General features: G+C 29.3%; 8 protein-coding genes and 4 long non-coding RNA genes across 16 annotated transcripts in view; 6 read left to right on the top strand and 6 right to left on the bottom strand.

Moving 5' to 3' along the window:
- The window catches only part of LOC135120998 (insulin-like growth factor-binding protein complex acid labile subunit), an 11,268-nt gene extending 11,195 nt beyond the window's left edge, over positions 1-73 (top strand). For both annotated transcript variants that reach the window (XM_064045317.1, XM_064045316.1), the window contains one exon: positions 1-73. This exon is cut by the window's left edge and continues 265 nt beyond it. In XM_064045317.1, coding sequence (XP_063901387.1) covers positions 1-15 — 15 coding nt within the window. In that variant the 3' untranslated portion in view covers positions 16-73.
- Positions 74-883: 810 nt separating this feature from the next.
- On the bottom strand, positions 884-1,397 carry LOC135121000 (uncharacterized). Its single transcript, XR_010278816.1, has 3 exons — positions 1,326-1,397; positions 1,127-1,249; positions 884-1,060 (listed from the first exon to the last, which is right to left on the bottom strand). It is a non-coding gene; the product is annotated as an uncharacterized LOC135121000 (long non-coding RNA).
- Positions 1,398-47,415: 46,018 nt separating this feature from the next.
- On the top strand, positions 47,416-48,698 carry LOC135121001 (uncharacterized). 3 transcript variants are annotated; one of them, XR_010278818.1, is made up of 7 exons: positions 47,416-47,682; positions 47,788-47,855; positions 48,004-48,056; positions 48,176-48,270; positions 48,340-48,414; positions 48,470-48,577; positions 48,629-48,698. It is a non-coding gene; the product is annotated as an uncharacterized LOC135121001 (long non-coding RNA). The 3 variants fall into 3 exon arrangements; XR_010278817.1 differs by having other exon boundaries at positions 48,337-48,414; XR_010278819.1 differs by having other exon boundaries at positions 47,416-47,711; positions 48,337-48,414.
- A 29,629-nt stretch (positions 48,699-78,327) lies between these two features.
- Positions 78,328-80,306, top strand: LOC135121004 (TBC1 domain family member 22A-like). Its single transcript, XM_064045321.1, has 8 exons — positions 78,328-78,402; positions 78,504-78,612; positions 78,824-78,960; positions 79,245-79,452; positions 79,507-79,642; positions 79,712-79,821; positions 79,896-79,993; positions 80,115-80,306. Exons 1-8 carry the CDS (start codon positions 78,328-78,330, stop codon positions 80,169-80,171), a joined length of 930 nt encoding a protein of 309 aa, XP_063901391.1. The 3' UTR covers positions 80,172-80,306.
- Positions 80,307-83,441: 3,135 nt separating this feature from the next.
- LOC135121003 (PCI domain-containing protein 2-like) lies at positions 83,442-94,614 on the bottom strand. The gene is made up of 12 exons (XM_064045320.1): positions 94,547-94,614; positions 94,403-94,490; positions 94,305-94,352; positions 94,197-94,255; positions 92,867-93,081; positions 90,581-90,715; positions 90,151-90,236; positions 89,891-89,985; positions 88,021-88,099; positions 86,380-86,500; positions 84,737-84,860; positions 83,442-83,525 (listed from the first exon to the last, which is right to left on the bottom strand). Exons 1-12 carry the CDS (start codon positions 94,586-94,588, stop codon positions 83,442-83,444), a joined length of 1,176 nt encoding a protein of 391 aa, XP_063901390.1. The 5' UTR covers positions 94,589-94,614.
- A 621-nt stretch (positions 94,615-95,235) lies between these two features.
- On the top strand, positions 95,236-98,273 carry LOC135120992 (uncharacterized). Its single transcript, XR_010278814.1, has 3 exons — positions 95,236-95,311; positions 95,925-96,018; positions 98,207-98,273. It is a non-coding gene; the product is annotated as an uncharacterized LOC135120992 (long non-coding RNA).
- A 4,458-nt stretch (positions 98,274-102,731) lies between these two features.
- LOC135120995 (pumilio homolog 3-like) lies at positions 102,732-104,208 on the top strand. The gene is made up of 7 exons (XM_064045314.1): positions 102,732-102,777; positions 102,985-103,119; positions 103,258-103,400; positions 103,458-103,603; positions 103,674-103,799; positions 103,858-103,983; positions 104,042-104,208. Exons 1-7 carry the CDS (start codon positions 102,748-102,750, stop codon positions 104,203-104,205), a joined length of 870 nt encoding a protein of 289 aa, XP_063901384.1. The 5' UTR covers positions 102,732-102,747; the 3' UTR covers positions 104,206-104,208.
- LOC135120994 (proton-coupled zinc antiporter SLC30A2-like) lies at positions 104,057-106,348 on the bottom strand. 2 transcript variants are annotated; one of them, XM_064045312.1, is made up of 13 exons: positions 106,262-106,348; positions 105,962-106,192; positions 105,860-105,904; positions 105,754-105,801; positions 105,585-105,687; positions 105,222-105,337; positions 105,065-105,128; positions 104,956-105,016; positions 104,778-104,894; positions 104,694-104,730; positions 104,528-104,617; positions 104,407-104,471; positions 104,057-104,351 (listed from the first exon to the last, which is right to left on the bottom strand). In XM_064045312.1, exons 1-13 carry the CDS (start codon positions 106,317-106,319, stop codon positions 104,217-104,219), a joined length of 1,170 nt encoding a protein of 389 aa, XP_063901382.1. In that variant the 5' UTR covers positions 106,320-106,348; the 3' UTR covers positions 104,057-104,216. The 2 variants fall into 2 exon arrangements, with proteins under 2 accessions (XP_063901382.1, XP_063901383.1); XM_064045313.1 differs by having other exon boundaries at positions 104,956-104,998.
- An 11,270-nt stretch (positions 106,349-117,618) lies between these two features.
- LOC135121002 (LIM and senescent cell antigen-like-containing domain protein 1) lies at positions 117,619-121,898 on the bottom strand. Its single transcript, XM_064045319.1, has 7 exons — positions 121,833-121,898; positions 120,184-120,278; positions 118,335-118,419; positions 118,149-118,272; positions 118,036-118,091; positions 117,849-117,962; positions 117,619-117,795 (listed from the first exon to the last, which is right to left on the bottom strand). Exons 1-7 carry the CDS (start codon positions 121,869-121,871, stop codon positions 117,619-117,621), a joined length of 690 nt encoding a protein of 229 aa, XP_063901389.1. The 5' UTR covers positions 121,872-121,898.
- A 920-nt stretch (positions 121,899-122,818) lies between these two features.
- On the bottom strand, positions 122,819-123,368 carry LOC135120999 (uncharacterized). The gene is made up of 3 exons (XR_010278815.1): positions 123,299-123,368; positions 122,934-123,008; positions 122,819-122,870 (listed from the first exon to the last, which is right to left on the bottom strand). It is a non-coding gene; the product is annotated as an uncharacterized LOC135120999 (long non-coding RNA).
- A 5,969-nt stretch (positions 123,369-129,337) lies between these two features.
- Positions 129,338-136,343, top strand: LOC135120997 (uncharacterized). Its single transcript, XM_064045315.1, has 21 exons — positions 129,338-129,414; positions 129,481-129,523; positions 129,596-129,784; positions 129,944-130,072; positions 130,316-130,436; positions 131,610-131,728; positions 132,179-132,276; positions 132,353-132,422; positions 132,475-132,558; positions 132,675-132,770; positions 132,897-132,960; positions 133,020-133,062; positions 133,268-133,385; positions 133,546-133,625; positions 134,608-134,656; positions 134,906-135,029; positions 135,096-135,148; positions 135,446-135,567; positions 135,763-135,868; positions 135,916-136,113; positions 136,265-136,343. Exons 1-21 carry the CDS (start codon positions 129,385-129,387, stop codon positions 136,279-136,281), a joined length of 1,953 nt encoding a protein of 650 aa, XP_063901385.1. The 5' UTR covers positions 129,338-129,384; the 3' UTR covers positions 136,282-136,343.
- A 1,831-nt stretch (positions 136,344-138,174) lies between these two features.
- LOC135120993 (cleavage and polyadenylation specificity factor subunit 2-like) lies at positions 138,175-144,158 on the bottom strand. Its single transcript, XM_064045311.1, has 26 exons — positions 144,030-144,158; positions 143,896-143,972; positions 143,764-143,846; positions 143,600-143,705; positions 143,317-143,370; positions 143,111-143,183; positions 142,937-143,055; positions 142,345-142,391; positions 141,808-141,904; positions 141,665-141,748; positions 141,510-141,599; positions 141,360-141,455; positions 141,198-141,304; positions 141,023-141,148; positions 140,573-140,628; positions 140,453-140,516; positions 140,136-140,302; positions 140,022-140,085; positions 139,875-139,955; positions 139,728-139,821; positions 139,102-139,145; positions 138,918-138,962; positions 138,769-138,862; positions 138,623-138,717; positions 138,513-138,566; positions 138,175-138,264 (listed from the first exon to the last, which is right to left on the bottom strand). The coding sequence occupies exons 1-26, from the start codon at positions 144,053-144,055 to the stop codon at positions 138,175-138,177; spliced, it is 2,133 nt and encodes a 710-aa protein (XP_063901381.1). The 5' UTR covers positions 144,056-144,158.
- Positions 144,159-144,179: the final 21 nt, after the last annotated feature.

Raw genomic sequence — 144,179 nt, 5'->3', positions numbered from 1 at the left:
AGCGACAGCATTTAGGATTTCTAATTTTTATGTATGGCTAGCGCTAAGCTTAGTCCTTTCCTGCATTTCTTAAGCAAACATAATAAATTGTGTTTTCACAAATTCGTTCTTTACCTGGCCCCTCTATCAGAATTTTTGTTTGCAGAGAAGTTGTACACTTAACTACCAGACCAGAAAGATGCGAGTTGTAACAGACGGGAATCGAACCAGCCGCCTTGAGACTGAGCGACAAGTACTCTAACCACTGAGCTACGGTAACGACTCACATATTCGGTCGTTAACTTACGTATATACAACTTTTATTACCCTCTGTTCCCAAGAGTCTTATAAAGCTTAGTGTTCCTCAATATATATAAATTCCCGCATGATTAAGACCTTCGGAATGAAAGGGTAAGAAAGAGTGACCATTTTATTGTCCCGTAATGAAGAGGTAGTCATTAGCTCTTTTTTTTAAAGACTTTGGCGGGTGGTCGGTAAGTTAAGCGCAGGCTATTAAAAAAAAAAAAACTTGGTGCTAATACCGAATTTGCACTGTGGAGACAAAAACTACCTCTCATAGATTCTTATAGTTAAAGTTTTTAAAGTACAATCTCCATAAATAGTAGTATAGTGCTAGTACTATTTATATTAGCGCGCCTCTCCCTTGTCTACTAAAATATTGCTATAATGGACTAATCATAATAGTTAAAAACTTTGAACTGCATTTTTTACAAAGATTATAAAGGCTACAGATATTAATGCTTAAATTATTAACTCCGACTTTGGGAGAAAAAATAAATAAAAAATGAAATAAAAAGTGGATAATCATATATTTAAATATAAAGAAAATGTAACATAAACAGTTAAATAACCAAGAAGACAAAAAACGCAGAGTTGTGTCTCTTACTCACTTTGATTTTCTTTCTTATTCTCATCTTCTCTATTGAAGGCATGTCATTTTCGAACACTCATCCTTGTGATATGTTTAAACACCTTAATTCTTTAAAAGAAAGAGCACAAGCTATACTGATCATTGTGGTTATTGATTCCAAGCTCAAAAAGACGCGCAGAGCATTCCACTCTATTGAGGTAGTAGATTGAAGCAAGGATGACAGAGATTTGTAGTAAAAAGAAAAAAAGGCAGCACCATTGAACATGCCATACAGCAGACATAAATAAATAATTTTCTCAGGATTTCTTTTAAAAGGAAAGGTCTAGTAGATATTAGATTTAAGAAGCTGTGGACACAGTTTCGTGCCACCAGTTGACCCTGCAAGGCAATCAATATAAATTTTAATAATAAAAAATAAATTCCCTACAAAGTTAAAATAAATAAAGACAATAACTGCCAACTCTATGAGCTTTTCTTACAACAGAATTTAGTTGACACCGAACTTGAGTGGTACATTTTAATTGATCCCGTGTGTTTAATTTAATTTTGTTTAAGTATATATATATAATTTTACGATTAATAAAGCAGAGGATTTTCCTCTTTTAGCCCTTTTTTTGCATATAGTTGTGCGCGGGGTATTTTGCCTTGCTTGTTTATTATTTACAGCCTGGCAATTCAAAGAAGGATCGCATAGGTTCAGTTTAAGGTAAAACCTCGTAAATACTGCTCTTGAGAAGGGCCTTGTGGACAGACTTTAGATAAAACCCCATTAATATTTCAACATTAATTTCGATTGGAATTAATATAGACTTCACAGTTAAATGGCTCTAGCCCCGAAGGACTAAAGATATTTTCGGCTTCATAAGCAAAGTGATCTGTTTGAGTGACGGCTTACAAATGCCTATTAAAAAATATAACTAATAAAAATAAGCAATTAAAAAAAAAAGTTATAATTAAAATTAAAACAGAATTGAAACTTAAAAAAAAAAAAGTTAAAGTAAATTTATGTTTTTACATAAAAATTTGCTCGATAGCTAGCTTTCTATTAATTATACTATATACATATTTTTTTAATAAATATTATTACATTTTTTCTTTTCCCTTAATCATACTTTTCCATGTAATATATTTATATATATTACAATTTTATAATGTTGTTATTATTAAACTTAATTTTGATATTTATATTTTTTTTCTTTTGTTAAGATTAACTTTTTATAAGCACGCGTGGCGGTCGCACGTAAATATTTTATAGCGAATCGAACTTTTTTATCGTTTACTTTGCGCCAGAAGCGAACCATGATACCACGCTAGTTGCGTTAGTAAAGCCGGCCAATCATAAATATGCATTTGCTGTCTAAGCCAATAGTAGCCTCTTCGCTATACATGAGTTAAAACAAGCTTGCTCCGCCCAATGACAGAGGCGCCGTGAATTAGTTGAAAGGATGCCTTACGTCATTGCTATATAATTTATGAACGGCTTATTGCCTCGGTACACCAATCAAAAACTCGCAAAAAAAAGCTAATGTCCCAATTATTAGCCAGCGCTCGTTAGCGCCCACCGCTCAGTAGGCCCCTAGAGTTAGTGTACGTATAATAAGGGAGGGCGAGAGGTAACAAGGTACGTATTAATATTTATAACTTAAATTAAGATATGTTATATAATTTTGTTATCAAAATTTATATAAAAAAGATAATATATTAATATCTAGCATTTTTATCTCATATTGAAAGGAATGGTTAAGTAGTTTGAGTATGAACATTATTTTACCCCTCCAAAAAGCATGTATAGGAGAATGGGAAACTTCCTTTCTCGATGCTCGCGCATGTGCCAGCGTTTTATCTTTTTAAATATCCTCAACGCTTGTCTTGCGGGAACATCCTTCTTTGCCATGTGGTCACAGCGATCTAGCATACTTGGTCATCATCTAAGGTTAGGTAGGTCGAACGACCAGTGTTATACTTCAGCTTAGGTGGTTGGGCTCTGCGTAGAAGAACTAACTCTTGGCTATCCTCGGCGCTTTCCTGTACCCCGTAGTTGTAAAGATGATAAGTAGTTTCTACCTCTTTCTATTGTATTGTATTTTATTGTATTCTATCTTAGTTAAAGTTGTGAAGCAAGTTGTTTCACCTTGGAGCCTCAACCCTAACACAGGGAGCCAAGATAAGGTTATAAATATTGCTTACCAAGGCTTGTTTAAAACAGAGCTTCGGTGTATTAGCTTAGAATGAGATATAAAGCTTAACTTACAAAGAATGTACTATACATGACGAAAGTCTCAAGATATGACTAACGGTCCAAGGTCCGTGACAGAACACGTTCCTAATACTCCCATTGCGAGCCCAACCTACGCAGGCGCCCCGGTTAACAACTATATAAAGCATGGTCTTACCAGCTGGGATCACAGTCAAGTATCAGTTGCGTCACAAGCTCGTGCACCGGTAAAGCGCACGAGAGAAAGTGCCCAACAAAGAGCAAGTTAATTAACTTGCTCTCTTAATACGGTGTTTTTAAGCATCTAAGTGTTGTACACTCTCTTAGTAAAGTAACGATTCAACACAACAACGGCATAGGTTACTATCTTTTAAGCGACCCGAAGAAGGTCGGCCCTAAGGTGAAATTCGTCGTTGCACTCTACCTAAAGGATCCGCGATTTGACTTCAAAACTTCACCCGATGATGTACGTGTCGGACGCCATCCAAGGGTACACGGCAAGTGAAATGTAGTCACTATATTGAAGGATGCTGGATAACTATTTCGAACTTCTTGACTTGACTTGAGCTGAAATTATACAGTAGGCTCTCGTAATTAATAATTCTATCTCTTCAACTAAATGTTCGGAACACAGTCCACAAGAACATGGTGATCGTGCTTGTAAGAGAAAGTGATCAGAGTTACCGTGCACTTTGATAAGTCCTAGGAGAGAATGGTCTAGTCTAACAGTCAAAAGTCCTGGATCAATAGATTACTCTTGAAAATGAGAAAACTAACAAGTCACTTGAGATCCTTAAAAAAGGTCCCATCCTTTTGAGTTCATTAAGAATTATGACGAACCGTGTTAGGCTAGAAATGGTTTACAGCTTAGCTGTTAGCTTACGAATATTCTCTCGATAATCAGCTCGATGTTGATATACTAGAATTATTGCCTACTGAACCGTTTTTTTCTTAAGCAAAGGTGTAGGTAGGTCCTTCGACTTTGCGTAATTTAAGGCTAAGTAGTAGCAATGCCTGCACCTGGAGTGAATAGGTGCGTCTGAAAGCCTGTGGTGTTTTCTTGGACTATATCTTTGTTTTTTACCGTTCGGAACTCTGAAGGTTGCTGTCATGGGTATTATAGATAACACTATTTGCATCGATTCTAGATGCTTTAGAATTAGCTTGATTTCGGTTTTGAAATAGCACTCAATCCTTTTATCACGCTAAAAATTGCTTTAGTCCAGCAAAGTGAGATGTTTATTAACTAAATCATAACATTTTTAATTAGATTGGCTCGGTTTGACTTACTTTGTGCTACATCGAGCGGAATACTTGTATAGCTTGTTGTGGTGCGCTAAAGAGTGCTTACTTCTTTTAAACGTTAGCATCCTAGAATAGCATTAGGAACTTACAGTATACGAATAGTATTATTTACTAGTGTATACTATTTTAAACGTGAACGATCCCGACCTAATATGCCTCTGCGAAACCACTCAGTCATTTGGGCAGTTCACGACAACCCTACGGGAGAAGGGACTGGAGAACAATAATTCCTTAACCTCCAAGGAGATGAAGTTAAAATCGAATCGTTTAAAGTGCTTTTAAATTTTGAGAGTAGCATACCAGTGTTAAAAAAAAGATAAAACATCCTTGAAAGGTCATACCGTCAAGGGTCCACCGACCTTATGTTTTATAAGGATAATGGTTTCGTTTTTTTAAAAGTAAAGTTTATTAGTTCAAAACATAACCCTTAACCTAACACATGGTAAAATACGAAACCCGGCCTTTAATTACTAAAATGGCCACCTTACGCCGCTTCGAAAAAGTTATTTGCTTATCAACACTACAACTTGTGACTTTCATACTACCCTGTAAAGCTATGGCCAGGGTATTCGTAAAATTTTGAAGTAGCCTTAAGCTCGGGAACATAGAATAAGTGATGCCTGGCAAGAAGGATTAATATAAGGATGTTTTGCCGAACGACTAGAACAAGATTAATTAAAAATAACCTTTTCAATTAGTACTGTATTAGAATTAAACGTGGGTCAAATTACTAATATTTTATAAGTTGTGCTAATGTAGTCGATAATAAAACTAATATAAAAGGTTATTTCTATATTAATACTTAAAAAAGAATAAATTATATTAAATAAGAAAGCTTGTACTGATTAAGTATAAAGTAAGGGAGCTGTTTATGAACTGTCAGTATTTATTCTTCTTGTAGTCGGTAGTGCATAGAGCATTAAAAAGTTTATCACCAACAAGAATTTTTCCTTATAAGTACATTGGTCGTGGTAAAATAAAGCTTATTTTAATAATGCATACGCGAGTCACAAAGGACAGTATGATCGAGAGTAACTTTACTATAACAATTAAATTCTTTAAGTAAATCTAAATTTTATCAAGCAATTGCTTACATTTGCTTGAAAGATTCATTAAATGTGTCAAGTCCAATTTCTCTGATATTATTAACCCGCAGATCTCTGTTACATTAGCGTCAACTTTTAAAAAAGTCAAACACAGAGTAACTATTCACAATAATAAATATTATTATTAATAATAGTTTACATATAAGTCACTGCGTTAAGTTTCTTTGAAGTGGTTAGAACAAAATGGATCTGAGTTTTAGCAAAATCTTTGTACGCCATGTACCAAAATAAAAAAAATAGTAAATTCAATTTATGCAACAGAAACTTTTTTGTACAATTTTTAAAATATAAAATTTTTAAGTGACGAAAAGAAATTTATTTTGTAGGAGTTGTATACCCGGGCTGTGTGTTTAGGGTTATTGTTCTGCATAAAGGTAACATATTACCGAATAATCGCACTTCCATGCTCACCGCATTAGTTTTCAAGATTTGAAAATAATTTTTTTTGCGCTTGATCCCAATAATTTTGTCCAAATCTTTGAAGCAGGCAAAAGAGAAACAACCCCAAACAAACACGGAGTTTAACCCTCATTACTTATTTGCCGTCCTCGGGTTAAAAGTAATCAGTTTAATGTAAACTCCTTTAGGTCTTGGTGTTATAGATTCAAGTTTTATATTGCTTGATAAGTATCTTAGCCTTAATAGGAGTTAGCCTAGGGATAAGGCACTAGTTTTTGGAGGTATTTAAAAAATTCGAGTCTTTTTCTCCTAATAGTTTTCATAGTAGCATTACGCACGATTTCAAAGCCTACATAACAAGCTAATTAACCTTTATAGAAGGTTAGTTAGTCCTTCAATTGTATAATGGTATTATCTTTGTTCATAACAAAATAATTTGAGGTTCAACTCCTTGAAATAAACTTCTTGTGTAGTTAAGTGTTATAACATTACTCCTTCATAGTAAGATTAATAGTTTGATTCCCAGTGGGCAGCAGAGGTACCTAGGGAACAGGTGCTTGGCTTTACGATGGGTGACAAGCCGTCATGGCAACCTTGCATCGAAGGCTGGATAGTCTAAATTTTTTTTCTTAGTTGGGTGGTTAATATCATCTTATATTGGTCTACTATTTTAACTAACGCCTCAATACTACCTTACTCATTCCCATACTATTCATGTGGTTTAGAGATAAACGATACCTTTTTGATGGAAACCTGTATAATTTGACTTGAAGCTGGTTTGTAAGAATGCTGGTCGTATCGATTCCACTGGTTCTGTAATAAAATTGATGGGTATTTTAAATACGGATTGAAACTTTGGTACCTTCCTTAGCTAAACTCTAGGTTAAAGGATAAGCTTTGCTCATAATTGTGATAAATGCTTTATGCTCGGTTCGAAAACACTATTATTAAAGATGGTTTAAATCTTTTTTTTTTCTAGACAAAAAAAAAACTAATTACCTAAGCATAAAACTTTACGAAATTCAGCCAATAAGGAAAGAAATAAATGAATATTAGGGATGTTGTTTATTATAATAGTAGATACTTCCATTTGCATGGTACATACTAAACAATATTATAGATGTTTACTTTAATTATAAACATTGATATTAAAATATGGGCAACCTTCTCTCAGTAGCTAACCGTGTGCTATTCAGGTGATTTTAGAAACATGAAGTACTAAGCAGACAGTATGGAACATCCTTCCTAGCCAGAATAGGACTCTTATAGCTTAAATAACCCTTTATAATTTTCAGCAAAGTTAAAATTTAAACAAATAGGCTCAAGGAGGAATCATCGTTGCTTTAGCTAACTTTTAAACATTCATGTTTGTAAATCATAATCAAAAAACTAAACTAAGGAGACGATTTTTAAAATTTATTAGCGTCATTGAACAAGTAGGTCTCTTATGTTCATATAGAAGTTATGGAGACATTTTATTAATAGATTTTTATCACTAGGATATCTTCTTAGGTCTAACTGATGCAAGTTCTGCTTCACTGGATAAAAAAAAAATGTGTTAGCCTCCCTACGTTAGTTAATGCTTAACAAGCTCGGGACAACCGTTCTTCAAAATAGGAAAACTCGAGTATATAATATTGGGTTTTTCCTTTGTCGTTGTAAGCCGTTAGGCGTAGAATAGTTCTAATGAGGTAGCATTCTTATACTTACTCAGAATAAGTTTCATAAGTAGTGCTGAAATAAGTGCTATCTTGCATGCTAATAGAATTTATGAGGGGGAGGGGTTAAATACGCGACCAAATAGAGTCGAGTCGGTGGGCCCCACGACCTTCAGTAGGCGCGTCTCTGCTATTAATCTCTGAGTTTACGACGACAACTCTCCGCCCCTGTGTGATTGTTTTAAGTATTTAACCTTTTAGATGCAACCTTCCCCGTCTCATTGCAAGCTAGCGTAAACTTTTGAGCATGTTTTGGCTGTTTTGTTAACAAGACTAGGTTAAGAGTCATCCTTTGAGACTTGGATCTGAATCTAGGAACAATGCGATATGCAAATGTTAGGGGTAGGCGAAACTTACTAAGTTATCGAATAAGCTAAACTGATCAATGCTAGCCTATTGATCCTTTAAAAGAATAATAAAGAAACACTATTAGGTAATTAAAGCTACTGGTTATAAGAATTATTTATAAATTTATTAGTGCCACTTTTGATAATAAAATGAATACTCTCTTCCCTTCTTGTTACCGCGCTTTTTAGGGGCATGCGCGCAGGCAACCTTGGGGCTATTGCCGCGACGACAGCTAGGTTCGCGTCGGTGATCCTTAAAAGATATAAATTTTTCTGCTGTGTAGATGCTGTTAGCTCATATCTTGCGAGCTACGTGATAGCCAAGTACATTCTTTAGTAGAGCGAGAATTGCTTTCCAAAGTTAAGCGGCCAAACATGATCTGACCTATATATAGGTGTCTGGCTCTGCAATTATTTCTCGCGTCCTCCAGTAGGTAGAAATATCGAAGGTTAACAAAAGGGGGGCACCAACCGTAGGGGAACTACATATTAAATGCAAGTCCTCTTCCCTTTGGTCATGTGGCCCTCTACTGGGGACAAGGTTTATTAAAGTTCTTGGACTAATGCAACTCTCTAATGATCTAGGTAATAACCAACGTTCAACCGTGATTATGGTGACTTCCTTTGGGTATACTAGAGGACTGAGTGTTAGCTTGTACTGCGGAGAGCTATAGGTGCCCGAAGCGTATGTCGAAAGGTCTGCTCTTAAAATTGGTAAAAACTCTTTGTCAGCGTAAGTTTAGAGGCAGGTGCTACATCCCCTGTCTCCTAACGGCTAGATCATCGCGTCTCGGGCTAAACTTAGCTACGTGTAAGAGAGACTGCAGGCCTTGAGTGGTGGTTTATGAAGTGTCAATTTTGACGCTTACCCAAAGTATACTAGCGTTGCCTGTAGCCGTTATCTCTTCTGAGAGGTAATCTAACAAGGTCTAGTAGAGCCTTGGGGGATTCTTGGCAAAACTAGCTAAGTTTTTTGGGTACTTCTGCTTCTAGCCACCAAGTGGGTCTGAAAGCGTTCGCATGAAAAGGCTCCTTGAATAAGTAACGGAAATTACACAGTTGCCTTTTCCCGCTCCATTGGTGCGGTTTTGAAGCAAGTTCGGCTAACTGAAGAGAAATACGAACCGTGTGAGTGTGCATACTAGTGCTATGGAATACTACTCGAATAGAGTTGTATACAAAGGGTACTGTTACAAACAGTGTTATTTACTAGTATAAATATATCGGCGCGGGTCTTAGTGTAATTTGCAAAACATTAGAGATAGTTAACAGTCAGACAAAAACTTTAATAGCATATTGGTTTCGGCGTTTACAGGTGCGGAAGAGCAGAGATCATGAAACAATATTTACCCACTTTTCTTGGTTAATAAACTCGCCGTCAACGGTCGAGGGATCATAAAACTGGGTAACATAATAAAAAATTTAACGCAAAAGAGAAATTTAAGAAAAGACGAGAAAACTAACCGTTTTATACCCTAATAACGAAATGTATTCTAAAGTGGAAGTATTTAATAGCGGAAAATACTAAATTCAATTATACGATAACTCGAGATGGCCTGCCGGCAAGGCAAAGTGGATGCTTTTTTTACGTCAATCTCGGTAACTATCGCGCAAATTTTAAATGGCGAAAGTGGCGTAAAAAAAAAAGGTGGGGGAGGGGGGCCGCTACTAACACCTCCTGCATTTTCGCCCCACCGACTATGGTGAGAAAGTGTCCGTGGAGACGTTGAGTTTGTTATTGAGGCTTTCTGTAAACACCTGCTAAGCTAAACAACCGGCACCGTGGGCGAATATGGTCAGTTAAATGTTATGGTAGACGACCATACGCAACTTCGCGACCAATAATAAAAATAATTGAACCTCTCCAGGTTTCTCTGTGGATTAGGGTTTTTACTTTTTGATTCATTACCCATATATTATATCCCCCTGTAGTTCAGACGGTAAGCAGTTTGCTTGGGGAAAAAAAAACAGGGTTAAAAAAAAGGGTATTGCATGGGAATACGTAAAAAACTACAGAAGGTGCTGCTGGCGTCCATGGCTTTCCTAAAATGAAGGTATTATACACAGCTAAATTAGCAATTTTAACTAGCCGGAGTGCACAATAAACAGCATTGAGTTAAAGTGCTCCAAGTAACATTTAAAGGGATTGAAAAAGAATTATTTGGACTTTAAGGTTTTATGAAAAGGAAGGATTTGCTGTTAAGCAGGTAAATACGAATGACCTGTCGTATGTAAGCTACGCGCCTTCACTATATACATACAAGATAACGAGCACAACCTTATTAAATCACACAGTACTTTATAACTATACAAATTGTAATAAATTATAATTTTATGTAGAAAAAAAGGATTGCTTTATATCAATTTTCAGCGACAAACTAACTACACTGTTTAGACTCCGATTCCGGTTTGTTCTGTTTATTATACTTAATAAAAAATAATAACAATAATAAAACTTGAACCACTTCAGTCAATTTAGTTCTTATTCTAGGATTCAACAGTGTTTTCGATATACCTCAAGGCCATGCAACTTTATAGGGTTACAAGTAAAGAGCGCCAAGCTAATACATAATTTACAATTATACTGTTGTTAATACTGTTTAATTCAAGGTCAGCAAAAACGAAAATGCAGCACAGTTGATATCTATTAGTTTTCAAGTGGGGCCTTTACTAATTTAAGGCCGCAAGTTTAGATACGTCTTATACAGCTATGCTTATCTGGTCTGCGTGGTTACATTTATGATTCCCGAAAACAAGTTATATATTTAAATAAGAATATATAAAATTTACTTCTTTAAACTTAATGAAAAGTTATGAATCAGAAATTGTTTTAAATAAAAATAGATTGAAGAATTTTTACAATAGTACAGTTTCTTTATATATAAAAGCATTAAACCCGGTAAAAAATGCAGAAAAAAGGTTTATTAATAAATTTAAAAATATTTTGTAAGGCGTAGATAAGAACTTACTAAAGCTTACAAATTTCTAGTAAGTAACTATTCTTGGTTAGCCAGAAACATAAGTAATAATTTACTATTATTTTTGTTTTACGTTATTTATATATCGCGAATTTTTATTAAACGTTAAGTTGAATAGCCCACCCGACCTACTTGCACAACTGATTTACTGATTCTAAAAGGCCAAGAACATTCGATAAATATAATTTTTTTATTACTAAATTAATATATTTCTATCTATATTTATTTTATATACTAAATTAATGACCTAATTACGTATATACACAAAGCCCCTCATCACCTTTAAAAACTCTTTTGATGTTGAGAAAGCATGGCGTCACTCTGTCGCTTTCTTAGTACACCAAAAGAAAGATGGATTAGGCACAAGCGTGGAAGAAAATTTTTTAATTTTTATATCAATGGAAATTTCAACCGATCAGCACGGTTTCTAACACTTGCTTTAAATTAGAAGTATAAAAAGCTGGCTCCCCAAACACTTTTTGTGAGCACCTTAGCTAGAAGGGCCCTGTGGTCGTGCACTACCCGAGAAGGGTGAGAGGTACTATAAAAATAAATTTATAAATACTAATCTTCGTGTGCACTGGCAGAACCCGGTGCCAAATAATGATAATACCGCTTTTACCTTAACGTTAAAAGTAATGTTGTGTACAAAATGCAAGTTTCAATAAAGAGACCAGCTTTAACTTTTTAGTCACTTGCAACTTAATCTTGACGATTCCAAAAAGATGTCTTATATAAACTCGCTTTCGAGTATGAGTACTAACACATGTTAAAATATGTTAAAATATACTTTAAAAATTTGCCTGTAGTAGGTAATTCGGTGTTTGACTGAAAAGGAGAGTTGCCCTAATTTACTTTATAAGCGATGGATTTTATGTTGGTATTAAGAAATTAATATTGTAACAAACTATAAACAGGCCTTGACATAGCTAAACTATGATAGGATACAAGTGAAGGTATTAAAATTAATGAGTGGTTGGTCATCTTTGATGGTTGAGTGGTTCTTTAGGAGCTTAGCCTAGTACGCTTCATCACAATTGTAAATGTGGAGTTTATGAAAAGCCTTTAGGTCCGGTAGAAGAGTAAAATGTAGAATTAAAATTAGACTGTTTTAAGGTAAGCTCACATCCCTACAACTATTTGCTAATTTTTGTAAGCCTCGGTACATCTCTAGATGATTTTTATAATCCTTAGGATGGGGCATTCACTTTTCGGGTGTGGAATTTAATATACTTTAATTTATAGTTTCAAGCACTTAACTCTGCTTTATAATACTTACATCTATTTGAAGTCAAAGGACTATATTAATTATGTAGTATTTTTTCTTGGGAGTGATAATTTAAAGATCTCTATACAAAGAATAACATGCCTATGTCATTTAACTGCTCACCTTTAGCTTCAAAATAAAAGTTTTCTTGTTTAGTAAATACTGTTTGCGAGTTAAGACAGTTTAACAATGCTTTAGGAAGGAATGAGGCAAAATAATTTTTTTTATAAAAACCGGGGGCTAGTGAAATAAAGAGGTTGACTACTTGGTATGCAGTTCCGGTTTCTACTTTTTAAAGAGGCTAGGAAATAAGTAAAAATGGTAAAATTAAAAAATTGTCTAAAACAGTCGGAAATTACTAACTGCAGTCATAAACAACCGAAAATATGCTAAAATTACTATGTTAATAATAAAATATTCAAACTTTTTTGTTGTGTATAGTTTTAAGACGAATATTGGAAAAACCTTATAACAGTTTTACTAGATTCTAACAAAACAGTTACTAACTTGTTATAGGTTTCAAAGTAAATTTTTCTTACTTTTGCTATTGCGTGAGAATAGCATTTAGATAAAAGTAAAATATAAAGGCGTTATAAAGAGGCTATAGGTTTTTTGTAAATTTTTAATTAAAGTTCTTTAAGATTATAAGATTATAAGATTCACCTCTACCTAGACACACAAAGTTATAGTTAGCTAACACTTGATGTATAAAAAAGAAGTATAATCGAAATTGTATTAGCAAAAGATTTGACGTTTATAATAAATATATATACTATATATATAGTAATATAAAGAATTTGCAAGGAGACCTTATTTAACTGGTTTTAATTGCTTCTTATCGCTTAACTTGAAATTTTTTTTTAAAAATAGGCATACGGCCTGTTTCGTTATCTAGAATTTTAATTATTGGATCACTTCACTTATAGTTATAAAGTTTTTGTCTATGTATACTTTTCGTCTTTTGGGTTTATTTTGTTGTTTTTTTATAGTTTCTTAATAGATTGCTTGTTCCAATAGGTTTTTGTGTTTTCTTCTGAAAATTTTTGAGTAAAAATGTGTGCTAGAGCGAGAGGGAGTATGATTAACTTCGTAGTGGCCCCTTTTTAATTCTTGTCTAGCATTAGATAAGAAATTTCTACTCGTTGAAGTCTTGTTTTCTAATTGCTTTTTTTTTCAGGTTCACAGGACAATTCGAAAAATTTTTGTTTTGTCTATGCTGAATTTTAACTGCACAGGAATTCAGGATAACACCTCATAAGTTAATTAGATATTACAATAGAAAACTTAAAGAATTCTATCGAAAGCTTTTAAAAGGCTCTTCAGACTAAAATTTCTTTTGTATATACTATAAAGCGAACCATCTCCTGTTACATACATATGTTAACCCACTTCATGATATCCTTTAACATTTAAATGTTATTCCTATAAGTATTTCCGTCGCTCCTGTTTTAACTAATTTATATTTGGAGTTATATAACCTTACCCCATGTAAAATATTGTATTAAAGCTAGGTTACATTGCTTATATGACTAAAAGAATTATAAAGTTCATTTTTCTCTGACGTAATCAAATATATGTCGCAATGTACCAAACTAAACCGGGCTATGGGGGTTTATTTGAACAATTTTACACCCTTGATTGATTTATTTATTTGGATAGAAAAATATAGAAATGTTTATAATAGAAATGAAATGGTACTCATTTTAAATTATAATTAACCTTTAACAGTGCGCATTTTCCTATTATTACAAAAATATTGTGACTATGACTGGGGTAATGCTCTTTCCTTTCACAAACGTATTTTAATATTAAAGGTTTCTATCACAGCCTTCGCTACTTTGCCCACGCAAGATAGTAAACTTATTGGCAGATAGTCTTTAATAAAGTTTAATGGTTTTTTTAATTTGGAAATAAAAATAACTTCTGCTAACTTCCAGCGGTTTGGAAAGTAAGATATAGTTAACATCGAATTAAAAGGCCCGTTTACATAGGCAATAGTCTTAGTGGTAGAATATTTGAGCATTAAGTTCGATATATCTTCTGGTCCCACAGCCTTTTTGGTTTTTGACGAGTTGATTATATTAATAATTTCTTCGCAACGAGTAAAATAAAGATTGTCTAAAAACATTATTAGAGGTCGCCTCATAGCAAGGTCCCTCTTTATGGGTAATAGTGAAACTCTCGGAAAATGAGGACTAGTATTGAGCAAAAACGTTAGATTTATCCCTAGCAGTAGGTTCTACGCCATTTTCATAATATATGGGTGGTATGCTAAATAAATCGCGGAAAGGGTTGAGAGACCTTTTTAATTTCCCTAACGACAAGACTGCAGGACTTAAACATCCTATAGCTTTAGTTCCAAAGTTTTTTAAGTTTTATCAATTCCTTTAATAAATTAATAACTTTGTTGTAGTCTTCTTTTGCCCTAAAAAACCTGTCTTTATATATTTTAATTTAAGGCGGCCTCTCCTTTTAATCATCTGCATAATAGCGGGAGGCATTTAGAAGGCTTAGAAGTGGAGGCAGAATTGTAAGCGCTTCGGATTGTTGATTCTAGATGATTGACCACATCATCAATACCTGGCTCAGATGACGGAAAAGTATATTTATTAAGATTCTGTCCAGTAATACTTGAAAAATTGGCCAGTGAGTTATTTAGATAGTACTTGAGCCTTCAGGAAAGACAATGTCTCCCAGTTCAATAAGAACTGGACTGTGGTTAGAGGGCAACTCGTAAATAGTATTGATACTTGCAGTGACGTATATCTTTTTTAATACTGCAATGCCCAATACATCAGTGCTTCCATAGGGTGTGAGGTTGGGTCAATTGGGCCTAGAATATCGGAATCGGATAAATTAGCCCAATTAGCTAAGAGTTCCCCATTTCTCCGAACAGTTGTCGTTCCAATCGGCGTGTTTGCAATTGAGGTCTCCAGTCAACAAAACTGAGCTCGATAAGCCAAAAATATATTCTAAGTACTCATAAAATAACCCTGCTTGAGGACTTGTAAGCTGATATCACTGATACGTCGCCATTCTTCTGTAACTCGATGCGTACTTAATTGCTTCTAAGCTCTGAAGATTGTTTAGATATAACTCCCTATATTGGATACCTCTCTGAACTAAAATTGCTACCCCTCCTTTTTTCGAGGTCATGCGACATCACCTATAACTGGTATAATTAGGTATTTGAAACTTCTTACCTACTTTCAAGTGAGTTTCCGAAATGAAATATCAATTTGGTAACGAATAACAAGTTCAAGTGATTCAATTTTTGTTTCTTAAGCCGTTCCGTGTTCCAAGATAAAATCCTAATATTTTTTAAGCAGCATTCGTTTTCCATTTCCGACTATTAAGTTTCTGTTATAAATCGCCTATGAATTTCGAAATTTGAGTACTAATAGCCTCAGTTAGGGAGACTGCTACATGATTAATTATTAAATCACCTAGGTTAGTAAAGGTTGTAGGTTTCCTAGCACAACTCGACAATTTGCGAGCATAGCTCGTTCCTGGTTCTATAGAACAATTTCTGATATTTTCCTTACAGTTAATTCTCTCAATAATTCTAAAAGAAGCGTTTTTTAGGATGAAAGATACACCCTCTTTAGTTTGCAAAGGAATCGCCATTACAGTTTTCACATCTTGGCTTTTCATCATTTTCTTTAGGACATGACTTTGTGGCACGCTCTTTACCGCATTTAACACATTTGTAGCCTTAAAACAGATTTTTTCGCTATGTTCTAATAATTGGCATCTAAAGCACTTGGCCAATCCTACCACTATTCTTTAAAGGTTTCGCAAAGATTGTAATTTAGCCTACATTTCTTAGTTATATATACTTTTTTCAGATTGAGTTAATTTAAAAAGGGGGTGACCAAAAGCAGTGGAGTTCTGAGCTTGCCATAGCGGCGCATTTTGATGACTGAAAAATATAGAAGGATGGGGCCCTCGAATATTCAGCTCTTGTTTAATATACTCGCGTTTAGCTCAGTAAAGATGCCATGAAAGACCACCTTCATATCTTTTTCAAAAGGCAACTGTTAGGTATAGAATCCTTGACCATTGGCGTCAAGTAGGCCTGTAAGTTTTCCAAAGCCAATTTCAGAAGGTACCTTAATTTTGATGCCGTGTGGCGCATCTTTAGCAGAGTAATAAATATCTTGTCAGCCTTAAGTTGTGAGGATAAAAGTTTCCAAACTGATTTATTACGAAGAATAAAGGGAGAGGATAAGAAGTTTTTTATTCTTATCACTATAAATATTGCTATAAGTATTACTATTATTACTATTAATATTCCTATATTTATTACTATTAGTGTTATTATAACTGTTGTTATTATTATTGCCGCTATTATTATTTCTACTTTTATTATTACTACTGTCATCATTACTATCAGTGTTATCAAATATAATCAGTTATTATTAACATTGTTAGTGCTTGCATTACTATATGAAGTACTATTGGAATTATTACACTTGTTTTTCTTACTTTGAGTTGTATTTATGCTTAAACTTTTAAGATATCTATTGGTACGGTTTGAACTTATGATATTTTCGTCATTAAAAAACCTTGAATCAGTAGCAACTGGAGAAATAAAATTATTTCCTGTTAGAAGTTCTAAGGCTGGTTGCTCTCCCTTTTTTTGTTTAGGAGTCTTCACCTGCAAAAGATTCTCTTAATTTGACAGTTCCACAATAGTTTGTTTGCAGATCTTTGAAGGGAGCTGGCAAATTAGCTACCATATTCTGGAGCAGTCTCTCTTTATAACTTTAGTGCGATTAAACTATAGCGCTTTAACGGTTAAAATAAATTAAAACATAAGCAAGCAAGCAAAAGAGTACTCCGATACCTTTTTTTTTTAGTGCTGGTATAGTACGGCCTATTCTTCTTCAGACCTCAAACCGCTTAATCTTGAATTTATCGAAATTTTTGTTTGTAGGGAAGGTGTACACGTAATCACAAGGCCAGAATAATGTGAGTTGGCACCTCGAGATTGCGCGGCAATGCTCTATCCACTGAGCTACGGTGAAACTCATATCTTCAAACCATAAGTTACGTATACAACTTTCATTAGAATTCCCCTTTTTTCAGGAGTGGGAGGACTATTGCCCACCAGTGTACGTTCTTTAGAGGGCTATAACGACTTGCCCCGATGGACTAAAAAAGCGGTAAAGTAACGGGGCCCCACCTCCGCCATTCGACCTAGTGTAGTGGAAAACCGCTAAAAACCACTACCGGGAGAGGCCACCCGAAAGACACCGACTAACACCACCGCCAAATGCCTCACCAGAAGAGAGGAGTCCCCTCCAATACCATTCTTGTTTAATCTTTTAAGTTTAATATATCACTAAATAATCTAAAATATCTAGATTGGGTCACTATTATTAAGGATTGATATTAAATATACTTTTTTTTAACAAAAATGCTTGATATTTTCATTAATTTAAAATCTTGTTAAACTCCAAACGCCTACCCTGATCACATTAGGAGGGTTTGAAGCCAGCTAGTAAACAGGTTTTGGGAGAATTCTAATTATCGCTCTATGGGACCAAGATATAGTGTAGCAAAGTATATAGGCTGCCACTGCTAAACTAAATAAGTGCGACGTGGTTTGTGGGAAGTGAAGCTTTTATACTGGGACCTTCAGCTTGACCTTTTAGACGTCGTCTTCCAACGTAAGGCCATGCGCTTTACCATAGGCTAGCCAGCCACACTAATCTCCTGCTGGTGAGCGGACTTATTACGAGCCTTGGGCCGGGGCACGCTATCGCCGCCCACGTGACGCGCGTGCCCCAGTTTTTGTATGTTAATGTCAAGAAAATAATGACACTTTATCTATGGAAAGCTATTATGTAACATGTCTGCGATCACTCCTAGTCGAGTGCTCGAGTATTCAAAGTTTTTGGACTCCATCGAGAACTAGGCAAAAAAACAGCATTAGAAAAAGTAGCTACTACGACGAAACCCGAGGATTATTAAAAGACAACCCAGCGAATTTCAATATAAAAAAATGTTTTTAAGTAATTTCTATTGCGGAACATTTAAAAAAGATCTATTTAAGAGTTAAGCACCTGGGATACGAAATTATAAAGCTCAATTACCTAAAACTTATATCACTAACATCAAAGTAGATTATTAAGCAGGAAATAATTTGAATTGAGATGGCAAAGCCGATCCCCACAAACGTTCTACTTTAGCTAAATTAAACCAGCAAGCAGCATCGCAAGTTAATTCACAACCATATTGCATAAATTCAACGTAATACAAATATGCGAGAGTAATATAGGGTTTAGCGGTATTATACTATAAATTAGTGTCTTAAATAATCTATAAAATAAAAAGTTCTTAAAATTTTCTGCAGATTAAATGACAGACCGGAAAATTAAAAAGGGCATAAAACGAGAAAATAATAAGAAAATTATGTGACAATAAAATAATTTTAATTTATACATTACAGTCGGGCACGATAACATAGTCTACAAAATGGAAGTTAAAAGTTCAGACTAAAGCTTGTGGCAATAACACCTCAATTTTTTTTATAAGGTGCTTAAGAAAATATAACAATGATGGTGAATTGAGTTTTTGAACAACTAGTAATGAAGCAAAAACAGAAAAAAAAACACCCAGTTTTTGATAGATGGCATCCACTTTTTGACGTTTTTCAATTAAAAAACACGCTTAACTTTAACTTTTAGGTGCAATCAGTATATGCAAAGGTAAGAACGTATAGGGAGTCAAAAAGTTTTTTTAAAGTGCATATAGAAGCTAGGTTTGTAGAATTCTTTTAAAGTACTATAGTTCTAGCAAGAAAGAGGATACAGAAAATAGTGTTTATGAATGGACCTGTATAAACTAAACGTAAAAGTCTTCTCAAGATGGTAGCGAAGTTACTTTTTAAGGCATATTTTCATTTATTGCTTGTTTAAGATTGTATCCAAATAATATGTACCCCTAGTTCCTCTCTAAGAAGGAGTAGGCGTGGTTTTTATGTTGTATATTACGAGTACTTGGGATTTGGAAAAAAACAAACCCTTAAAAAAGGAACCGTATTGCAACTTAAGCAGTAAGCAAAGGGCGTAATAATCAATATATATTGGATTTATTTTAGCCCACAGGTAATATACAAATTATCGTAAAGTACAATCTCTAATAAGCTCACAACCCCATAGCCCCTAACAACTTTATAACATTAAAACAGGGGAGAAGGTTAATTTAAGGAATCGCACGAAAACCTGCCTGCTTAAAATAAAGATATCTAAGCACGATAGTAGACATCTTTTAGATACTCTTCATTATTTAAGAATTGGACAACATATTGTTCCTGAAACATCCTACAAATGTTACTGGAGTGGTAAGCTGAGATTAAAATATATCTTCTAAATTTAAGGTACGAAATAAGGAAACATGGTCGTATTTTGTAATTTGTAACTAAAGTTGACTATTAACAAACGGAAGTAAGATAGGTGGTGTATCACGTAGGTATGCACTGGGTAAAGAGAAACCAACAAACGTTATGGGGATAATATTTCTTCCGTTTCTTTAGCCATGTGCTTATTACCAACTTCAAAATTATATCGTTTTTACTCGCAATTTTAAACCAACAAGTGGGAATAAAGGTAATTTATACAAAAGCTTTAATATCTAGAGGGCTAACTTGGACACCCCTCCTCCGTCACATTAATTTAAAAATCTTGCGCTACCCGACTTATACGTAGTATTTAGTGGGATGTTAACACATGTTAGATTTTCCCAGATACAGAAAAGTGGTCGCCCTCTTTTGGGGTAGATAATAGATCAAGGGGCCGAGACTTTACACTTGGCACTATTAAGGTGTTACCCCATAAAAAAACGTCACACTGCAAAAGCAGAATGAAATTCTCACGTAATCAGTCAAACTTCAAAAGCTCAAACCCTTTATATTCTTCTAAGCAAGGAACTTTAAATATGTTTGCCGCTTGAGATGAAAAATTGTTATGGTTGTTAATTTAATTCGTAGTCCTAATTAAGGTTATTTATATTTACAAATAGTTCCTTTGCGCTAACTTGAACGTGTAAACTCGTCTTTGCTAGACTTTGAACATAAATTGAAAATTTTCGTTCAATATTCTAAGTGTATATGTGTATTTCGTAATTTTTATAATTAAACCAGCAAAATTTTTTAAGAAATTAAGAAATTTTTATTTAGCTAACAAAAAAAAATTCGAAAAGGACTTGATGCGCTGAAAACATATTCCAAAAGCGCTATGGGTGTGGGATTAAAAGTATTGTACATATATCCCATTATCTTTCAAAAAGTGCGTAACAAGGGGGCGCCAATAATATTTTTTCCCTTAAACTCGGTGATTTCGATATGCACCATGCATTTTATGACATTTCCTCCAGGTTTTTAGTAGGTCTAGAGCAGACTTATAATAACAGGAATATTAGTCTAGGAATAACTCTATAAGGGAAAGGAGGGTTGTATGAGGTTGTAGAAACCTTCATAATTCCGCCAATAACAAGGACGTCATATATGATCACGACGACGTCATCTCCAGGGCTGATGCTTTCAGCATTGATTTCAAGTTTTTCACAACCATACTCCATGTACTCCACGCTTATAGTTTGCCTAGGTAAGTTATCTGTTTTACTGCAGGAACAAGGAAAGATGCAGTAAAAAAAACAGAAAAAATTTATAATGGCTTAGCCCCGCTTTTATAGTAAACAAAATTTGAACCGGGCAGGAACGAAAGCGCAGTCCAATTAAATGCTAAAGTAGTGTCAAATGAAAGACCGCGTACCTTTAAACCAAAAACAGTGTCAACCTTCTTAATAGGACAATAAAAAAAAGTTTTAATTACCATGTTTAAGTAACTTAACGACTCTTCTGTGCCCTCCAATATATAACAGTCTAGTTCAAGAGTTGCTTTTCCCTATAAAATATATACTTTTTATTCTCTATATATATAATTTAATTAAAAATAATTTAACAGATTTTGTTATAAAAAAATTAGGTGATAATAACATTGCTCTCTAATTTAATCCTTCCAATTTTTTAATCCACCAATGACTTCAGCACTTGTTTTTAAAATACCTACGCTTGAAAAAAGACTTCTAAAACCATATAAAGGACGATTATTAACAAAAGCTATTTTTGCCTTGCAATTCAATAATCATTAACTCCTTGCAATATTTCTCGGAGATATAAAGGGGAACTATCATCCGTTAAACCCCTAAAATTATCGCTCGTGCTAGCGTTTTGCATGCTTCCTAAGCCCACCAAAATCCCCATGCCGGTTTAAAAAAAAAGTTTTAATAAAAATATTAACTCTTAAATATTATGTACTAAATATTTTTAAGTTATTTTTAATTATTAACCTATCTTTTGTAAAATCGCTTTGACATTACGTAAGAAAAGCACATATCGTTTAACGCTTGTTATTTAAAATCACATAGAACCAATTTAAAGGTTTTAAAATATTATATCACTTTTTTAAGTAATAATAAGTTTTTAAAAGCATATATTACCATAAGTAATTTTTAGATTCTCTACGTATAAATGTGTGAGGTCCTGACTAATTATCTTCTAATAGGGATCCTCTTAACAAAAAATTTGAAATTTATGGGACTATAAATAAGAAATATACGGCTCATAAAACTGCATGGTGCCCCTCAGGGGCTCTCTACTATCACCATTATTCTCCATATATACATGCGTCATTCCCTTTCGTACCAACAAAATTCCCCTAGCTCTATACGCTGACCACACTCTCCTATATTGCAGTCCAAAATCAACTGCTTTAGCAATTTAATATGTGCAGGCTTTTCTTTGTACACTTGGAAAATGGTTTGCAAAGTGAAAAATTACGATAAAACCGACCAAAAACCACCCAATGATCATCTTAAGAAAAAGAAAAGGGGAAAAATTAAATCTCTAACTCTACCGCAAACATCCCCTCTTTGGTCAATTAAGTAAAAAATACCTTGGCGTTTTACTGACTCTAAAAAATCTAGAAAATAAACGCTTTATAGATAAAGCTATTATCTGACCTATTATTAGTTACACGTATGTCTCATAGTCTTACTGCACGTCTTTGCATATAAACAAACTTCAGGTTCTTCAAAGCAACCTTCTTAGAATGTTTAAAGGCGCGCCTTAATTTGCGCGAAATTCCCAATTACATCATAAATGAGAAACCTCTTTTTCTTTACCTTACACGGACGGCTATATAATGTTTTACACAGTATGAAGACCACCCCAACAATTTACTAACTAACACCTCGAATCTATACTCCCGAACGTTTTTTAAACTATTAACGACCTAAACATTTTATGGATCTAATAAAACCGAATTTTGTAATGTCTTTAGAACATTATTACACGATTATAATATTCTAGATTTTTTTGGGGAAAAATGCGTTAAAAGCTTAAATCGCAAAGGCATCGGCGTCTTTATGTTATGAGAGGTGACCGGAGAGACCTTAATTTGTAAAAGAGGCTGCCCTCCTCAACCCTTTCCGCAATGAGAGAATTTAGATTAAGCAGTTGAAGTTATAGCAGATATAACGGTTGTAGTATTTCAAAATGATATATAAATAAAACTGCAAAAGTTAAAGGATTATATTATTTCAAAATCTATCTATAGAGATAGTTCAACTCTGCAGAGAGACCAGACACAAGGCGTCCAACGCCTTTTCGCTTTCCGCGTTCATACCGTTTTGTATGGGGTCTGAGCATCTCGACTTCTTACATGGAATTTGCGACCAATTTATAACTTAATTACAGAGCGCTTTTTTTTTATTTATTTAAATTTACTTATATATCAGAAAATTTAAACCACCTAAATTACTGACTTATATTACAGACCTTACATATATAATATATTCTTATATTTTTTTTTCTTTCTATTTCTTTTTTCTTTTGGAAAATATATTTATCTTCATATTAACTATGAGCCCCTACTCTTAAGAAAAGCGTTAAGCATTCATTTCTAACTTATTGGCTATAAATAAAGAACTTAGAAAAGAGTTAGATTCTACAAAGGCAAAACCTTTAGAAGTTCCTGAAACCACTCATCATAAAAATAAGACTAAAAAGTGAAAGGAGGATAGTATAGCTAACAGTAATAATGTTTTGATTCTCCCTTTACAAATTGTAGCTCAACTATATTCTTCGGAAGTGATACTAGAAAGAAGCGAGACTCGAGTCTTTTTACGGTAAAATAGCTGATATTAATAATAATAGCAGTAGTAACAATACCTAACTAATAGTTCCCATATTAGCGTCATTAATAATAAATATTAGAACAGTATAGTCAAAATAATATATACATTAATATAATAAAAATGTTTAGAAATAACAATAATAGTTTTAAGTATACGGATAACACGGAGAATATCCTTAATGGTAAACGAAGAAACGTCTATTACCATTAGTGCTAGTGCACTCTATTTAAAGGTAAAACTATAGTCGAGAAAATAAAATTTACATGCTGTTCAACACAAAACTCACCAGCTATTACGAGGGACAAACGCTCTCATTCTTGTCCTTAATTACCAATATTGATTTTTTAGCTAACCTGTCTAAATATGTTATCGTTGCCAAGTTAATATACCCAGAATCGAACGTCGAAAGCTATTAGAACTGAAGACTATGCCCCATCTTCAAATCAGTGTAAAACATTTTCGAAAAAGCCATAGCGTGGGCCAGTGCCACCGCTGCCAGACCTTTGGTCACGATGCAAACCTTTGCGCTGCGGACATTCGGTGCATCAAATGCGGGGAGGGTCATTTGACCTCGAAGTGTTCCATAACACGAGAATTACCTGCCAATTGCGCGAATTACGCGAGACCCATACCGTCAATTACCGGGGATGCAAATGTTCCTCACGGAGGATTTTAACAGCCGACCACTCTACGCAACCCCGTTACCCACTTCCCACTTCGGATGCTACCATTAGCCCCACTATATTCTTTTGTTTCCCGGCTGAGAGCGAGATCGCACCTAGCGCTCGGTGAATAATCTTACGTTGACAATGCAGATTCAGCTACCAACAACAAGAATAGCGCAATTTTGACGTCTAAGCTCTCGAAGATGCTGGAGACCGTGAAAGCCTTAAAATTTGTTTGCGTTGAGTCTTCAAATTAAATCGCTTAACCACATCCAATTACTTTTTGCGAATGCGGAGGAGGACTCGAAAAAAGAACACGACCGCAACGCGAAGGGATAGGTATCTGTGTTGTCTGCGAAACATAGTTCTCCTCAAATGTACCATTTAATATCTACAACTTTGCGACATATCGTCAGGATAGATTGTACACTAGTGGTGGGGGAGTAGCTATCCTAAACAAAGCTTCTAACACAATTTAACAGCCTTACGAATCCTGCAAAGAATCGAGGCAGCAGTTGGTATTACCCTCAACTGGAGAGACTGGGGCCCAGGACTGTAACTGCAATCTAAAAACCGCCCAGCCAACCACTCACGTTGTTCGATCTTGACGCTCTTTGGGCGCATGACTTCCCGTCATTCTACGGGGGATTTTAACTTCAAATATCTTGCGTGGAGCAGCCAAGTTGCAAGTTGGAATGGGTTCATCCTTGAGGCTTGCGCTGAGGAACGCGGGATGAGAGTCCTGGTACCACAGTTGCCAACATACATGGCGGGGAAGATGGGTCCAAATGGACGTGCTGGATATTGCTGTGTTAAAAAATATATTCCTTTTAAATGCTATCGAATTAAGCGACGAAAAGGAAACAATAAAGTCATCCCCTCGATCTTACACGAATTGGAAAGAATTTACCGAATTGTTGGAGAAGGCGCTCCCACCGTTTACGACACCACTTCGCTAAACTAACGGTGCATTTGTCGAGTTTAACCGCGCGATCACAGAAGCTCACCGCAAGGAAACGACGACACATGGGGATCTGTACACCCTAACCGCCTTTCGAGGAACTAAAGGCATTCATAACCGAGCATCGGCGACTCATCCGAGTAACCACAGCCTTTAACGCCTAGAAGACAAACTAGTAATAATCTGCCTCCACCGGTACATCAGAAAAAAGCTGATGGCGCATATAAATTGCCTATGGGATTATAAATTAAACGAAGTATAGGAAGCTGGTGACGTCGGTTGCGCCTCCTTTCAAAAAATTGTCAAGCGAGTTAGAAATAACAGGCATCCGACTCGGTCACCAGTTTTCCATGATACCGTAGCCGAAAGCAATGAAGACAAAGACAAACTTTCGTTAATCATTAGCTGCCCAGTATACACCGTCTACCACCTCAACCGTCGATAATGCCACCCTTGTGGTTACTCTTGATACAACTGATCTTTTGGTGTCTTCCATAGATGAGATCAAATCAGTTGTTCCATGACTACTAAAGCGAAAGACGCTCCGCCCTGACGGCATTACTAACCTGTGGTTATAACAACTACCAGAGGCTGCTATGAATCTTCAGTGCCGCCTCTCAACTCGGTGTTGGCCTTCAGTTATTTCCCCGGGCGATGGGATATGGAGGTAGTCGTCATGCAACTGTCGACCCAGCCCTTCGCCGGCAGTTGGTAAAACGCGTCCCCTTGTTGGCGTGAAGAATACGCGGTTTTCTCAAGCGAAATACTTGGGAGTCGTTATCGACAACAAACTTTCCTGGCAACCGCACGGGGGCTATCTTAGGGCAAAGATCAAGTCAGCAGCTAAGACGCTTTACCTTTTACTATGCGGTAAAAACAAGCTTTCCCTGCGAAACAAACGGCAATTGAATGTCTTATATCCAGCCAATAATGACATGCGCTTCTGCTGCTTAGACCTACGACTCCATTGCAATAGCGTTGACACTTCCAATGCGACAGAACAAACTGCTGGTCTGTGCAAAATAAAACTCTTCACCGGGGCCTGCGGCTGGGCTCTTTTGTCGTCTTCCAGAATCTATATTCTCTATTGTGCAGAAAAAGTAAACTTTTGTTGCGCAATAAGGGAAGGCTTTATGTGCTGTTTAAAGCTAATTTTATTCTTTCACTTTGGTGGTAAGAATCTTAACAACTTTAGGAAAATTAAATTTGCTTTGTGCGTAGATTCGTTACCTAGTTTTACCAAGAACATAGATTGCAACAAAACTAATAATACATTTCAACAAAGAAAGTTTATCTGGGTTAGTATCTACATTTTAAGCTTTGGCTCGTGTTTAGGTTAAAATTATTAAGGGTCTGTTCATTGTGAAGTTGTGCGAAACAAAGTTTTAAAGGTAAAATATATTCTTTCTATTACCACAAAAAACGTCTCATCTTAATTTTACTCACACTTTATATAACTAGTAATTAATATATGTAGCCATTTTATTTATAATTTTTCAACTCTATAAACAGTTTAAACTAAAATTTATCTTTATAAATTATTTGTCAAGCGGATTTAACGTAAAAATATTTTTTATTACGAGGTGGCACTGCCACACTCTCAGAAGGATCACATAGTTTGTTTGATTTAGCTTGTAGCGTTAGTACTATAAGTGTTATAACGGGTTTCTTTTTTAAAAGAAATTTCAGTGAGTAAATACTTTGCTCTTCAAGATCGTCTGTAAGCAAAACGGTTAACAAAGCGCTAAACTCTCTCGAGGCCGCTGTGTCCTGTGAAGTCACTGGATCTTTTTTCATTCTGGCCAGACCAATTGTGAGACGCTTCCTTTTTTGGCCCGCCGCAGGAGTGCAAGTGTTGAAAGAGTAATCTACCACGTGCCTCAGCAAAGAGTCATTCAGGCGGAGGCTCTCGTCAAGCTTGGATTGTAGGTCCTTTGAGGGCGTTACACTGTTTTTCTTTTCTTCTGCTTCATGTGCTTTTATCTTGTGAGTCAGTGTTTTTTTATAGGGACTGGAATCTGAATTAAGGACACTGTCTTTTTTAAAAGGGGAGCTTTTTGTAAGTGGCAACTGCTCCTGATCATTAGTTTCATCAATAGAGTCTTTTATGTATATTCATAAGTATTTTATAAACAGAGGAAAAATATATTTAAAAAAGCAAGTCAGAGAGACAGAAATAATTATAAAACATGCCGAAAAATCTGTGCAAAGTGTCTCCTTGAGGCTTCAGTTTTGCTAAGATTTTATATTCCTTATTTTTTGGTGTTATATCAATAGTCAGACGTTCATTCCTACTATTAGTTGTGTGTAATTGATAAGTTTTATAAGTGATCGGATCCAAATCTCCGATGGCGATTTGGTAGGCCACGCCGGCGTCCAGTTAATTTTATATATAAAGAACAAAAGTTAATAACCTTTAGCAAAGGAGTTATGCGCCTTTGAAATTCCTCGAATAACGCTTTTAATAGATGAAGGATCTTTAAATAAGTAAAAATATCGAACAGTATTCCCTGGAAAGGAAATCGGAGTATTTTACTATCATTCGCACTACTTGATCCAATTGGGTCCTGCCTACAATAGTTTCAGGGCTTACTTGTTTAAGTTTGAGCTCTGTATTACTTTCATTACTCTTGTAGCCGCCATGTGGCTAAAGTAACCTCGTGAGGATATTGACCTTGTAAAAAAAATTAATGGTGAATGTAGAAAAAGGGACATTTTCTAATTTCCCTTCTGCAAACGATTTTGTAGCCCCCAAATAGGGTTGTCTTGCTTATGTTTAGTCGAAAATGTATTCATGTATTCGCCATGTATTGTCTATTTACAAAAAGTATTTTTGTTGGTAGTATTTTTCATCTACAATAAGATTTTAAGACTACTTTGCTTGTAACTAGAGTTGCTATGATGAAGGCTTTTCTAAAAATGTACTTTATGCACCCTACAACTTATCGGGTTGTCAAAACATTTGGGTTTATTTAGTAGGAGATACAAAGCTTTTGCATATTTTAAAAATACTCTATAAAGATTAAGTCTTGAAGCTGTAGCCTTTGTTCCAAACCCACCCCTACGATATTCTATCCCGCTTTTCCATTGGGCACTTTTCATATAGTTGTGGAAACAACAGGACCACGAGGGTTAATAACCAGGAGACAGTTTTTTGAATATCCTAGAGATTAAGTTTCCAACTATTTTTGGAAATTTTACAAGCAAACCGCAACATTATAGTAATTGAGGTTAATGTAACCCAAAGAAAGTAACCCCCTCCCACTCCTTTGGGCCTTGCGAAATGGAGATCCATCCATCACACTTTTAGAGCTATCAGAATTATCCCAGCATTTAGTCGTCGTTTCGCTCTTTGTGATATGCGCAAATTCAGTTCAAACCCGACAGTATTGAGAAACGAAATAGAGCTTGATGACCCATTCGCCTTGTTTGTATACCAAATTAAAATGCTGTAGAGACAGTCACCGTACTGCCACCAGGTTTAAGTTACCCGCTTCTCTTACGGAACGTTAATATCGTCTTCGCAGAAAAGTAGATTTTTCATAACCATGCTCCCCCTGGCATAAGACGCCCTCAAACAATTTCGTGGATCCGGTTAAGAAAGTGTTAAAACTATTTCATGAACTAAGAACAAAAAATTAACTCAGTTCCGTGAATGTGAAAATTTTAGGTCACTTAGAAGAATAGTTGAATTATGAAGCGTAGTCACCAAAAACCTCCTTTTTCTATAATAACGTTACATAAGTGGGGCGGTTTATTCGAGTGAAAAGAAAGTCTGTCCTTACGGTTAGCCTTTAAAGCGAATTTAAATGCACCTTATAAAGAACCTAATTGCTCTCTTTCCTCTAACACTTTGTCTCATTATCTGGTTGTTAGATTTATAGAGTTCCGCTAACTAAAAATATTTTATTGATAATGAGGCCTGTCTCATTATTTTATCCGCAGAGATTGGCTAAAAAGCCGGGATGTATTCGTAATGACATTTTCTATAAAACAGTCAAACCCTCGAAACTCCTACCACAGCCAACCCTAACCCTTAGGGGACCTGTAAAAATCCCTGTTATAAAACTTTGTGGAGTGTAGATGTCAGACGGGTTTCCGTAATTTTGTGCGTAAAAATGACACAACCACCGGACTTATAGATATATTGCATTTGTTAAAGATATAGTGAGGTGAAGTCTCTAAGATAATTTAAAAGGACAGGAGAAAAACCCCCAGCTGTAAGTCTAGCTAAAGACATGTTTTATTGAACGTAAAGTTTTCATAGAGTAAAAAAAAAAATTGATCTTTTCACTAGTATTCGCGCCCTATCTCAATTATTTTAATACCGTCGAAATCCATTAAAAGAAAATTTTATCGAATACTGCACGCTTATATTTACATTGATTTTGAGAGTTCTTCATTTCAGTAAAAGTCAGATAGTTGTGGGTCATATATGCATTCACAAGCTTGCGCCCTACATAAGTGCGTCTTCTTTTAAGTATTAGAAAAATTCTACAGAATAAGACTTAGGCTACATAAGCTTAGCCTAAAGAATTTTCTTAAATAATTTCAGCTTAAAAAAATTCTCCCTTTTTTTTCTAAATTAAATTAAGTAAATTCTTTTATTTAAGTCTAGCAAAATTTTGCGCAGAAATTGTAATGCTGGCGACAGGCGCGTTGGTTTGAAAATATTTTTCCGCAAGAGGAGCAGTAATGCCATTGGATGCGTGGTTCTAAGAGTCTAACATGGGGCACCTCTTCGTCTTGACTAGTGATATCAAGCAAACATATATCACATTTTTTATAACCCTGACTATGCGAGGGGTAACTAATAGCCTGTCCCTCAACTTCGTCATTATAAGCTAAATGTTTAGCTATTTGGTGGTTATTGTATGCGGACTGACTATTAAAGCGTCTATGCGGCTCACAGTAGCGGCACACTTTTGAATCAAGCCGATCGCGCTCGTATATAACTTCAGTTCATGAACTTGATGGAAGTGTGTGGTTTGGCCACGTGCGTTTTTAAAGCGTTTTTCGCATTGGCTACACTCAAGTTCTTCAAGTTCTGTGTTTCCACTACTGCTACTGCTCTTAGACGACCCAAATGAAAGTAAAAATGAGAAGAGAATTTCACTTTGGGGGAAGCTTTTAGGAATAAAGACGTAAACAATACTTTTCTGTTCACAGTTCATGTGCCTGTGCGTATGAACATTTTGAAAAGACTGGCCGTAATTACTGCGTTTGGCTTAATATCCATAATGGCAGAGATGTTTATTAAAGGGACTTTTGTCAAGTAGCAGAAACCCCTAAATACAAAATTAAAAACTTAAGACATTTTTTTAAAGGAGAATTAACTACCTGTGATTCAGCAGGGTTAATTAAATCCCAGCGTTCGCTTTGTGAGTTTAGTAAAGCTATTTGAATTTGACCTTCTGGTTTAAGAAAAGTTTTTATTGCGTAAAAAAAGTGCGATATTAAAGCGCCGTTAAGTTGACTGTCCTCAATTCCAAGATGAGGATGGTTAAAAACTACTGCATCAAACTAGTTTATAAAAATTTAAAAAAAATCTGAGTTAATATAATATCAACAAAAAACTCTTTAAAAAAAAGGGAAACGAATTAAATCAGGATTATGTTTAGTAAAAAACAGTTAAAGGTATAACATATATTCCAAAAAAATTTTAATTTTTTTTCGCTCTAAAGAGACTAATTTATTGCGAGCAATAAAAATTTTTAAAAAATAAGCGACAACAACTTACCCCTCATTAAGAATACAAAAAATAGTTTATAGATAAAAAATGAAATTTACAAAGACGTATACCTTATAGATATGAACAAAAAACTTATATATTATATAAAGCGTCAAAGCTAAAAGTATATAAAACTTTTAGAAGAAAAATGTCAATCCTCAGTTGTAAAAACAATAATAAAATATATGAAATAGTAGGAAAAAACAGAAATAAAAAACTAAAATATTTTTTATATGGAAGCAAAAGAAATTAACAAAAAATCTACAAAATAACGCCTTTTGATTTTTAAGTCTCGAGCAACTTTCAAGGGCTACAGCGTTGACTTCAAATTCAAGACGCCAATAGTTATATTTTTGCAGATGGTTATAAATAATATGAAAGTCATGATATTTTTGTAACAGATTTTCATAACAATCATATGAAGTAGCTGTTATTTGAAGGTTGATTAAAGAAGGCACTTCTTGAAAGGGCTTAAGGGGGGTTGATGAACCATACACACTTTGAAGTTGATTTTTTAAAGTTTTTTCCTTTTTTTCTCTTCGCGCTATAGCTAAAGTAAACTACAAACAGTAAATTAATGGTGTTCATATAATTGCAAGTCACTAAATTGTAAATTTTACTAATTGAAAGTCTACATATTCTAATTGTTGCCTTACAACAATTTTAAATTTTACAAGTTCCTTTAAAAGTAAACATTGTAATAACATTATTTTTTGAAAATTTTATAGTCTTTACTCTTATAGAGATTTGACTTTAACAAACAATTGTCATTAACGTTATACACCTTGTGCAGTCAGCCAGTGACCACTCACCGCTTAAATTTAACCCCTTATAAGTTACTGCATACTGTTTACCACTTCTCGCCTAGGTCCATATTAGTGGGTTTGCAGAAAAAACAAATCTATTTTAATCTCCAGAGTTTTGCTCGTTAAAGGGTTAATTGAGATGTATAGAATTAAATTTTAAAGTATAGTTTCAACATAGGAAGTGTTCCCGCAGAAAAAAACAAAACTATTACAAGCCCACTTTTGCCCGTCAAAGGGTTAAGTTACTAGTATACCCTACTATTTGCATTATCGCAATGAGTTTGAAACAAAATTGGAGGATTAAGGCAATTAAAAATTAATCATGCCCGATAATGTCTATTAACCTTCTCGAAAAATTAACTGGAATTGAACTGTAACTGACTCAAATTGGATAACTGAGCATCATCGTCTTAGCTCGTAGAACTAAGCCAAAAGCTATCAGATGGAAAGAGTATTAGGCGTAGTACTCTCCATTAGTTGCTTTTCTTTATTTGAACGTACGTTACCCGTGAAATGTATACTTTTTTACATTCCTTAGTGCACAACGCGGGGCAAATGTTTAAGGAAGTCATTGGCATAGAAAGAGAATCTCATGCAAAAAATAAGCGCATCAGGCACTCCGTCTACGCTATACGGCACCATCGCATTATCTATGAGCGGAGGATTTATTCGAGTGAGAAGTGGTAATGCGCCATCGTCTTACAACCGACAGACTCTAAGCTTAATCCGACCAAATTTTTCCTCGATTCATTTGTTATGTTATATAATATAAAAAACATTTTTAAACTAAGTGAACATTGTTAAAAAAAATATTGTCTTCGAATTTATAGTAAATATTTATTAAAATTCAAATTTTTCCTTTTAAAGTTTACTACTTTATAGTCAACAAATCTTAATATTCTGGCGTTTAACAATTTAAACAAAAACTTAAAACTTATATTTTAGTCAATTACATTAAATGATCGCAACTCAGCGAGTTTATACAGCGAGAGTATGAATACAGTTTTATAAACCTAAAAGGTTTAGAGTTATAAAAAAAACAATTGCTATAAAGCTGGGTGCTTGCATAAGTGTCTTAAAAAATTTAACATCCAAAAACTAACTTTTCTTTTGAAGACAATTTATTTATATAATAGTAAAAATAATGAAAGAAAAAAAAAGTTGTAAAAATACGGTGCTCAAACTTACGTTGATGCCTGGAGTAAAATAGCAAAAATTTTTATAAGTAATTTAAAAAAAAATAAAATCTAAAAATTTAGTAAAACAACCTGAAAGGTTAAAGAGCAACGAACTTCTTAATACAATTTGTAGCTCACGTAAAAGGGGCCGGGAAATAGTTAGTAATAGCTGCAACGTTAATGTAAATGAGTAGTAGGGTCCTCGATTACAAAATAAGGCACTTAGGCTCTTGGCTTCTAATATGGCGATTTTGGTTCTCATTTTTAAATTGTTCACCTTTAATTGATAAATTTTTTAATAATATTTAATTGGTCCACAAAATTATCTAGACCCACTTATTAATTTAATTTAAAAGTACGAACCCGAACCCTAGGGGACCTCCAGAAGAGTCTTAAGGTTGTGTTTACGCTCGATTCGTAATAATTGCTTTTAAAATTTTTAATATATGAGCAGACAACAGACCTTTGGTAGGTGCTAGATTCTTTCTGATCGGTACAAGTAGTATGCACCATATAATCACAGTTTTACTTGGCAAAGTGATAATGCTATTTCATGTAGCGGCGTCGGTGGTCGATTGTTTATTGAAAAAATAGCTGTTTTTAGTATACTAGCTGCATTACCTACTGAATCGTTTTCTTCTTAGACGACGGCAACATAAATCCATCGAATAAGTACTGCATCTTGAGCAAATAGATGTGGCCGAAAACTCAGGGTGTAATGCACACTTCGAAAATTTGAAAAATGCGAGTGATGCTAACTGACACTATTCGCTGCTTTAATTTCGGCAGTGAAGGACTAGTTGGAAACTGGTACTCTAGCAATGAAATTGAGTTTTTTGACTATGTATGAAAGTATAGTATTTGACTAAGGTACCTAGGCTGACTATAAAAGTGCTTACATCTTATATATAGATAGACTTGGATATAGTTCTTTGTACAAGGCACTCTACGAATAGCTTTAGTTATTAGTATATACCGTATTTAGCCGGCACCGCCCATATAACTCAGTTAGATTTTGAATATTTCCCTGGTCGTTTTTTATTAAACAGGGTTATCTAGCTTCACTAGGATACCTTAGCCACGGCCTAGTTGTTCGCACGAAAAACTTGATTTATCGGATGATGTTAACAATTTTTTAAAGCCAGCATTTGAGGAAAGAAACTTCCAGAGCTAAGGACAGCGAAATCTCGTATGATCCGAATTCATGCTGGTAACTATAGTCCTTCATCGAAGTCAAGCTAACTCAAGAGAGGACATGCGTATAACAAAAGGCTATAAAGGAAAATATGCAATAGATCCCTGAGAGCGTGTGATAGAATTATGCAAGTAAGCCTCAAAATATATAAAGAAACTAAAATAAAAAATGCAACAATTAAGAAATACTAAAATAATTGCTAAAGGATTATATATAAAAAATTATAAATCGAAAGCAAGCACTATTTTAGTTGACCTAATTAGTTACTTTTAGGCATTGAATCAACTAAATGGCACTGAGCTATAGGAAGATACCTACATAACACCACCAGTTTTAAGCTAGTTTATTACGCAAGGAGCCTGCTTCACAAATTGTGCGCTATAGCCTTTCCTACTATTATTTTAACCGTGACCAAATATTACTATAAGGAACGCATCTATAATATACGTTAGGGCAATGCGCGCTCATCCTTAGGATCATTAACAACAGGAGTCCCACTGGAATCTCTTTCATCACCCCTATTCTTTACACTTTTTCTGCGAGACGTGCAACAGCCTGACTACCCCCACGCGCACCTTGTCTTATATGCGGATGATACAGAGAATTACTCCTCGTCAAATTCACCTGCCCTAAAGCGCCAGAACTTGTAGTACGCCCTAGTGACACTTACCATCTAGGGTCGGCGTTGGAAAATACTATGAATGCAGAAAGTGCAAAGCCCTTTTTTATCACTTGGAAGCCCACTACACCACAAGCGCCGCTGACCATAAAAAATAAGGTAATTCCTTAGTGTCCTGAGGCGAAATAATTGGGGGTCATTAACGACAACAAGCTCTCGTGGCTGCAGCACGTAAACTATATCGCGGCGAAGGCCAAGGCGGCGGTTCATACTCTTTACCCTTTATTTCGTGCCCGTAACAAACTCTCGCTGCACAACAAAAGGCGCATGTATTAGTTGTGCATCCCCACTGAGCATGACATACGAGTTCACTGCCTGAGCCTGCGATTCCCCCGCAATGGTCTCTTCTCTTCAAGTGAGACAAAACGACCTGGTAAGCCTTATGAAGGATGCGCTGTAAATTGTTCGCTACGACGCTTTACGCCAAGTCTTCCAGACTGAACCTGGGTAACGTTTTTCCACGCACTGTATCGCAACCTACGCTTGGTTCGATCAGCACACCTATCGAATACTGACAGATGAGGTCAAATACGAAATCTGGGCAGGCGAACACTATCACTGAACACGTCATGGACTCTAGATATATATAAGGGGTTAAGGATAGAATTATTTTTAATATACATAAGAGAATGCTTTAACACAAGCTTAAGCTAATCGTAAATTCGGTGTTTCCTTTTACGACACGATCGAGCACTAGAATTAGTAATAAAAAAAAATCCTTTAACATTTTCCTTCGGTAGTGCATATGCTATCGGAATGGAGTTTAACCCAACATGAGAATTTTTTATTGCTGTGTGTCAAATTCTGGCTTTTAAAAGCCTATATATGCTTTGTAGAGTATAATTTTGAAAACTTACTGTAAAACTCTTTGTATCTCAATATCTTAATCATTGAAAAAAAAAATCGCATTTTAAAAATTTTACGTTTATACTTCTAATTTCACAGTCTATATTTTAAGAACAAGAAAATTATAAACCAAACATAATATCATATAGGTCATGATTTATTTCGGAAAAATCATAAACACTTCAAAACGACACACGGAAAAAAAAAAATTGAACACCTGTAATACCAACGTCATGTATAAGACCATTATGGAATATAATTGTAATTGAGTTACACATAGCCTATTGATACAATGTTTTTTGCGACGTAAAATTTTTAACTAACTTTATGAAAATTGTGTTAATCTGATAACTTCTTACTAGTTAAGATCTAAAAAGATCTATTTTCTACAAGCTGTTTCAATGAACGTACCATCCTTCATGGCGAATAAATTTAACATATGCAACCAGAACTTACTAAAAAACATTAATCTAAAATTTATTAAATTCACCAGTTTCCTCATTTAATATAAATAAATACCGTATTCTTTTTTTTGACTTTTCTTAATATTTAACCAATTTTCAAAAGTCATGACATCTTATATATATACTTATGGTGAAAGCGACGAAGATGCATGTTTTCGGCAAGATTTGCTGCTCGGGAATCAAGGGGAAGACCTTGCAAGGTCCGTTATCCGATGCAAAAGAGCTCATTAAGTTGTGAACCGCTGATAAACTTACTGATATCATTGTTATAACTATGTATTTCTCTAGCAAAGGGAGTCCAACACCGAAGGCGCACCAGCAAAATACTTAAAAAAAGTTTAAGTTGAAATAAAACATTTTTCCTGAACTGCAAATCTGATAATGTGTGGTCTCAGTTGACTCCTTTTAAATTTCAAAAACAATGACCATCTTGTTGCCCTCGAAGAGACATACAGGCCTTCTTCAGACGTCAGCAAATACTGTTCTAGCAGCCCGCTTTCGGAAGTCGAAGAAACTATTGAAGCTTTTGTGCTGCGCCGACTAGAATCATTTTTTAAAGAGTGCAATGTGTTGCCAAAACTACAGTTTAGATTCAGGCACCGTCACTCTACTAAAAGAAAAATTACTATCTTGTAGATTGGATAACTTGTTCTTTAATTTTAAAAAAAAAAAATACATACCCGTATCGTGAACTATTTTGCTTTTGCTAGCTCCTTTATCAACTAACAAAGAGTCATGTCATTCTCCAATTACATTTTTTTATGAAGACCGTCTAAGTACTTCAAGTAAATTACCCATTAATGTTCTACAGACATCAGGCAGAATCCGCACGGGCCTATACCTGCAGTAGTTACGCATAAAGCGTAATAGGTGTAATAACGATAAGGAGCCCTTTTCTTATTTGTTTGCTGTACACTAATATATATACCCGTTTGCAATCAGGAGTTCAGCATGCTGCAAAATTGGATGGGATTTAGATTCCCAAGTTAAATTGGAATTATACGCACAGATAAAGATAAAAGTAAATTATAAAAGACGTAAGATAAGAGTAGATGGTTAGTAGATAGATAGATAGATTTATTTTAAGTTGCCAAAGATAAAAACGTATAAACTAAATATAATAACACATAGGACAAATAAAGTCGGAACTTAAAATAATCGTGAGCTAAATCCTCCGTCGAACTGACGACAGAAATTACAGCTCGATTTAATAACATCCGATTAATATTATTAGTAAGATTCTTAACCCCTCACTGTTAAATTAGAAAAGGCCGTTTTATTTCAAAAAAAGTTATACTTTAGTAGAAAACTATTTAACTAATAATCTAGGAATGCTAGCTACCTGGAATGCGCTACTATAGTAAAAGATGAAACCGCCCTAGTTGAAGGATTGAAAGGATAAATTTTCTCTCTTTAAAGCGACAGACGCTGCCTGGTTACATAAGGTAATTTTGATACAATTTAATACCAATGAGACCTCTAGGCGTAGACTTCTGGAATATTTCTTTAGAAATAGGAAGCTTAAACTTTGCCTTAAATGAAGTTATTTTACACTATCACTAAATGCCTACCTGATTTTGTGATTTAAAAACATTGTTAATTCATTTTTAACATTTGAAATCCGTTAAGCTGCTTACTCTCAAATTAGGAGTAAGGTACGAGTACCAACAAGTGTACGCTCTTTATAGAGTCATAATAACCGTCCGGAATGACAGGAAAAGCAGGAGATGCAGGCCTCGGGCTTCCATTATTTGGTATAGTGTAGATAGAAACTACTAAAAACCACCAGCGGAGAGAGGCAGCCTTAACCACAAAACTCGAGCCCACTTGTAGACACTGGCCAGCTCCTCTGCCGGACAAGCGCCTCGACTACGCTTTAACCTCTAGTCTGTTAGACCATATCTTCAAACCTTTCCAAAAGGTTAAAAATGAGTTCTATATATGTATATATGGGTATAATTTAGGTGTGAGACCTTTTTTTTTGTTTCGTATAAATATGTTTAATCTGGTTCTAGTTAGATACAAGCTCAAACCAGTAATTGCCATATTTGTAAGATATTGGTTAAAATAGTCTATACCAAAATAATCACATAATTAATTTTTTATGGTAATTATTCGTTCAAGAACGTGTATGTTTTTATCTGTATATGTTAGGCGTTTTATGAATATTTGTAGATATTATTATCCTATGTAATATGTGCTAAAGAGCTTTATCTTATTACCTAGAAGTCTTTTCTATTATTCGCTTATATAAATGTTAATAATTTTACTATTTTTACTAATGGTGACACGTTATCAGTAATTTTTGTGAGTTGTGCTCATCTTTAAGTCACCCTTTTAAATTTTCATTAAAGTCTTCGTAGTAAAACCAAATTTTAAAAAAGGTAAGATTTGAAAATTTTGTTTTTTTATATACTTATAATTAGCGCGTGTGCGGGAAGGGGAATAAAAGCCAAAAATCGAAGTTTTAAAAAATTGAAGTTAAAGTTTACAATTTGTAACTCAGGTTTTAAACTGGTGTCTAGTTTTGTGGTAACTTGAAACAAAAATGCCTTAAAAATGTTTTTTTAAAATTGTTATTCTATTTCAAATACAAGAAAAAAGGGGAGTTAAACCGTTAAATACTATTTAGCATTGCGAAAGAGGTTACACGTATTTTTCTAGACTTTTTCCTATTAAAAACTAAATAATTAAAAAAATTCAATTTTTAGTTTTTTTATAAAATAGTTGCAAAGTTAATTAACTCCTTTTATAACTCAGGTTTTAAATTTATGTCTAGTTTTTGCTAACATAAAACAACAATGAATTAGAAAATGTCTTTTTTGAATTATTATTCGTTTTCATTTACAGGAAAAAAAAATATTTTTACACTGTTAAACACTATTATGCTTTGCGAAAGAGGTTACATGTACTTTTCTACAATTTTTTACTAAGAACTATATAATTAAAAAAAAGTCCAGTTCTTAGTTTTTAATTATAAATTGGTTATAAATTTTATTAAAAAAAATAAATCACCTAAATACTGCCATTTGTCGCTTCCTCCTCTAACGAATTCAACTTAATATATGGGAAAATTTTGAAAAATTACGTTTTTTTTTGGGTATTTTTGCAGTGGGACTGTTAAGATAAAGTTGGCATTGACTTTTGACTAATCTGAGTATTTCTACGACGTAAGCTAAGTTTACGTGAAGGGCTGCAGTATCTAGTGCTTTCATTGTTTCCTGATTTGGATATTTCTTTGTTTTTTATACAATCTAAAATGATATAGTCGCATCCATATAATCTAACTGGAAACACTAACTTTATATAAGTAGGCCTTTTCTTCTTTCTTTTCGTGTTCTTTTCCTTTTTATTCTTTTTGTTCTTGTTTGTTTATATTTATTTTTGTTTTAATAGTTAACAGCTAAGCTCTAATAACAACTATATCAAAGCATCGCTCAAGTTTTTGTAGTAAATAAATTGTCTGTTAAGGCTGGGAAAACTGGAGTATAAGAAAATCCTCGGATTGACATGCCATGCCATTATTTCTAGCATAGACCCGAGTCTATGAATATCGTTCGGGAGATTCGCGGTTTGGACAAGTTGGGCAGTGCAATAATATAAGTATCTAAAAGTATTAATAAGAAAAGATATACATATTCACAGGCACGAACAAAAAACGAATACAAAGAAAAAAGAACAAGAAAAGAAAGAAGAAAAAGATATACTAAAAGTTTGTATTTCCTTATGTATATATCCAATTGGGTTATATGGATGCGTTTTTTTTAAATTCTATTACAGTGTATATAAACAAAAAATATATAATATAAGGAAGCATAGCACCATCTTGTTCAAAACTACTTTCACAGAGAAGGCATGTTTTTTAACTTTTGAAGAAGAGTTTGCAAACAAGAAACCGGATGATGAAGCTATTAGATCATTAATGAACCTCATTAATATTGAATGTCAAGATAGGAATGCAAAAATTAGTGAATTATGAAACCAACCATATTTCTAGGAGGAGCCCTATTAAAATGACGGGGGGTGCGTGCATCCTTTAAGGAGCACATATTGTTAAGTCGAAATTGTTCTAAATTTAAGTTTGGAGAGCGTTGTAGTCTCTGCATTTTCATGGGAAATTACAACTCAACAAGGTGTGCGGTACATGAGATGTAGCCTTGGTACAAGCTGAAGCTGTCTTTTAAGATAAGGACGGTGGAACTACCAATACAACGACAAGTAAAAAGTATACAAGAGCAAAGATTTCGAAAATTTAAATGTTTGCAAATGTCGAAGAGCTGGGCTACTACTAGACAATGCAGGAACCAAAACTTTAAGAGAAGAATTAAAAGCGGAAGCTCTAGTACAAGTAATATTTACTTGAATTCGGGTGCTAACCGCCATATACTTAATGAGTTGAACCTTATAAAGGATTTCCAATCCAACTAATGAATTAGTTATTGGCATAAAAGGCCCTATACCAGCCTTAGGTTTCGTATAATTTTCTAATAAAAAAAGACACTTGATGTACCTACGGCGACAGACAACCTGGATGGTGTGAAAAACTAAGTGATGGGGACAAGGTAGTAATTTTGACTTTAAAGAAAAGTCTCTAACATAAAGGGCATGGGGCTAGCTTTTATGAAAAATGTCATCAGTTATGACTGCCAGCAGAAAGTTATACGGTTGCTATTACCTGGAGGGAGTTAAAGCATTACGCTCTATACATGAATAGCATGATATTTTGGGTCATATTAAGTTAAATAAACTAAGAGAATTCTTTAATAAATACGGCATTAACGTCAAAATGGAGAAACTTTCCTGCATACCTTGTGCAGAAAAGAACTTGCACCGTAAATCTGTGCGAAAATCGAAATATAGTGACCACGTTGAGATCTCCGCCGAGTCTCACCTAGATTTCGATGTATGTGGTCTGTGGCCAAATTCACTAACTGTGACAACGTACATTCTTACCGTAATATGCATAGGGGCACGGTTTGATAATGTTATACCAATTTCCTTTTAAACCTACAGTGCTCATAGCGATTAGTAAATCCCTATATGGTTTCATCTTTGAGAATGTTCACTCAGATAACGGGACCAAGTATATAAATAAGACTTTCCTTGATATATGAATGCAATGAAGATTAAAACAATAATTCACGTCTCTAGCAACGTCATCGCATTACCCTATTGTGGAATGCTACAAAGGTATTGAAGGAAATGGCTAAGGCTATGCTTCACAGAGCAAAACTATCGGATACGCAAAATGCGAATGACAGGAAATATATTCGGTTACTCCTGACTGAGAGTTCGAGTAAGCGAAGTTGTTTACTCGATCAAGCACAAGGCAAAGTAATTTATAAGTGAATAATAAAAAATAATTAAACTGACTATACATTTTTAGTTCACCTATCTTTTACAAACACGAGGGCAATGGTAGGATGTCACCCAACTCTAGAAACGAAGTACTTTTTGGGTCCAGCATTAAACTCTTGTGGAAGATGCGCACGAACACGAACTAAGAGTTACACAATCAAAAGGGTTATAAGGAGCAGGAGATTTAAGATAATCGGTAATAGTAATCTTAAAAATCATCGGGTAAAGGTGGCAATAAGAATCCAGAGGCTTTTCTGTTGATGGAAGATCGGTCGCAGAACTAAACGAAGCGATTAACCTAGTCATTGACTCCACCCAAGGAGAGAAAAAACTTTGTTGGCAAAATACAGGCTAAGGAAAAGGTATAAGCAAGTTTCAAAACGAATGACCCAGGGGAGTTGAGGTACTTCATGGAGACGGAAACTTGAAGTGGTTTTCGGGCAGGGTGCAGGATATTTAAGTCGTATATGAAAAAGCCTCGAAAACCGTCATTCGACGATGGGGTATTGGAGTTATACCAGAAAATGCCAAAATACAAGGGACGGACAGCGGCAAAGTTGCTATTACCCAATCCCCAAGAACACTTTAGGAAGCTATGAACCTTCAGAAATGGGGGTCTTAAATGCTAACGGAACTTAAAGTCTTGGATCGGGTTGGTACTTGGGAGGTTAGTGAGCTGTCTTTAAGGTATAGCTTTCTAACGACCACATTAAAGTTTTCCATAAAGCCAGATGGGAGGCTAAAAATCAGGTTGTACGTCCGGGGTTTAATTGCCCCGTAATCTCCAAGGAGGCGGTTAGGCTTATTATTAAAGCATGGCCGAATTAAATGAACTGCCAACGACCACAGTTAAAATGCATATGCGCACACTAATATGGATTACACCGTATACCTTAAAGTCTCAGTGGGTTTTTTATTAATACATCCTTTGGTAACTTGTTTTAAATGCCTTAAACTAGTAAAAACAATGTATGGCGCGAAACAAGCTAGAATATTAGGGCTTAAATACATAGTGCACAAGCTGAAGGGACTTAACTTTAAAGGGGTGAAAAAAGAGCCTTACCTGATTATCAATCGCCGAGAAAACCCAGTCTACACTAGCTAGAGCAGTTGAATCCTCGATATAATAATTAAAATTGAAAATATTAAGGAGGCCCCCAATTCAGTCTTTTTGGGCCAAAATTCTTAATATTCAAAGAACATCTTAAGTTGACCCAAGAAAAGTTCGTCGTTGATCTTTCACTTGACTATGGTTTAAACGAGTGAAAACTAGTAAAATACCCTATGCACAACGTTAAATTGGAAAAGCAGGAGTTGATTCCTGAACATTATTCTTACAGGGAGTTAGTAGGGTCATTACAATATCTAGAAACATGCACCAGACTGAACATACAGTTGGCGGTAGATAAGTTATCGCAACATCTCAGTTCGTATGAAAATCAATATTGGGAGGCAGAAAAATGCGTTATGAGGTACTTTAAGGGCACAAGATACAATCTATTAATGTACCCAAGGTGAGGGCCCTTTATATTTATATCTACTCAGATATAAATTATGGCTTCGGAAAGATCGCTACTTCCGTTTCGCTACATTTACAGTTTCAAGTGAATTTCCTTTGTTTGAGAAACAAAGAAAGAGGAAAAATAGTTGCATCTTCCTCCACAGAGGGAAAGTATACTGCCGTAGACAAAAACTATTAAATGAGTTAAGTAAGTTACAGCGCTACTGGGGCTATATACGTTGGTAACCAGCCCAGTATACATATTGCCAACAATTGTAGTGGAACTATTAAGACATATTGATGTAATATTTCACTACGTTAAAAGGACAAAATTAAAAAAGAAAAACTTATTAAGTTTTCCTTACTAAGGAAATGCATGCTGACTTCTTAACGAAGAGCACCGTTAATCCTCAATATACCAAACTGCAAAACAGACTCATGTACGGTAACGGTCCATATATGAGGCTGGGAGGCAGATACTACGTTCACTTATATGAACATTTTTTTAATTTATATCAATTGAATATAATATAATAGCATCCATATAATCTAATTAAAAATACTCACTTTTAATAACAGCTTCATCTAGTCTGTTTATTGTTTTATTATTCTATACTTATTCTTTCCTTTTTTTCTAGTGCGGTTGCAGAATAGTTTAGCAAATTGGTTACCTCTCTTTTATATCAGTCTTATTGTTATAAGCGCTATAGTCAGCTCGTACTACGCGAGCGGGGTCTTAACTAACACAGATTTTTTTGTATATTTTTCATTTGCAATGTTTATACTAAAATAATAAGTGGGGTTGTTTTTTTATATCTTGGCAAGTTAACTTCTATATCTTTAAATGACTTAAAATTTGAGCTTACAAAACTGATGAATAGTAATTTTTTAACCTTGTTAGGTTTGGTTTAATCCTTAAAATCTTCCCACAGAGCAGCAAATAAATAAAGAAGCTAGGGGAACCCTTTATAATTGTAGGCAATGTGGACGGTGTTGAAGTTCTTGCCTAACATGGAAAGACAACAAAATTGTAAATATTCACAATTTTCGGGACAGCAACCACTAACCACCGTTCGTTGATTGGGGAGAAAATGAATAGTATTAACAAGTTACTATCCAGATATTTGTTATATACAACAAGCATAGGTGGAGTAGATGTATTTGATAGTCATAATGGACGTCACAAATCAGGCTAAAATCAAAAAGTGGCACTTTAGAATATTTTTTTACAAGTGAATGTATGGATTCTGTGCAAAAGGGTCTATTTGGTAAAAAAAATACGGCCACTAAACCAAGAAAACTTTAGAATTCAGGCAACCCCTGTGCAAAGTTGTAATAATTCATCTAAAGAGGACGACCACTTTTACGATTCTGGAGATTGTAAGGTTCCCTGACGATACTTATCGCCCAAAGATGAACTTACAAGTTTAAATATATATTAAGGAGAAAAAAACAAAATGCAAAGTAATCAACTTTATACCAAAAGACTACAGAGCTAAGACCTTAGAGCAAGAGCGGAGCTACTGCACAATTATATCATAGTTGTGCAGAGGCGGAAATAGATTTTAGATATCGGATGTAGAAGCAAAAGTAACAAAATTCGTGATGGGCGCTTTACATAAAGAAGGTAAGAGTATCATCCCCACTTCTCCAAAGTTAGAAGCCTTTAATATCTGTTTAAGCGCTAAAAACGCATATCATAAAAATTTCTTGCATAACATCATATTAAATGAATATGAGGATAGGGATTCATGCTAGATTCATAGCAACCACCAAGCGGTGAAATAAAAAACTCCTTAGATATAAGAAAACGATTAACTCCACCAGCTATAGTACCCCCTCCTATTAAGTAAGAAAAAATTCGCGTAAATCCTACATATAAAAACTTGACTTATGTACACCGCTTATAATGAACATTACACCTATATACCTCATTAAATAATCTAGTTATCCGCGAGTTTTGAAAGAAGTGAAAACATCATTGTACCATCGCAAAGTGCATATTGTATTATCTATTAAACAAAATTTATGAACTTTTTTAAGTAAAAACGCAAAGTACATATTTTTTTTTACTATTTTACCTTTTATTTTTACAACTATTGAAAAACGAAAATAAAAATTATAGAAATAAAAATCATTCATGTAAAGGTTATAACCGGTTGCCCAAAGTTTTAGGAGTAAGCCCCTATTTTATATTGTTTAAAGGGAACCCTGACTACGGTAGGCAAGCCAGAAAGATAAAATATAGAAAAACAGGGAATCAGCAAATAGAAAAACGTTAAAAGAAGGAAGAAATGCAAAAAAGTTAATACTCTGAAAAATGAGTGGACAAGAGGATTGAATGAAGAAGGTCTATGACAAAAAAGTAAGGGTTAAATCGGACTTAAAAGTTGGTGACAGCGTTTACGTAATTACAAAAAGGGGCAAAAGTCTAATTTGAAAATTTTAAATGGTCCAGCAAAGGTTCTAAAGACTCTGAAGTTTGGTAAATATTTAGTTCGCCTAGATGGAACTAATAAATTTATCATCGCAATCAATTAAAACTTGTGAAACTTACGACAACAGAATATAATTATCGGATTTTAGGCAGACTGGCTAGTAAAATATAAGTAGCAGAATTACTTAACTCACCTAAATTAACTATTTTTTACGGGTAAGAAAAAAAATATTAGCCTATTTTTAAAGCGAAAAGTGCTTGGAATAAGTGGCTGCAGTGATGAATAGCTTTGTCGACTTTAGTAGGGGGAAAATGTTTAAACCCATATATTCCACCCATTATGGAACTTTTTAAGGAATAAAAAACCAGGCTACGGGACCACGAGGGTCTGTAGTTAATTCACTATTTATGTGAAATAGTAAATGAGCGGGGTGTAGTTGGAAAATGCACATAACTTAGTGAGGGCTAAGTTGTAAAATTATATATACATGAGCTAGCCTATGGCGCTGCTTGATAGAAATTTTTTTTTGGGGGTGTGGGGTGGCCTGCTTTTTGCGTTGAGAGTGTGCTGAAATTTAAGTTTATTAATAGTTTCCGTACTAAATAATTTGGTCACTATAATAGATAATAACAGTGCACGAAATATAACACATAAAAATTATAATGAAAGATTTTTGACCGGATACTCAAGTATTTATCTTAAACTTTATATGGTCTTCTTACCTTTAGAGTTTCGTAAGTTTTATTAATTATTTAATGATATTAAGGTAATTTGATTTACTTGATAATTATCAAGTTTTACCTAACTTTTCAAATTTGAAGCAACTAGATGGCGTTAGAAGTGAGATAGAGTTTTTTATCCTCAGTTAACGAAACTATTATTACTTTTATTAATAAGTATATTAACCTTAAAGGTTTTAATATTGTATGTAATTTTTCTGTAGAAATTTTTAGGGGAAAAGGGAATTTATTATTATAAAAATAATAGCATTCTTTATCCTATTATCGTTTTAGTAGTAGTTTTTACTGCTTAAAAACTTTGTTTATTAATAATAACGATCAGTTGTTACAAAATAATTTGCTACAGTAAAATAAAAAAACTTTTATACCCTTTTACTACTTGATATTAGGAAAGTCACCAAAATTCATGGCAATGTTTGGCATAGAACCCAACAGCAGTAGCCATCTTCCTTCGCAAATGAAAGTATAATAATTAAGATTATCAGTGAAGTATAAATAAAGATAACAACCCACCGGAATTGTATATACTTGATTTTTTTCTGCATGTGTTTTGGGTAGGACATATATTGGTATGAAGGGACAGCCTATTGAATATATATACCTTGTATATTGTTTGATAACTTTATATAGATTTAATCCTACCTGGAGTATAATACTTTTACGCTTTTTGCAACAACTACTTGTGTTAGTGCCATTAAAGGAGGAGAGGAGTACTAGTAAGAATGTTAACCACCTTTAAATATTAAACTTAAACAAGGTCCGCAACTCATTGCTGAGGAACATGTCTAAACAATTCAGTGTTCTTACTGAAACTTCCAAGCAAGCCGCCACCAATATGAATTTTACAGTGAGGTCTAGCACCTACTGATGCATTCTTACAAGGTTTATGTACTTTGCGCGAGGTGGAAAAATAGTCGAGCAATATGTGTACTAATTAAGGCTTCATTTTCAATCTAAAATCACAAGACTTTAAAAACTCTTTTGTATGCCTCATGCCACGTACTCGTCTTTAAAAAGTATTTCTACTCGCAAAAGCGCTTTAAACAAGGGCTAGAGTTATACGAAAGGGTAGCATCACACAAATGTTTTTATTAAAATAGAGCCTTTAAACGCAAATGTATAACATCATGAATAATTCAGTATAGACAACAAAAATGAGTAATAACTATGAAAAAAATCTAATTTCTTTTTGTTTATAACCCTGAAAAATACGTAAGCCAGAAAGAAACTACTGAGAACAAACATTTTTGGAGCTATATACAAAGCGAGAAAGCATGCTAAAGTAGACCCGTACTATCACATTTTGTCTTCTATCGAAAGTCGAACTAGTGAAACATTAAGGCAAATACCGTTAATATTCTATATTAAATAAAACATATTTGTTTACCAAATTGTATAAAATTTAAATTTAAAATATAAATTTAAAATTCAGACTTTGCTCATGTGAGCGAAGCAATGAGAACACAACATACCCTCTAAGTATACTGCCGGGCTTATTAACACAAATCTTAGCTCAATGTTGATGGGGTTGAGAAGTAAATTTGTTCAGTTGAATAATTCTTTAATATACCGTAATAATTTTTTGATATACACACACGTTCACTGCTCTTTGGGCACTCAAATTAGCAGAAATTACTATATTGCTAAAAAACCTAAAAAGAGAAGGAAATTGTTGTATGAGCAGCACGTTTTAATTCAAGCGAGAAAAGGTTTATAGCTGGTTATTTTACTTAGCAAGGTTAATTACTGCAAAAGAAATAATAGTTTTTTTTTTATCTTCACCTTAATCTCCATTTAACATTAAATTTTTCAAGCCGAATTTTATCAAAAATTGAAAGACGAGGAAATTTGTAAAAATAATAAACCGTTAGAATTTGACGCGGTATTCTTTAATCTTCCTTATATTAGTTTATTAGAATTTTTGTTTTTGTTTGTACAAAAATAAAGAAGAATTCATAACTGATATTTTAATGGAGTTGCTTAAAAAATTTTTTGTTATTTTTTTAAATACTTTAATACTGATTAACTAGCTTTATCGGCGCTTTGTAAAACTTGTCCATCCAGACATCTGGCAAAGAGAAGGGTTCTATATAATTTTTTACATAAAAAATTACACCTATTTTTGTTTACCAGATCACTAACTATGTAAGCTTTTGCTTAAGAACTTTTTAATTCTATTTTTTTTTATTATGAAAAATCTAGAAAACACTTCCTAGAAACAAACTCAAAATCTTTACAAAAGATGTCCGAGTTGATTTGTAAACTAAAAACAAAGAATATATTTCCAACTTTTTTTTGTAATATTTAGCTTCTCTAAACATATTTTTTTACCAGTACTCCAATTCTTTTTGATTTATTATAAGTAGGCAAACCGCATTATCCGGAGGCTGAAAATATTTTCCTGCCCTTTTACATACATACGACTGCTAAAGAAGAATTTGGTTTAAAATAAATTCATTAATAAGATCTTTATTAAGGCTTCTTCCTTGTATAAAGGGTCTTTCCCTAGAACAAGAAAACTTGTACACTTTAAAACGTTTCTGAACGGCAACGATTGCCGTAAAGACGTTGCTAACTCGTTTGAAGAATTATTTTCTAGCTGTCGTATGCAATATATGTTAGTTGGTTATTCTTTCTTTTATTAATAATATCCAGAAATCGAACCAACCAAATTTCTGTGGGGAACTAAGTTTTGGGGAACTGAAGTTTGAATTCACTAATGAAGCATTTGATTAATTTTTAAATCCTCATTTAAATGTTATCATCCTAATGAAAAATTATTATAAGTAAAACTTAGTTTATTATTGCCTTTTTTTTAAAAGAAGCGAAGTGAATATAAAAATTTACAGAGACTTTTTATAGTTAAGTGCTCTAGTAAACATGTTAAAAGCTTTTTAATAATAATGTCCCCGTGGGTTATATGAGTTGAGGATGAAGGTCAATCAAAGCAACTTAAATTAAGCCTCGAAGACAAAAATGGCTGTCCATCTAAGACTTCTAGGGCTTGCCTTCTGCTTAGGAACTGAATTTACGAAAACTAGCAGAAATTTTGTTTTTTTTAGTATTTTTGGAAGGGGTCCCTCTTATGCTCTTTTAGCTAACAACGCTTTTTAGACGACTTAAAGAAATAACTCCTTACTAGAGTTCAGTATTATTGCTGGGTTCTCATTGTATAGGGTAAAGCTATTGAATAGTTCTTAATTTAAAACCTATAACTTTATAAATTACGATCTAGAAGAAGCTCTACTGTTATCGGTAGTTGATAACGTTTATTAAGAAAGGTCGTAGGATCTGAACAACCTAATTTTTTTTTTTGTCGTGCTGGTGAAAGAGTTTTCGTTAAAGCTTAATATTTCATTCTACTTAATAAAACCCAATAATACGGGAAAAGTTTACAGATACACTAATTATAAAGCTACCAGTTCCGAAGTTGAAGCTTGTAAATATATATTACCACTGCACGAAATGCACCCCGTAACCGCAAAAAAAAGGCTTGGAAGACACCGCCATTAAACCGTTAAATAAAGTAAAATATCCTATTACATGAGAAAAAAGTAGATGATCCGAGCAACATATACCAATCATTAAATTTCCAAAAAACTAGTACTAATTATAACTTGCAACCGCCGTTATAAGAATATTATCACCACACGTTGGCAAAAATACTATTTAAAAAGACAAACCTTAAAAAATTTTCTATTACGTTCTTAAAACGAATGGGTCATTAGTTAAAAAATATATATGCAATAGTATACTCAGCTTATGAAAAATTTAAAAATAATGCTAATAAAATGGCCAAAAAACCAAATTAATCTGAACTACCAACCTTAACATCGCAATTAAATCCGTACTTATTTAAGACCTTGCTATAAGAGAGATCTGGCTTCAGTTAGTGAGAGTTATTAAATATATAGTAAATAAATGAAATCAAGAAAAAAGCATCTTGTTTTACTTATACTATTCTTATGTCTTGCTTTTTTAGTTATTTTCCAATTTATTCTTTTGTACCCTTCAATAGTTATTTTTTCTTTACATAAAGGATTTCTTGGCTTTATGAGTAAAGCTATTTATACCTTCTATAATCTAACTAAAAAACGCATTTCTATGTTTATTTAAATATGTTAGTTCTTTCAAAGAACTTTTAGATAGAAAACTTTTATAAAATATTCTATAAAAAAACTTTAACTATTATGTAGTTACAACGCAGAAGACAACTACACACCCGTTATAGCTTAGGTGCGAGCCTTTTGTTTGTCTTATTATAAAAGACAGTTCCTGGTGTTGGAACGAGTCAAGAATACTTCGAATACTCGAGCACTAACCAAGAACGGTAGCAAACATTACAAAATAGGTTTCAATAGATAAAAAGGTGCCATTATTTTCTAGCACTAACCTAGAAAAACTAGCGCTTACGCGTGTCACGTGGATGGAGATAACGTACCCGTCCCATGGCTCGAAAATGAGTTCTCTCACCAGCAGGCGGTCAGTGTGCCTGATTAGCCTGTCATAAAGTGCCCTTGGCATACGCTGCAAACTCTAAAGAGCCCAGCTGAAGATACTGCTGGAGAGCTTCTTTTCGTACAAACAACCAAGGCGCCTTTGTCATCACGCGCAGCAATTAGTTTTGTCGCACTGAGTACCGACGTTATTGCAGTGAAGCTGTAGGTTGAAGTAGCAGACACGTATATCATCATTAGCTGGTTGTAAGACATACAATTGCTGTTTGTAGGGCAGAGAGAGCTCGCTCTTACCGCATGGCAAAGGATAAAGCGCCTTAGTTCTGCCTTGAACTTCGTCGCTACATAGTAACCGTGCGACCTCTAGAAAAATTTGTTTTCAGTAATGACTCGGAAGTATATCGCTTGAAAATACTACGGAAGCTTCACGCCATCAAAGGTTAAGGGCGTCAATGAGGGGTCACTTTTAAAATTATGTGCTTTGCTCATCAACACATTTATAACAACTTTTTAATTGCGGCGCCAGTCAACAAGGGCATTAGTATAGCGCTGTATATGTTGGCATAGCAAGAGACTTCGACTAAGAGTAAACGGTCTTCTCCCAGGCATAGAGAGCCATTCGCATATGAATTTAACGGCAAGGGCACGTTGCTCATATATATTAGAAATGAAAGGGAGAGTGGAGTGATCTTTGGGAGTTTCTGCTGTCGGAAATCGCAGCGACGCCTGTATATCACCCAAGCGCACGCTCACGCCCATTTAGGTATAACTTCAGCACGTTGTAAAAGCCACGAAGATCGGTTGACGAACGCAGTTTGTGCAGCAGACCTTCGTGCCAAACTTAATCGCATGCCTTTTCAACGTTAAGGAAGATAGCGCCCTTTGCCTTCTTTAAGTTAAAAGCGCGAGTTGCTGGGTCATTGAGCGCCCTTGCCGAAATCCAAACTGGCACCTTGGTCAGGAGACCCGAGCGTCAGCGGCTTCACCCACTATGCCGACCGCTGACAGGAGGCTGATGGGCCGGTAATTGCTAGCTGCTGAACATGGTTTTAAGTGTCTTCGGCGCATCACAACTTTCGCCGTCTTCCATCGGATCGGAAATGAGCCAAAAACCATCGCTGAAATTATTAAGAGGCACAGATAATGCCCCCCTATTAACGATATTTTAATCAGCTTCCCCCTCATGAGGGAAGCCATCGGGTCCAGGCGCTTTTCGTTTAGTTAGCGCTTCGACGAGCTCAATTGGTTCATGGGTATCAGAAAGGGGTAAACTCAGCTGAGAGATCGCATTTACATGAGTAGTTGGCTTGTCTTGAGTAGAATGTAATTAGCTAAAAAGCGTAGCTTTTCCTCCAACATTCTCGGCCACTATATTTCCTTCACAAAGGGGCGGTAGAGATGAAACCTCTTGATTCTGATGCATTAATAAATTATTAATAGGTGGGCTGACTGCTGCTGCCTGACTCTGATATAGGGTTCAGATTGGCCTCCAATTTAATTTTTAAAGGACCGTTAGTTTCTTTCCTATTCACCTGTGAAGTTGGTTAAGCGCAAGTTTGTCTTTGGCGCTCTGCGCCAACATGACCACTCGGTTAAGGTATAGGCATCGCGGTTGGCAGGTAAGAGCCTTCAGTTCGTTAAACAGGCGTCGGAACGATAGATTACTTCACGGGTTGCCTTGACAATAGAGCGAAAGTTGACGGTAGGAGCGGCAGGGCGGAAGCGTGGTTTTCAGTAACTCAGCATATTAGTCCTAGTTAGTAAATAAACGGGTAATATTCCTCTTCTCCTCGGCCAGTTCGAGAATAAAGGGAGGAAGGTGCCCGAAGGATAGTTCCTTGGGGGCATCAATTGCCGTTGAGAGACGTATATTTTTTAGTATGGCTATCCACTACGTCCGTTGGGCCTGTAATCGCCAAGTGTGTTGAAAACTGGGGGCCTAAGATGTACAACCGGTGTTCATCAAAATAGGCCTTTAAGGATATGGCTATTCAGATTATCAACCAGGCTGTACCATGAAGGGTGCTTGCAGTTGAGATCTCCGCACAAAACAGCAGAAGGCTCACTCGCAAGGATGGCGTCTAAATCGGAGGACGGTAGTAGATTCCAAAGGAATTTGTAGACAGCGATCACACACGCGGTTCTCTGCGGCCATACATAGAAAAATTCCCACTGCTCTGGCACCTTGTCGAGCTGGCAGAGAAATCGAATGATGTCGAGTGCTCCGTTTTACGAAAATAACCACGCCCCCGCCACTTGCATTAATCAGTCCTTGGCGGTACGCTACAAAGTTGCACAGGTTACATGCAATGTTAGGTAGGAGAAACCTCTCGTTGACGGAGCACACATCAATTCTTTCAAGTTGCAAGAACCCCTGAAGCTCATGCTTCTTACTCTAAATACCATTTGCATTACAGATTAAAAGTTACATGGAGCGGCTGAAGCGGGGCATCTTTGATTTAGAAAACGTTTGCAAACAGATTCCAGTCCTTTCCACAGTTTCGGGCATGCTAGGTAAATTCGTCTTAGAAATAATAACAGATGCCGTAATGTCGGCTGCTTATTGCTATTACTGAACAGCTTTCGTGATAGGAGCGTCCCTAAGGGCTTTAAAAACTAACGGAATAGTGGACGAGTCTTGATGAGGTTTTGTCCTCAAACAGAACGCGTAAAAGACCCCCGGAGTAATGGTGTTGTTTGTTGCGAGCACCGACGGAGTAGACTTTGCAGCTTGGCTGACTGCCTTCCGCGGAGAGTACTGACAGTCTTGATAATTAGCGGTGCGCTCTTCATTGCAGTTTGCCCAAGTAGCAGGACTATCGCATGCTTTTGAGCATAAGACTTTCAGTTGGCTCTCGTCACATTTTAACGCTCGAAGGGCCGCCGTGCAAAGGCTTGCAGTGTGCCAAAAGTTCTAACGACGATGGCTCTGATCAAACGCAATTACTCTTCAGAAGTTCCTCCACTCTAATAAAGGTAAGAAATAGTCTTTAGTTAAAGCACCTTCTGTCTCTCGCTTCTGAGTATATGTATAAAAATTATTGGTAACAAACGCTCCTTACGTTCGACATTTTACGGTGTCCTGAGGTTGCATTCGTGCCACTCGAGGGTGGGGGTGCCGCCCTGAGAGCGCAGCTCTTCCTCAACAAGTTAAAGGTCGAGTTTACAGTAAAAAAAAAAAAATGACTCGAATAATTTAAAAGGTTTTTCCTCAGGTTCTTGATACGTAAAACTTCTGTGTTCACTTGATCGCTAAAGCTGTAACCATTAGCTTTGATGGGAATAAGCTTGATTCCACGGCCGGTATCTCTTGATCGCGGGATCCTCACGCCGTTAATTGGCAAAAGTTTAAGAAGTAGAAGCCACTCTTGTTTTTTAACTTGGAGCAATCGGTTATTCTATCCTTTACGAGACCCCAACCCAATTGGTCGTTCGTTTGTCCTTGGAGTAGTGCCGGGAGCACTACCCAACTTAACGTTACGGTGTGCCGTGAAACCTTTGCTTTTCCAACTTTACGTTAAGTTTACCACTCGCACTACTCATATTTAAGCTGTTATAATTTATATTACTATCATGAATATCAGTAACTTTGTTAATTTTTTACTACTACTTAATTCATAACTACCAGTAAGGTGACTACTCGTGGTTACAATATTATTAGAAAAGCTATTATTAAAATTAGTAGTCTTACCAAAACTACTACTAGTATTATTATTACTAAAACCTACTATACCGTAAAGAGTTTTGTTTCAGTTAACCCAAAGTTTTCACTTTCTTCTAATTTTTTGTAAGTCTGTGGTTGATTTAAAATTCTTTAATCCGAGTAAACATTATTATTAGTCATTATATCAACACAGGCTCCTTGTCCAGAGAAGTTTAAATGTACTCATTGTTTTGGCTTATGTTGAATACAACCCCCTCCTGAGTTCTTCGTTGATAACTAAAAAGTTATGGAAATTGGCAGCCCTTCTTCAAAAGGGACTCATTTTTAAATACAGATAAAACATTATAAATAAAGAATAAAAAAAAGAGGTTCATGATTGAAAAGTCAGAACTTGCCAATAATCTTGATATACATTTAAGGTCAGGGCGTACGCACTATATAGCCATGCTCGAGCAGGCGTAAAGGTAAATCACAAAGTCAGCCAATGTGCTTACTTACCTACCAAATAATGTTATAGTCGTAATGAAATCCTTTTTATAAAATTATAATTAAATAATAATATTAAAATTAATATATTAAAACACATTTTGTATTGAATTATGACATTTAATTGATATAAAATTTAGCCTGTTGACCGCGTTGCTTAACTTGTCATTTGGTGGATGCATATACGTCGATCACCCAGTAACCAAAACACTGGGTGTTTCGCTTAGTGAGGACCGAGTTAGAGCGAGTTTATTTAAAAAGTCAGTGCGCTGCTGCGAAAGAGTTTTCTGCTTGGCCCTTGCTTACTGCACTTGGTAAAGTTGCTGGGCTGTGTTTTTAAACTAAGAAATCTCTATTACTCCTTGTAGCCATTATCTGGGTCAGTTGAAGCTACATGTTCATGCTCTAAGTTCCACTATTTGTGCCTTTCATTTTAAGTGATATTCTTTTACTTATATGACGAAATCGTCTAAAAGATCTCTCCTAAAAATATTCGAGGTAGGAGAGGAAGGAATTTTATAAACGTTGCGCTCACGGTTTTATAGTTTAATTATGTCTGTAAAGCTTTTGCCCACTCAAGCTAAGTTTTTGAGTGAGAGTAGTAAGGACTTGATTGACTGATTTTCTTTTTCCTAAAATCTTCTCTGATTGTAGGCGCTAAAATAAACCATCAGAGTTATGCGCAATCATTCCAAGGATGACTTTACTCACAAATTTAACTAATTTTGGCAAACGCTACTTCCCTTGATGATTAAAGTAATGATCTACATTTTATAGTTTTATATAACAAGTTTATTTGATAATGATAAAATTTAAACATTTCCAGTTAAAATATGAATAAATGGTTTTTAATATGATAATTACTTTAATCAAAAATTGACTAGACGATTTTATTTTAAATAGAATTTAAAGTTACTGAAAATTTTTAAAAACCAAAATTGTTACCGTCCCAAAGGTAGTAAAGGGCATAACGGTGGGTAAAACTTAAATTAAATTAAATTAAATAAGTTCAAGGAACAAATACAGTAGGAATAAAAGATAACTTCGCTTTAGCAAGAAGGAAGCCTGGAACAAAAAAAAAGTTTGTAGTTTCACATACAAAATTTATATACAGAACTTGTAAAAATTTGTCATTCCACATTTGAGACGTCCTACTATCATCAGTATTAGCAACACAGGCCGTTAACTGAACACTAATTAAAAAATGTAATAACGTCTTCATTTGGAGTCGGGAAAGTTAAACTGTGGCACACCAGCTTATGAGTACTCAAAAAGGTAAAACCGATTGTTTATAAATTAGTTACGGCCCTTTATGCAAAGCCTCTGAACAATAAAATCTTCCGTCAGTTTTATTTGGAGGTCTTTCATTTGTGTGCGACTTCTCATGTTTCCGCCAAGTGTTAATTTCGTTTAGTACATTAATAGGTAAGTCTCTATATGAAGTCATTTTCCTTCAAAATTAAACAATTTACTTTTACACCCAAAGCTAAGCAATTTCTTTTTTTTTTTTTTTTAGTTATATAATCTTTTATGCGCTTTTGCCTTTCAAAACAAAAATTTAAAAGAACTATTCCTTAAGGCCAAAAAAAAAAGTAATTCGTGTCTAATGAGGGTTGTTACAAGGAGCTCATTAAGGCTGGTGGGCTAAAATGTTTTGGCAAGTTTAATTTTTTGAGCTCTTAGTAAAATATAAGGGTCTTTGGGCTATTTCCTTATGGCGTTAAGTAATGTTCTAATACTCTTTATTTAATTTTTTTTAAAACTTGAAGAATAATAACGGCACTATACTAATAAATGAATAACTACCTTATATTTCTTCAAAAGTAAATTCTGAGGGCTATAAATATTAGATGAGCTTTGTAAATTGGTTATAATAAGGCAAACTAAGAAAAAAAAGCTTTAATAATTTTTTTTTTATATCTAATATATTATTGTTATAGCTAAAAGAATATTATAAGAAATGATAAATTTTTGTTAAGAATTTTAGAGTATAAAATATAATATATAGTTTTGGCCGCAGGAATTATTAATTAGGTTTCTCAGTATTAAAGTCCAGGTTTTCCCACTCTCTAAAAGTAATTCAAATACTTCCTTTAACAGATCGATTATGTTTACAGATGTTAACATACTTTTTAGGATCAAATGCTGAATGTTTCTCCACATAAGAATCACGCAAACCTTTAAAAGGATGTTGCTCCAGTATGCGTCTTTTAATATATTAAGAATTATATATATGATTAAAAGAAACAAAACAAACAGTTGTGTGTCCAAAAAAGCCACGTTTGTTCTCACTACTAGCTGTTGAAATAAGGAAATGGCCTAAGAAGTAAACATTTGAAAGCATTAGCTTACAATAGCTGTAACTTATGGAATTCTAAAGGGGGTTTGACCTTATTCATATTTTGTATACAAAACCTCTCATGGGCCTCGTGCTTCTTTTCGTAGTCAGCCAAGGTACCTTCCAGATTTTCAGTTTTATGCTTCTCTTCAGCATTATCAGATTTTCCAAGGTCTCTGCATAGTAATATACTTAAATAATCCACATTATTCCCACATACCAAGCTTTAATAATATATTTTTTTTTCCTATTTTGTAACGTCGTAGTAATGCAGTAATATAGCTCTTGCCCCTCTGTACTGGTCACCACCCAAATACATCCTTGAAAAAGAAAACCTTAACCTAACCCTTGAAGAGAGCTTTTTAGTAACTGCGCTATTAAGGATTTAAGCATTTTTAAACTTTTTAGTTATTACTATGTAATACTAAACAAATAAAAACAATAAGTTTAAAGGTGTCTCGTTTCCTTAAAATCTTTGTTTTAAAAATAATAAAAACTTTTTATAGTAAACTTATTAAATTAATTTTCTATTACTCAAACGTTAAAAAGGTGTTTATTCAACTCCAGCGTAGCGCACTACAATAAAGAACTAATATCGCAAGGCACCGGTTAAAAAATAGCTAATGATCAATTAGTACTTATAATTTAACTTTTAATGGTTAATAATGTACAATCTTACTTTACTTTTCCTCTGTAAAAGTCAACATCTTTTTTGGAATTATTTCTTTTTTCTATATGTTTTTCAACCTAAAAAGAAATATTAAAGCTTATACTTTTTAATAAAAATTTTACTGCTTGAAATGATGAAATTAAATTGACCTCATCTAAAAACTTAAGGAAGTGCTTGGTATCCATTTCTACCTGATAAATTTTTTGAGTTTTACCAAAATAACTTTCTCCTGTTTATATCATTTTAAACTATGTGTTAAACTATCATAAAAATTTCAACCTTCATCATGCCACTGTTTTATCAAATTGGCCGGCTTAAAAACTTTAATAAATTCCTCTTCGACGTTATTTTTCTCTAATTAATATTGTTATATAAGACAGAGATGAACTAGAACTAAGCTATACATAAAAAAAATTGAATTTACCAATATAGTTTGAGTCGTATAATATAATACTTTGATCATTTTTGTCCCCATTATCAAGTGACTTCTTAGACTCATTTTGCTCTGAATCTTTTGGTGCATTTGAGCTAACCATTGATTTTGTACGCCCCTCGTATTCGAGTAAATGATTAAAAAACAGTCAATTTTTAATCACAAACCTTTTTTTTAAAAAATTTTGACATCCCTGTTTCATGGCTGTAAATATTTTCATAAGACGTCAAATATTTAAGGTTGCATTGCCTTAATTCTTTCCAACCGTCAGAAATACCCTTGATGACGGCATGTAATTCCTTGGAATTCTTTTTAACCTGAAGTTAAATAAAAAGTTAGACTCCTAATAGCAATTTCTATTGTTATTAATATAATCACATCTTTGAAAGCATCTCTTAATTTATTAAACTCGGGATCCGAACTTTTATAGGAGTTACCAGGCAAGTGCTGGCTAAGCTTCCGTTTTACTGTGTGCATCATTTTTAACGTAGCTAGATTATAAACCTTAGTAAATTTCTGAGCGAAATTCTTTAATACCTGAGGTATTTATGTAATTTATAAAATATTATATAAATTTTCCCTATTTAAAAACGCATCTTTCTAATTTCGGTTTCATTTCTTAAATTTATTAATTTTTTAGCTATCTTTAAAATATTATTGGACCAATAAGTTAAAAGGTTAAAATTTTAAATTATGCGTTTAGTAAAAAATCTTGTGAGACTACAATTAAGAAGCGTTAAGCTTGTGTAATTTACAAGCATAGAGACATTTTATCTCACTTGATTTATAGTAACTATATTTATATAAATTTTTATGAATAAAATATGTAACAAAAAAGTAGTATATGGTTAAAAAGAATTTGCTCGGTTATACCATAGACTCGGCCAGACAGCTTAAACACAAGAAAAGTTAGATAGCTATGTATTTACAGGGGCAAAACCTATGATATAATAGTTGTTATCTACGTTGATGGCTTCATTATGCTCGTTACTTGGGCATGTAAAACTAGTTGGTATTGGATTCACAATATATTAAGAATACATTTATTAGATGTACAATTAATTTACTACAAATAAAAAGCATAATTGTAGAAAATTTTTTATCCTGTTCAAAAAATACATGAAGCATCTCTCCCTGCATATCTTATTTATACAAGCGAAAGCGAAAAAAAATATATGTAAAACTTTGAAGAACAACACTACAGCATGCTGAGTTTCTTGCGCAATTCTGTTGAAATAATATTAGGCTGCATCTAACTTATGCTGCAATTTTAAGCAGAGTACTAATATGAAGAGGGCAAAAAAGATTTTGGGTAGCTTTTTGAAAAAATATTTATTAAACCGTATTTTTATATTACAGAACTCACCTTTTAATTAACTTTCTAATGCACTTATAATGCTTAACTTTATCTTTTGTAGCAGTCAGCGACATAAAGGTTTGTATCCTTTATCCTTTAAACCTATGGTGTTCCACCCTTTTCATCTCCTGTATTTAAATGAAAATGCATTATGAAATAATTGTTTGTTCTACTCTTCTTTTGTCCGGCAAAGTATACACAACTTAATTTTTTTTTTGAATATTTACAAATAAGTTGTTTTTGAAAACCGTTTAGCGTTTTTAAATATCCTGCTTCATGAAGCAAGTTGATAAGTTTTTCTTTAGGGCCCTCACACTTTTTAAAAACCTGTCTATTAAGCTCTTGCTGTGCGTCGCACACTCTAAAGTTTTTAAAAGCATTATTTATAACCTGCTTAATGCCATGCCTGCCTCGTTTCTAATTATCAAATGACCATTCCCCCATTCGTAGTCATTGAAAGGTTCAACTTTCTATTCTAAATGCTTCTCACGTTCTCCTATTAACCATTTTTTATACTAAACGATCCCTCAATTACTCCAGTGTCACTTAAAGCGGTTCCATATTAGTGACACCTATGCTATCGGGCTGTCATTATAATTTATATATTCTTCGACCAAGTTGCCTTTCATAGATGGGATTACTTTCTCCTTAACCGTCGTAAACTGTGTGTTCTCTTTAAGAGTAACTTAACTTATTTTCTTATTCATCTTAATGATATTGTAAAGACAGTCTCTTTCGCCTGTCAAAAGGTATGGATTCACTGCTTCTGGTTCTTTATCTTCCAAGTATTTGTCTTTACTCAGTCTAAAACCAAATCCAAATTCTTCTGACGCCTTCTGTCCTAACCTTAGTTCAATCCCTCTTGGAAGACTCCATTATCAAACATAAAAAAATATAATTTTTTTTCTCTGCGGTTTATATAATATTTCTCGTAGGATTCCCTCACAGTCAGAGTTCCTTCCAAAAACCTAGTAAGAAAACTTGCTCCTTATAATTCTTATATTTACTCCCGCCCACTCCAAAACTAACGTAACCTTTGACAGCTTTTGTGTCAAAAAAAAAAATTTATCTATCATAATTTTTTAAACTGTCTTTCACAAAACTAATGCCACTCCAACTGCTTTTCTTTCAATTGCTTCCATATGGTTACAATCACCGCAATTATAACTTACAATTTTACTTCTGAAATTGTTATAAACTCTAGTAGCCTCTCTTCTGTCTTCCATTTTTAATAAATCTTCTCCAAAAGTATTTTAGCACGGTCTAGAGATTTTCCCTTTGCCACTCGAAAAATGCGAGTTCTCATGCTTTAACTTAGCTGCATTCCCTTTTTCTTTAGTCTTTGACATGCTGCGGTTTTAAAGTTCATACAGCTTGTCTCGCTCTTTTTTTTTTTTAACCCCCACTAGCCTTCACTTAACGGTCGTTACTTGTGGAAAAAACTGTTGGTCTAGCTTATTACAACACTTGTATTTATATATAGTTAATAAGAATATGCCACGATTGTAGTGTTTATCCATTTTCTTTTATAGTAACTCCTCCATTTAACGCTTATAATATAAATCCACAAAATTTATCTGGGATATATAATATAATTAGCAGTACAATAATTTTGAAAATCCTTTATTTGTTTAAGGATTTCTTACAGCTTCATTTACTTAGTGAAAACGTCTTCGGTAAGTTATTGAGTTAGGCTGTAAAAAGGTAAAAAATCTCAAACAAAGATGTGTTGATATTTAAGGCGTTCGTAAGGGTTGAGATATTCCTTTGAAAAGTTTAAGTGAAGAAAAGACCATTTATACTACTTTCCGTAACTGGTAATCATTGTTATATAAAAAAAAAGAGCACATATATATATTGTGGCAATTACTAAGAAATTCCTGCTTCTATTTAAAAAATAACAGAAAACTACAGTACAGTTCCTTTTGATTAACCGCCTCCGATCTTCTGACTATGGAAGCTTTGTATAAAAATTCTATTGCAGAATCGTAGTGTTTCAGTACATTATCTCTTTTTTTTTTTTCTCATTTCAATAACCATTTTTCCAAGGGTATAAAAAACCCAATTTCTTTAAGCAGGTCTTAGTTAACGTCTCTCACGCCACATTTTTGTTAAAACTATTTTTCAATGTGCGCCTATTTTAAAGTAGAAGATTTATATTTAAATGCAATGATTCTCTGTGTAGGCATGAAATGAATAGAGGCGGTTTTCCATACAAATGGCAAACCTTGCAAGCACTCCTATAGTTCCTTTCCAAAATCTTCTTCATTACTTTGCGCACGCCTTAATACTTAAGTTAATAAAATTTTTGAGGAGAACAAAAAGTTTGAGTAAAAAATTTACATAAAGACTAAGAGCCTAATTTTTTTTTAAAAAAAAGAAACCGCCTGTTATTTTTTTGTCAATGGCACTACTGAATTTCTTTGACATTTCCGGGGCAATATAGCTTGGAGTAACAAGAAAACTGACATAGACTAAACATATAGTTTACATACTAAGCAAAGCGAAAAGACTTATTGTGGCACTATTCTTCCCTTTATCGGAAGAGCATACTTAATTTCCTAATAAAGATAATAATTTAAAGAATTCCTTATCTTAACCTTTGCTTCACCTGCTTGAGGCTACTGCTATGTTAAATTTACTGATCGAGTACAAACGTAGTAGAGTAAGCGTGCTATACTATGAATGCTCAACTTTGTAAGGTTTAAAGTGGTGAAATTATTAAAGAGTAGAATTAAGCGTTGTCCATTAAAAACCTTAATAGTTAATTAAAGCTCAATCTATATTTTATATCAAGAAATAAGGCAATAAAAACAATTTACATATTAACTGCTTATCGTTAAGCAGACCTGTAATATATAAATAAATGGTACCCTATATCTTTATTTCTGTTTTAATGTTATTAACACTAGGCTGGCGCTAGACTAGGAATTTATAGCTGAGTTATGGATTTTTATTCTTCTTTCTTCTAGTTTATTCATTGTTACTTCAATTATATAATATATTATTTACACTCATAATATCTATCAATCACTTTTTTATATTTTTTGTTTACCTTTTTTTCTTAACCTTACTGCTGTTTTAAATAGTCTTTTATTACTATTCGTTGTGAACTTATTTAAATTTTGACCATCTTTTACTTTGCACTAAAATTTCAAATTTATACATTCTCCGATATGGAGAAAACATCCTACCAAACTTTTCACAACTCAGTTTATGGATTAACAAATTAAGTAGACCTAAACTATTCAGTGATTCATGACACCCTTCTATCACACGAAAAAGTCGAAGAACTTACAATTGTTCCATATGAAAAACTTAAAAAAGCGCCTCCCTCAAAAAAATTTAAAGAGTTGAAGTATTTTAAGTGACTACTTTAGAGTTAGTAATTCAAATTGTTAAGGTTGCATTAGGAAGAAAATCACTTGTGGCTTCCATGAGCACCTCTAACAAAATTTGTTTCGCAAAAAAGTATTAAAGGTTTGTAATAAGTTAGAAAGTACAATATAAAAGTTTTGTTATCCTTTTATCAAAAAGAAAAAATATATATTTAAATTTGTGTTATTTGAATTGTCTTATAATTATATATTATATATATGGTATATAAAAAAGAAAGTTGGAGATGCAATACTAAAAAATTAATCCATAAATTATAGTAAGTTTATGAAAAACGGTTTCTAACTAAACTTAAGTAATTCCTAACAGCTATATGATTACTTAATATCCAAAAATAAAAATAATTGCAAATTCTTTATTCATGGCGAGTCTGTTAAGAAGTGCACCAGTAAGAATAGTTGACTGTAATCATTTTGTTTAAAATTAAAAATGATCATAACTTATGGAAGTTTTTATAAAAACAGGAAATCTTACAAGATCTTACGTAAAATTAGGTTACAGGAAGTTTTCGATTAAAGTTAAAACTTATGAAAACGAATAAATTGTTGAGTATATATATATTAGCTGTAAGTAACTATAACAAATACAAAGTTATTAAGAAACCAAGCAAAAAATGCTTGTCAAACATTATAGTAAACTTCAAACTTATTTTTAATAAATTTTAAATTTTTAAAACAAATAGCTATTGAGTCTGTATAAAATAAGCTTATTAAGAATTACGATTACCAGCTAAATTCAAGATTTTTAAATTTCTGCATGGAAATTTAACATTCTAAATAAACTGTTACTTGGTAAACCCAGCAAATATTAATGATAGTTAAAAATAGTCCTTTTTTTCTTAAAAAAAATTAAACTCTATATTCAGTCGAGTAACCTACTTAAAAATTAAAAGTACTGAGCTAACCAGCCAAAAATTTTATTGATTAAAGATAATAAGCAGCACCATATGAATTACTAATGGAAACGAATACAAACTCGGCTAAAAAATCGAATAACCTAAATCAATTATGGTATGTAAAAAATTTCCGCAAAAAATAAAATATTGTAAGAAATATATTAAAATTTTTGTAAAAGGTTTTATATAAATATTAAAAAACAAACTTTGCTTACAAACAAACAACCTAAACATATACTTAATAAAATATTTATTGCCTAAATGGTTTTACTATATTATGCGCAACTTCTAACTAAAATAAATTTACTGCTTTTTGAAACCGGTTTGAAAATAGTATATAAACCACCATTTTAACTCTTGTTCCCTAAAAACTTATATTCAGTTAGATAAATAGGATTAAGTAATTAATTTAGCAAATATATAATATGGATCCTTATATTTGCTTAAGGAAAATATCTATTAGTTAAAAAGAATTGAATTGAAGGAAATTAATTAGTTTATATATAAGAGGGGTGATAAGGTCATTAAACTTTAGTTGTTAGAAAGACCATCTACTGCTACACAGAAGAAGCCAGAGCAAAAACTTTCTTAAAAAGATAACCGTATACAAACTTTTTAGCTTAGAACTCTTAACAAAACACCAGCTATTGAATTGTTTAGTCAGCGTCCTTAGTAATAAATCTTATAAACAAGGTATTAAGGATCGTTATAAAGAAATTTAATAAAAAGTGGTCGTGAGAAAAGTAACAGTAAGTTAAAAAGTTTGTAAAACCTACATTATTTTTCTGTATATTTGGGTTAGGCAACTTTAAGATTTTATTACACATGATAAAGAAAAGTTAATTTAAATTATAAGAAAGCTTTTTAAAACTAGCATTCTTAGTTCATTTCTTAACGCGAGCACAACTGCTTGCGTACTACCCACATTATCAAACATATAGCTTTTCTACTAAGACAACAAAGGACTATAAGCTCTAAAAAAGGATTTTAGTTAGTTTTAACTAGTAAGCACAAGTAAGCTACTGTACGCGTCTAATTAAAACTTTTTATCTAAAACGATTTAATATTATCTTAAACCAACTAGACTTTTGCTCATCTTTACAAACAAACCCTCGTACAATTCTTTACAGCTTAACAGTACCGTTGTGTTACTAACCCTTTTATACTTAAACAGATAGTATAAAGATAAATTGTTATATTCATGATATCACTAATTATTTTAAAAAAAGCTTTAAGAATGAAGTTTCAGAAAATTATGTAAAGTGGCTTCTTGTCGTTGAAAAGAGCACATTCAGTTTCACTTTAACTGCAACCCTTGTCAGATTATGGCCCAATCACATAAACTAATTTTCCACACGAATATATATAGCTTTTCTACGCAAACTACATTAAACAATAATAAAATATGCTGTGTAACCTTAGTTAAATTATTGCTTAAAATTATTTATGGTTTTTGACTTATATAACCAATACTATTAAAATTTACTCTCAGCTATTTAACACAAATAAGCTAATTACTAAGTATATTACAACTTAAGTACCGAAAATTATATTAGAAAAAGAGTAAGGCTTTTACGTAAAAATCGTAAGTGGTATGTTACCTTACACTTTAAAGTAGGTCAGTCGAAAGATAAAAGCTGTTTTAGTACCTGAAGGTTTACAAGCTATATAGAGCGCAATAAAACGTGGAACTTGCATTAAAACTTTCAGCAAACAAATTTATTATTCAAGAAGCAGGACTCCCCCCAACCAACAGTTTTACTACTTTTATATCGTATTAGTCCTCCAATTTTTTTCAAAGTAGGGACTATTATATACTTAAGAGCATGAGGAAAACTGCTAAACTTATACTTCAAAGAATACCTAACTTAAAAATTCGATGTTTAATAGCTTATAATTTTGATTATTCGTCTGACATTCAGCTTTCTAACTCTAGCAATTGTTTAGTTTGGCTTACATATATTTAAAAACTTGCGAAGAATCAAAATGACCCTATAAATATGTAATGTTGAATATTACTAATAGATTTTTTATATATAAAAAGAGTCAAAATAATTAAATAATTAAAAATATATATTACACGTTAGTCTCAAAATATTCCTCCTAAGTTTTGTAATTAAAGTTACCGATAAATATTTTTTATAGTATTTTTTTTTAATCTGCTAACACTACTGAGGACGAATAATGTATTTCTCTTCTAACAATTCTGTATTTCTAGGCTAACTTAGCTCAACAAAAGAAAAAATAAAAATAAGCCTTGCAACTACAACAAAAAAGCTTTAACAAACTTATATACAGGAATATCCTGTTTCTCTATCGGGACAATAAGTCGAATACTTCGGGTTTGCAAAACTTTTTCTGGAGCGCTTGTATTTTCAAATTTATATTTTTATAGGAAGCACAACACGCGGTAGGATGATATGGCCATATACACATATTAAGCTCCGAATAGTTCTTCTTCCTCTCAGAATAGACGGAATGAAGCGTATTTGGTCCTCAAGTTCTTAAATTGAGATTAATCATTTGAAACGATTTTTACTATAATGCCAGAAAAAAGGAGAGGGTAGAACAATTTTGCGCTGCACCTAGCAAGCCGTCTCTCGCGCGAGCACGTGTTTTAATTTTTTTTTTATATTTACTTTTTTTTGCGAATGCGCATACATGTCATGATTTAGCTAAATAGAATTATACAAAACTTTTATATCACTTTTTTTTTCTGTCGGGTGTACCCTTATTCTTAATGATTTATTATAGATTATATGTATTCAAATTAAAAATTTGGCGTAGCCTTAAAGGCCTCTAGGATTGGTAACTGTGAGTGTTGTAAAAGAAATTTAATTCTTACCCTAGCAATTTAAAAGTAATTGAGTACAAAAACTATACAGATTTTTTTTAAAAAAAAATCTCTTTACCAGAAGCTGTATTCTATTAAATTATATTTATACGTAGCTATATTTATAATTAACTTAATATTTTTTTTTTCTATTTTTAACGGAAGTTAGAAATTCTTTTCCCAGATTTTTTTATACCATCTTTGAGTAAAAAGTGACCAATTTTTAAAAATTAAATGAGGTTAAGCAATACTTTTACCATCACTACCTTACAAAATGAAACATAACCATGAAAAGCTGTGCATACTATGTTAATATAGAAACCAAGTTATAGGATCTTTTGCGGGAGATGCTATACGTATAAATAAAAAAGACTGAAGAGGGGTATCGAAACTCGTGGTAGCCCCGGCTAGTGACAAACGCTGGTGGAACCTCTCTACACGAGTGGTTTAGCTGGCGTAAGATATGCCTTCTGGTCGGGTTACTCCCCCAAAATGATTAAGATTATAATGAGTGTGACAACGAGGGAGTGAGTCTTAATTTAACCTTTGTTCATAAATGAAACGTTGATTATTAGACCCTCCTCTTCCGAGCCTTTTATCCCCATGGTTAGCGTGCTCCATATTTACTTATACGAGCATATATGCCCTCGCACAGCTATAGTAGAGCAAGTCGGGGCGTCGTTTCTTGCCCTCTATTTGTTCTATTTTGAATTTTGGTTTGCTCTGCTCCTGTCACTTTATTTTAATTAACTTGTATATTTACTATCTATTACTGACTTCCCTCTTTTTGGTTACAACGCCCTTTTATCTTCAAAGAACATTCGGTTTGTTACAGCACTGCTCCTTTTTTTTAATTGGTTATCAAATTGCATAAAACTTAAATTTTTAGTAAATTTTAAAAGGGACTTTTCAATAATTCTCAGCGATCCCTTTAAATACTTATTTAAATGCTTAACACAAAAGCAAATTGTACATAACTTTTACTTATGATTTATGTATCAAACTCGTTAGGTTTTATTATATTTACGTAATATTAATTTGTATAACAGGCACACCAAAAAGTAATGTCCAAAAAATAAAAAGAAACGTACTAAATTCTACACAACTTTTTGTACTTGTAATGAATACTAGGATTCTATTCTGTTATAGATGATTATTATTAAACAGCAGGACTCAAAACTCGAATAAAGATCCTCAATTAGCATATTTCCCACCAATACTTTTTTAACTTGCACCGGCTATTACACCTCCCCCCCCTTCCCCACATTGGCTCCTCAAAACTTTGAAACCAACGCGGGCACTCAAGGAACCCATAACTGTTTTTAATAGTTTTGTATAGGGTGGAACGAGACCCTGCCACAGCCCAATCAGTCTAGGCGCAGCTTTTTGGGACAACCCCCTTTGCTTTCCCGGAGGTTTCCACACGAGCAAACGCGGCACAAATAATAGTTTGGTCGCAGAATACTCCGGCTTTGGCACGGCTGTGCACTGCCCCGCTAATATACTCGCAGCGTTGCCATGCATTAAACTGAAAATGCGGGAAGTTAGGAAGCGTTATAAAGTAATAACGAAGCTTAACTTGAGCCAACTATAAATACAAATAGTTATCGCATATAAAAAATACCTTTAGTGGCTTAATATTGCGCTATCATATTCAAGTGAAATATAGAGATCTTTGGCTTCTGAGGCTTCAAGACTCTCAATAAATGTACGTCTATTAATAACCCTTTTTAAAGGCGCGAATTTAAAAGCACCAACAGTAATAAAGACCAACGCGCTTAGAACCACTTTTAATAAGTTATATATGTGCTCTGAGACATAATTCTTCATATTCTATGTTTATGTTAAGGGCTATTTGACACTCTTAGTTACCTTAGTGAAGCCCGATGAATTTATAACTAAAAATATATATTAAGACATATAAAATGCTCTCTCTGGAATTAGCCCACTTTAACGGGCAAAGCTTGTTACATAAAAATGACTTATCTATTGAAAGAAGTATTTTTTTTTTCTACAAAAATCTTTTTAAAAGATTAAAATCAAGTAACACGCTTAACAAGATCAGGTTTACCTGAAATAAAAGATCCGCAAAAAAGTTAATCTCGTAATGACATTTTTGATAACTTTTTTCCTTGCAAGATAATTATAAAGAACGACCTTCTTTTCTCAAAAAAAAAAATAAATAAATATTAACTTAATTATTCTTTAAGTTTTTTAAGTTCCTTTTATGAGTTTTAGAAAAAGGTTTCGAGCACAAAAGTTTTGAAAGAAACACGGCCTACGTGACCTTTCGTGTTAATAAACTGTCCAATCTGCAAAAAATTTAGTGACTGCAGACACAAGACTTACTATTAATAAATCAAACGTACCATTTTTAACGTATCTACACTACTTTTGGTTTTAAAAATATAGTAAATTTAATAGCATAAGTGGTATATTTTTACAGTTAAATTTTTGAAAAAGTCGTCCAAAAAGTAAAATTAATTTGAGAAAAAAATTGATAAAATTTTGGACTATTTTTTTAAGATAATTGATCGTGAACGAATTGTAAATTAAAGATTATTTATAAGTAAAGCTCACTTAATGAAATGTGCCAAACAAAATTTTATTGATTTTATTTAAAATTACAGGTTATGAGAATAACTAGTCTATTGAAGTTAGCGGTAATATATGCCACAATACGAGCAGTCAACACTCGGCGAGGCTCCAAATGGGATATAAATAGCTGAAGCCTAAAAAAAGGCATTTTTTGTAAAACACACAACTTAAGTTCAACTGCGTACTAACCTAAAATAAAATTATTAGTAGTAAAGTAATTTTTAAAACAATGCTCTTTGTCAGTAAAAAAATAACTACAGATTCATTAATATTATATATTTTTCTACCTTTATAAAATTATTTAAAACTAACTTAAAAAAATATTTTAATAAATTCCTCATAAACTTTTTAATCCTCTAAAGAAGAAATGACCAAAACTATAACTCACCAAGCATCACCCAGCAAAATTATAGAGGTCAATACAGCTGCACTGTTAAGTAAAAAGTAAAAATTTCTTAAAAAGTATCCCTCTCAAAACCAAAAGTTTTACTCTTTAAACTTACAAAAAAAAATTAATAATTAGTGTATATGAAGATTTTAAAATATACTAAGAACCTACCAATCATTAGGAGCCGCACAGTACCATCAAAAACCGCTTTTTTTTAACAGCTAAATAAAAGTAATTCTATAATAAACACGTAAGAACGCAGCCTTAAAACACTAGCAGAAAGATGAAATAATTTCTTTAAATTTCAAATATTTGCTATGTTAGCAATATGTTACAGTAATTTAAAGTTATTATAATAAGTATCGCTAACGTACATAAACAATACCTTATACAATTATGAGCCATTACGCATTTCACGATCCAAAGAAAAAAGTCTTTTTAAATGTGAACGGCTTTCCTCCTATAGGTAGTTCAATGTTATAGTCCAGAAATTTCAATAGAAACTTGCTATGGCCAATTACTTATCTTTAAACCTGCCGAAATCTTGATGATAAAGTTTCATAAATGCTTTAATCTATTAACTAATGTAAGTCGTAAATCGTTAGGGAGAAAAACCAGACCGACAGGTTACATTTATTAGTTTGACTCTATATATTTGGTTTTCTACTGTATATAATTTTCTTGAATTTAAACAAAAAGGTAGGTTGCGGGATATACTTATATTAAAAAATTAAGAGATTTTATATAATGTCTATGCGAAGTCTTATACAATTATGGAAAACCTGTTGAATATATATGACTGCGCCGTGCGAGTGCAGAGGAACACAATTTCATATGAAGGTTGGCACATGCACTGTTAGCGGTTCTGCTTTTTATTAGGCCATTCGTCCTTGTTGTGCCGGTTGACTTCCGCTGTTTAGTTATCCACGTTATTCTATTTTTTCTAATATTCTTTATTGGTGTTTATAGGTAAGAAATGCGAACTTGCATTTTACACCATAGAAGTTGTGAATTAGCAATTATTTGGGGATATTAAGCTTCTCATGACCTCTGCTTACACACACCCAAACTAAGAAAGTAAGAGCCACAATGAATTCGGTTATGAATTTAAGTTGTAAGAATATTAAAGACATGTTGTGCGGCTTACGCTAATTATAATTTTATTTACTCCCACCTTAAAAATGATTTATTTTGGGCTATCATAATAAAAAACCTGTTTTAAAACTAATTTTTCGAAATAACTTATTATTATTTATATTTTTTAGCAAAAATGGTGGCTATATTGTCCCCTACCTAAAAATTATATAATACTGCTATAGCTCTAATTCCGCGGTCTAGTCATGTCTGCATCCACGTGCAAAGGACCAAAGCTTAGTGATTGAGACCCCCAGTGCGCTCTTTATAACCGGGTGTCGACCCCTTGTGCTTCGCCTTTTTGAGTTTTATGTTCTTATATTCTTAAATTTAAGTTATTTATTATAATTTCTATTAGTAATACCATTATTTTGGGTTCTCAAAGCCTTTTCTCTTAATGGATGCCTTTTGTTTCATCGCAAGGGAAAATTGTCTTTAAACAGAGAGAAAATGATCCAGGAACCCCTATAGTTATGAGAAATATTATACAGTTTACCAAATATAGTAGGGAAAGATTTGCAAAACTTTTAAAGGGACATCTTTATTTTCTCTCCACCCTATAAATTTTAAAACTAATTCTTCATTGTTTAATTTATAAGTCGCTTAAAGGGTGGATCGTGGTGAAGCTATTCTACATCGCATGTTCAATCAGCTTTTGTAAAGGCTAATTTCACCTACTCTTTTACTCGCCTTATTGTTGTTCTCCTTTGATCATGAGACTTGCGCTCATAAAAGGGGTAAACTTTTTAAAGATCCTTGAGTTTTCAGGCCACAGCCTGCTGAATTAACACAGATTATGCTTCCGCTGAGGTCCTTTATTCTTTTTTAATTGCTAGGTAATACAGGAATAAAATCTTTATAACTACATACAAACGAATAATATAAACTATCCAAAAAAGATAATATTAACTTAAAAATTGAGAGGACATTCATACAAATATTGATTTTTAATAAATAACAATAGGACGCTCTAATCATTGGTTTATATCAATCAATCTAGCTTTAAAATATCAGGAGCTTCGAACAATAGCTATAATAAACAAAGAAAGGTAAATTGGCACTAATCGTGCTAAGTGGAAATGATGACGAAACTGAGGGGTCTCGGCAAATTTTTATAAAGACAACAGTAAAGCATTTAAAGGTACAATAGGTTAGAGCATTTTCTGTAGTATAGTTTAATAGCAATATATGAAACAGCATCTTACTAGCCAAATTTTAAAGATAGCGCTAGTATAACGAAGTAAAGTAGACATGAAGTAAACTACAGCACATAGAAAACAGAATCGCTTTATTGAAACATAACATACCCTCCTATATAATATAAGAAAAATTATCTATCTAATACACCTAGTTAAACTTATTTAATTAAAAAAAGGTATTTATGTATGAATAGCTACAAAAGGATTTTATTAAATCAAGTCCCACAGATAGTAAGGTTTTTTTATTCTCGTTTTCTTCCGATTCTTTATTAATTATTTATTGTCTTTGTTATATACTTTAATTTTTTTAACTTACTTTTTAATTTACATATTACATTTTTACATTATCCTATTTTTTCTTTTAAATTATCTTCTTATCGCATAAAGCTCGGGCTGTTAGAATTTCCATCCGACCCTGCAGGAGAACAGAGATTCATATGTGGGCTTCGGGAAGTAAACCCTTACAACACGTACAATATTGAGCTTATAACTGGTACGGATGCGTATTCGTTTTGTAAACTGTGGGCTTACACAGACCTCTTTAATAGGGTTTAATAAATCAATTTTCTTTTAAAGGGTACGGTAGACAAATAATAAAACAAGTTCTATGCTCGTTCAAGCTCATATTTAAGCATAAAGACATATAAACTCAGGTATTTAAATATGAAAGGAAAAAAAGTAATATCTAATAATTTTGTACAGTCTCTCAAGTTAATCAATAACTACTTCCCCGTCCACATAATACTTAGACTTACGAAGGATGCTACTAAACTTTCGACAATAATTAATTAGCAATACGGTTTTATTAAATTTTGAAAAGTCTTAAAATGAAATAAGGCATGACGGTCTAGTTTATAAAAAGATTTTTACCAGCGCCTTTTTTTTTTCTTTACCTTCATACTTAATAGCGTAAGTAGATCTATACCTTACGAATAAACCTTATCTTCTAGAGTAATCTTAGTGGAGGCCGTTATTTAAATTTTTAAGGTTGGTATTCCACAAGGCACAATATTTTCGCCTATGACTTTTCTTATTTATGTCCGAGATTCACAATTATTAAAATAAACTCAGTGCGATACGCTGTTGACACCGCTTATATTATAGATTAAGGTCCACCAGGCAGATGGTTAAATACATAGAACCTTATATGACAATGCTCAGGCATGGTTTTCAATGGGGTTAATAATTAATGCGCCCGATGGTAATTTCATGATAACAAGTAGAAAGAACATCCTCAAACCCCAAGCACCTTGCTAAACCATACTGTTTTTCCTCGTAAATAAGAAGGGTTAAACATATTTCAGCGTGAAATTACTATAATCTAAACTGAACTCCGCAGCTTTGCCAAATTTATACCACTTGGTTATACAGGAAAATAAATAGCATTAAAAAAGGTTTTTACCATTTTACCTTGGGCATATAATACTAGCAAGCTCTCACAAAGCTTTCAAAAAACTACCTTTAATATGTCCGCCACAGCTAATTACCCAGAGAGTGCAATCTCGAACTTATACAAGCATAGCTTTATAAATTTTACAAAATTGACTTACTGAGGCCAGTAGTCATCAGAACAATTTGATAAAACTGGTAAGTGATTACGGCTTTCTCGGTACAGCAAGTAACCGGGGCCACAACATTTCTGACCAAGATTATTGTTCATATTATAAAATTTGTAATAGTATTAGTATTGCTTCTGCTTCTCCTTTTTGCTGTGTATTTAGCTGTGAAACGCTGATTTATTAAAAAAGTCCTGGTCTGCAATAGAGGAAAAATTAGATTAAGCTGCAATTCCTTGTAAACCACACTTGTATACAAGCAGTGTCTTAAATATATAAATTAATAGCTGGTAATTCCAAAGCGCCGGAAGAGGTTCCATAAAGTGTTAAGTTAAAAAATGGTATCTAGTCCACGGCAGCTTGTAATTTTGGCAATTTATTGTCTTAACGATAAAGCTAATTCGCAATTAATAAATAATAAGGTTACTTGGCTATACTATTTTTATATTAATTTTAAGATATTCTCTCCCCAAAATTAAAGGACTATACAATGTGTCTATAAAATAAAAGATAACTAACAATTAAGGTAAAATACGCCATCTTAACAAATCTAGCGCCATTGTAAAACTTTTTATACTGTTGGCGTTATAGGTATTTGCATATCTTGTTCATGTTTGACAAAACTTAGCATTTTAAGTGTAGCATTTTTACAGTACTTGTTATTATACAAGAGCGAAGGTAGTTCGCCTTGACTTCCCTCGTGCTAATGCGCGTTGTTAGCTCAAAATTTACCTTTCTTTGTACAATATTTACTATTTTTCTCTGCGGTTTTTACTTTTTTAAAAATACTGAAGTTAAAAAAAATCAACTAATTTCACTAATAATCATTCCTTGTCATGGCATATATGATCACGAGAAGTTTGTAAACGAACATAGCGATACGGAAGATTTCGGTTCTCCTACCTTTAATAGGTATTGGAAAGTAGATTCTTGGTATCCTTCACTATTATAATAGTTAGTGATGATTACCCTTTACATTTAATAAAGGCTAGAGCCACATACAAATAAGTTGGTGCTTCAAAGCTTTGAAGGTTTAAAAGAGTTGTACGAGCGAGTTTCTAATAAAGAAAAAGTCTTTCTTACCTTTTCAGGTGGAAGAACACGAAAAACTGCTAAACAAGTGTCAGAAGCGTTATCATATTATGAGTTTCTTCAAGACTTTTTTTTATCTAACTTTTCTAAATTATCTTTTTTAAATATTTATAAAATATGGAATTTAAGCAAAAACGACACTTCAATCTTATTCAGTAAAGTTATTTTAGAAGAATACGCTAGAGACTCCTATGAAAATTTGCTCTTCTCTTTGTGCCTATTTAATAATGTTTGATCTTCTTCCCGTTAATTCTGCTATTTTTCTCTTTTAATGTTGCAAAATAGTTGACAGGTCGTTTTCCTGATGAAATTTTGGTGGTTAATTTCGACTTCAAAAAAAAAAGATTTCTCGAAAATCACTGGAAAAAAGGAATTCAGCCTTGGCTTCCTCCTGATTTGGAGGATATTCAAGTCCAGTATAAGCCTCTTTTTTCTGAGATTACGTCCACCTTCTATTTTATGGAGCTAAATCAAACAATTCCTCAGTTTAACCAAGATCCCTACGGGTGCTTTGGGAATTTAAAGAAAAAAAAATTAAGGCGAGATCCGTACCATACGGAAATACCTTATTTACAACTTAGTTATTGTCCCAGGCTTTACCCTTTATTAAATGTCTGTCAAAATTCAGTTAATAAGAAAGTCTAGTCAGTACTAAATAATTTTTTATTAAAAATAAACAAAGGAAGTTATAAAAAACTTTTTTCTATTTAATCTGAACATTGGCTTAATATATTACTGCTTTTAAAAGATTTTAAACTTATAGTTATAAATTTAGCCTTAAACTTCACACCAAAAATAAAGACTTGTTTATAATATTTGTTATAATTGAGGATCTATAAATGTTTATGATCAATTCATTTGTAGTGAATGGAGTAGTTTTATTTTCCAATAAAATTTGTTGGTATTAATGTTATTATTACTAATCATTACTGTATAAACTTGTTATCTTACCTTTTTAAGTTTACTTAAGCTAAACTATTTATTTATATAATTCCTAGTTTATGATAATTCTAGTTTTCTGTGCAATTACTTATAAAACGTTGCAAGCTCAGTATTAAAAAAAAATTACTTGAAGGCTGCATTTAAAGTTTAAGTCAGTTGGCATTCTTATCCGAATTAACGCATAGTTATCGGTCAAGTGCGAATTTGTGTAATATTAGTTTCAAGTCAGCTTACTTATTTCTTACTCAAATAGGGGCAGAGTAACAATATATATATACAAAAAATTATATACAAGGGTATATATTAGAATATAAAAAAAATTAATAAAAATACAAAGAGAACAAAGAATCTCTCAAACAAAAAAACTGTATAAAACTCTATCCTTTATAGTCTATATAGTATGTATTTCAAAGTTTTTTTTTTTTTAAATTAACTTGTTTATTTAAAAATATTATTAATAATATTTTATAAAGCTTATGCCTATACTCATAATTTTAAACCAAACACTTAATTATTATGATACAGAAAGCCCCTTCATGGCCTTCGCTTTAATATAAAATAATTTTTATAGTTCGTCTTGATTAGTTCATCAAGTACAGCGCCCTAAAAACGCCACTCATCCAAATATTATTGGAATGAAGCCTAATAAATTGGTCTCATTCTTATTCTCCTATCGTCCCGCTCGGTTTTGGCCTTTGTGACTGTTTTGTTGACGTTTGTTTTTTTTGTGTATATAAGTATATTAACACTTTTTTTTAACGTAAGTAATGCGTAAAAATTTTAAAATAAGTTTTCTTTGGATTATTTGTTTGAGAGTTGCTAAGCTTGACAAAAGTTTAGCTCTCCGCGTTAACAGAAAAATTTTACTCTTTACAACATTAATTTTAACTTGCAGTATGCCAAGTCCCTACTTAAGATTATCTAGCTAAGAGTTTTAAAGGTGCTTTAATGTTAAAGGAGCTGACTTTATACTGCAGAATATTGTGGTGATATCCGAATATTGAACCGTTTAACTTAGTACTGGTATATAATCATACACAAAACCAAAAGTAGGGAGCGAATTTTTTTGGGGAAAAATAGATTCTTCTGAGCTTTTATAAAGGAATAATCCTTTTAAAGGAAAGGATTGCTGTGTTATTACGTTCCATTCCGTACAAAAAGTTAGTTATGTAAGTTTAAAAAGTCTAATGAGTCCAGATTTTAAGAATGAGATGAGCTCTTTCTTTTATGAATTCATAAGCGTTTATAAAATATTGTTAACCTTAAAATAATATAGCGTAAAATGGGAAGCTATTAGGTACGTATCATTAACCTAAAGTTACTAAGAAGGTAACGATAACGCTTCTCTTTTAAAAAATATATTCAGTTCTTAACAATTGTTATAGAGTTGTCATCATATTTTATTATTTGCTAAAAGATATAAATATGTTCTGTTTTTTTGAGTAATCGTAGAATTTTACATTGTTAGTCATTGAAAAAATTGGACTATTTTGGCCAAATAATTATATGAAAACATTATAGGCCTATATACTTTTTTCCCATTTTTCATAACCTCTCTTTCACCTAAATTCTATTTATTCTTAACTTTTCCAGATACTGGATAATTTAACAGAGTATTTAGGCCCTATTGCGTAATATATATATGCGGTAAAACTGCGCTTATATAACGTAAAACATTGCGCGTCCTCGTCCCGTTTGGCACCAAGAGAGCCAGGGGTTAAATTTCTTTCTATTAAACCATTAATATTTAAAAAGCAATTTTAATAGTGCTTTAAAGCTTTCAGTCCTCACAATCTGTTAAAAACCAATTTAGTTTGCTTACGTCTTAAAAAGAGTGACTTGGTTTATGCAGACCGATACTTTGCACCGCGACCTTCAGGTAGAATCCCTCATAACAGCCTTAAAGTGCAACGCTAGCTAGCGCCCTCCACGAGAAAAATAATAATGGGAAGAAACATGATAATGGCATTCGAGCATTGTAAATTTATTAGACTTTGTACAAAACAAAAAGATTCATGTTCGTTAAAAGACAAGGGAAGTAAACTTCTACCCGTAGGAAATATAAAGAATTTCGAGGACTAAACTTATTTTGTATTTATAGTCAACTAAAGCCCGTTAAAAAACTTCTCTCTTCAAGGTTTGTTGACTTGACAGAGTCCCATAGCATTTATTCATAAACTCAGTAAACAAAAAAATAATTTTTTAGCGTTAACAGATATAAAAGGTTTAGGGGTCTTTAGCATGAGTTTATGTCCAACGCAATGGAAAGGAAAAACTGTTTCACGCCAGACCTCGTTATTGTTTATATGAGTAAAAACTTATATAAATAAAGCTTAAGTTGTAATCATTTTCTAAAAACAAGCGTCTCTCTTTATATAAGTCTAAAAAGGTACAATTATACTAAAAAACCTTCAGTTTAATATTCATAGAGGCAGATTATAAGCTCATTATTAATAAATTATGTAATATCTAATTCAACACAAATTTTTATGTAACCTATTTGATATTTGACTTTATTATTAAATTGAATGCCGAGGCCTTCTAACGTTTAACCAACGCCAAAATTGGATGATGCGCAGTTCAAGGGGATAAAATACATAGTAAGGTTAGAAGCCTTTAACTTTTAAATAAAATGTACCCCTTTTTGAAAACCCTCTGTGCCCACGGGGGAAGAGCTCTGGCCGGCTGACTTTCCTCGCGCGGACTTTCGGTTTGAGCAAAATTTAAGCATTTGAAAAATTTTTGTCCGCTTTCTTTTTTTTCATCCTTGTTTAAAGTTTTTACAGATGAATACTTTTAAAGGATATTGTTTTTAAAATCTTTAAGTTAGCTTTAATGATATTTAAAAGGACTATATTGATCTGTATAGATTTATAACTTTCTTAGGAATTTGTAGAATTTTTTGTATTGATACAAATGTGCAATAATTCGGACGAAAAAGATTATGCCTATCGCAACAAAGGCGAATTCCTTGATTTATTAAATCCAGAAGTTTGTTTGTTATTATTTTATTAAAGTGAAACAATATCTTATCTATTATTTTGTTTTATTTTTATTTTTAATAAATATATCAATTATTATTACTTTTTTAGGGCTTTTTAGCTGTCGATCAACTTAGAAAGTTATCCTTAACAGGAATTCCCGATGATCTCAGATCCTCTGTGTGGAAATATTTATTAGGTGTTTCTATCAGCGACATCGGTTACTATACATATTTTTTTAAAATTAATGTTTTTTGTTCTTATTAATTTATACTAATATTTTTACTGTTAGAATTTTTATAGTTGTTTTTCCCTATAATATATTTAACTTACACATATAAACTTTTATAGCTTATTTTATAACTTATTTTATTATAAAATTTTATCTCGAACGTTGAAACTTATAAATATTTATTAAAAATTTTTCTTAGCTGAGGAGGAGTTTAACCGGAAAGAAAGAGCACAGCAGTACGCCTCGCTTTTTCGCGAATATTCTGAAGATCTTAAATTTATTAAAGTAGAGATTTATCGCTATCGTAGCGATATTCCCCTTTTTTCAGATCCCAACGTAGCGCTCTTTAAAATTTTTATATAATAATATTATTTCCTTTTTTTGTGATCTAAATTTTTTTATAATATTTTAATTTTTTAAGCTATATATATTTTTTAAAAGGCTTTAATAAATCTTTGAATTAGAAGTAAGGTTAACTTTTTTGTAAAACTAATAAATCTCTTTTTTTTAAAGAATTTAAAAGAATATCATGCATTTTATTGTAAACATTTACGTTTTAAATTTTTTCTTGTTTTTACTTTTTTTTTAATATTAAAATTTTATTTTAAATTTTTTTCAAGGTGCAGAAAACATTTATAAATGTCATCACGAGCTACCTTACGCAGAATCCACAGCTACGCTACACGGCTTCTCTCGTGCATCTCTGCGGTCCTCTGATTTACGTATACTTGCACTCGCCAGACACCGAGTTGCCAATCCCGAAGCAAATTTGCTCCTTTTGCGAGCCTTTTGTATACTACTCTTTTCAATCTTTGCTCTCCCGGCTGAGTTAGTATACATATTATAAAAAGCCACCGAATTTTTTAATTTCTTGTTTTAAAGAATTTGATGAAGACTTTGAAGATTATTTTAGAGAGATGCTCGGAAATTTAATAAATTTGATGCGAGAATTGATTCCTGAACTACAATCCCATTTCGACGATGAGGAACTGGAGCTAAAGGATTGGGCACACTCATGGTTGACACCACGTGACTTTTGACGCACGTGGGAGCGCCGGGGTGATCCGCTTCGCTTATTTGTCGGCAGGATTCGGTCGCTCCTGGCGTACGAGCTGCCCATGTGCTGCCTCCTCCGCCTTTGGGACACGTACTTTTCCCACGAGGACGGACTTGGTCTACACCCGTACGTTTGTTTGGGTAAGCGTGCATGTGACTGGGGATGCGCATCCCGTTGGAATTAAAACGGAACTTTTTTTCTTATAATTTGGTAGCAATTTTAGTTAATTTGAAAGAAGATTTAGAAGAGCTTGACCACTCGGATCTGCTACGTTCGTTACGGAAGCTTCCGGATATGGATATGGATAAGGTGGTACTTTATTATTATTATTATTATTATTATTATTATTATTATTATTATTATTATTATTATTATTATTATTATTATTATTATTATTATTATTATTATTATTATTATTATTATTATTAAACAGGTGATCGCGCAGGCTTTCAATTTTAAGTTTGAAATTACCGGGAAAAATATTCTTTAAAATCACTTAAAGTTTTTTCAAATTACTTTAAGAAAAAAGTTGGTACCAACCAGAAGCCCACCTGATTTCATTATTTTTTATTATAAAAATTATAATATAAAAGTATTTTAGTATACTTTTTTCATATGTTCAACCATTTTGTATGCTAATAAATATGTTTTTTGTTTGGTTGACTAATTATTTATATATATATTTTAATAAAAATATATAAATCTATAGAGTACATTCATAATATTAGGAACTTCGATAATATTGATAATAACTACTAATAATAATAGTAATTATTATAGTAGCAATTTTAACCATTTTTTTTAACTTGAGGGAAATTATATTAATAATACTATCAACTTTCCTCGTTTTACGCGAAAATTTTTATAAAACCACATCGTTATTTATTATTACAAAAATAATTATATACTTCAAAACATATGTAAATTTTTTATAGTAAAAAAAAAAAGTATTGTTAGTACCTATGGAAGTACTGAAATTTATAAATGAAAATCGTTAAGTACGAGGGTAGCATGCTAGCACTTTTTCAGTGCTACAACTGAAATTTATTTAGATGCCTTTTCATTATTATTATTCTTGGAAAACGTGATTTTTATGAACGATTATTAAATTTAACTTATTATCGTAATAACTACAACATTCCAAAACTTTTTCGTATACTGGTAAAAGGTTTTTGGTACTCGGAGTAATTTTTATTTAAATCTATTTAGTAATTTGCTTAAAAAAAGTATTATGCTTGACCTAAGGCGTATTTAACATTAAGTAAAAGAATAGAATAATTTTATTGGTATTTGATAGTAGGACAGCTCCGTGATTATGATTGCTCCTCTTTAATAGATTTTTATTTTTTTATTAGAGTTGCGCCTACCATACAAACATATTAGCTTTTATAACTAATATTTAATTTAGATATCATGGGAATTATGTGTTTAGTTAGTGAAGTATAATTTTAAATGGAGATAAGCGGATCATAATATTGTAATATGTATGAAAAGTACCTATAATTTTACTAATCCAGAGGTATCTTTAGTATTTATAAAGCTTAGGTATCATTATAGGTTTGGTTATTTTTTTTTTTATTCGTGCTTCTAAAGAAATATTCTATAACTCAAGTTAATTTTAATAATAATAAAATCCTTTAAAAGTTTAATTTTTAAGTTATTTATGGGTTACAAAAGTTATGGGTAAAAGTTGTACGGGGAGTACAATACTTTAAAGTAGTATAAGAGTATCACCATTTTAAATTTAATATTAGCCTGAAAAACATAATTTAAAAAGCTTATTATAAAAGTTAAACTGTATATGCTATCAATTTCTATAGTAATAAACCATGAATTGCAGATAACCTTGAAAATTTTTTTGCTATAACCCCCGGGTGCAGTTTGGAACGGTATATTTTGGTACAGGTTACCTGCTTTTAAGGGCCTTTAAGAGTACATAAGGTTGATGAAGCTTCATAAATACTTTTAAAATTATTTTAAGACCATGTTTCTATAAAAAGTTTCTTATAAATTGCCTTGACCCCAATAATTTATGATTTATTAATTTTACAGAAAATTATCTAAGCAATTCTAGCTTTACTAAAGAGTTCCATTGAACAAACTTTATAGATGGATGTAAGCAAGCTTTCTCATATGTATAATGATTTGCCTAACTTCCCATATAGTTGTCTACGTGAGATCTTCAAATTATATTGGAAAAACTAAGCTGGCTGCGTTATTGTTCCAATTAATGAATTTAATTACGCAAGGTAACAGGATAACTACAATAGGTCTGTTTTTTTATTTATTCTTGTTACAATCCCTGCTCTTGAAACTAAGGCTACAATTTATCTGATCCTTGCCAAGAATAAAAGAAGTATACGTATTCCTCTATAATTGTTACTTCAAGATTCTGCAACTCTAATTAATCTTTTTTCTTCTTGACTCTAATTAGAACAAATAATAAATAGAGCTTCGTGATAGTAAAAAACTAAATAACTATCCAGAAAAAATATTTTAATAACTGACAACCGGGCAAAGAATTTTACAATGCATATGTATTTTATACAAAAAAGGAATCACTAACTTCATTAATAAGGGTACTTAGAATAAAAACAATAATAGTTGTTTAGTGTTATAAATAATTTAATGAATGACAACCAAACAAATTAGCCTACACTTTACATGTATTTTTATAAATAGGAATCAGGAAGTATTATTATTTTCATTAAAAATGCTAGAAATAATTAATAGTTATTGTATGAACAACAGTTTAATTTTTCCCGACGCTTAAGTCGGGCCAAATATCGTCCAGTCTTTAAACCAAAACTAACAGCACTCACAACGAAAAGGGTATGTACCCTCTACAAAAGATTATATAAGCAGTTCCGTTTATATATTTTTGTTTAGATAATACTTAAGATTCTTTACCATTGTTACAAAAAATTCCAACGACTAAAAGATACCAGACCATCTTTACGGTCTCCCTTTAATAGAGCTGCCTGCTTTTCTCAATAGTTGCTAGGAGAGGAAACGGTTTGGAGGTCTGTAGCAGCCGACGAAGGGACGGCCTTATTTCTGACGAACTAAAAACCACTGCCATACACCACCACCATCACTTGATAACTGCGCGATAGGGCTGAAAGCGAAAAAGATAAAGCTGAGTTCTCTGTCAACCGTTATGATGCTTCGTGCGTGCCTCAAACTTGGTCGGGCTTTAGGAACGAAGGCAAGGCACTGCGTTACCCCTCAGCCGTTGGCAACGGAATTATTTAACTAAGGATAGCCCTTACACATTCTAGCCGGAAGACGCCCGAGTGCTGCCGGCATAACTAAAGAACTGCTAATAAAGTTACCGCCTTTGGCCACTGTCCACCTTTTTTGTGTTGCAACTTCTGCAAGGTCTCTTGGCGCCTTTCCAACGCGATGAAAAACAGACACTGTTGTGATACTATAAATGAAACTTCGCGGACTGCACTAGACGTCCGCAAGAATTAAAAATAGTACTAGTAAGAAAAGTACTCAATACAAACTGGCTTAGCCTTGCGCCATTAAAATTGCTTCAAACTAAAGAAAAGTTTTTAACAAAAAGTTATGCTAAATTTTAAATTATATGAGCGAAGGGTTAATTATATACAACTCCTCTTTTTATGATAAACATTTCCCCCCTACTATCCTATTTCTTACTCTTATTAATATTACTATAATATATATATATAAAAAAAGTTTGAAAATTCAATAACTTTATTGAAAATATAATAAATATATATTGGAATTATTTTTAAGTCAAAAGCAGAGGAAAAGGTTCTTGTTTAGAAAATACAACTGTTGCTTGTGAGTGCGAAATGTAGCCTTTTAGCATTTTCTGTAGTAAAAAATAAAAATCAATAATTAATAATTTCAAATTTATAAACAATTTTATTTATATCAAACATTAATAAAAAATTTTATTTAGCAGAACTTTGTAAATAATATATTTTTATTCATAAATAAAGTAAATAAACTTTGTATTTTATAAAAACTTTTAACTTTTATACTAAAGTAATAAATAATAATAAAACTTTGAAAGTATTACTATTTTTAAAACATAATAAGTTTTACTAAAAATATATAAAGCGCAAAAAAAAAGGCATCAAATGAGCGTCTCGCCTAATAAAAAAGGTGAAACCAAAAATGCTTCCATAAAAAGTAACGTTTTATCACGTGGTTGTGCGTTATCACTACTTTTCATGAATTTTCATCTTCATATAAATAATACTAAAAATGTTTTGTTTATGTTTTGTAATTGTGAATGCAAGTAAAAAATATATAAAAGTTTTTAAGTTTTCTATTTTCATATTTGCTGGCTCTTAACAATTGTTAACTTAAGCTATTGTGATTAGCTAATTTATATGCCTCATAAGTGGTTAATAACCTTTTTTTTAACAAAGAATAAAAGTTTGCTTTTAAAGTTATAAACATGAATATTTACTTTTTTTAAATGCAAAAGATATATTTACTATTCGCTTAATAGAAAATAATAAAAAAAACTGCAGTTAAAGTCTTAAGTAAGCTTAAAAGCTACAAAAAAAAAAAGAGAAATAAAAATATTCACTAAAACTGTAAATTTTTTATAATACAAAAAATTCAAAAAATATAGTGAAAAGTCCTGACCCACACGAAGCACGTGGTACGCACTCGTGAGATACAAAAATTCGCCAATAATCATAAAGCTAAAAATTACGCTTCAAATTTGCAAAATAGAGGATTTCAAGATTGTAACAATAAGCATAATGAGTGTGAAATTAGATGCCAAATTCAGATTGTTTGTTAACATTCAATATAATAAGCATCCAATAAAAATAGCCCGTTCAAACATAAAATAATAGTTTTTCCCCCCCCAATAAAAAATAAAAATAACTAAATAAAATTCAAATCATCGCTCCAATAAAATAAAAATACATACAACTGTTCTAAATATTATGAATAATTAAAAAAATTAGTCACCAATAAATAAGTAATAAATATTTTAAAGATGCTTATAATAGTAAATAACCTCATAATGATACTAAATGCAATAATAATAATAATAAATACTTGATATATAAGATTTGCGACTATACACTCGCACTCATCTTTATCAATTGCAAGCTTAGCCACGCGGAGAGCAATTTGAAACTTTTCAATGGGAATTTTATTCACTCCTTCAAGAAATTCATGCCTTCCAAACATAATAAATTATTCATAAAATAAATTATAAAAGTAATAAATGATAGTAATAATAACTGTATAAATAAATAATAAATGGTATATTAAAAATATAAAAAAAAATATAGTAAATAAAAAAATTACCGATAATAAATTTTCTAATAATAAAGTAAAAAATTAATAGTAAAAATTGTAAAAAAAAAAAAAAAAAAGAATTAATAAAAAAATTTTTATTAACGAATAATAATACATAATTATAATTAAAAAATTTATAATAATATATTAATAATACATATAAACTATTAACGTAAAATTATAATATTAGTAACAAATAATCAAAGAAGATAAATAAATAATAATAATAAAAATAATAAGGTAATATTATATTAATATAATATTAATAAACAAGAAAAAAATTAATAAATACTGAAAATATAAATATAAAACATAAATAAAATATTAATAAATAATACTAATATATAAAAATAGAATAATAAAATAATAATATTAACAATAAACAGTAACAATAATAATTATAAATAAAATATAATAAAAAAGAAAATAATGTTGAAAAAATACGAACAATACTATAATATTTATAAATGACATGAAAAAAAAAATTATAATAAAGGAAAATTTTATATACAATAAAAAATATATAAAATAATAAAAAAAAATGACTATAATAATAAATAAATATTATATTAATAAATAATATAAAGAACATATATAAATAATAATAAACATAACATAATAATACTGATGATAAAATAATTATAATACTAATAAATAATTATAATTTATAACAAACTTTCTTTAAATAAAATAAAATAACAGATAAAAACAATTATAATAATAATAATCATTTATAATAAACTTTCGGAAAATAATATATAATAATTTTTATTGATAATTTATAATATTACTTTATAATTATAAAAATAACATAATAAGAAAAATTTATAATTTACTTAATAATATATAAGTAATAATAATATGTAAAAATAAAAATAAAAAAAAAATATTTAATTATAATCTATAATAAAACTTACTAAAATATTATAATTAATAATACGAGTAAATATAAAATAAATATAATATATAATAATTTATTATGAAACTTAAAAGACTAATAAATTATAATTCTAAAAAAAAACTTGAAGAAAAAAAATAAGATATAAAAATATGTTAAAACATAATAAATATAATAAGAAATAAGAAATAATTATAATTTTTTAATTATTGATAAGAAAACTAAATAAATAATAATAATAATAAAATAAAAATAAATAATAATTTATTATAGAATTTAATGAAATATAATAAGAATAATAATAATTTACAAAATAAAACTTAATAAAATATAATAAGCAATAAATAATAATAATTATAATATAACAATAATATATAATTTATTAAAGAACTTAATAAAATATATTAAGTAACAATAATAAATATAATCATGAATATAATATATATTAATAATATTTATTATGAAAGTTAATAAATAATATAAATAATAAAACTTTTACATTCTCTTGAAAAGATTTCTATAAACTCTTAATTTGAGCCTCTCAAGAACCACGTAAAGTCCGCGTTTCACAAAAAAGTTTTCGTGAGAACGTAGAACATTTTCAAAGCGGCCAACATTGCCTGAAAAAAAATAATGAAAAAAATATTAAGTAAATAAATAAATATAATAATAAATAAAAATATACTAAAAAGTAAAACAAGTTATATAAAAATAAATAATAAATACAATAAAAATAAATATAGTAAAAAATATAAATTTTTATAATAAAAAGTAAAACGAATTAATATAATAACAAAAAATATAATTAATAAAAGCATGAAAAAGAAAACAAAATAAGTTTTATAAAAGTAGATAATAAAAACTATTATAATAAAATTTATAATAAACAATATTTATTAGTAATAAATGTAATAATAAAAAGAAAGAATAAGTATTAAAAAAATAATAAAATATTAATAAAATATTAAAGCTAAAATCAATTTAATATACAAGAAAAGATTATAATAAAAATTATATATTTCTGTATATTTTTCAGATTTTGGTATTATTTTATGTAATATAATTATAAAAAGTTAAAAAAATTATAAAAAAATATATAAAAAAGTAAAAAATAAATAAAAATTGTAATCATATTTACAGCAAATAAAAAAATAAAGAAACAATAGAAAAAATAAAGAATGAAAGAAAACGAAAAAAAATTATTAAAATAAATTATAAATTTACATGTAAATTTAAACAATACAATAAAACTTATAATAAATATATAAACTGATAAAAAGTATAAAAATGAATATATATATATAATTAAAAAGAAAAGTTCTCGTACCAAAAGCTCCACGAAACAACATAAAAAATATTATAAACAAAATAGTTTATAAAAAATAAAAAAAGTTATCAAAAAATATAATAAAAAATAAAAAAAATCAAAATGTAAATATAAATAAAAAAATAACGTTTTCTTATAAAAAACTTCTACTAATTTATAATTATAGTAAATAATAAAATAGAGATAAAAAATAAAAAATATATATAAAAACTGAAAAAAAATTAAAAAATAAATATAAATAAGTAAAAAAAAGTTTCTTATAGAAAACGTCTACTAATTGATATAAAAAAATATAAATAAAAAGAGTAAAGTAAATATAAATACGTAAAGAAAAAGTTTAGTTATAAAATAAACTTAACTAAAATATATATAAAATTATATTTTATTAGAAAACAGCAAAAAATTGGAGAAAAACAGATAAATAAATATTAAGTAAAGAAAAAATATTCTTATAATAAAAAGCCCAACTAAAAAGTATAGAAAATAATAAGAAAGAAAAAACTCAGAAAAATTTAAAAAATTATTGTTGATAAAAAATAAAAACTTAAAAAAAAAACAAATAATAAATATAAATAAGTAGAAAAAAAGTTTTCATATCATCAAGCTTAACTATAAAATAAATAAACAATAAAAATAAAAAAAAATAAATAAGTAAAAAAGAAATCCTTATGGAAACTTCTAAAGCCGAAGAAAATTAAACTAATAAATATAATAGGTAGAAAAAATTTTCCAATCAAAAAGCTCAACTAAAAATTAAAAATAATAAAATTCTTATAAAAAACTTCTACGAAAACTTAGAAAAAATAGGAAAACCTCGACTCACCGAGCGGGAAAGTTCCTCAAATATAAGCAGATTATATTTTTTTAGTAAAGTTGAAGAAGGCCGGATGTTCTGTACGTAATTATAAAAAGTAAATAAAATATAACAAATTTATTTATTATAATAATAGATATCATAAAAAATATATAAGGTTTTAAAAAAAAATAAGAGATTTAATAATGAAAGTAAAGAAAAAATAGATAATTTATATATACGTAAGTAAAAAAAAATAATAACGATAAAAGTAAAAGTTTAATATAATAATAAAAATTTATAACAAAATAAATTATTTTTAGTTCGTTAAAAATAATGAAAATATACAAAAAATAAAAAAAGTTCAGTAAAATAATAATAACGATAAATATAATGGATAAATAAAAAAATATTATTTTTAAAACTAATAATAAATAAGTTATTATATAATTTTTCTTGTGTAAAGTTTATTGTATAGAAAAATGTTCGAGAAAATAATAATAATAAATAAATCAATTTTAAGTGAATATAATAAATATAAAAAGATTTCATAATAATATGGAAAAAAAATTGAAAAAAAATAATACTGAAAATACAATAAATAAAATAAAATTATATATATATATATAATAATAAATATATTTTTAAATTTCTTATTTTAAAATATAGTAGAAGTTTGTAAAAATTTAATGGAGGAAAAAAAAAGTTCAATAAAAAATATATAAAAAAATATTAAATATACTAAAATAAAAAAAGAAAAGCCATAATAATAATAATATTAACAAAATATTTAAAAAATAAGTGAAAATATAATAACAATGAATATAATGAATAAATAAAAAATTATATTTTTATATATAAAAGTTTGTTAAAAGTTTATAAAAATAATCAAAAAATTCAATATAAATAAAAATAACTAGTAAACTCAATAATAATAATAATAAATTTACAAAATTATTAGAAAAGTATTAAAAAAATAACAAAATATTATCAGAAAATTTCATATATCAATAAAATAAAATGAAACAAAAAGAAATAATAATAATAATAATAATAATAAATAAAAGTTATTAATAAAGAAAATTATTATAATAAAAAATAAAATTAAAAAAAATTATTTTTCTTTTATTATATTTATATAATACATATAAAAAAAATATATAATAAGTAAAATATTCTTATATATGACAATAATGTAGTAATATTTTTATTTATTATTATTATTAAGTAAAATAAAATAAAAAATATAGTAATAATAAGTATTAATAAAATAATTAAAAATAAACAGTCAACTACTACTTTATAAAAAAGGAAGGCGCTTTAATAATAAAAAATTGAATATCTTATAATAATAATAACAAATAAATATTTATAATTAAAAATAATAAATAAACAATTATTAATAAAAAAAATTCTTTTATATAATAGTAAAAAAAAATTATTATTTTTAATATTATTATAACTAATATTATAAAATAAATATAAACTTTCGGGTAATACTAAAAAAAATTATTATAAAGAATAATTTATATATAAGAATAATAATAAACAAACAATTATTACTAAAAAAAATTCCTAAATTATTTTTATATTTTATTTGTATTATTATTAATATTTATCATTATTTATTATAAAATATTACTATTTATTATTATAAAATTAATAATATATCATTAGTTATTTCATTATAAATACTTATTAATTATTTTAATATATTATTATCATTTACTAATATTTATTAATACTATCACTATATATTATAAATTATTACCATTTATTATTTATAATTACTTAAACTATTATTATTAATATAATATTTTTATTTATAATTCATTACTGTTATTATTATTATTTAAAACTAACAATAATATTGTTATTATAAAAGCTAACCTGAAGCAGTTTTATAGGAATTAAATATAATAATATAAGTCGCTTATTTTTAGAAAATCGTGCTGGGCAATTCTCAAAAGCGTATTTCAATGATTCTTAATATTTATAATAATAAATAAATAGTAATATATAATAATGCATAATAATAAAAATAAATAACACTGAAAACTTATAAATAATAATTAATAAATATAGTATTATATGATAATAATAAATGACCAATCAGTACATACATAATGCAATTCAAGAAATGTAATGACCTAAAGCCACGCGGTAGTTGCCTTCAAAAAACTTTAAATAGCCCAAAAAAAAGTGAAATGTCACCAAATGCGCTTTTCCGTGAGTTCTTATGTTATTATTATTATATTAATATTATTATTATTTTTCCAATAGAAGATAATTTTATTAATATAATAATAATAATAAGTTTTCTATCAAACTTTTTTTTAACTACTTATGAATAATAAACTTTTGTAATATGTTTATATTTTCAGTATTAGTTATTATTTTTATGTAATAACCAAAACTAAAGTATTAATATATATAATAATAATAATAAATTCCTAAACTTTATGTTTTATTATTCTATAAAACTTTACGTAAAGAATTTATTTCTGCTTCATTATTAAAAAATAAAAAAAAATTCCTCAATTCTAATAAAGTAATATTTTCTGTATAAAAAATTGAAACAATTTGATTCGCTCAAGCATCTTAGCATGTTCCATTTTTTTAATAATGGTCTCAAGTAGCACATGCGAGTTGAGTTTCTTTAAAATTCTTAACATGTTGTTTACCACAAACAGCGCGCCATCGCGCTTCCCGTCTCTTTTGTAATAAAAACATAATAATAACAAATAATAATAATAAATATTATAAAATGTATAAAAAACTATTTATCATAATAATAATTCTATAACTTTTAATAATAATGACATATAATATGTCCCAAAAAACATAAATAATAAAACAAAATACTACTACTACTAATAACTACCGTAATAACAATGATTATACAAAAAACTAATAAACATACAATCAATATATAATATTAATACATAATAGTAACAGTAAAACTACAACATTCAATAATAATATACTTAAAAAAATAAATATATATAAATATAAAAGAACTAATAAATAGTAATAATATCATATGATATAAATAATAATAAAAATATATATAAAATATACGATTATGATATATAAAAAAGAGATTTATATAACAAACAAAGATAAATATTATTAGGAAAATATTATAAAATATATTTTTACTTTCACAAAAGTATCCTTAATATAAAAAATATAACTTTTATTATTATTATTAAAATAAGAAATAAAAATTTTAATCATTATTATTACTACAAGAAAAAATAAAAAAGATAATAAAAATATTTAATAAAAAATAAAAAATAAAAAAGTCAAAGTAAAAATAATTTAAATTTTATATATAAATTTTTATAATTTACTTATGATAATAAAAACTCAAAGTAAATTTTTTAAAAATATTTGTTAAAATTTTAAAATAAAAAGTTAAAAATATCCTTAATAAATACAAAAATAAAAATTTTAATATAATATATAAAGTAAAAAATTATAAAGTAATAAAAAAGTAAAAAATTATAAAGTAATAAAAAAGTAAAAAACACGTTTAGAAAAATATTGAATCCAAAAAAATTATAAAAATAAAAATAGTTATAAAAAAAGCTCGAAAGAAAATAGTTCTGAAGCAAAAACTTTAACTTTTATTAGTTACTACTGATAAAATAAAATATGAAGATTCATTATTGTTATTATTAAAACTGATTTCATATGAGAATAATAGTTATACTTATATTTTATTATTTTTCAATATGATATCTATAACAATTTTCTATTATATAAAAAATTACTTAAAAAAATATATAAACTTTACTATTATAATAAAAACTACAAAATTTTTAAAAATAATAATTATTATATAATTACTTTTTAGAAAGGAAATTTATAAATAAAACTTTTATTGTTATAATTACGAAAAATTCATAATTATAATTATAATCATAAGAAAAAAGTATTATAAAAATATATTTTATTGTTGACAAAAACAAATATAAAAACTTTCATTATTATTATAATAATAAATAAACTAATTCACTATAATAATATTTCATAAGGAAAAAAAATTAATATCATAAAGTTTTCTTATTATAATTTTTTATTATTATTATTGCTTTCTTTTTTCTCGTTATTATTTTATTTATATTTACCTCTACTATCTTTTTCAACATTCTTTTTCTATTATTATTATTTATGTTTCTTTCTGCTGTTAATATTTTTTTATATTTATTATTTTATTACTATAATAACAGTTTGTTATTTTTACAATTAATAGTTACTTTTAGTATTGATATTAATATTATATCTACTTCTACTATTAATATTACTTTCTAGATTGATATTTACTTTTTCTGTTATTAATAATTATATTAATTGTTATTATTAATATTTACATCTACTACATTTAATATTATTTATATGAATCTCTACTATAATAATAATAAATATTTACTTTTACTACTATAATTATTATTTTTTATATTTACTTTTATTGTTAATAATATTGACTTTTATTATAATTATTGTATTCATTAAATTCTATATGTAATTTTTATTTATAACATTTACTTCTACTATAATTATTATACATTAACTTATTTATATATATAATTATTTGTCTATATACCACTATTACTATTATATGTTTTAACTTTATATATGTATAATTATTATATATTTACTATTATTATTATATACTTAACTTTTATATATTATTATTAGTGTTTATATTTAATTCATCTATAATTATTATATTTACTTCTACTATTATTATTATATATATTAACTATTAGAGTATTATTAGTATTTAATTTTACTTCTACTATTAATATTCTTATAGTAACACTACTATTATAATTATTTATAAATATTATTATTAACCTGCAATTCATCGTTTGCGTAAAAATAGGCTGTAAAACAGAAGTGTAGGAATTTTTTAATTGCTGTTCATTAATTCCACCAATCCCGTACAAGTGCAATGCCAAACGGCGAAAGTCATTGGTCAGAACGGCCATGACGGGCAAGACCCACGGGAGACTGTCGTTGTATATTTTGTCGGAAAATTCTTTTAGAACTTTACTTTGATAAAAAAATTGCTGAGGAAAAAATATTATAAACAAAATTTATATAAAAAAATTTAAAGTTAAATTTATTATAATTTTTAATGATACTAATAAATTTATTTTTAAATAAATTAATAAAATTTAGTTGTGAATATAAAAATTTATTATCAACATAATATTAAAAAAAATTATGACGAAGAAAACTATTTAATAATTCTATAAACAATATTATTTTTAAAATTCACAAACTAATGACAAAGAAAATAAAGTTAAAGAGAAAAAAGGAAATTAATATAAAATTTCAAATACAAAAAATACAATAATAATAAAAAATATATAAATCTTGACGAATTAATTTAATTTAGATAATAAATTTATAATAAAAAATAGTAACAAATTATATTAAATAAATATAAAAAAATTAACAAAATTACAAAAGAAGATTTGAAGTAAAGAAAAGTAACTAAAAAATCAATAAAGTTAAGAAAATTTAGATTTATATATAATAAAAATTATTAATTTTAAAAAAAATATTTAATATAAATAAAATATTTATTTCTAGAGTAAAACAATTTTTTTTATCAAATTTACTTTAATATAATTTAAAATTAAAAAAAAGGACCAAAAAATATTTTATTTCATAATATTTATAATTTTATAAAACAAGTAATTAATGAAAATAAAAATAAATAGTTTATTTTTATTAAAAATTATTTTTCAAAACAAAAAAAATTTAAATAAAATAAAACTTCCTTAAAATTTATAAATAAAGAAGTAGCAAATTATAAAAGGGAGATAACAAAAAATAAATAATTTATTTTAGAAATAAGGAAAATTCCGTATATTTTATTATTATAAAAGTAACGAATTATTAAAGAAAATAATAGTGGTTATTATTAATAAAAAAAAATTCAATATTAATTGAAGTACATTATTGAAAAAATAACTAGTATATTATTTACTAACAAAATTTATTTTCAAAATTAAAGTAATTTAAAAAAAATTATGACTTTCATAAAAGTTATTATAAAAAAAAGTAACAAACAAATATAAGGAGATAAAAAAATTAATATTATATTAGTAGAAACTTATATAATTCATATAAATTTGAATTAAAAAATTATTTCACACAAATCTAACAAACTTACTTGATCCAGTTGGCTTGTAATAATAGATCTGCAGTGCGCCTCAAAAATTTCAAACCAGCCTAACTAAAAAATTTTTTTTTCCAGATAATAAAAAAAGACAATGGCTACCTTTTGGTAAAAGAATGCGAAATTGACTTAAATTCGAATCAAAATTTTCTAGAGTATATTGTTAAATTAATAATAATAAAAAAACTAATAATTTATACGTGAATTATTAATTATTAGTTGGCAAGTAGCGGAATCTTCTCTAGATAAAACCCGAGAAAGAGTTGCACCATCCTCTAGTAAAATAGCCTAAAAAAAGTTAATAATTTTAAAGAGATAAAATTCTAAGAATTACAAAAAGTTACCTGCTGAATTTGATCACACAAAGTTAATAATATATCTTGCATTTATATATTAGTTATTAATATATAATTAGTAATATTAAAAATATACTAAAATAAATTTTTTATAACCAAAAAAAAATAAAAATACAAAAAACGAGTAGAAAAAGCGAGCAAAGTTTAAACAAACATCCAAAAGTTAGTTCTTGTGATAAAAAAAGTCGATGGCCCACGTGACTCCGCTGCTCTAAATTATGTATAAAACACGTTGAAGACTTTTAAGTAATTTTGCTTTTTACTATTTTTACTATATAAAAATGAACAAAAAAAGACCAGCAAAAAAAACTTTTTCTTCAGGTTTCTGTAAAACAAAGAAAAATAAAGAATTTAATAATAAAAAATCTATTTCTAAATTCGCTGAAGGAAATAAAAATAAACGGTTTTGCAGTGAGGATAATATTACGGAAAACTCGAGTAGTTTATGTTGCGAATGCTTTTTTTTTTTTATTTATTATAATTATATTATTAACAGAAATTGATAAAATTGAAAGTAATCCGAAGTTGCTTAAGAAAGCAAGAAAATTACAAAAACCCAACGGAAGTTTGGTCTTACTTTTTTTTTTTTAATTTATTGTAAATATAATTATATTTATAATTATTATTACTATAAATCAGATTGAACAAGCCAAGCAAATTTGGAATGATCTGCGCGTAGAAGAGTTGGAGAAAAAAAAACGCACTGATTTAATGAAAGAAATAATGATTGTTATTTCTGGCCGCATTCAACAAGTTATACAATTTTAATATAGAAAAGCTTAAAAAACAATACATTTTCTATTCTGAATATTTATAAAAATACATCACTTTGTATTTTTTATAAAGTTTTATATAAATTGTGTGATATATGAATTTCTGATTTTTGGTTAGCTTTAGTAGAATTTTTCTAAGAACTTCTTTTTTTTTTTTTAAACTATATTAAAATATTAAAAATAAAATTAAAAAAAGTTTCATTTTAAGTAACCAAAATATTAAACTATATATTTTAAATTTTTCATTTACATATTAATAGTAATTTTCTATGGTTTACTTTTTTAAAATTTTAAGCAGATGATTATAATTTAACTTTAATTTTAAATTTTTTATTAATCCAGCTTATAAAAAATTTATTTAAATTAATTAAAGTTTTGATTATAAATGATTTTAAGTTTTAGTGAATAGTTAAAAATTATTAGATTTTTAAGAATTAAAATAAATTAATTTTTTTTTTTAATTTCTAATTTTTTTGATTTTTAATATTTAAATTTATTTAAAAAAAAATTTATTTTAGTTTCTAAAATTTTAGTTACAATATTATTTTATTGCTTTAATTAAATTATTTTTTTACAAAATATTCGATTTTAAGATGGTCTTTAGGCACGACGCCGCTCGGATTATTCAGTGTTGCTTAAAATACGGCTCTAAAGAGCAGCGCTCACTTATTATTAGCGAACTTCAAGGTTTTCATTATTATTTATAATAATAACTAATTAATTTTACCATTAATAATTATAAAATAATTTGATTTTAAAGTTTTTATTATTTTTTTCATAATAATAAGTAAATTATTATTATCTATATTTCAAATATAAAACTATTATTTATATATATAAATAATATTAATAATAGTTAGAAGTAAACTGTTAATATCGATCTCCTCATTACATTTTATACTAATAATAAGTAAAATATATTATATTATCGAACTATCAGGTTTTTGTTATTAATTTATTTATTTATAAGATATATATATATAATGTATTTTAAATATAAAACATAATAATAATAAAAGTTATAAGTAAAATGTTTATAAGAGAATTTTAAGGTTTTTATCTATTTTTTATAATAATAATAAACAAAATATATTATATATAAAATTATAATAAAATTCATTATTGAAATATATATCTAATATTAATTATTCTAATTAAATGGTTATAAACGATCTTTAAGGTTTTCATAAACAAGAATTTTATATTAAAAATAATAATAGAAAATGTAGTAAAGTTGAAGAGTTTATACAATATAATTATAATTATGAACTTTTATTATCATATATTTATACATAAATTTTATAATAACTATAAATAAAACGTTTTACTTTTTTCTATATAATATATAATTATATTCATAAAACTTTTATTATTATAACTATATTTTTTTAATTTAGTTATAGTTATAAGTAAAATGTATTACGTTTCATTAATAAAAATTTTAAAAAAATTATAAAAAAGTTAAAGATAATGTAAAATATAATAATTTTATAAAACTTTTATTATATATTTATATATAAAATTCTGTAATAACTATAAGTCAAATGTATTTACTTTTTTATAATAAAAATATATAATAAAGTTAATTATGTAAATTATAATTATATTTATAAAACTTTTATTATTTATTATAAAGAATGTGCTTTCTTTTCGATCTTTCTATATAATAAAAATGTTAAAAAAATATAATAAAGTTGAATTATAATTATAAAACTTTTATTATTATATATAAAAGAATAATTAATTTATAAATTTTATAAACTTTCGATGTTTTTGTAACAATTCAACTCGAAAAATATAATAAAGTTGAATTATATAAATAATTTTATAATAATTATGAAGTAAAGTATATAATATGCGAACTTTATAATTTTTATTAAACGTGAAATATATTTAAATTTTTATTAATTTTTTTTGCTCATGATTATTTATGATTTTTAAATTATTTTTGGTTTTATTTTAGTGATTATACTTAATTATAAATTTCTTTATTTATATTTTGTTCTTATTTATTTTTCATTATAATTATTAATTTATAATTTTATTATTTTTTTTAATTTATATTTTATTATAGATTTCTTATTATTTATTTTATATTTTTTATGATAAACTATTTCCTCATTATTATTAATGATTTTTGATTTTTTTGGGTTTTTATTTTAGTGATTATATTTATATATATTTAAAATTTATACATTTTTTATTATAATTATTAATATAATATATAATTTTTATTTATTTATATTTTGTTCTGATTTATTTTTATTATAAATTTAAAGTTTTATTATTATTATTTATCTTATATTTATTTTAAGTTTTATAAATATTTTTTATTTTCTTTTATATTTTATAAGGAAAACTTTTTATTATTATTATTTTTCTATTTTTTATTTGATATTTTTTTAAAGTTTTAACATTTTATTTGTAATTCATTTGTTATTTTTATAATATTTTTTACTTTTAATTATTAGTAATTAAAATTTTTAAATTTAAAAATTATTTTGTTATTTTTTTTGGATTATTTAATATTATTTTTTTATTACTCACAAAAAAAAATTAAAAATAAAACAAAATTTGCTTTAAATATTTTTAGAAATATTTGGATTTTTTTATTTTTTTATGAGTTTTTACTTTTTTACTTTATATTTTTTTAAATTTTATTATAAAAATAATAAATAAATTTAATATTATAAACTTTTTACTTATTATTAATTCTGTTTTCTTTATTATAATAATAATTAATATGCTGAAATATTATATTTTATACCAGAAAAGCAGAACTTTTAAAGTTTTTTATAACTTTTTATATATAAGTATTTTGAATTATAATAAAATATTATTACTATTACTTTTATTTCATTATTACTATGAACAGAGCGTTTTGTTGAGCTTTTTAAGCAGAAATATTCCAAATTTCTCGTACCAAAAATGCTTAAATACGGGTTTATTATTATTTTATTGTTATTACTATTATTATATAAAAATATACCTTAATAATCTCCTTTAACCTGAGAAGTTTTAAAAAGTTTTTAATAATAACAATAAAGTAATATTTTTATTATAATAAATTCTTTAATAATAAATTGATAAGTTTATAAATTTATAAAATAAAAAGTGAAATAAAAACAATATTAAATAAGAAATTTACTATATTTAATGTTAAACAAAAGTGAAAGCATATTTTTAATGAGATATGATTATGAAATTTTAAAAGTAAGCAATAATTATATTTATTCATAAATATGAAATACTATTATTGTTTTTAAAAATATAAAGAAATCAGTACTGTTAAATTTAGAAAACTTTTATTATTAATAGAATTTTCTATCAGTAATAACATAAATAAATAAAAAATAATAAATATGATAGTATATAATTATAGAGAAAAATTAATCCACTAATATATATAAGGTCATATAATAGGGAAATATAAAAGTATATTTATATTATTATTAAAATAAATGGATATAATATTATAACTAAATAATAAATAAAGAATACTTAAAGTGTAGGAAAATTATTATTAAAAATAAAAACAGTGTAAATAAATATTAAATAATAAAAGTATATAATCGTTTTACAGAAAAATAAAAAGTATATAGTAAAAATATATTTCATTATATTATAAATAAATAAAAATAATAAAAGTTTACAAAAATAAATATTATAAAATAATTATTAAAGTATATTATAATTTTTTTATAGAGAAATAAAAAATTTATACTAATAGTGTATAAATAGTATATATAATAAATAAAAATATTAAGTATACAAGTATAAATAATACATTATAAAGAAATAAAGACATGAAGATATATCTAGTAAATATTTAAAAAATAACATTTCTTATAAAGTATTTAAGTTTATACTATAAAGAAAAAATGAAAAATATTAATAAGTATATAATAAGGAAAACTATCTATTATTATAAAGAATAATATAAACAAACAGAAAAGTAAATACATTTATTATAAATATCAGTGTTATTATTATTATTAAGAAAATATTAAATTTAATTTACAAAAAACTTTTTCAAAGCATATTCGGTTTTTCATGGGGAAAAAATTTCATATTAGTTATAGAAATTGTACTAAATTATAGTGAGCATCGTCTTCCAGTTATTTTTCCCTAGTAAAACTTTCCAACTGTTTTATATAGTCCACAAAAGGTTATAAAAGTATTTAAATTTCTTAGGGTTTAATATTTTTTATATATAGTTATGTGCTGCAACTTATGACAAAATGTTTTAAACAAGTTTATTAACAGCATTTTATGTTATAATGTTCTTAGAGGAAAAGAGAATCGCAATTTGTTAATAAGCAAAATTTACGGAAATGTTATTCAACTTTTGAAGCACTCCGTCGCTGGAAAAGTTTTATTATTATTATCATAAACATTTAAACAATTATTTATATCTCATTAAGTAGCGAATTATATATATATATAATATAAATAAAATAATACTAATTAGTAAAAAATATTATATATTATAAAAAACTTTATAATAATTTAATATAATGAAATTATAAATATTTATATTTTTTAGTAAATGATTAAAAACATTTCTTTAAATAATAATAAGTAAAAAAGTTGAAGAAAAAACCTAATGAAACTTCTAATATTATAATAATAATGAATTCCTGTTAACTATAAGCCAGCCATTAGCATATTTTATCGCAACATTGAACCAATTAAAAAGTTGATATAAATTTTTATTTACATTAAAAATTCAGTAGAAAAAAAATTGATATAAATGAAAAATACAATAAATAATATTTAAAGTTATATATAATTATATTAATATTATTAAAGTCTTTATTGTTTTCTATTGTATATTTTAATAAAAGTTATTTTCAATTAAAGTTTATAATAACTTTTTATTATGCTAATAAAAAATATCTCTAAAAAAAAGTCTATATATATTGGATGAATTTTAAAATATAAATATTAAATTAATATAATTCTTGTAGTAAATTATTTAAAAACCAATCGGCGTTTTGTGAAGTTTACAATTGACCAATAATTTGATATTTTTTATAACATATAAAGTTAACGCATTAGTAAAGTTTATATATAAAAAGGTTCTATTATGTACTTTTCGAAAGTAAAATATATTTAATAATTATAAAACATGAATAATACCTATTTTTTAAGTTTACAAGTGAAGTTTTTATTTTTTAGAGAGTATTGTTAGTAACTAATAACGTTTTTAAAAGTAAGTAAAATATACCGAAAGGAAAATAGATTTATATAAAAATAATATAGAATAATAGAAATAATATATACATTTATTAAGTTTTGCTATCACGCTGGTAAATAATTAGAAGTAAAAGAAGTTATATTTATATACTGAATGTTTATTATTATTATTAATGATAATATATTTTCCAAGCTATTACTTTTAAGAAAATAAAATAAAATAAATTTTTTAAAGAAAACTTATTAAGTAATAATTATTATTATTTATAATAATAAAAAGTTATATTTTTTTATAAAATATTATATGTATTATAATTTTTATAGGCTATAAGTAATATAAGGCAAAAAGGAACAAAAAATTTTTTATAGTTCTTTTATAAAATAGAAACAGAATTATATTTACTTTTCTTAATAAATGATATAAAGAGAATTTCTTAATATATTAAATTTTTACTTAATGAAAATAATGAAATTCTATTTTTTTGATATATATCTAAATAAAAAATTTTATACTTTTTATATAATATAAAAATATATAAGCGGAATTATATATACTTTTTTCAAACTATAAACAAGATAAAATAAGAAAACATTTTTTTAAAAAAATCTTTTACGTAATAAAAATTATTTTTTATAAAAATAAAAAGTTTTTTATTTTTCTATATTATTATTATAAAAAATGTAAGCGGAATTATATTTACTTATAAAAAATAATGAAAGATTCTTCAAACGGTTTATCTAGACTTTGCTACTGGCCAACAGCGGAATCTTCTTTTTCAAGATTTGTTGGGCCCACAATTCGCTGTTTTTAAGGTTTTGTTTTTTGCAGCCAATGCGTGAGTTGTATTTTTTATAATTTGGGTATAAAAAAAGTTGATTTTTGAATGCGACCAATGATAGCTTATATTTTTGTTTTGAACTCATGGATTGGTCGTTTTTATAACAATACCCATTTATTTTCTTAAAACAAATACCGAGCTTAAGTATTTTTTTTACTCCAATAATAAAGAAAGCTTTGGTTTCTCTTTGCAACCATTGCCGTTTTTATTTTCGTCAGTAAAATTAATAATTATTTTGACAAATTCTTAATTAATTCGTAACAAAAAAAATGAATGGATTTGTTACTTTTTATATATTTATTATGTTTATATTCATTTTTATTTTTTCTTTTAACTTTCACTATACTTTTTGTATATATTTTTTCATAGAACTGTTTTTTGAATAAAATAATTGAACTTTTATTTTCTTAAATTTTCATGATTTACTAATAAAACTTGTACAGAAAATATTACACATTATATTCTTATAAAGTTTTTATATTAAATAAAACTTTTTTATATATTAAAAGGATAAAGTTATTGACGTTGCGTTGGTATATACTTTTGAACCAGAAAATCGTCGAACTTTACTTAAACATTTAAAAAATAATATACAAACTTTACTTAATAAAGGAGTTTACGAAAATGCAATACTTCATCAGGCTTTGTATATTATTATTATTACTACTTTTAAATATAAATATTAAAAAAATATTATTTTATTATGTAATTATTATGGATAATTATATTTATTACGAACATTCGCTTTTTCTGTGGATGCCTTGTTAAATTTTATTGGTCTATTGCTTTTTGTTTGTTTTTTATGAATTTTTTGTTGTACTTTTATGTTGAAATTTGTTCTCTGCTTATTAACCAATTAACTTGCTTCTTATATTTTATTGGTCCTTACTATACATGAATATTTCTTATTATTACTATTCTTATATGATTAGTCCATTGAATTATCTATTATATTATAAACAAAATTGCGCAGGAGTTCGCTATTTTTTATAATAAACATATTTGCCTTATGACTAGACCACTCAACTCCTTGAATTTTTTATATTTATAATAATATTTTAATGTTTTTATTTATAATTTTTTCCAAAACTCTGCTTATTGGTCAATAATTATCGGGATTTTTGTTAACCCACCATTTGGGGTAAATAGTTTCCTTAAAAATATTGAACATATAATTTTTTTCATGTTTTTATTATTTATTAAATATTTTATTGTCATCACTTTTTTGATATAATTAATGCTATTCACTATCGTATATTATATTTTTAGACACTTTTATATGGAAATTGCCGATGAAAACGAGCTCAAGGAAATGGTGGGCTTTATTAAAGAAATTATTATATATATTTTACACACAGAAAAAGGCTCGCAAGTTGGTATGAAGTGCATATGGAACTCTTCTGCAAAAGTATAATACTTTTAGTTTATTATTATTATCATAATAATTATTCTTATAATTATAAGAAAATATGTATAGAAAAACTGATAGGGTCTATAATAACCAATCAAACAATAGATTGTGACTATATGTTATTTGGACCAATAATTTCTATTTTTTTACTTGTTTTAATTTATTTATTTATATATTATTATTTTACTGTTGTAATTACTGAAGGACCGGAAGATAATATTAAAGTCTTTCAAGTCTTTTATTTTTCAAATATGTAAAGAAGAATACGGCCAGCGCGTTCTTCTTGCTGCATTGGATTCTGTTGATGATACTATTCTTATTAAGCACGTCGTCATTAAAGTTATTATTATTATTATTATTATTTATTATTATTATTATTATTATTATTATTATTATTATTATTATTATTATTATTATTATTATTATTATTATTATTATTATTATTATTATTATTATTATTATTATTATTATTATTAGGAACTTTTACAATATTTAAATGAAATTATCTACCACAAAACTGCTAGAAAAGTACTGCTTTACCTTCTCGGTCATCGAGAAGCTTCTCAAATAAACAAACATATCCTTGCGAGCTTAAGTCTAGGCGATGCTAATCCGTACAGGTTTTCTTTCTTTATTTATTTATTTATTATTATTCATTATTATTATTTTATTGTTAGTAAGAAATGCATGGAAACAAGGCGAGAAGAACTTCTACGTCATCTACAAGATCCTCTAAACGAGTATTTGTGCGACCACCTCGACGATATTGTGAAGACCGGCGTCGCTTCGCAGGTGATTCTCCAGGCCGTCATTAATACGAAAGGTTTGCTCAACCTTTAGAGGACCACATGCGTATATTTTTTAACTGAGCGCTATTTCCGCTTTTTTTAAAGGAAATTCTAAGCACATGCTTGTTTCCGCCCTATTGGACAGGTGTGGCGGGGAACATTGTCTTTTGAAACACGACGTCTCTGGACTTTTAGTGAAAAGAATTATATTGCATTCTTACAATTCTAATGGTCTTGTAACATATTTATACTGCAAATAATATCGTGAGCATATTTCCCCCCATTTAAGACTTGGTGGACTTTCCCATGCGACTTTGGGAACGGCTCGAAGGCCGCCTGGCGGAGTACATTGGTAGCAAACAAGCCTGCTATACTATTGCGTCCCTTCTTTCAGAACGCTCAATGGATCTCGCAGGTTGCTCTATTTCAGTGTGATGGATTGCATTTACAATAATAATTTTATTGGTTTACAGATAGAATATGCCAGGCGTTTTCCGATATCTCATTTGACGAATACGCCACAATGCGGGCGTGTACCGGTGATCCAGCCACGAGGGTTCTCACAGCCCAAGGAGCGTTAAAAGCGGATCTGGAAAAGTTTTCGCTTTCAAGGAAAGAGACTCTTTATTTTCCTTGAAAGGACGGCAGTTATCCGCACACCGAGTTGCATTCGTTCTTGCTCGCTTGACAGTGGTTGCGATTTCCAAATGACTCGATCTGAATGGTGCTGTGGTGAACCCCGAACTTTCTGCACGCAACATGCTGAGCTCGCACGAGAATCGTCTTTCCGATTCGTTAAAAAATAAATAAAAATTCTTAATGAGATTGAACGGCATACATCACGGCGTTCCGATAAGTAGGCGGACTCCTCAAGCTGCAGGTGGACCGCCATTGCGTGTTTTCCTAATTCAGTCAAATCGTGGGGAAAAGTAAGGGTGGTCAATAGTAAATAATTCAACCAGTAGTTAGGGACCACACGTGGAGATCATGTGTGTGTGCCACTCCCGGAATGGCTTCCAACGCGGCTATTAGAGCCAAACGGTCGAATCCTGTTCGAGACAGTAATTGAAAGTTTTAGTGAAAAATAAAAAGTTTTTTTTTAATGTCTGCAGGCGGAGCAGTTACCTCGCGGCGTGCCTTCCATGAGCACCAACGTAGCGTCCTTTTTTTAATATAAATCATAATAATAATAATAATAATAAATCCAACTCTTGTTATGCTAATCGTCGTCAGCATCACAATAACAGAAAAAAGCAACGTGCAAATCGGATCCACAATTGTGAATTCTGGTCTGATCCAGAGCACTACGGAAGCTATTAAGACTCCCTAGTTGGTTGGAATTTACTAAATAATATTAAATAATTTCGTATCGCTTGCTAGCGCTTACCAGCGACTGAATGAGATCTCCAAGTACGTGAAGGTACGCGGCTCTTACATTTATGTTCGTACTATAAAATAATAATACTATAATAATAATAATAAACAAAAAAATCTACATGTCTGTCATAATTGGATCTTCAGTTTCTTCAGAATCGTGACTCGTTAAAGACCCCTCCGATTCTAAGTTTTAAATAATATAATTATATTTTATAATTTTTAAAGATTTAGATTTCAAAGATTTTAAAATCGTAAGAAAGCTTAATTAAATCTTGCCATTTGTCTCATGAATATGTGAATGATTTGAATGACGGTGGGAATGACCCTCGTCAGCGTCGTGATGATGATGAGAGTGCCCATGGGAATGGCCGTGGCCCAACGCTAAAGCCATACTAAAAAGTTTTATGAAATATAGATTTCTAAAACAGCCTTTAGAGAATAGAACAGTTTATAATAATAAACGTAAAAATCTATAAAATTTAAAATAGGATACATAAAAAGTTTAAAGATTAGAACTTAAAATTTATTTTAAGTATAAAAGTATAAATTTAATGAAAACCGTATTTAAAAAAAGTTCTAAAAAATTAAGACATAAGTTATTAAGTAGAAAAATATAAACTTTAAATAAATGATTTATACAATATGTTCGCGCAAAGACCGCACGCTGCTGTGATAAACATAATTTTGCCATTAACAATTTTCCGGTGAATTAGCCTTAAAACAGCCTCATATACAAGAAATCCTTTTTTTTGAAGTAAATTTAGTAAATAAATAAAACTAAAACTAAAACAATAGTAAAAATACAAACCTGTAAGTAGCCAGATAAGAAAAACGGAAAAAAGAGCTCCAATGATTTCTAATATTAAGAAAATGTTAAAATTTAATTTCTAATTAAATCATTTGGGGACTCTTGCCTGCTCTATGATAACCAAACGATAATTTTTGTGTTGCTGGACGCCCTTTTTGTATTATAAATAAAGAAGTTGATTGTTTAAAGCAGTTATAATAATAAAAACCAGCAATCCAAAGAGAAAACAAGCTGATAAGCATACTAGCAAAATCACTCAGCAAGTGAGCAGCGTCGGTCATTATAGCTAAAGAGCCCGATAAGTAACCTCCTACTATTTCTCCAATCATAAATACAAAGCAAGTAAATGCTGCCATTAACAATTTATTTCTAGCCGACTTTCTCCCTTTATCTATAGACCAAATTCCATTATTAACTGTTGCGTTTTCAATCACAGTGTCTTCATTTTAAGCGAATTATAAAGTAATAAAACTAATATCAGTTAAAAACTATAACATTCCAAAACTACCATAAGAACTATTCGGTGAGTCTTCAATCAGCGGTCTACTCTCAGCGTCAACCAACATAATTTAGAATATCTTTAAAAACACTAACAACAACGCCAAACTTAAAAAATAAAAAACTATCGTGCAAGGTGCACGCTTTTCCCCTAATTAATATACATAATATCATATGCTAAGCCAATGCTAGAATTTGGTTAAGTGCGTGTTCTGCTGGATGGTTTCATATCATTGATAGAATTTATCAGCATTCTAATAGTTAAAATTGTAAATCAAATTAATACAAATCATTATATATTTATTTTTCTAAAAAAAAGAAATGAAAAATTTGCTAACATGAATTACTGGTTTCGTTTATGGGTGTGACAGGTTTATTTCCTAAAGTTTGTAATAAAAATGTTCACAATTAGAAAGTGTTAAGAAAACTTTTGCAAGTGTAACTAAATAATAAAGAAGTATATATTAAATAATAATTAATAATGCATTATGTAGATTTATTTGCGAAATATCTTTTTTTTTCAAATACAATTAACCCTGATAATATAAAAACTTGGTTTTACTATTTAATAAAGACTTTTTTTTTATACACCCTAATGTTAAAACTAATTTTTTTCTTAAATGTTCGATTTATTTGTACCCAGAAGAGTGCCTTTGCACCTTTTTGAAGCGCATATGAGGATATTCAAGAAGGTTTATAATTAAAAGTGAAAATTGATCCTGGGTTAGTTCTGAGACAGTTTTCATAGGACTCGATGTAGCAAAAAACAAAAAAAGTCCCCTAGTGTTGGTTTAAGTTGTTACTCAAAGGTAGATAGGTTTTAAAAATGATTTCATAATTAAAAACGTTATGCAATGTGTGTGTAGCCATTAACGTAGTTGTATAAACATAGTAGTTTTTACAGTGCTCATCAAATATATGCTGGGTGTTTTACAACTACAAATTCGTAATCATTTTAATTTTGCCTTATTTGAGCGATTTTCCTTCATTCGTGGACCTTAAAATGTACTTTCCAGCAAAATTAAGTTAAAATGCTTTTTTCTACTAAAAAGCGTGTTTTTAAGATGTTTGTTGACTTATAGGTGAAACCTTTATTTCTTAACCCTTATTCGAACAATATAATCTGTTTTAATATCTATACTTTTCTTTAAAATTAAATTTAACTTGATGCTTTATGTACGCCCAGTGACATTTATAGGTTCTAATGTATTATAAAGGGTCTAATAGGCTATGACTGGATAAAGGCTAAATACTTCACTTGAAAAGGTTTATACATATTGCTTATTGTTGATGACTAACTCAAGAGAATTGGCAGTTTTTTAGGAGGTGTGGACAACACTCAAAAGGTCGAGGTCAGATATTTAGAAAGTGAATCCTTCTTTGAACTCGAATTATTACATCCCTTATTTTTGTTTGTACAATTTATAGTGGAACCCGCTGACTTAAAAGTTCAGTAGATGGTGTTTTATTGTAAGTTCCAACGAAGTAGTTGTACAAAATTATTAAATCTTTTTGCTTTTTTAAGCGAAATATTTCATTGCTCCGCTGCCGCCAGTTAATTTATTGTTAACAGTTCTTAAATGCCTACGTCCTTAATGAATAAGCGACTGGAATAAGCAAACCACCCCCAGTCAAGTCGTTTGCGTGATGAATATAATTTAACTAACGATTAATGATTTCTTTTTTTCTTAATTTTTAACTATTGTTGACTGTACTAGTCGAAAAAAATATATATCTACACGAAGGAAACTTGAGAAGTTTTAGAGACCACAAGTTGTATGAGTAGTTGAAGTTTGCTAACCTGACTGAACGCCAAAGAATCTGTTTATAATTAGTTAAATATATAAGCGAGTTGGTAGCAATAACTTCACCTCCCCTTTAAGTAGAAAGCTGGGTGTCAAGCCCCCTAGGCGGGCGGTACTGCGGACATCCGTCTCCAGGGGCCAGGACTTGTGTGATAGGGTGTAAGCTGAGGTTACAAGGGTTTTCCACTCAAAGGAAGATCGCCTTTTTCATTATACTCTGCAAATTGAAAATTATACAAGGGGTGTTTTCATAAAAACTTAAAAGTCCTCATAAGTGGTGTTAACCCCTTATAGGTTACTGGTAACGATGTGGTCCAGTTGTCGCCTATGTTCATACTGCACGAGTAGGTCTATGGAAATTGACCCTGAACGCCATGCTCGGTCTCTAGAACAAGCTCTAGTAAGTTTGAGTACCATGTTCTAACGGATTAGGCAACAACCAACAAAATATAAAAAAGTGGTAAATTTAGTTACCAGTGCACGTAAAACAAATCTATTTTAAGCCCCGGAGTTTTACCCATTAAAGAGTTAAGTTCGTTGCTATACATACTAACCCTTAAGTGGATCTCTTTGTCCACGTTATATTAAATTTCGGTCGTTATGTTAAAATATATGAGTAAAAGCATTTACAGACTATAGCAGTTAAATAGGCTTGTTTGCCTTTTGTTTTAAAGTATACGATCCTTAGCAGCTATATTAAACTTCCTACAAGTTGCGGCCTAAAAACACGATAAAAAAAAATTAAAACAAATGCCAGTTTAGAATTACAACTTCTCCAATTCTTAGTAATAAGGAATGTACTTTTGCAATAAAATATAAAGTCTTGTGCTAACGCCAATATTAAGTATAATTAATGGTATACCTGGGCAAAAAAGTACAGTCTATTTTACTGGTTTACAAGTTACAGGGATCTATGCAGTAAAACTTGTTTAATTATTCAGATAGTGATATCTTTTCACCTTTACCCTATTACAAATAAATACTAAAATCACAAATTACACTATTTTTTTATTGAAAATTGCTTATGTGAATACAAATTATTAAATATATTTAATAAAATGAACTCTTACGAAGGTAAAAAATTACATTAATGTGAAAACAAAAATGACGTGCTTTATTAATTTTAACAAAGCTATTATTTGGTAAAGCTTAAAGTAAAAAAGTAATTTCTAAGTTTATTGAAGTCTTCACTGTAAAATACAGAATAGCAATCATGGTTCATATAATTTATAACAGCCTTTAACGCCGGAAAAACTTCCATTAACGTATTGTGAAAAACCGTTGAACCCAATACATCGTCATATGGAAAAAGTGCGTTGTTGGTGTGTTCCTCTTTTAAAATACTACCGAAAAAGCCATTGTCTTTTTTTAAGTTTTCAAGAATTTTATTACTCAGTGTTTTAAAAAATTCATTTTTTCTATGAGTGGCAAATATATTGTTAGCAACTCTAAATTCAGTAGAGCTCTCTGATGTAGTAATTTTGTCCGGGTATCGCAGTAGAACATCTTCATTCTTGGCAAAAATACGTTTGGTTAAGATTACTTGCGAAGCTTCTAGGTCATGATCCAAAAAAATGCCATAATTATTGTACATTATCTGATACTTCATAATGTCGTGTGACGCTTTATAGTTAAATTTTTCCCTGGCAGCCTCGTAATACTGACTTAATTCGTCATTTTCGAAAAAATGACGTAGTAAAGGATCATTTCGTACATTGTTACACTGAACTTTCATGTAGCGAAATCCTTCGTTATCAATATAATCATGGAGCTGTTTTTGCAGTGAGTCAATAATATCGTAATGTACTATTAAAGTCTCCGAAGAAGGAGGTAGATTCCGAAAAGTTTTTAAGAAATTACGCATACTCTCTACATCCTGAACGAAAAAATGCATTTTGTTTTTGATTAATTCCCTAGATTGAGGAAGAACTCTTAATAAAGAAGGAATAGGAAAATAAGTAACCTTTCCTTCATCAACAACTAAATTAAATTCATTTCTTGCTCTCTCTCTCCACTCACCATTTTCCAAAAGTATAGGACGACCTAATTCCATTTTGAAAGAAGAGTAGCATTTATATCTTCTCCAACTTTTTAATTTGATATCATAAATAACCTTTCGCATTATATTGTTAATAGTTACGAAGTATTCTCTGGAAAATAGTTTACCGCCTTCTTTAGATTGAATATTTACCATGGTAGCAGAAAGAGTGTGCGTATAAGGGAAGTTTTCACCAAGCTCCTTCTCTAAAATTTGAACACCTCCCTCACCAAAATAAATTTTCATGCCTGTACTTTGTACATTGGTTATGGTATTTTCACTTTTTTTAAAAGAAAAGAGTTCTCTTACATTACACCCTGTAGGAAAGACAATATAATTTTTATTTTCCGTAGTAATGATTTGAACGTTGTTTTGAATCATCAAATCCTTCTCTGCAGGATCTAGGGATAAGAAGGGAAAAACAATTTGGTCCTTTTCTAATAATTTTACATTGTTTTCGTATTTGTTAATACCTGTAGAGCTTAACTGTTCAAAATATTTAGCTACCTTTTGGTAAGTCTCTCCAGTAATTTTCATCCCCTTACCTTTTATAGATGAATAGTACTTTAAGTATTCCCTATACTTGGGTATACTCTCTTCTAAGCTTTGCGTGAAAATGGGGGCATAATCATCAATAGACTCTCCCCTACTTCTGACCTTTTTCAGGTTATCGAGAAAAGATTCTAGTACTAAAGGTTGTTCTTCCCCTCCTCTAATTTTGGAAGCTATTACGTCTCTGGGGACCACGTACTTTTGAGAAACTTCGTCAAAAACTGGTGTTTGAAATAATAGTCCGGTTTCATCGGGGGCCAGTGAGCGGTAAAATATGTCTGCAGGCACGTGAACGTTATTAGTAGGAAATATCCCTTCATAGAATTTGCTTAACTTAAGACGCATTAGATCAGAAACAAGGGCTTGACGCCCCTCTTCCATATAAGTTTTAAGCTCCTCTTCGAAAAATTCTTTTATATCATCAAAGTTTTTTAGGTTTATAACGTTGACATTGAAATATTCGATTTTTTCTTTAAAAATTTTCTGGAAAAATGGTATTTCCCCGTAAACAAATAAGTAGAGACGCTTTTCACGAGTAACAGGGGCCGAAAAAGTAGCGGCTTTGTTAAATTTTCCTAATACCTTAATCGCAGATTCATCGACGCCTTCTATCAGAAGAAAATTTAAGATTCCTGGCACTTCTCCTATGCTACCACCAGAATTAAGTAGTTGTAAATCCCAATTAAGTTTTGCGTGAGTCAAAAAGTTATTTTTAACTGGAAAGGGTGATTCTTCAACTACTTCTACCCACTCGCCGTCAACAGAATATTCTAATTGCTTAGTACTTCCCTCTAGATACCAATTTTCTCTAATACTGTTGAAGCAAACGGTTCTTATCTCACCTTTGTATAGCACTGTATACTTGTTTTTCCTAAATACTATTCCAGTAATATAGTCACCATCTTCAGTACCCTCTATTTTATCAAAAGAAAATAAGTTTTCTCGTGAAGCAGTTAAATCATTTATGTAGGACTCATCTGGTACTATTATAGGTCGTTCAGCAGAAAGTTCTACTAACTTTCTTTCAGGCGTTACACCCAAAATATTGGAGGTAGATCGGGCATCTGCGTACCTGTAGCGATTAAGATAGCTATCAAAGACAACATAGTTTAACTCCTTCCTGTTATTAATTATTTTGTAAGGCCTTTCGCCTTTAGGTAAAATAGGTTCGATTTCAGAGGGTCCAAATAATTCGGCTATAAAAGAGGAATCCTCCTGCTCCTTCAGCTTTCTTATTTTTGTGGGTGGGGGGCTATCCTTCCCACCTCCCTTAAGTGCTAAGGTGTCCCAGAGTTCAGCGTTTTTATTATAATAAACAGTTTTACCGGTGTTCATAACATTCTTAATATTGCCATTTTCTATTTCAAAACTATACAAGGATCCTCTCAACCCGTTGTTGACGCTGTCTACCAGGTATTGCTGGCCTTCCATAGTAATGATTTGTTTACCTATGGAAGAGGCCTGTGAATCTAAATCTAAATATTTTCGAAATTCCTTCGCAGGTTTGTTGAACTCATTATCTTTTTCAACCTCCAAACTGTAGGAAATTTGATTTGAATCTTTAATAGCTTCACCGTTGTAGTTGTTTTGCAGTAAACGCTCAGCCTCTTCAGTTTCAAACTTTAGTAGCTCTTTCTCTTTTGTAGAAAAAAAATTGTTTACTTTAGAGTATATACTTTTCGACAGTCTGCTTGCTCCTGGAACAGTTGGGACAGCATTTAATAGGCCAAAAAAAAAACGCTTTCCTCCAACATCTTTCTCTTGAACAAAATCATCAATGGCTATGCCAATTTGGATCAATCCTTGGGCCATAAATATAGCGTCATCGACCATTACTTCTGGGAAAATTAGAGCAAAGGGAAGAATAATGGTGCTAACTACATCCATTAATCCAAGTATATGTTTCTTAGCTACATCTCTGTTGGAAACAATCATTTTTGGAATGTCTTCCATACTTTTTAACTTAATTCTTGAAGACATGGTGTCAAAAAGAATACATCCGGAAGGATAGGGACCTTCAAGTTTAAATATAACATCAGTATTATTAACAGGATCATAAGAGGAAATTTTCTTTAATGTATACTCAAGGTCGTAGTACCACGTTGTAGCTTGTACATCCGAGAGCATGAATTGGGACAGCAGCATACGTCTCTTACTTTCGTTTTTGCTTTGCTTTATAAACCATGCTTTCATTTCAGTCATATTGGAAAACTCATGTATAGGTGAAGAGTTCCCACCAACATATAGAAGCATATGCCGGTCGGTAGTGTTTATTATGCATACTATATTAGTGGCATAGACAATTTTGCTTAAATTAAAAAAAGTATATTTTAAAAGTCCTAAAAAGTAAATTTCGAGGTTTCCGCTTCCATATGCGGCATGAAGCGCTAAAGATGCAGCCTTCTCACTTAAACTGCCTTCCTTGAGTTGGTAGATTATACTCTGTACAAATGACAGGCGCAAGTATTTAGAATAATTGATAATATTTTTTTTCCAGTAATCATCGATGTACTGTTTATAAATAGTATCAAAATCAATCTTTTCAGCAATTTGTATAATTTTTGTATAAGGTATATCTATTTGGGTTTGCTTCGTAAAATCTAGACTTTTATTAGTTAGGAACATGGAAGTATAGAGGTGATATTTTGTGTCCCTATAAAAAATTGATTTCTGCGTATACCAATAAGTATTTGGGCTAGAAAGACCTACATGTTTACATGATAGAGGTTTAATATCGAAAGTAAAGTTGGGAACTTCAATATCATCAGAATCTAGCATTGTGATATCTGAAAGACCGCATGGGTCAATAGTCTCAGTGACCTCTTTTCTATCCCAGGCATTTTTTAAAAAGGAATGGGCTAGGCTATCCTCTATGGTGGCGGAGCACACCTTTTCCTTAGATTCATTCGAGTAGATAAAACTAACATATTTATATTGATATGCATCGATGGACTTGTTTACTTCTTTAAAAATATTTTCTTCTAATACAATCTTCGCTTTTTCTAATGGAGATTTAAAAATTTCAAAGGGAATGGCCCCTATCAATTTAAAAGCTGTTAATTTCTTGTCAGAAGTGCAGTGTAAAGTGCAGTTGTTTACCTGCGACGGTATAAAACTCGAGTCGTAATGCCAATAGGAAGCATAAGACGAAAAAATCTAAATTATAGCATAGTGTTAAACTTTTATTGTACAAACAAAACAGAACTAGAAACCCATCGAGAGCATGAGAGCGGACCAACAATCCTTCAAACAATTGTGAAGCCTTTTATAATATTTTAACCGTAAGAAAAAAGGCATAATTAATAAATAATTTAAATTTTCTTGATATTTACTATAAAAGAAAAATGAGTTTTTGGTGTGTAGTATTGAAGGAGACTGTAGCTTTAAATATAATCTAAAAACTTAAGAAATTAGAGATATAAAGTTGTAATACGTACCCTTATGAATATTCAAAGCTATAAATGACATATATATTATGTTTATAGTTTGTAAGAGAATGCTAATTATATTTTAACGATTAAAATTAATCACTTTTAAGATTACTGAATTTCAATGTTTTTGTAGTAGCTTTAAGGAGATGGGCGCATTAATTAATTTTATAGCTATCTAATAAATGTACGTCCGATGTAATAAAATCTGTTTTGTTTAGGGCAAAAGTTATTTTTAAAAAGTCACATTTGAAGGATATAAAAAGCAAGTTAATTATTATAGATAAAATTTCTTATTATATTACTAGAAAGTTTGCAGTACTTTCGGTTATCGAAGTGATGTAAGAAATTTCATGTTATAGAAGAGTCTTTAATAAAAAAATCTTTATTATTTATATATATTTTTTAAATGTTTTTAAATACATAAAGTATGCAAGGAAAACATTACTTAGGGATACCTTTTTTAAAAATAAAAAATAATCTGGAGGACCGACTTTGGGAAGGTTAGGAATTAATATATTACAGAGCTAAAAGCTAAAAAAAAGTATATGATGACTGTGTTAGTAAGGATTACATGAATAAATTAGTTTGGTAAAGTATTTTAAAATAAAAGCGACAAGAAAAATTCAGATTCCTTTTATATATATCTCGAAAACAATAATGACATCTTTGGGCCTAAGAGAATAACATTTTAGCTTCCTGTAAAAATATATACAACGAAGAGGCTAATAACATTCTTTGCAGAAGCTATTATAACTTACGTTTTTGCTGTCATTAAGCTATTTGGACATAGTAAAAAGAGGTGTCCACTAAAAAGAAAAAGAAATCTTGCGATTTTGAATTTTATTAAAAGCTAAGTTAGATTAGGTTTGACAATATTGTTAAACTGTTCTGGGGCACGTAAATATACTTATAACAGCACATTCCTTGACAGCATCTCTAAAGCATAGTACAAAGCAATAAAGAAAAAAATTTTTGTTTTCCCATTCCTTTATTACTTGTTATTAAAAATGCCTTACAATAATCTTAAATAAATAAATAAACATGACTAGTTTTAAAAATCAATACAGGCGCATTATTATTCAATTCAAACAAAAATAATTCTCATAGTTGTATCACTAAAGAAACGCAAGAATGCATTTTTATTTTTAATTTTTAAGTGAGTTTCTGTGCTTACGGTAAGGAGTCGTTTTAAAATATAATTATTAACTTTTGGTCACATTAAAAAATTTAAATAGTGTAAATTTTTTGTCCTCTGCTTCATATTGTTCCCATAGTTTTAATAAAGTTGCAAACCAATCGATGAAAAAATACTAGAGATATACCCAACTATTTGTAGTCCGACAGACTTCCTGCTGGTTTAAAGGTGAGAGCCTCTAGAAAATAAAGTAAAAGCTATCCTCTAAATTATAACAAAAATTGTTAAAACTTTTCTAAGTAATAATTATTTTTAGGGAGGCTATCTTTTATATATATATTATTTTACAACAGACTAACATTTGTTCTCAGTCACCCGGAAATGCTTACGTTTGTTGAGGTAAGGATCCCAGTCCATAAGTACTAACACAAATTACCATTTTAGGCCAATTTATGATTATTATTGATCATTTTTTGCTTAGTGGTTAGTAGATCATGAAGTCCACGAAAAATAAACTGGCAGTAATGATAACTTTTTATTGCTTTTTTGCTTTAGTCACATCTGCACATCTCTCTCTTTCTTTATATATATATATACATTTGTTTACAATTAATTTCAAATGGCTTAAAGGTTTAGGTACCGGTCGGTAAAGGTTTAAATACCCTAACAATGTTCGCCCTTAATTTACTTTAATTTTTATGTGGTTTCCTTGGCGGTTCCACTATTTTTTTGACCACATCACTTTTTTAGAAGAAAAGAACTAACAGGTTTTTACAGTAAAGCTTAAATAAAGGTAATAAAAACAAGTATTAATAATAAAAACATATTTTAAAATAGGTAACAAAATACAGTTTAATTATAAGGCAAACACGTAGTCATACATGTCTTTAGTTATGAAGAAAGTAAACACTTTTGAACAGGCTAAAAATTTGATAGTTTCATCACTCAAAAAAACAATAACGATTTTTAACTTTGAATTAAAAGACAGTCAGAATAACAAAAAATCTAGTTATGATTGTTGTCTTGTACTTTACTAAGCAGACACGAGAGATTTTTATTTACCTATATGAAATTACAGCAAACCCCTCCAAACTTAGAATGTCAATGTTATAAATAAATCTACTCATTTAGTTTTTTTTTTCATGTGTTCCATGCTAGAGAAAAGAATAAAATAAGTGCAAAACTTTCTGTGGGATTTGTACACCTTTTGAAAAAAAAAAACATCAAAAGAAAAAAGGTTTATTATTAGGCAAGCATTCGAGAAAGCGGGATTTGCAGGTTACATCATGCTTGGCAGTAAGGAAGAATATGTGGAAACACGTGACATTAATTATATTTAATTTTTATTTTTCTGCTTCCTTTTTCTTTTTCCGCTTTAGGAAAACTTATCTTTATTTACGTTTTTCATTACGTTTTTTTTTTAAATTATGTAAATTATAAATACAGCATTGTTTTTATACTGAGACCTTTTCGCTACCTTATTTTGTACATAGTTTATGAAACTATATAATTAGTGCGAGCTGCTTACTTCTGTTCTTATATTTTGATAGACTCCTCTTGTCTTCTTCAATAGAATTTGAAGGGGACCTTTTAGTTTCGCCACCATCCCCGCTTAGCACTCTTTACTAATTTTTTTTGATAACTTATTTATTAGGGGGATATTTAAATATAACTATACCTTTACTTAAAGAAAGCTTTTTTTTAAAAAGTTTATTGTAAAAAGGGATGGTGTATTTCTCTTTCTATGAGTGTACCCTGCACTTTTATTATATATTTTTTTAGCTAAGGCTGCACTCTCATTGAATAACGAAACTGTAAAATAGAGAATTAACTTGCGTTTAGTATTTAGTTTATTGGATCTCTTTTCAGTTTTTTTCAAAAATTAACTGTTTTTATTTTTATATATTTGTTGTTATAAAGATTTTTAACATTCAGGTTTATATTGCTTAAAGTAAGGAAAAACAGAAACTAGCTTAAAAATAAAAATTGGTTAAGACTTTTATTTTTTAATTCTTTTATTTAAAATTTTATTTCTAAAGCCTTAATTGTTTGAGGCTTTCCCTTGGGCTTACTACGCAAGCAGTCATTTTATTTACTTAAAAAGTTAAACCATATAAGATAGTATAATTATAATGTGCCAATTCAGCAGTTTGTGAAATAAAAATTTAAGGATCTTTTTAGAAGTAGCCAAGAATCGTATTTTAAGAAAACTATAAAGTTAAGAAAATTATAATGCAGGTCGTGGGCTTATAAATTAACTTTGTTAAGCATATTAATTTTTCCCAGCTTAGGCAAAACAGGAAGTAGATGTTTATATAAATAAATAAATTAATATTATAAAAATACAGAAAAACTTTTTTTATTATAAAATAAATATTGAATTTTGTAAAAAAGTTTTCAACTTTCTTATTTCTCAAGGCCGTACTTTTCATAATATTTTGCTCGAGATTTCTTTTTTTGTTTTTGATATTTTTTTTCTAAAGCTTCCAACTGGTCCAGTTGCTTCCGGACTTTATCAGGTAATTCGAGGAAGCACTCTTCACAGTACAACCGAAAATCGACTCCGAAAAACTTTTCTAAAGGCTTGAAAGTAGATAATAATAATAATATATAAAATATAATATGATATAATGCACTTTATCGCATGCGAAACATGTGAAGTGGTCTTTACACCAATACTTATCGAGAGCTTTTATTTTTTTATGGGTCATGATTGGTGCAAGGCAAAAAGAGCAGACGTCTCCAGCTACCTTTACATGGTAATGAAGCCCAATGAGAAAAAAGTAATGTATCTTGATCAACCAATAGAATAAGAGAAAATACCTCAGTGAAGTGAGTCAAACAGTAGGCGTTCCCTTTGTGCTCGTACACAAGCATTCCTTTGGATCACTATTTTTATATTCTACTCGCCCTCTAATAAAAACGAACAAACATACCCAACAACGGCATGTCGCACTTTTTGCAAACGAGATGCTCGGGGTGCCAGTGTTTTCCCAGCGCCGACCGCGAGGGGCCCTCGATAACCCGCCGGCAGGCAGCACATGTGGGAAGCACTGTGATCTAATGCAAAACACGCGTGAGAAAGCACGTGTTAGGTATGCCTGCGTGGATTGGTCGACTACTTTGTGATAACAACTTTTGCAGTATAGCAGATTATCCTTCTCCTGTGCCGAGTGGTCGAGCACGCGCTTGCAATCAGGTGCGGCGCTAAGATAATAATAATAGAATATTTTACTGGTTATTTTTTGATGTTACTTCCATATGTTAGAACTTATTATTTTTCTATTTTTATGTTAGTGTAAAAAAGAAATATATATTTTGTAATATATAATAATAAATTAAATAAATATATTTATAAATATATAAATAGAAACTAAAATTATATCATTAAAATTTACATGATCAGTTTATTTAAGTAATTTTATGCTAATAACCGTAAATTCACATAAAACTTTTCAATTGATAAATTTTTTTCCAAAAATTGACCATTAAAAAGTCTTTGTAATAATCACATTAAAAGTTATTTTTCGTAATTAGTAAGTGCCAAAATCTTTTAGAAAATGACTAATTCTTGGGCTCAAATAAGACTGCGTAAATTGTAATCCACTATAAGTTCCAGATAACCAATAAATATAATTTGCACTACTTTTTAAGGCAGTAATTTATAAAGCATATAATTGGTCGTTCCCTTATAAAAGGCTGCCAAAAAATTTTTAAATGGATAAATTTTTTTTAGAGAAAAAGGAAAAAAAAATTAAATTCTTAATTATAAACTTAAAAATTTCAGATCTGAAAGAAATTATTTAGCAAAGAAATACAGTAAACTTATAAGTTTTCATGAAAATCTAATTTTTTTTTATCTATAAATGAAAATTAAATTTTTTAAAAGCAATGTAAATTAAAATTTATTATTATATATATATATATATATATATATTTCAATAATAAAGTTAAACATTAAATAAGTTTAAAAAAAAGTTTTCTAACTATAAAATTCTAAAACGAAAAATTTTAGTAAATTTATGATTAAAAGAATAAATACTAAAAATTTTACTATTATAAACAATTTAATTTTAATATAAAATTTTATATGTAAGCTTTTAAATTTAGACAATTAGTGTTTTTAAATTTAATTCAAAAAGTAGGAATTATAGAAAAACGAAAAAAAAATTGTTTACAGTAATAATTAAAAAAATTTATATAATAGAAAAATTTGAAAACAAACTTTTTCTTTACTTTATTATTAATTGTAAATTATGAATGAATAATTATAAAAAAGTAAATTAAAAAATTCAGAAAAATAAAATTAAACAAATACATGTAATTATTAACATCTTTTATAATATTTATAAAAATTCTTCTAATAAATTACATCTATGCATAAGAAAATATAAAAAAATTGATATTAATTTATTAATTTTGTATTACGGGAATTTATAAATTTGTGATATAAAAAAAAATTTAGTTAAAAACAGAAATATACAAATTTAAATTAACAACTATTTTGTAATTTTTAAATTAAAAAATATATAATTAATTTAAAAACTAAAAAATATTTATAGCTATATAAATAGTAATTTTTACAAGCACATTATTTTTTAGAAAATTTAAAAAGGAAATTTAAATGGGTCAATCAAGTTTTTAATAACAATATTTTAATGTAAAAATTTAAAATTAAAAAATGTTGTTATTAACAAAATAGAAAAATAGATTAGTTAATATTTTAGTTTAAGATATAAAATCTAATAAAGTAATACTAATTTATCAACTAAATAATAATTTAAATCAAATATAATATGAACTTTATATACGAAAAATGTTATATAAAAACTAAAACAGTTTGAATAATAAATTTTTTAAAAACAATAAAATTTCTTAATAAAATTAATTTATAATTAAATTACAAAAAATTTAATTTGGTAAAAATTAATGAATAATTAATTTATAAATTTTGACGCAATTTATGCAAACCAGAGAAAATGTTTTGGGTGATAGCGGAGTCCACGTATAACAATGAACTCGAGATCCAGCGGCTCTTGGCATTTATGGCAGTATCGAGTTTTCTCCTGAAGTGTAGATTTTTATAATAATCAATACTTGGCATTTAAAATTTTAATTTTTAAATTAAATAATTATATGAAAAATGTTTGAACAATTTTGTTCTATAATTTTTAAAATCTTTTAGATTTATAAAATTTGCAAGTGAATTAGATTCTTTTAATAAAAGTACTTATAAACTACTATTATATAATAATAAACGGACAGAAAAAAAAATTGCTTTAAGAGATTTTTTAAAAATATTCTTTAGTTTAAATAATATGACTGTTTTTAATTTTAATCTTATGTTTATATTTTTTTAAATATAACTTGCATAGAATTTAATAATAATGGAATATAATTTTAAATTATTTTAAAAAAAAATAAATTTATTAAAAATCACTTATAGCTAACAAGAAATTAACTAAGTTAATTAGAGCATTAAATACCTTTTTAAATTTTTTTTTAATATAGTAACTCCTTTAAAAAACTTTTAAATTTATTATTAACGAGGTGGTAACTAACTCTTGAAAAGTTTTTAAAAAAAAATTAAAATTAATTTAAAACTACAATTCAGAAAATATATTTACTTATATTTAGTTTTAATATAAAAAATTATTATATTTTTTAAAAAAGAATAAACCTAAATTTACTAGTAAATTTTCTATTTTTATTAATAAAATTCAACCAAAATTTAATTTAAATTTAACAATTTCATATAAAAATAATATGCTTTACTTAATATGTCTACTATAACTATACTTTTTATGTTAAGCTAAAAATAATAAAATTTAATTATTTTTAAAAATTAAATATTCTCTGAAATTAAAGTTTTTCTGTCACTTTAAATTTAAATTATTATAAAACTTAAAATAAATTTAAATAAACATTAACTGAAAATGATACATTTATCTTTTTAAAATAAATTTATTTGTACATTATTTAATTTAAAATTGCAAAATAAACATAATCCACTGAAGTTATTCAAATTTCTTCGATATTATGCTAATTAATAATTATATTTATTTTTTAAAAAATGTAAATTATAGTTAAAAATACTTTTAAAGTAAAATTTATTAATTGTAATTTATAATTAAATTAAAATAATACACTGAAGTTATTGATATGTCTCCTTTATTATGTTAAGTTAATAATGATCATATTAATTTATTTTTAAAATTATTAAAATTATAAAATCTTATAATTAAAATTTAAAAATGAATTTAATTATACTCTACATTAAAAAAATATTTTAGATAAAAATAATATATAGGATTTATTAATATTTTTTATTATTTTTATTTTAAATTAAAATAATAATATTAATGTATTTTTCGAAATTTGCTTAAATTATATATAAACTTAATTATACATTTTTATAATAAATATATTTATATAAAAATAAAATACTGAAGTTATTAATATTTTTTTACTTACTTTATTTATTATATTACAATAAAAATAAATTATAAATGGCAGAATCAGTTTTAATTATTTTATGAATTAATTAATTACAAGTGAAAAAAAATATTTACTATTTTTATAAATATTATATTATATTTTCATTATTTTGTTAAATAAACCGTTTTTTTCTTGAGATTTTTAAAACACGTGTCGCACATGGGCGTCGACGATTTCTTTGCAAAAGAATTTCCGGTAAGTGGCTTTTCACACAACTAAATTAATCAGATTTCATGATAAATAAATTTAAAAATATTTGAAAATTTTCATAAAAAGAAATTAGAAGTAATCTTTCATAAAAGTTAGTTTTGTACAAGAATCCCGGTAAGTAGATTTTCATATAACTAAATTAATCAGGTTATTTAAAAAAACTTAAGTAATAATACTGAGATAAAGAATAGTTTTAAAATATATTTACTATTAAAATAATAATTATAAAAAAAGTAAATTTAAGAAAAGTTTCGCAAGAGTTATCAAAAAGTAGATTTCAACACGGCTACATTAATCAGGTTTATTAAAAATAACTCATAATGTTGAAACAAAAAAAATTAGAGGAAATACATAATAATATAAATAAAATTAGAAATTGTAATAGTTTTTTTACGAATTTTCTCCGTAAGTAGATACCACAAAATCATGTTATATGAAGAAATTTAAATAATAATAAAATAAAAAATTCTATATAAAATTTAAACTAGAGAGATCTTTTGTAATTAAGTTCAACTCTTAAATTCCTTATATTTAATTGGTATGCATTTGAAAAGATAATACTAAATTACTATTATTACTGTTATCATTATTATTACTTTTACTATTACTATTATTAGAATATTTAATAAAACTAAAATTTAATAAGAATAAATTGAAAGAAAACATTAATTTTTGCAAGAGTTCATAGTAAGTAGATTTTGACATATTTAAATTAATGACTTTATAGAAAATATATTTAATAAGAATTTAAATAAAGGAGTCGATATTAATAGAAATATAAGTTATTAGGAAAAATTAATATTTTTATGATTTAGTGGAAAAAAAAATTTAATAAAGTAAAATAAATTTTTTTTTGAAACTAGCTAAAAAATTTTAAAAGCAATCAAAAGAGTCATGCCTCACAAAGAAAATGTTCAACATGCCAAGTTTTTCCTGCAGCTGAAAAAGCTCTTGTTAAGAAAGATGTAGTAAATTAAATTTTTTCTTTAAAAAAAAAGGATTAAAAAAAATACTCTCCCACTATATTTTCAAAGCAGTAACCGCATCTCGGGCCGTATAGCTGCCAGAAATCATATTCACAGTAAGATCTAATCAATAATTAAAAGAAATACTTAAAAAATTAAACTCAAGTTAGATAAATTATTTTTTTAAATTATTTGTAGTAAAAAAGATTTACTTAAAAGAAACGAGGTACTAAATAAATAAAATGTATTGGAGTTTTTACAAATAAAAAAACTTCATAATAGATATATTAATCAGCTTTTTTAAAATCATGATTTAAGAAAGAATTGCTAATACATTTTCATTATACCTTGAAGATGAGCAATATATAAAGCCAATAAGATTAAAAGTGGTATAAAAGCAATAAGTATAGTACCTTCCTTCATATGGAAAAATAAGATTATTTTTTGCAAATGGCCGAAAACACTGAACACAAATATGGCACTCCTTATTTATTTGAATAATAAAACATTCTTATAACACGCATAATTTAAATACATGAAGGAACCTTGTGATAATTTTTACCGTTAGCTTTAACACAAATACTCTTATGAAGATCGATGGAAGTTTTACAAACGTCACATATTTCTAGTTTTGACATTGATATTTCTCAAAGTTTTTCATAAACACTAAAAAGTTTAAAACATAACACAAAGAGAGCAACACAATTGTGTATGTAAACAGTGAAATAATCTTTTTATTAAGTTCTTTATGTATGCATACGCGAAATGCTTAAGCCAAATATGGAAATGTAAAAGGAAAACCCTGATAAACCCTAAGTATTAATATTAGTACATTTAAATTTTAAGTAAAGTAGTTTAATACAAATTAAGGTTTCGTTTAAAAATATTTGCTATAAGCTTTTTTATAAGAAAAAATAAAAATAAGTAATATCCATTTCAGATTCTTTATAGAACTATACAAGGTAAAAATTGTTTAACAGCTCAAACCTTTTTCACCCACACAATCAATAAAACTTTTTTTTTAGTAAAATAAATCACTTTTATAGTCCTCGGAGACTTAATTATATATTTTAGCTTAACCTTAAGGGTTACTGGGAACGATGGTTATATAGTCCTAGCTATCTGATGAATTCGTTTATAAGAATTGTTTATCTCTTTATTTTTACAACTACATCTTACTCTTAACGATTTTATAAATTTGAAGTCTTCCACTCGTATAATTTTATTAAAATCTAGTGTGCAAGTTAATGCTGTTAAACAGTTACGGAAAATCTTAATGCACATACTTTTTAATGTTAATAAAAAGCTATATCTATAATTTTTATAAAAACTATAATTTTGCGTGTTTCAAGGCAGTAAAACTTTAAGAATTTGGAATAAACGAACTCTTTTACTAATCCGATAAGTTCTAGTATCAATTAAACAGTCAATTAACCAGTTATTTGTTTTTAATAAACTTTTTGTTAAATTAATATGTTGTTTGTAAGCTATTATAAACATGGATTTAGCCCCAGTATTACTAGCACGAGCAGGAGAGCTCTGTTTCTAATAACGTCTAGATCGTACTTTTTTTATGTACTTTTTCTAACACGTCCTCTATAAAGTGGCTTTTGGACTTTCTTAAAAGCCATATAGGTCGTATAAAAAGGTTTTTTATTGCAGCTATATTAGGCTTGAAACGTCTTGGCTCCCTTATGGTGTTTGTAAAATTTTTTGTTACATCATAACGCTATTGTAAATGTCTTAAAAGGCTATGTTGAAAGTTACAAACTAATATTCGCCTATGAAGAGTAGGTCTAGATTTATTCAAAATATAATAAGCTTGTTTTCCTTATTTAATTACACTTAACTGTAAGTTTTTTCTAATAGAGAATGCAGAATTATACAAAGTTGCCAAAATATGGAGAGTCCGGATTGGCTTTTATGGCTAAAAAGTAAACTCAATTTACTTAACTCCGTATGTAAACACCATTGGAATTATTAAAACCTGGCTGGTAAAAAGGGTTTTTATTGGAGAACAGTTATCTCTGGTCGCCAGCTTGCTTGGATTCTACCTTGATGCTTTAACTGTTAACCATTTAGTCATCATCGGAAACCTGTGCCATACTTAGATCCGCTTTTTATTGATTTAAAAAAAAACAAACATTTCATCATCGCTATTAAGCGTCCTTAACCTAAACACGATATTCATCTCTTTTCGCTTTAATAAGGGACTCAAAAAGCAAACTAAAGTTGCTATGGCTTTTCGCCAAATGAAAAAAAGTCGAAGGAAACGAAATGAAAGGTTGGCAAGTCTAAGCAAAGCTTAATAGGTGATCTCGTTTGAGTTGTCTAAAATACTCGAGATCATGGTATGATCTAGTAGAATAACTTCATTAGATTCTTGCAAAAGGTATGGTAGATAACCTTGCATTAACCGGAACGGTTTTTTAATATTGTTTAAATTTTAATCACCTTTCAGCACGGATTTAAAATTGGAATATTTGAGAGAAAATCTATGGTATATATATTTATATTTATTAATAAAACACTCTTCCCTTTTCCCTTTGTCTGCTCTGTCTTCCTTTTTCTTTCTTTTTCATTTTTTACCGCGTTTTCAGTGTTACGTTGATCTAGAGGACCAGCGATATAATAAGGGTAATAGTTTTAGTCAAGAGGGCTAGAACAAAGACTAAACGTTTAGAAGGCATTACAGTTGAAGTTAATAAATAGTTTAGTGGTCTAAAGGACAACTAAGTAAATACTTTGTTAACTAGTTTTCCGAAATATATTTGAATTGAGAAACTTTATTTAAACAAGTATTATTCCAACTTTTCTTGCCCTTAATATTAACAGTGAGTATCCGCCTAATTTTCTCATGCTCTCGGGGCTTCTTTTTCATATAATTGATGATTGTCAGTTAATGTAACAAATATACATGCTACCGAAGAAGTAAAAGCCAAGTCAAAACTTGTTAAGCTAATATGTGATAGATCAACATATACTTTAACGATTATAGCTACAAGGCCATATCAGGCAATGAATGGAATTCTTATTGAGCTAATAATGGCCTAGCAGGGGTTCCTTAAACATTCTTTGTGACCTCTTAAAGCTTGAAAAATACTACTAGTTTGTTTATAGACAAAAAATGTGGATACCCACGCCATATCTGCATTAGAACCCCACCGCGCTAAAAAGTTAGATTCCGTTATTATAGCAGAAAAAAAAATTTTTTTATTAAGGTATTGAGCCCTAATAGTCTGAATATTCCGTGGAGCTCTCGTGTTAAGTACATAGGAGTTATTATAGATTATAAATTAACTTGGAACGCTCATGTTGAGTTTTTCCTGAGAAAAATTACGCTGCCAAGGATGTCCTATATCCATTAATATGTAGAAGTAGCTAACTTCACCTTAAACACAAGCTTCTTTTTTATAAATCCCCTTTTTACCCAATTGTGGTGTATGCTCCCGTTCGCTGATCCTACTCCAAACGCCATATTAATAGACTGTGGATTTTCGAAACCAACTCCTCTAAATAATTACAGATGCTCCATAGTTCATACGTAATGCTCAGTTACACCGTGACTGCCAAAGGAAAACCCTCTAGACTTTGTTCTTACAAATTGCGACTAAATGCTATAACGAATACAGTGAAAATACTAATAGTTTATTAGCCGTCGCTGTTACCGATATAACAGATATGAAAGACCTAAACACATCTTAAAATCACTTCTTTTGAGCCCGGATTTACCACCCTAATTATTTGTTTATCATTTTTAATATAGTTTGATTTACACTTAATTATTATCTTTTAATAATAAATAATTCATATATAATAGGGACGGAATACTTATAAACTATTATTCGATACGCTTAACCGATATAAGTATAATTACAATTCAGTTAATAAATATAAGAGAAACAGCGTATTATAATATATTAATATATTTTCACTTGAATTATTTTAATAATAATATTATTATATACTAAATCTTTTTTACTCATCATATTTTATTCTAATTATTCTTGATAATAAAATCCTTTTTTCTTTTGTTTTGTTTTTGTGTACTTATTACTTCTTATAACTTGCCCATGGGCTGTACCCAAATTGAATATGACGTCTTTTTGAGGGGCCAGGATCCTTCTTTACCTCTTACAATTTTATAGGGGAATAAGGATTAAACAGTAATGAGGTGCTATATCGGCAGTAGTATGTCAGTAAAAAAATAATTAAATAAAAAATAGCCTGAAAACCTCCAGAGCCTGATACTTAGTTTGCTTTAAAAATTAGTCAAAGGTTAAATGTCATTTTTTATATTATATAATACGTAATTCTACGCATTAGGATGGATATAGGTATGCTACGTGTTTCAAATGTATTTTTAGCGACAAAATATTATGGCGTTAAAAATATACTTAGAAAGTTGAAAGTATAACTTGTCCTATGTAAAGTATAGAGTGATATTGCACTGCAATAATGTGAAATTTTTTTATCTCGCTCTAGATGTAATATCGTTATCACCTGTAATCCCTCTTGCCTTGCAACGCACATCAAGAAATTGTCCAAAAAGAAACTAATTTTTTTGGCTTTTTGCTTTAACAGAAAACGTTACGAATTAGACTGTTTAAATTGAGGTTTTCTTAACTGTGTTAAAAATTTACTAAAACTAAACTAAATATTTACTTAGTTGTTCTCTAGACTAATAAGTTAATTATTAACTTCGATTAAAACGCCCTTTAAACTTTCAGTCTTTGTTCCCACCCTCTAAACTGAAACTATTACCTTTATAATAGCTCTGGTCCCCTAGACCCACGTATACAAAGACGTAGTGAAAATTAGAAAAGAAAAAAAGAGTAAAACAAAAAAAGAAGACGAGTCACACATGTTTTAACAAAACATAAATATATACTATAATATATATTAATGCAATTAATATAAAAATTACCAGAAAAATAAATATTTACCCTAACTGTTTAAATTTTACATTCGTGTTGTAAGGTGATTAAAATCTTAACATTGTGAAGCTTAAAACGTTAGAAGATCAAGAAGTTAGCCTTTCATTCTGGGCTTTCTTTTAGAGATAAAAAGTTTTGAGTTATTTTAAAAAATAAGCACTTACGTAATATCTCTCAAAATTAATGATATTGAGAGTTGGAATACATTTTTGAATATTAGATTCTGGGGTTAATTGCAGAGCCGTTGCAGATATTTTAAAATTTTTGGCATGAGTATATTAAGGCTTGTTTCACCTGCATAAAAATACTGTTTTATAAAACACCTTTTTAAAAATTTATTTATCCTCGAGGTTATATATGTTATGTACCACGCACTTCCGTTTTACTGATTTTAAAACTTTTGCATTTTTATGCAGTGTATTAGTTAATCCTAAAAAATTTAGCAAGGTTATTTTTATTTTGTATACAAATCTCCTTTTAAATAAATTTACAGGCACTTCCTTATTAGTTTCTAGTATTTCTTTTTGTTTCTTTTTTTTTTTCAACTGACTTTTATCGGTTTAAAAGGGGGGGGGGGAGTTATTCCTCTTTTAACAGGCTAACATTCAGCTTTTAAAATTTTGGTAGACTATTGCTTTATAATGACGAAGCAAACTTGTATTAAAAATTGAAAACTATAGGAGGAGACTGGACTTACTAAAGTATATATTTATATATAACTTGATGAAAACTGAGATCCAAGTTACTGATATAAAAAAATTGTTTTTGGCCTAATATGCAAAAATCTTAAACCGGAGGTCCAGCTTTAAAATACATAATAGTGTATAAAGTTTGAGCAATTTAAGGACAACAAACTGCTGGAAGGTATCAATATAGCAAGGCGAGAGACTTCGAAGAGGGATATACGGGCGTATCATCAGCGTAGAGGTCGATTCGTGTAGGGGAGGGGAGTCGGACAGCAAGGGCACGTCCTTCATGTAAATTGCAAATGAAAGGGGCGAGGGGATTGGTCCCTGAGGGATCCCTGCAGTTTCCCACAAAAACTTTTAGTACTTACACGGATACCCTTTTATATTGTTAATGACTAATATTTTACCACTAACAGCAGCGCATTCATGAATCACTGTTAATTTTCTACTCGTTTACCAATAAAACTCAGCGAAGCTGCCTTACAAGGCTCTTAAGTATCAAATTTTTTTAATCTTTTTATCACCGTCCATTACGCTACACTACAAAAATCTTTTGCTGAATAAAAGGCACCTCTACTTTATATCCCTTATTTTTTATTTTCTATAATTTTTTTTTAGGAATACTGCTTTTATCTTAATTAAAAGCAGTATTATTCTATATTATTAATAAGTTACTAGATTAATACCAACTATTTTCTTATTCATATAACAATTATATTACTCTTCTCCTATTTAAACTTAGTTTAAATTTTTATAGCTTTATAAAAAGACTATTCACCTTATATAGCTCTTTTTACTCTACACTACCTTTTCACAAAAGGTTATTTTATAAACAAATTCTGATTGTCTAAACTTTTACTTTTCAAATCGGAGATGAATGAGCCAGTAACCACCTCTGCTAAGGCGAAAACAAACACTTATAATTCACTTTTTATTCCTTATTTGAACGTATATTATTTATGAATACAGATAGCGATTTTTCAGCAACTAGCCAAAAGTGAGGGAACTCCGAGTATGTTATTATTTTTATTTATTTAAGCTAACTTTTACTTCATTATTTCTGACTTTTCTTTCTTCTTTAAAGTGACTTCTGCTTCAGAGAATCACCATAGTACGGCTACTAAAGAAGATAGCAACTTACAATCAGATTCACTCGGCTATAGTTACTTTGATCGAGGCTCTCTAACTATTGAACTCAATGAATTTTATTCCTATCTTGAAATTCCTGAGCTTAAGCTGGGAGGCCACTTATTCGAAACGAGCTTTACTATAAGTAACTTTTTTTTATTTAGTTGCATCTTATTTTCAGTGTTATTATTAATTTAAAAACATACAATTTAATTTTTTTGTACGCTGATAATAAATACTTATAATTACAATATATTCTTTTACCAATATTAAACTTCTCACAACTTTTCAAATAAATTTTAAGCGTCGAACTGGCGTGAGTGCAGTCTGGAAGATCGAAGCTTCTACATCTCTACTTTACTTAATGAAGTGGATTCCTGCAGTTTTGCCAAATGCCGGCGTGCTGCTCAGATCCTTCTTTATATATCGCTAGGTGACTTCCTCTTTTGCTTTATATATTGATTAAAAATTCTTTTTATACTATTATTATAAAATGTGATTATTACCGCACGTAAAAGTAATATTTTGTAAATCATTATCGTTATAATAATTTTAAAACACTGTAGTAAATTTATATCTATATTTTTAGCAGAGAAGTTATTACAAGTATGATTTTAGGATCTTTTACTATATATTTAGATTTTGTTGTTATACTTATTATTTACTAACGAAACAGGAGTCTTTAACGAGGCTCAGAACACGAGAGAACTTTTGGATACGATGACTTCAAACAATCAGCTGATTGCTGAAAACGGAGGCTTACAACTTTTTTTTGCCCAAATTGTGAGAAATGCAACGTAAAATAATTTCGTTATTACAGTATAAATAGTATAAATCTATAAATAATCTTAAAAGTACTACTCAAATTTTATATACACTTGATAAAAACTAAAAGTTCCTTTTTGTCAGACGCGTAAACTCTTTTATGACAAGTTATTTAGGAGGTTTTAAAGAGTTGATAATATGAAACATTATTTTAAAGCTTTTGCTATTCTTTATTAGTTTCAACTAATACATATAATTGTCGAGTATTTAAGAAAAATATTGAATAATCTATTAATAAAAATAAATTGTGCTTCTAAAAGTTTTGTAAAAAGTTTTTTGTATAAAATTTTAACAAACTGGAAGATTTTATTGACCACTCATGAACAATTGAGTCCGTGAAAAGCATGTTGACGGCCTTTTTTTAGATGACCAATGTCTTTATAAATTTTTTTTAGCCGGCGCTTGTATTTATTTTATGAAAGCCAGTAAAATTGCAACTTTGTACCGATTTTTGAAATTGGTAACTTTTGCATGAGTATTCACCAGTTTTTTAAAGAATACCCCAAAAATAGTTTTCACGAAAATCACTTAATTATCAAACTTAAAAAGATATTTTTATTATAGTAATAATAATATGAATCAGTAATAAAAATCCCAATAACTATTATATATAATAGTTTAATATGTAATTTTAAAATATGGTTAACCATGACTTATTCATTATAGTTATCATAATAACTTCGTGTAATACATTAGTAGTGAAGTTGTTTAAAATAGTACTTTTATTATGCTATTTTTTTTATATAGCTCTATTATTATTATTTTATAATAAGAGATAATATAAGAATAAAGAAATAAATATTATTTTATTCCAACACTATTTTTTTAGAATCATATCAAAGTTTTTTTTTAGTTTTAATGATTTAAGAAATAATAAACCAGATAATACATTTTTTATATTTTAGTATTTTATAGTTATTTTAGTTTTTTATTATTTTTATTTTAAAATAATAAATAATATTAATAAAAGAGATAAAAAAGAATTTCATTACTATTGTATTAATTTTTTATAGAAAAATATAAATAATATAAGAAAAAATATAATAAGTACTCCGATTTCTTCTACACTATTTTTGTATTATATAATAATTTTACTACTTTTATTCTTAATGTTTAAAAGTAATAATTATATCGAAAATTTTAAGCCAAATCAAAAAGTCCGCGTCGAACTTTTCCAAGTACCACTCGAAAGACTTGCGCGTATTTCTTAATTTAGTTTATAATATGCTAATTTTCTGCGGAACTCTACTTGAAAAAGACTGCAGTACGTCTTTTTTACTTTTATATTATAATTAACTCTACGTTTTATGAATATATATAATAAATATAATATTATATATATGTTTTACTTTTTATTATTTGTACTTTATCATCATTATTATCATTAGTATATACTAATATATAATTTACACCAAAAATTTTTTATATAAGGAAGTAAAATGATAGTTATCAGAATACTATTTCTTTTAATTCATGTATTATAGTAAAAGTAGTTAAACAATTTAAGGCTCGTGATTGCGAAATAATATTTAATATTTTTTTTAAAGTTTTACTCATACTCTTGCAATATATTATTACACAATTATTTTATGTACATATTAAAAAATTTATTAATATTTGTGGAAAGCAATATTTACTATTTGTTAAGTGTTACGTGCTATTTAATATTATCATTTCTAACTAAACTACAATAAAAAAATTATTATCATACTAGAAGAGCCAATATACCTAAATTTATCACCGAGAGAAGTTGTAACGGAGCTCCTATTGGACTATCATAAACCGGAAGCGCAATCTTATCCAATCAACAAAGTCTTTATTTCCTTTTCGAAAAGCTGTTTTTTCATTGGCATATTTCAATATAAAAAATATTTCACTATAACTTTAGCTTTTATTACTTCTGTGGAGGTTACTTTTATTAAATTTTAATAAGGGAAAGTTTTATCGAGAAAATATTGGTATATAATGATTTTAGTAATAGTAATACTGAAAATGGTAATGATATAATAGAGGAAGAACCGAACTCTCCTTGCACCTGCAAGCATCGAAGCCATCATTACTCCTTAAGAGTAAAGGATCGTCCTCGTTGGCAATGTAATTAATAATAATAAGAAATAAACAGAGAAGAGTGTGAATATAAAAAGTAAATAAATAAATAGTAACAACAACAAAAACTAATAAGTATAATATATATATAATAAAATAAATAGTGAAGGCTAATTTGGATGATATTTACAAGTTTTTCAAGAAGACCGAAACAAAAAATTACGATTATTTTAACTTTTCTTCGGCTTCCTTCACTTCCGGTTACCTGTTTTTTATATTTTTATATTTTTTCACCCTTTTTTTAGTTGACATTGTTAGGAACAATTACTTAACAAATTTTTTTATCTTGAATTTTTTTTATTTAAATAAATATTATTTTTATAAAGAAAATATGTTTCCTCTTCCCATTCAAGAGGCGAGGAGCTTACTTAAAAAAAAGTTAAACTTCAGGTTTTTCCATTAATTTTATTATTTTTTATTTATACTATTGTATTATTACTATATAAAAGCAAAAACAATGAAGTTACTGACCCACAAGTTCGAGCTTTTATGGTATCATTATTATTATTATTATTATTATTATTATTATTATTATTATTATTATTATTATTATTATTATTATTATTATTATTATTATTATTATTATTATTATTATTATTATTATTATTATTATTATTATTACTATTATTATTATTATTATTATTATTATTATTATTATTATTATTATTACTCTTACTATTATTATGATCATTATAAGGACTTTCTATCACCCCAACTTCCTTCTTTTATAACTTTACTATTAAAAATAATGCTGGCCTCTCAACCAAACACAAAAAGTCCTGGTAGTGTTAGAATTCTCGGTTTTCTTTCTTGGGGTTATACCTATTGTTATTATTATGTTTATTATTATTATTAATTAATATAAATATGAAAAATAATTTAAAAAGTTATTAAAGAATCTGTTACATATATATTTGTTTCGTAAAAAATATTTTAGAAATTACTTGGAAGTAAAAATATTATTATAATATGTAGGCCCTTCCAAGTCAAAGTCAATGTCTTCTACAACTCCTAAACTTATAGATGCGTTGAGGCATAAAGAAATACTAACAAAAGTAAATTTTTTAGATTTATCTTTTATTAATATTATAAATAATTTTTTTGTTATATATATTTATTTCTTGCTAACTTCTATATGGTTAGTTCTATTCTTCTATTGAATTTTATGTATTTATATTTATTATTTATTAACATTTTCAAAATTTCATGTATTATTTTAAACAATTATAGTACTTATATTTTATTAGTTTTTTTTTATTTATTTATTTAAATATTAAACTTCTTTTATACTTTTTCTTTTATTAACTTTTTTCTACTAAATGTTATTTATTGCCTGCCAGTATTATTTATTTTAATTATTATTATTATTACAGGACTTTTTAATTATTAAACTTCTTCAAAAAAAAATTATATCTTTGATTTGCTTACTTTTATGATTTTTAATACTTTTCAGTTATTAGAATAAAATTTTGTATTTATTTTTAGAAACTTTTAAAACTTTTTCTTTATTATGTATTCGTGTTATACTTATTTAATATAACTTTTATATCTTCTACTTATTTTTACTTATTTATCTGTGAACTGTTATGCGTTACTTTATTACTTTTGTATATATATATCCTGTTTTGCTATACTTTTACTTATAATTTGAAAGTTTAAACTTATTTATTAGTACACATATTTATTATGTATTTAATATTTTTATATAATTACTTTACAAGTTTTATAATAATGTCTAGTTAAATATACTACTTTTTTAAATATTTTATATATAAAAACTTATAATATATAAAACTTTACTTAAAATTCATTTTTTATTTTTAAAATGAATATAACAATTTATATACTTATTTTTGTTATTTATTTATTTTGACTCAAGAATGTTAATATTTCTATCATATATAACTTTACTTTATAATTTTTGTTTATTTATTTGCAGTTTCCTTATAAAAGTTCCTCTTTTTCATGTTAAGTGCGTTTATTATATTTTTACAGTATATATATTAATCACTTATAAAACCATATATTTTTGTCTAGGCGGTATCGGCTATCTTTGTTACTCTACTCGAGCACTTTAAGCAAGAAGGCTTCGTTTTTTTTTTTTTTTTTAATAATATATATAAATAAACTCCCCTTGTTGACCTTTTTTATTTTCATTTATAGTATGAAAGGATATCCTTATTTTTTTAGTGAAAACTTGTACAGAAGAAGTTTATATATTATTCTCTGCAATACTCGTTTAATAATATTATTAATTCTTTTTTTATTAAAGCTGTTAACATAAATGTGCTTCATCATTTTTAATTTCTTTTCTTTTCAACTTTTTTAATGGCAGACTTACATGAATACGAATATTTATCGGAAAGAATTATTGCTGATAACGGACTTCTGCTTCTTATCATGATTTTGAAGAACTGGCGCACGTGCATTTATTCTAATAATAATATTCACAAAATGGAGTTGTCTTATATATATTGAGCTCGATAAGCATAAAACACGTCCAATTTATAAGAAAAACCCGATAGGTTTTTCTCTCTACCAAAATATAACTTTCAGTCCCACAACTGGAGTCCGGATGGTATGTCGAAGTTAACTTTCTCCACTATAAAGTTTTGCTATTATGTTTTTTTTTGTATATTTATATTAAATATTTTATTATTATTCATACAATACAAGAAAGTTATCAGGTTTATATATATATATATTAACTATTTTTCATTAATATTTTTATTTATATAAAATTTTTTTAGAAAATCTCTTGTTTCGTGTAGCTTTTATATATATTACAATTTTTTTAAATATTTATTATTTATCGAAATCTTAAAAGTTTCCAAGGAAATACTCTTTTATTTTGTATTATTACCCAATAAAAAAGCGGAGGAGTCGAAGACGTGCTGGAGAAACTATTTTGTTATTGTTACTGTTTTAAGAATACTTCAATATGTAACAAACGCCGCTGCAGTCGATAAAAATACTTTAATAAAATATAAACTTGAGGTTTCCTAAACTTTATAACTTTTTTTTAGGGGGGGGGGGGAATTAAAATATACAATAAATATATCTCATTAAATATACTTTATATCTACATTTATAAATAAACTCGAAGAGATTCCTATAAACATTAGAAAATAATAAACAATTGTGTATATTTTTTAAGATATATATAATAATATTAATTTTTTATTACAAAAGAAAACACTTCTGGAGCTTGTTGGCTTAAACAATGACGAGATTAGTTATTATTGCTATAAACTTTTAAAAAAACTTCTTCCGTACTTATTGAGAAAGTGGAGAGGAGGTTGTTTATTATTATTATTATTTTATCCTTATTATGACTTTAAAAAGGGAAAAAAACGGAAGAGGCTTTGAAAAAAACATTATCGGGCATTTCTCTTCGTGTCGGCACAAAGTTCGGTGAGGATTGGACAGTCCCAATAGAGAACGGCTTTGAAATGGTCGAATCGGACGAGTTGTATACGCCAAAGAGACATGCGGACCCAATCATTCAGCAGAAAGCAAGCCCCAGCCTATATAAGGCAAGTGGTTAATTTTTCTATTTTTTGGGATGTTAATATTTTGTGAACGTCACTTCATATATACTCGATCAGAAACGATTGGTCATTGCAATCTTTACAACATTATTATTATTATTATAATTACTATTACTATCACTAATGATCATTATTATTATTAGACCATTCGACTGAGTGACTATGCAAAATTTCAAATCTGGTGCTCACTTCACCAAGAAGATTTCTTTCTCTTCTTTCCGCACTTTAATAAAAACTCAACTCCATATTTTGTCTAATATAGAAATGTACTTTACTAGTTTTTTAATAGACTTTAGCTCGTCTTACGTGAGTCTTCCTGCTCTTCACTTTTAAATCTATTTAAAATACTAAATTTTTCAGACTTAACTAATTTATATATTATACTACTTTAGCCAACAAATATTCTAGCACATGTATATTTACCATCTACACTTGTTAGCTGGGTCTTCTCTACACTTTTAATTTATACTCTATAAAATGAATTAATAGTCTGTAGAACAAAATGTTTAGTGCTGAGTTTATAACTTTTATAAAGCAATTTTAGTTATTTTTGTACTGCGTTGTTGACTTTATTCTCTTGCGCTTCTGGTTCGTTAACTTTATAAAATTACATATTAAAACTAATCACGCAGTAAAAGATAGTGTACAACTTTAGTTTGGGTCGAATTTTAAGTTGGGTCAAAGTTGAACTGATCCCAGCCTGCGTACATATTCTTATATAAAGTATATGTAAAATATAACTGGTCGCCTAGAGAATAGTATTGTAGAACTACAAAAGCATCTAAAAGTTAATATTAATTTAACTATTTCTAATTTCTTTTAGTTTAAACTTTCTCAGTTGATTGGTTACTCTCGTGCTTATTTACTTGTTGGAGAATTTTTTTATTAAAACCTTATGAAAGATAAAGGCCTTCAGTCTAGCATAGAATACTTGGTGATACTGAAGAGTTAATCAGTAAATAGTTTATAACTTTAACTATTCTATGCTATTATCAAACTTGTAAAAAATTAGCGCCTCTTTTTTTTTTATATTTACTAAAAGAATGCTTATTTAAAAAAAAAAAGTTTGGAGGGCGAGCAACGTACAAATATCGGGTTGTTTATAAGTATTTTGTCCTGTAAAAAGAGAAAAATATATCTCTAATTTTTGCTGTGCTTGATGAAAAGTTCCATTCAACCCAATAAAGAAAGCCCGTTACTATTAAAGCATTTATGGGAAAAAAAAGATCTTTCTTTTGAACCTAATAAATTATAGAATATTTGCGGATCTATTGTTCTCGGTAAAAGTAGTTGTAGATTATTTATTTACTTACACTTTTGCTTAACATTGCTGAGTTTATATAACTCAAAACTTGGTGGGGTATTTTTAAGTTTTGACTTTGATATTTAATTAAACTAAATTAAAACGACCGAAGAACGAACACCATGGCCACAAATTAAACATTTAAACTGATTAAATTAAGCGCAAGTCTTGGAACTACTGTGACGGCTGTTATTGTGGACGACGAACAGCTTGATAGTCGAGATTGTATTTATTTATTATATAATAAAAATCTGAAGAGGCTTAACAATTTGTTTAAAGTCTATTTTTTCACTTTAAATCTTAATTAAAATTTTTTGGTTTTAATTAGTAACGATAGCAATGCAAAATGTGGTCTACACTTTTTATACTTCGCATTTCCCTAAAATTATACTATTGATGAGCTTTTATACACAAAAAAAGGCGGATAAGTAAAAGTTTGCAAGAAAAGGCACTGACAAAATCGCCTATTTTTCCAAATCAAAAAGGAACTCAAACGCTAAAAGAAGAGAAACTTTTTTATCAAGTCTATATAAAACTAATTTTGTCTTGCTAAGAAATTATAACGTTCCTAACTTGGGTAAACGCTATCTTTTAGAACACTTGTTAACGGAAATTTACTAATACGTGGCCATACAACGGCTAAAAAAGTAAGTAGATTTTTGAAAAAAAAGAATATACAAATCTTTGAAGGACTTAAAACTAATATACATTTATTTATTTCACATTCTATAAAAATTTGACAATCAATTTCTAAACAATAGCAAACTGAGAATACAATAAATTTTTAATCTGGTAATAACGAGCGCAAACAGGGCCCTCCAGCATAATTTCTCCTTCTTCCTGTTTATAATAAAAATAAATTTTGATTCTAGTTTAAACTAAAGTAATTTATAACACACTCCTATACAATATATATTAGACGACAAAAAAAGTAAAGAAAAAATAATATTCACATATATCTCATATAGCTGTAAACCGTTACATATATATTATTAAACTAATATAAATTCTAAAAAAATATACAACTGTAAACGCTACAAGTATTATATAAAGTAAAACAAGAAACAATAATTTTTTCAAAAGAATGCCTTCCGTATGCGGACCAACTCATCGCACACTAAAGCGCCATCCACAAATTTGGTCTGTTTATTATATAGCCTTTCACAAATATATTGACTACTGACACAAGAGTTTATACCTCGATGCCATTGGCTTTCAGAAGATCGTGAAAATTTTGTGAAGACAGTATAACCTCCCCAACAAACACTGAGTTATGACCAGACTCAACGCTTGCTAGTAATATATTTGATCCACAATACTGTTTGTTATTGTATAGAGAAGTACCGGGTTCCAATGAGGGGACCGCTTGCGGGTTGGTGTCCATGCGGATGACGCCGTCCACATGGCAAAGTTCGAATTCTTCAGATCCGTAGGTGATCTTCATTAAAAGAAAGAATATAACGTTTATATAAAAATATATATAAAAGTCTCACGGAACGAAAAGCGATGCGGCTCAATAGCTCATCCGTAAGAGTAGCCTTGAAAAAAAAATTAGAAAAAGTTTCTATCAATGCTTGTTTATATTCGTATATAATATTACTAAAAGACTACAGAAACAACAGCTATAAGAAGTTATTTACAACCTAAATTATAGATAAACATATTAAACTAAAATACTTGATATATATTTAATTCAGAAGTCACATCGACCGTTTGGTTTTCTGTAAAATATAATATGATTAGTAAATATTATACGAAAATGGTAAATATAAAGGAAAAAGTAATCATATTAGGTATAAAAGTTATATATAAAATTAATAAATAAATGTAGCAACAAATGACTGCTTAATAATATTAGCTTCGCTCCCTGTTTAAAAAAAACATCCTTTATAGTCGGAAAGTGTCAAAATAACCATCCCGTGTAGATATAATACGAAACTCTAAACTGATTAATTAACATGGATTTCGCACTGCAGGCCCAAAAAATGTGCAAATTATACTTAAAGCCATGCAAGTAGTAGAAAATATAATAAACAGACAAAAAAGAAACTGTTAATAAAAATAATATTAAAAAAAGCAAAAAAGGATAAAGAGAATACTTTTTTTAAATAAAATCGTGCATTTCGTGCATGTTTTAATTAATTTTAATAAATTCCAACTTTTAGCAAAAAAATTAAGTAGAGCAACGACGAACCACAGTTATACCAAAAAATATATACTTAAAAACTTTATAAAACATAAGAAAAAAACTCAATACTTTCATGACTTTAATGACGCTTTAATTGCTATACACATAAAATTACCAGAAGGGACGTACACGCGGCCAAACTCTTTAGGATTGGACAAAAAATACTGAACAAAAGAGTCTTTGCTTTCTTCGGAGCCGTTGATTAGTATCTGTAGCGCTCGTGAATAATACTTATAAGAGATAATGAATAGTGCAAAGTAACAGTTTGCCGTGGAGATATTTGCTTAAGATACTCAAGAATAGAAAGTGCATCCGAACGAGATTCAAAATCAATCATGAAAATCTTTAAGGATAAAAATAAAAATAATAAAATAATAAAATATTAAATAATAAATAATAAATAATAAACTTGAGCAGAAACATTGATCGTCACTTTTACTTCAATACACCTTTTAGCTTCTTCCTTTAGCATTCTGGTTATCCATATTATCATAATAATAATAAATTTATTAAGAAAAGAAACCTCTCCAGTTCATTATCTTCTTCGGTTTTTTTCTTCTCCAAAAGAGCTTTAACGTTTGAGGCGTGTTTCTCCGCAGAATGCAGTAAATCTTCCACTCGAACAACAATTCCGTAGTCGTCCACGTGGACTTTTGGCTCGATGCATGGATACATCAGAATGCGACTTCCCTTATTAAATAATATTGCTAACTACAACGTTAAAAGTTTTCTTTGTTAGTACTTCTAAAACATAACAACTACTATTATATATTAATAAACTTTAATATACTTTGCTATTCTTTATTATTTATATAATGCTGTTTAAATCATATTATTAACTTGTTCGTAAACCTTAGAAAGAAAAGAGTTTGATAATAAACTTGAATCGAGAAAGAGATCGTGTCTGGCGAAAATGTTTATATTAAAAAATTTTTTTTAAAATATCATAAGGAAAAATACTTTATAGTAAGTGAAGGATCGATTGTTTCACTTTCATTATCTTCTTGATCCACATCCTAAAATACAATAGTTATACTTTTATAATATACTTTATTTAATAAAAATAAAAAAAAAGCTTATATTTGTTACGTACATAAATATTTATCGGAATACGCCTAACAAAGTAAAAACACATCCTTAAGAATATATATGAGACAGTTACTATCAAACTCCCCCGGACAGCCTGTTGTGCTCGGCACCCTATTGGCTAGTCAGAAAGGGCAAAGCACGTTGTACGCTCCAATACACGAGACAGGAAAGAAAACGGAAGACTGGCGCCTTAAAAGCTGATATTAACTTAAAACTTGACGAGCAGCACCAAAAAGGCACACATATTGGACGCAAATATATCATAAGTAACCAATGAAAGAATAAATTTAACTAGGTACTACGAGTAAAAGAGTCACAAACCATTTCCTCCAATCGACGTCTCTCGGATTCTTCTTCTTCGAGAAGTTTTCGCTTCTGAATTTCCTTTCTTCGTTCGCTTATGAAAGATTCAAGTTCTGCGCCTTCTAAAGAAACTTTTCGTTTCATCTAAATTTATAATTATAAACAATGGGAAAAAGGCCAAAAAGGTTGAAACCAGAAGCGTAAGGGATCTTTTTTCCTGAACAAGAAGCTCATAAGCGAGAGTATGCGCAAATGGTCGACTGGTAAAAATAATAGCGTTCGCCTCCGATTCTGCCCATTCTTTTTATATAATAATTACAATAACAATAATAATAATGATAAGTAGACTGCTAACCGACAAATATTTCTTTAGCAAATCCTGTGTTCAAGGAATCCTGAGTGGCCAAAACGACTAAAGGGCCACGAAGTTTTCTTAGATCCTCCGGTGATACTTAGATTATAATAACAATAGTAAGCATAAAAATAGTAACAGTAGCATCATCACCGGCCACTCTGATGTTTCTATCTGCTCTGAAATCCAAAGGATTTCTTCGGGAACTTTCAAAATTTTTCACGAGATCGTCATTCATCCATTCTGCAAGTAAAATGATAATAATAATAGTAGTAGTAGTATTAATAATAATAATAATGATAATAAACCCAAAGTCGACATAGCAAACTTCAAGATGGGTTCGACCTGCGTGTTCAGCCAAACGACCGTAAAGTCCGCATCAAAAGCATCGCCTTCAAGTTTTAACAGTTAAACCAATCATAAACAAGTATGAACTTTATATTATTGGCGCCTTTTGCTTTGAATTGTTGCTTGTACTGCTTCAACAAGGCCGGTTTTAATTGGTCAAAAATAAGACAAAGTTCTAACACTCTTCCGGCCGTATCAACCTAAAATGCATAAAAAATAATGATTATAATAATAATGAAGTAAAACTTACATATGAGAACTATACATTAACCAATAAAAGTAGTATTACATAAATTGTCCAAAAAGTATGAAACAAAATGTTACAGAAAAACTATTTTAAATTTCATTACTAATTGGTTATCCAAGCTTAAAAGAAATCTTATTTATCAAAAAGCAAAAATTGGATAATGACATGTAGTTCAGCAAGAAAAATTATTGTTAACTTATTTATTTATTTAAAATAAACAGAAAAAGTACAAGATAAAAAGATTTAACGTTTTAGCTAAAGCAAAAGAAGAGCATCATTAAATTAAAAATCTTAGAACTACTTATAAATAAAATCTAAAAAAAAAGGGAATAATACAAAGTAACCTTAAAAATAAAAGCAAGAACTTTTAAAAAAACCCTATAAACGACTTACCGGCATTAAAACATTTCCATTCTTCGCAGTAACATTCATTATAGTATCTAAAAAGTTAAGAGTTTTATTATCCTTATAAAGTCTGCTTTTAATAACTTCAGTAGACTACAAAATATTGTTATTATAAAAAATAAATTTAAGAATTTAACAACTGAATATAAAATATCAGTTAAGCCTTAACTTTTTAATCACACATTTTTGAAACTAAAGAAAGTAAAGTTGTAATAAAATCTGCTTGTAATAAGTTCAGTAGACTATAAAATATTGTTACTTAAGTAATACAATAAAAAATTTTGAAAAATCTATTTAGGTATAAAAAAATTTAAAATCATATAGAAAAAGTTAGCATTTTTATAATTATAATAGAATGCTTTTAATATTAATAACTTCAAGTGATTATGAAAGGGTGTTACTATAAAAAAACATTTCCATCTATATAAAATACATATAAACTAACTTTTTTTATTTAAGTAACTTTTTTTAAACAAAATTACTAACGCTCTGTAATAATATCATTTTTTACAAATCAATAAAAATTGGCTCCAAAAACTAATTCCAGTAAAATTTAAATTTTCCACAAATTATGATAAACCCATCAATTCTTTTTCACGAGTGTCACGCTTTGGAATAACTTTGATCAACGCATTAACTGAGTCGGTAATTAAAAGTGATGGACGAATAAGTCTTAGAAGATCCGCTCCCTGTAAAAGTCTGAAACAAACAATGATTTATTAAATTGAAATATGATTAATAGCTTTACTATTACCTGCCTTTCTTGTGATCGAAATCCACGGCGTATACAAATTCTTCTTGATCAGTATTTATAACCCAAATAGCCCCTAAACATTAGTATAACGAATTAACTTTACAAAAAAAAAAATAAGTTAAAAATACAAACAAAACAAAGAAGGTACAATTTATTTTAAAATAATAAATAAACGCAACTAATTAATATAACGTCAATTTAGAAACCTCCAAGTAGATGACCAGCATTTAAGGGGCGTACTCCTAAATCAGATCCTTTTCCTATTAAAAAACTAGAAGGTTAAAATTTCAAAACCGTAAAAAGTTTATAACTGCTATCACACAAACTCAAGTATTACGTACTTTTTAATAGGCGGAAAATATGAATAACTTTAACAATAACTTTAAAAGAAATTAGGTGAATATTAAAATAAAAAAATTCTTTTAAATTAAATGAAATATAAAAGCTAGAAGAATTTAGAAAGGAAAAAATATAAATAGCAAAAACAACCTTTAAGCAGTTTAACTTGTTGATATTTAAGCGGCTGGAAAAGCGAAAAGGCAGCATCAACGTCATCGAGATCAAAAACGTCAAAATCTTGAAAAAGACTGTGCGACTGTAAAAGGATATAATAAAGAATTTCTATCTAAGGTTCAACTAAAATAAAAACTTACTTCATAAAAATCGTACATAAACATCTGTCCCATTTCATAAACGGGTAAAGTGGAGTATATCGGGCAGTTTAGGCCAAGTTTACCTTTTACTATATAAGTTTTTTTTTTTAACTCAAGTCTTTAAAGTGGTACCAACTGCATACGGAAGCCCAGCAAGGTGATTTAAATCAGGATGAGAAACAAGAGTGGCGTCGATATGAGGAATATGACTAAATACAATTAATTCACTCAACTAGTTTTTTAAATGTCCATTGAAAAACAATTACTTTTTTAACTTATTCATAATGTCCATAGAAAAGGCATCGTTCCAACCGCAGTCAAGAAGCAAACAATAGCTGTCAATACTGAGAATATAGCATAGAGGATCTTGGCCTGTAACTCCTGAGATAGCTGTAAACTTTACTATAGAAGTCATT

Source organism: Zophobas morio, unplaced genomic scaffold (assembly GCF_036711695.1).
Source record: "Zophobas morio isolate AGI-343-1 ecotype UQ-CSIRO unplaced genomic scaffold, CSIRO_AGI_Zmor_V1 ptg000476l, whole genome shotgun sequence".
In the NCBI taxonomy this organism is placed as follows: domain Eukaryota; kingdom Metazoa; phylum Arthropoda; class Insecta; order Coleoptera; family Tenebrionidae; genus Zophobas; species Zophobas morio.
This window is presented reverse-complemented; position numbering and strand designations above follow the sequence as displayed.

Excerpts from the sequence above, each read along its gene's own strand:
- LOC135120995 (XM_064045314.1), top strand. The coding sequence starts at position 102,748 with ATGAAGTGCATATGGAACTCTTCTGCAAAA. Across the intron at positions 103,604-103,673 it reads GGCCGTCATTAATACGAAAG|GAAATTCTAAGCACATGCTT; the intron begins GTTTGCTCAACC and ends CTTTTTTTAAAG. Across the intron at positions 103,984-104,041 it reads ACGCTCAATGGATCTCGCAG|ATAGAATATGCCAGGCGTTT; the intron begins GTTGCTCTATTT and ends ATTGGTTTACAG.
- LOC135120997 (XM_064045315.1), top strand. The coding sequence starts at position 129,385 with ATGAATGAGCCAGTAACCACCTCTGCTAAG. Across the intron at positions 132,961-133,019 it reads AAAAAAAAGTTAAACTTCAG|CAAAAACAATGAAGTTACTG; the intron begins GTTTTTCCATTA and ends ACTATATAAAAG. Across the intron at positions 133,386-133,545 it reads TCTCGGTTTTCTTTCTTGGG|GCCCTTCCAAGTCAAAGTCA; the intron begins GTTATACCTATT and ends TATAATATGTAG.
- LOC135120994 (XM_064045312.1), bottom strand. The coding sequence starts at position 106,319 with ATGTTGGTTGACGCTGAGAGTAGACCGCTGATTGAAGACTCACCGAAT. Across the intron at positions 105,338-105,584 it reads GGTCTTTGCGCGAACATATT|TATGGCTTTAGCGTTGGGCC; the intron begins GTATAAATCATT and ends AAAACTTTTTAG. Across the intron at positions 104,352-104,406 it reads ACTTATCGGAACGCCGTGAT|ACGATTCTCGTGCGAGCTCA; the intron begins GTATGCCGTTCA and ends CGAATCGGAAAG.
- LOC135121004 (XM_064045321.1), top strand. The coding sequence starts at position 78,328 with ATGTGCAATAATTCGGACGAAAAAGATTATGCCTATCGCAACAAAGGC. Across the intron at positions 78,613-78,823 it reads TGTTTCTATCAGCGACATCG|CTGAGGAGGAGTTTAACCGG; the intron begins GTTACTATACAT and ends AATTTTTCTTAG. Across the intron at positions 79,643-79,711 it reads AAGGATTGGGCACACTCATG|GATTCGGTCGCTCCTGGCGT; the intron begins GTTGACACCACG and ends ATTTGTCGGCAG.
- LOC135121003 (XM_064045320.1), bottom strand. The coding sequence starts at position 94,588 with ATGCAAGATATATTATTAACTTTGTGTGATCAAATTCAGCAG. Across the intron at positions 86,501-88,020 it reads TTCCCGCTCGGTGAGTCGAG|GCAATGTTGGCCGCTTTGAA; the intron begins GTTTTCCTATTT and ends ATTTTTTTTCAG. Across the intron at positions 83,526-84,736 it reads TCGCAAATCTTATATATCAA|AAAATGCTAAAAGGCTACAT; the intron begins GTATTTATTATT and ends TTTTTACTACAG.
- LOC135120993 (XM_064045311.1), bottom strand. The coding sequence starts at position 144,055 with ATGGACATTATGAATAAGTTAAAAAA. Across the intron at positions 141,600-141,664 it reads GTTTGCTATGTCGACTTTGG|AATGGATGAATGACGATCTC; the intron begins GTTTATTATCAT and ends TTTTACTTGCAG. Across the intron at positions 141,149-141,197 it reads AAAGATCCCTTACGCTTCTG|ATGAAACGAAAAGTTTCTTT; the intron begins GTTTCAACCTTT and ends TTATAAATTTAG.
- LOC135121002 (XM_064045319.1), bottom strand. The coding sequence starts at position 121,871 with ATGTGCGACACGTGTTTTAAAAATCTCAAGAAAAAAACG. Across the intron at positions 118,273-118,334 it reads GCAAAAGTTGTTATCACAAA|ATCACAGTGCTTCCCACATG; the intron begins GTAGTCGACCAA and ends GTTTTGCATTAG. Across the intron at positions 118,092-118,148 it reads GTGCGACATGCCGTTGTTGG|GAATGCTTGTGTACGAGCAC; the intron begins GTATGTTTGTTC and ends AGTGATCCAAAG.